This window comes from Hydra vulgaris, chromosome 15 (genome assembly GCF_038396675.1).
Source record: "Hydra vulgaris chromosome 15, alternate assembly HydraT2T_AEP".
Taxonomy (NCBI): Eukaryota; Metazoa; Cnidaria; class Hydrozoa; order Anthoathecata; family Hydridae; genus Hydra; species Hydra vulgaris.
In genome coordinates this window covers 19,127,501-19,237,500 of record NC_088934.1, presented here as the reverse complement: position 1 = coordinate 19,237,500, position 110,000 = coordinate 19,127,501, and the positions used below count along the sequence as shown (strand labels likewise).

General features: G+C 26.7%; 6 protein-coding genes across 10 annotated transcripts; 2 read left to right on the top strand and 4 right to left on the bottom strand.

Moving 5' to 3' along the window:
• Window positions 1-5,383: 5,383 nt before the first annotated feature.
• Window positions 5,384-32,843, bottom strand: LOC136091500 (phosphatidylinositol N-acetylglucosaminyltransferase subunit A-like). Of its 3 annotated transcripts, XM_065819128.1 has the most exons (13): window positions 32,761-32,843; window positions 32,539-32,629; window positions 32,277-32,339; window positions 28,514-28,636; window positions 28,255-28,430; window positions 28,056-28,171; window positions 27,808-27,915; window positions 27,215-27,404; window positions 26,962-27,047; window positions 13,414-13,541; window positions 12,083-12,138; window positions 8,292-8,391; window positions 5,384-5,544 (listed from the first exon to the last, which is right to left on the bottom strand). In XM_065819128.1, the coding sequence occupies exons 1-13, from the start codon at window positions 32,775-32,777 to the stop codon at window positions 5,497-5,499; spliced, it is 1,302 nt and encodes a 433-aa protein (XP_065675200.1). In that variant the 5' UTR covers window positions 32,778-32,843; the 3' UTR covers window positions 5,384-5,496. The 3 variants fall into 3 exon arrangements, with proteins under 3 accessions (XP_065675200.1, XP_065675201.1, XP_065675202.1); XM_065819129.1 differs by lacking the exon at window positions 12,083-12,138; XM_065819130.1 differs by lacking the exons at window positions 12,083-12,138; window positions 13,414-13,541.
• Window positions 32,844-34,687: 1,844 nt separating this feature from the next.
• LOC136091800 (uncharacterized) lies at window positions 34,688-36,116 on the top strand. The gene is made up of 3 exons (XM_065819512.1): window positions 34,688-34,693; window positions 35,275-35,378; window positions 35,552-36,116. The coding sequence occupies exons 1-3, from the start codon at window positions 34,688-34,690 to the stop codon at window positions 36,114-36,116; spliced, it is 675 nt and encodes a 224-aa protein (XP_065675584.1).
• Window positions 36,117-36,221: 105 nt separating this feature from the next.
• On the bottom strand, window positions 36,222-58,329 carry LOC136091501 (armadillo repeat-containing protein 7-like). 2 transcript variants are annotated; one of them, XM_065819132.1, is made up of 8 exons: window positions 58,280-58,329; window positions 55,479-55,618; window positions 55,205-55,303; window positions 48,727-48,795; window positions 48,374-48,440; window positions 39,769-39,839; window positions 39,479-39,570; window positions 36,222-36,388 (listed from the first exon to the last, which is right to left on the bottom strand). In XM_065819132.1, exons 2-8 carry the CDS (start codon window positions 55,585-55,587, stop codon window positions 36,359-36,361), a joined length of 537 nt encoding a protein of 178 aa, XP_065675204.1. In that variant the 5' UTR covers window positions 55,588-55,618; window positions 58,280-58,329; the 3' UTR covers window positions 36,222-36,358. The 2 variants fall into 2 exon arrangements, with proteins under 2 accessions (XP_065675204.1, XP_065675203.1); XM_065819131.1 differs by lacking the exon at window positions 58,280-58,329 and having other exon boundaries at window positions 55,479-55,656.
• On the bottom strand, window positions 57,766-58,314 carry LOC136091799 (ferredoxin-2, mitochondrial-like). The gene has a single exon (XM_065819511.1). The coding sequence runs from the start codon at window positions 58,312-58,314 to the stop codon at window positions 57,766-57,768; it is 549 nt and encodes a 182-aa protein (XP_065675583.1).
• Window positions 58,330-58,653: 324 nt separating the features above from the next.
• LOC136071998 (proteasome subunit alpha type-7-like) lies at window positions 58,654-64,740 on the bottom strand. Its single transcript, XM_065819127.1, has 6 exons — window positions 64,562-64,740; window positions 64,277-64,403; window positions 59,719-59,843; window positions 59,483-59,605; window positions 58,950-59,069; window positions 58,654-58,854 (listed from the first exon to the last, which is right to left on the bottom strand). The coding sequence occupies exons 1-6, from the start codon at window positions 64,661-64,663 to the stop codon at window positions 58,684-58,686; spliced, it is 768 nt and encodes a 255-aa protein (XP_065675199.1). The 5' UTR covers window positions 64,664-64,740; the 3' UTR covers window positions 58,654-58,683.
• Window positions 64,741-102,105: 37,365 nt separating this feature from the next.
• Window positions 102,106-106,821, top strand: LOC136092308 (protein APCDD1-like). Of its 2 annotated transcripts, none has more exons than XM_065820232.1 (4): window positions 102,106-102,418; window positions 104,697-104,758; window positions 104,852-104,975; window positions 105,170-106,821. In XM_065820232.1, the coding sequence occupies exons 2-4, from the start codon at window positions 104,728-104,730 to the stop codon at window positions 106,518-106,520; spliced, it is 1,506 nt and encodes a 501-aa protein (XP_065676304.1). In that variant the 5' UTR covers window positions 102,106-102,418; window positions 104,697-104,727; the 3' UTR covers window positions 106,521-106,821. The 2 variants fall into 2 exon arrangements, with proteins under 2 accessions (XP_065676304.1, XP_065676305.1); XM_065820233.1 differs by lacking the exon at window positions 102,106-102,418 and adding an exon at window positions 104,446-104,545.
• Window positions 106,822-110,000: the final 3,179 nt, after the last annotated feature.

Here is a 110,000-nt window from a genome sequence, read left to right as displayed (position 1 = left end):
AAAATGATAAATGTCATCTTTTACCGGACAATGTCCAATGTCCGGTGGCTATTTCGAGCCTTGTGTGTGTGTGTGTGTGTGTATATATATATATATATATATATATATATATATATATATATATATATATATATATATATATATATTTATATTTATATATATATATCTTCGTGGTTTAGTTTTGAACTAAAAATATTTTAGGGGTTGCTCAAGACACTTAAATATTTAGCGGGTTCCTAATAATATTTAAAAAAATGTTTTTTAAAAGTATATCTTGCTGAATCTTAAATGCAGTTAAATTTAAAAAAAATTTTAAAATGATGTGCACAGCACAAAGTGTGATGTCCAACAAGGTTTCTCACTATTTAGAAGATGACTTGTTAATACTAAAGAAACATCAGGTTTTCTAGACTTTAGAACATTTTTAAAAACAGTCAACATTTTCATTTATGCTTAAAAATAAACAAATAGAAAAAAAAAACTGCAAATGCAATCATACAATAACAATAATAAGGCGACAAAATGTAAAAAAATATTTGCTAGTCAAAAGACAAAATACTTAGCAAAACATTTGCTAAAATATATTATCTTTTTTGGACTAAAAAGCGGAAAATAAACATTTTAATTTAAACTTAATAATTAAGTAAACCAAAGAGTGACAAGTCTGCACAAGAGGCATTTTGAAACAGACCTCTTAATCCTTAGTTTACTGAACTATTAAATTTAATTTAAAAAGTTTACAATTTGCTTTCTAGTTCAAAAAAGATTTTATATTTTAGCAAATGCTTTTGCTATATTTTATTTCTACTTTTTAGTCATTACAATAAGTAACAGTATATTAAACAGTATATAATGTAAATTATTGTAGCATTGTTATCGCTATGTCACAATATTATTTAACATTATTCAGACAAGAAATGAGTAGAAGAGTTGTGATTAAGTTCCATAGTACAGGATGTTAGCCAGCCTGATGGCACCATTATGATGCGGAATTCCCAATTGGTTTAAAATTACCAAACATTTAAAAGATCATTAAAAATAAAAAATCTATATTAGGCTCTGGTTTTAGGTGTTATGCTAGACACGTAGGAAACCTAACTAGTACGCACGACAAAGAAACAAATTAAGTTGATTGATTTGTTAAGGCGCTGATGTCAGTTATTCTCTAGTTAATTATTTTTCAATGTTTAATAAATTCATTGAACATTCATTGAATTTCAATGAATGTTCATGAATGTTCATGAAGATTTTTCAATGTTTAATAAATTATTTTTTAAATTTATTCTTATTATTCAAAACTTTTTATTTACATTTTTACTGTTTTAAGTTAGCAAAGTTACAAGTTTTGCTTATTAATAAATAATGTACTTTAAAATAAGTTATTAACATTTTTATACTAAAGAAATTAAAAATGCTTTTGGTAAACTAAATTTGCTGGTAAAGTACACATAAAATAACAACAAAACAAAAAAAATTAAAATAAAACTTGCAATGAAACGTATAATTTATTTTATATTTGCATAAAACATAAAAGAAGATAACTAAACATTCATAAATTTTAATAAAAGTTGAGTTTACCAAAACAATATTTATAAATACAAAAATTATTATTTTTTTAAATTTACAAATACAAAATTTATGTAAATTTTGTATTTGTAAATTAAAGAAAAAAATTGTATTTAAATATTCTTATTTTTATTTTAAATACCTAGTATACAAATGCGCCAATTAAATTTACTTACTGCCTCGGACGGTGAATAAATCTCACTCTGCCTCTTTAATGCATTTGTTGCTTATTTAAATTAATTTTAAAATAGCATATTACAATGAAAGTACTTTTAACATTCTATTCAACCAATATTGGCCAGCCAAGCAAGCTTTTCATTTAAAAGCTTTTAAACTATCGAAAACTTTCTTATTTAAAAGTTGTTGATTTAAATAAGTTTTTTTATTTAACGCTGATGATGTTTAAAAGTCATAAATATCATATCTAAAGCAATTTTAAATCACTATAAATTTATTTAAAATTTAAAAATAAAAATTTATTTCAAGATACAAATTATAATACCAAATTAGATGAAAAAAAAATACAAACATCTATGTAACAAAGTTCTAAAATATTTTTTAAGTATTTTTAAAATTTTAGTTTTATAATAGTTAAGTATTAAATATTGCAACTTTCCACACAATATATAGTGCTTTTATCAACTGCCCTCAATTAAAAAGTGGTTTCAGCTACTTAAAAAGTTAAAAGAGGATTGTGGCAACTGTCAAAACAGTTTGTTTTTTTTGCTTTTTATTCACCACACCTAAATTCCTAATATCAGGAAAATGCTTTGTAAAATTTTTCACTGAATAAAATCCTGAGGAAAGCAACTTGGTGCAAATTAGCACAATATTTATCTCAATGTTGGCTAAATGTGGTAGTCAGTAAAATGTAAACTGCGAACCGCAAACTGTAAACCGCAAACTCATCAATTTTTTCATTTAAATAAAATATAATGAAAGTTGTTATATTTTATTTAAATTAGGTTGTATTTTTTTAAATTAAATATAATTTATGCTTCTGCTTGAAGTCTATAAAATATATAGAAAAATTAACAATTTAATGGCAAATGGTAAATAAAAAATATTACATCATTAATAACCAATTGGACCATGGTTCGTAAAAAAATTCGTATTTTACCTGTTCGCGTTTCGCATTTTACCCGCTACCGCTAAATATTAACTATATTGCACCAATATGAAATTTTGTTATATATATATATGTATATATATGTATATGTATATGTATATATATATATATATATATATATATATATATATATATATATATATATATATATATATATATATATATATATATATATATATATATATATATATATATATATATATATATATATATAGCAAATATTTACCATATTTGCAATATAGATTTACAATATTTGCTGTATATAAACTGCCATATATTGCCAAAAAAAAATTTTAGCATAATTAAAATTAAAAAAAAGTGCTCCCTGAGGAGTAGTTGAGCCTGCAACCCAGATAGCCACAGCTCAAAACTAGGGACCTATCATATCCACAGAACTACACTGCTGTATTAATAAAGAGAAAAATTAAAGAAAATTAACTTTTTTTTAACGTACAAGGTTTTTATTATGCAATCATTATTTGTATGAGCTTACAAATAAGGTGAGTGACAATGTAATAAGAACATTATTTGTATGAGCATACAAATAATAACTTCCTAGAAATAAAATTTAAAGTCTTCCTCAGGAGGATTTTAAACAGCAAGACTCGCCCACGCCTCAAAAGACCAACATTATTACATACACAGAACTAAGCAAACTTATTGATGGCATAACAAATAAAAAACAAGTTAGTGGACAAGTTACTTGATAAAAGTTCTGGTCAAGTGAAAGAAAAGATTATAAAAAAAAGGCAACAGTTGCATTAAGGCAACTTTTTTCAGTCCTCTTAACATTTCTGGCACAATTTTAATGGATTTTTGCTTTATTCGCATTATAAAAAAAATTTACCTAGCTCGAATATCCATCTAAATAATTAAAAAAGTAACTTAGTGTCAAACAAATTATATTTTTATAAGATATGAAAAATGTAGTTTTGAGAGTCTATATTGCATTAAACCGTATATACTGCATATAAACATTTTTATCATTTTATATTTTATTTTAATATTGTTTCTGCCCTAACCCATTCAATATCCTTTATAGATATATATATGACATTGAATAGGATATTGAATGGGATAGGGCAGAAACACATAAAGTTGAGGATAAAAAATTTGGAAGAAAAGTCCGTGAAGCCTTGGAGATACAAAAACATCTCCAATATACTGTGGTATTAATTTGGACAATGGACAATATGTTAAAACAAGTTTTTGGACTTTATTTTTTTTATACTTAAGTAAAAGAAGCCATTATAAAGGTGACATCAAAATTTAAAAAATTTTTTGTTGTTATTTAACGGTCACAATTTTTGTAATTATATTATATTATATGCTGATGATGCCGGTGCCTATAATTTCAAATAAATTATTTAATATAAAGAGAACTCGTGTTTTAAAGTAGTTTATATATATATACTCTTGCACAAGATGTCAACATTTAAATCATATATATATATATGTAGTTTGGAAATAGTTAAAAAAATATTTTATAGAAAATAAGAATAGAGAAATGTTTTTAATATTACATGTATATTATATTAACATAAGTTTGCTAATAATACATAGAAACATATAATAATACATTTTTTTTTAAATCATACTGGCCTCTGAAATATTTGCTTGGTGTTTTTAAAATGCAATCCAATGTTTTTAACTTATCTTAAACCTTTTTAAAAAATAAAACTTTAAAAAAAATTGATTTTAAAAGTATTCCATAAACTCAGTTAGAGAGAGCATCTTGCCCAACCCTACCCTACATCATTTTACATCTCAGTCCTGCACTATATGGCCTGATTTCAATAAAATCATTTTCTTTTCAGAATAAAATTTATAAAAAAAGAATTAAATGAAAAGTAAAAAAAAGTAAATTAAAAACAAAAGATAACTCATTTATAATGAGTTAATATTTGAAACATTTACAAAATTTCATTGTTTTTTTTTATACTGATGGTACAAGAAACCTGCTATTATTGCGACTATTGTACTGCCTTGAGCAACTACTCTTGCACGCATCATGATTTGCTGCTTTGCAGAATTTCCACGTTTTAAATTTACTAATCCAATAACTAAGGCTGTAACAGTTAAACCAGCTCCAACTGGTACAAATGGATTTTCTTTAAATTTACGAATAAATTTGTCAGATTGAGTTTCAGCTGGTTTAGGATACCAAACAAACTCATGCTCAACTTCATTCTTTTCAAGTGGAGTAACCATTTTTCAAATGCTTACAAAAATTTACAGGTAACCTATTAAGAACAAAAAAACAATAGCTAATATACAATGATGTACAAGTGTATATATGTAGTATATAGGTGTATATGTGTAGATGATTCACAGACAAATGCTTTACAGTTAATGAATAAATCATTTCACTAATGGAGAAATAGTTTGGCTCATATGAACATAGGAGTAATAAAATAAAGCAGCTTAGGAAAAAATCACTAATCAAAATATATCATACAATAAACTCATATACATATATTTTATGTAAGTATGTTTGAGAGATTTATAGAAATCATATATGAATAAACATTATTCATATAAAGTTATATAACATTTAAGTATAACATTTCATATATACCTATTAGATTCCATTTTTAAAGCAATTTAACAAACAACTTACTAAAAAGTATTACCATATTGATCTGATAGCAATAATAAAAGATGTTGTAACAACAAAAAAAGATATCATAGCAACATCACAATTTTTTTATTGTTTCAATTTTAATTTCAATAAATAATCAACAAAATAAAAAAAAATTTCATAAAAACTCATTTAAAAACCAAGAATATATAAATTAAAACTAATAAATTTTCTTTTTTTTTGGCATTGTTTGAACAATCTTGATTTTCTAAACAAAAAAAAGCTCGAATCAAATCATCATATAAATAAAAATAGCAACAAATAAAACCCTCTTTAAAATAAACAATACATATATACAGTCACGATCAAAAATTTTGAATATTATTTAAAATTTGAGGAAAATTTTAAATACTTGTTTAAAAATTATTTTTTACATTCAAAATTTTGAGTATTATTATTATATACATAGCAGGCCTAGTTACGAGATTTCGCTGCGTAGCAAAAACGCGTAACGCATTTTTAAGTAACTCAACTCTTCAAATATATTTTGCATCGTTAGAAGTTATATTGCGTCACTCGCGCCTTTTCAAGTACCGCAATGTAATTAAAATTATTTTATTAACGCGTTTAAAGTCATACAAACAGTTTGTTTTTTTCTCACTATAACAAAAGTTACAAATAAAATCTAACTTATTTAAAAAATCATTTTTATTATTTTTTTCAAATATGAACTAAATTTTATTTTGAAAAAAATATTTTTCATGAAACGTAAAATAATGTTTGTTTATTTTCTTATGATTTTACAGTTGATTTTTGGTTATTTTATTAACTGTTAATAAATTTTTGCTTATTTAATATGTGAACTCATTTTAATGTTTTTAAACAAGAAAGAGTTTTTTTGTTGTTGTTTATCAGTTACCGATAACATATTCGTGATCATAATTTATTTTCATAAATTAAACGAACGTCATTAAAACTTTACGTTAATGAATTAACAATAAACAAAATATCTTATTAATAAAATATTTCATCAAAATAAATCGTGCATTTTTTAAACTATTATGACTAAAAATAAATTTTATATTTAAAAGAAATTTATATATTTAATTTCTTAAGATAAAACTTAAAACACTTAATTTTTTTTAACTAATTTTTAACAACAAAAAAATTATTTAACAAACTTTCTTTAACAAAAAATCTATTAGTTTACAATTGCGGTTAGATGCTTTTACTTACGACTTTATTTCTTCAGAATAAACGTCACGTTAACGACAATAAAAAGATAATTTAAATATTCTAAAAGATTTAAGTTTTTGCGTAGCGCAAAACTGCTGAGCGCGTAGGCAAATCGCCTTTTCGCAAGCAAAATGCGAGCTGCGTAACGCTTCTTAACAAGGCCTGACATAGGTAATTTACATTTTAAAACACTAAACCTGTTTTAGGCATAGTTTGTAGTTATCTAAAAATTAACTCCAATCATTGAAATTTTTAGAGTACGACTCCGACTCTGACTCCAACTCCGACTTTGATTCCAAAGAAAAATTTTTGAAAAATTCTTTTAATTCTTTAAAAAATATTACGCGATAAGTTGAAAAAAACTTTTTTGGCAAATTTATGAAAAGTTCTTTGAAGGTTTAGTATGAATATAAGGTTAATTGAATATTTTCTACATGCACATGCAATACCAAAAAATTTTACTATTGGAGTCAGAGTCGCATTTTTATTTAGCGACTCCAACTTCGCTAAAAATGTTGCAACTCCACAACTCTGGAATTAACAAAGGATGAAAAAACTAGACAAATAAGAGTTTTCGGAGCACTTAGGAACAGTCACAGAAAAAGGATGAGCTTAATTGAATGAGGAGTAACACTAGAATGAATTTTAGTATATAGCACAAGAAACGCTTGCTCTTTAGAGAAGTGCCCATTGTAGTACTTATAGAAAAGAGAAAGAGAAGCAACATTATGACAACGTGATAATGATTGGAGGTTGGCTGCAAGAGCAGGTCCAACAATGTTTACAACACTTTAATGTGACACAAAGCTGCATAATAAAAATATTGAAACAATATCATAAAACTGGTGATTTTAAAAACCAAAAAACCAAAGGTGACTAAAATGGCAGATAATAGCATTCATTGTTATGCAAAAGCCTATCCATTACTTAATGTTTCTGAAGTTTCATCTATAAGTAGACACTGAATTCCAACAAGTAATAATCAGAAGAACTTTTCACAAACAATTTCATTTAAAGAGCAATGTTCCAGCAAAAAAACTTTGCCTTTCTCAAAAAAATTTGAGACCATACGGCCTTCTGCCCAAAATAAAAGAACTGGTCAGCAGAAAATTAGGAGGATGAAATATTTAGCAGCAAAACAATAATTTAACAATTTGTTAAATTATCATTTTTCAATGATACAACCCCCGATATTTGTTTTTAGTTGTAAAATATTGCTCTAAAATCATGACATGGGATGCCATTTTCTTCAATTAAAGTGGTGGCTAATGGTTTAAGCATCCTAACACTACAATAGATAGCCTTGTTTACTTTGGAATACTTCAAGAAAAACTTAAAATATTCACAAACATCACAAATACCCACAAATTTCAGCATGATGGAGTACTTTGTCACCAGACCAAGCTTGTAAACATTTGGTTACCTGAAAACGAGATTGAGGTCATCAGCCTTTGGCCTGGTAATTCACCAGAGCTTTATTGATAGTTGCTGTAATCATTTTAAAAATAAAGTCCAGAAAATAAGATATTTATTTTCTGATGATCTACAAAAGAAAGTTTAGGCTACGAAAGATTATGCAAGTATAGATAGAATTTCCTGAATAATTAAGAAAGCTTAATAACTCCTAATCTAATAGCTTATTCATAACCATTAAGCTGTAAATATATATATATATATATATATATATATATATATAGTATATGAATTTCTTTCCAAATATTCATTTTTTGACCACCTTAATACAAAAATTATTTCAAAAATGAAAAAATAATAGCTTACCTTTTCTGGCCAAATAAACTCCAACACAAAGAGCAGTAAAATGTCAACAAATACAAGTAAAACATAAATCTTTCCAGCAATCCACGCTCTTTTTCGAAACCTTAAAAATACAACAGTTTTAAAACTATAAGTAATATATAATAGGGGAGACCGAGGCACATTGGCCCACAGGGTATGTTGGCCCATTCGAGTTTATTCAAAGGCTAGATGCTTTAACAAGCTGGGAATCTAAGTGAAGATTGTTAGTAATTCAATCCTTTTTTCAAAAAAAAAATCATATTTATCGGACCATATTTGAGTGTGTAATGCCGTTTTAATAATTTTTCATACATCAAAGTAAATTTTGAAAAACTTGTTTAACGTGTTCATACTCACTGACGTTTGACAGTAAAGCATTATTCAAATGCCATATTTAAAGGTTACAGTGTAAGGATTATTTTAGTATATAATGTTCCACAAAATTAGTTGACAGTTTAAGGCGAAAGTTGTTCATACTCTTAACATGACAATGGGGCAGATTGGCCCGATGCAACCGGGGCACGTTGGCTATGTGGCCAACTTGCCCTGTAGATTTTCTAAATAATTCGGGTAAATTTGTGACGGAAAAACTGTTTTTGTTATAAAAGTATTAAAACTTGTAAAACATATTAGATCAGAAATTGTTTTTATACATTTTTTTGGGTTTTATACGTCGATTATAAGAAAATATCACTGGAATACATTAGATTTAAATTTAAATAAATTATCTCATTATAAAATGTAATTTTATCTTAGATTTACATATGTCTAAACTTAAATATTGTATATATTTATATATTTTTATCATATATATTATTTAACATATAATATAACTTATATATGTAAATTTAATTGATATTTAAACTTTTACATACTAATTATACTTACATATATAAATTTAATACTTTATACATAATACACTTAACTTTTCATGCTTAACACTTAAATTTGTATATGATGTATAAATATAATATGGCATGAGTTATGTAAATTATTAATGATTAAAAGTAAATAAGTATTTTTAAAAAGAAAAATATAAAATGTAATTTTTTAAATATATAAGTATGCAGGTATATAAATAATTAAATAAAAAAGAAATAGTTAAATATAAAACATGTAATAAAGTAATGTACTTTTGGTTTTTGCATTTTTTTTAGACCTACCTAAAAATGGTACGAAATTATATTTGCAAGTCACAACGTGGAAAAGTGTCAGAAGAAACAATGTAATTGGCAGTGATACAAGTTACAAAATATAAAAGATCAATTAGAGCAATTAGTAGAGAATTTAATATACCACGTAAGACTCTAGGAAGATATTGCATATCTAAAAGGTTGCCATTTACATCTAATACCTCAGTTCAAACTGAAGTAGAACTTGATTGCCAAGTTATTCTTTCAAATTCTAACAATGATAACAAACTTGAGTTTGATGTTACTGCAACAGTACATAAACCTAATGCAGAACATATGCCTGATAACGCAGCTATAGGGAGAGATTTACTATCACCTAAATTAGATAAAAAACCCTGGCACAAGTTTGGCTATACCAAAAGATTTCAGGTATTTATATTTTCTCCAACAAATTTGAATACAGTTTAGTACTGTAATGTATTTAAACATTTAATAAGATACTTCAATATAAAATACTGCTTTGATATATTTAAAATTTTGAATTTTTTAGAGACTGGGACAGATACCTAATATGATTTTAATGTTTATGTCTAATGGTAATATATATTTTATATTTCTTTAGGTATTTGAACCTGAGCAGGAAGATTTGCTTGAAGAATACCTAATGAAAGCAAGTGATATTTACTTTGGTCTTTCTCCTAAAGAAGTTCGATGGTTTGCTTATACATATGCTGTTGCTTGTAGCAGGAAAATTCCTCACTCATGTATAAAACTTCAATCTGCTGGTATTGATTTGTTCTCCGGATACTTAAAAAGGCATCCAAAGCTTTCTATTCGCTCTCCTCAAGCAACAAGTTTAGCTCGGTGCACAAGTTTTAATAAACATAATATAAATTTATTTTATGACAACTTAAGCAATGTTTTGAATAGGTTAAAATTAAGTGCTTCAGACATTTGGAACATTGATGAGACTGGAATCACAACAGTGCAGCGGCATGATCGTGTTGTTGCACGTAGACCCTTTCGCCAGATAGGTTGTGTAACATCAGCAGAAAAAGGAGCATTAGTGACTATGGCTTTGGCGGTTAGTGTGATTGGCAATAGCATACCTCCATATTTTATCTTTCCCAGAGTTAATTTTAAATCTCACTTTATTCGTGATGGACCAATAGGATGTGATGGATCAGCACATTCTTCAGGATGGATGACAGAGACAAATTTTCTTAAATATATCAAACATTTTTCTATCCATGCACGTTGTTCCAATGATCGCCCTTGTCTGGTATTGATTGACAACCACAGCTCTAATCTTGATGCAGCAGTACTTGATTTTTGTAAAGAAAATGGTATCACACTTTTATCTTTTCCAGCACACTGTAGTCATAAAAACAACCATTAAATAGAAATGTTTATGGTCCTTTTAAAAAGTTTGTGAACTCAGCATGTGATGCATGGGTTACTGTAAACAAATGACCTATGACTATCTATGACATACCTGGTATAGTAAAAACAGCATTTAGTACATAATTAGTGGTTTCCAAGCAACAAGTATTTATCCATTTAACAGAGATATTTTTCCAGAAAGTGATTTTTTGCTATCATATTTAACAGATAGACCAGACCCTAGCACTAAAATGTCATCTGTGGATTTTAGCATCACTAAACAAACACCTAGAAACGAAGTTTCAGCTGTGGATTGTAAACAAACACCTAGCAACGAAGGTTCATCTGTGGATTGTAAACAAAAAAAATTCAAAAAATTTAATTCAAATGAATCAAATTCTAAGAAAGGAAATTTCAAGATTTTTATACCTTCACTTATACCATCTCCTGAAGAAGTGAGGCCTTTTGAAAAAGCTCAGCCTAGAAAAAACAATTTAAATAAGTTCAGAAATCAGAAACAAATTTCTGCTATATTAACTGATACACCAGTTAAAAAAGCCTTGCAACAGGCACAGAAAGCAGCAAAAGAAAAAAAACAGAAGGGCTCAAAAAATAAAAAACTATTTTCTATCAAAGAAGCCGGTCCAAGTAACTCTAAAACGAGGAGGATTTTTGCCAGTCAACCTGTAAAAGAAAAACGCAACAAGAAAAACAAAGATGGCAATGAGGAAGATGTCTTGTGTCTTAGTTGCTTCAAACCATTCTCAAACAGCCTTCCAGCTGCTGTGTGGATACAGTGTTTAAGCTGTCAGCGTTGGGCCCATGTGAGTTGTGTAGAAAAAGATGCAAAGGGATTAGATTATAAATGTTTATACTGTTGTTAACTAAAATGTTATTGTTGTATTTTGTTTTTACTTCTTTTTTTTTGTAGTTTATTGTTTTAAAGCCTTTTTCAATTTTTTTTTATCAAGTTATAAAGTTGTTTTTGCTCAATGAGCGTTTTCTCACCTCAAAGTCTGCCATAAGTTTTATGTGGGCCAACCTACCCCAATCCTTGGGCCAACCAAGGATTGGGGCAGGTTGGCCACCCTTTTTCCAAAAAAAAATAAACTAAAAAACAAAAAGCTAAAAAGTTACACATCAAGGAAAAAAAAGCGGGCCAACGTGCCCCGGTCTCCCCTATATTAAATAATATTTACTGTAATATATATTAATACGTAATATTAAAAAGCTTTAAGCAACCAAAATTAATTTTACTTTTCCATTCTCTCGATTGCGGTTTGATTTTTGTTTTTATTTGCCAAATCGTAAACCTAGATAAAATCAATTGATTGTAGTTATTCATTACAAATAATGAATAACTACAATCAATTTTTGAAAAAGAAAAAAAGCATTTAACTCTGACAAAACCAAAATTAAAATGATTTTAAATTTTTATGAAAAAGAAAGACAATAAATAATATACTCATGAGATATTGTTAATGTATTCAGATCGTAAAAATTTTAATTCTTTTTTTACTCTTAATCTCTATAGCAATGCCCTCGGCATTAGGTTTGGCATTTAGCAGGGCCGGCCTAAAAACATTTGGGGTCAGCAAAAAATTGCAGACCTTGTTTTTATGTTTTTTTTATGGTTACCTCTTTGTATCAAGCTTTTTTTGATGCCGACTTCTAACAGTTTAAGGTTGGCAATTTATTGTTGATCTAATTCTTTTTTAATTCTGAGGGCTGATATAGGGTATAATTCTTGTATGCTTTATGTACTTCAAATCATTTATACAATTAAAATAAACATAAATTTAAAAAATATACAACTTTGGATTTTTGCGTTTAGAAAGTTAAAAATGCTGCCCTGACAAAATATTAAATATTTTACATAAACTTAAGTGTGAAGAAAAAATATTTACAACAAGAAATATAATAGATTAAAGCATTCTGGGTAAATTTTTCTTCAAAATAGTATTTCTGTAGATTCCTGTTTTTGAATACATGAGGTGAATTTCAATATTCTCCCCTATACTTAAAAACACTGACAGCAAGATCAGTTGTTAAAATAATGTTTGATACAAAATGTTAAAAAAATTTGATTGTTTCAAAATTGTTAAAATAAAACTTAAAAGAAACTGATCAAAAAAATCATAAAAATACCTAAAACATTCATTTTAACCTAAAATTATTATGTTTAATTACTTATAGATTTCATTTACCTAGTTCCAACAAATCATCACTTCACCTCTTGAATAAAGTTCATACTGATACAACAACCTAGATTATCATATTATCTAGGAAGATATACTGGAGTTTTACAGCAATTATTTTTTGCCAAAGTTACCACTTAAATTGCTTTTAATCAATGAAAAAAATTAATTCTGTCATTAAATACAGTATTTTTAAACAATAAATGTAAAGGTTTTAATCACTGAATACAGTTGTTTTTGCCAATAAAACACTTTCAGTTTCAGTTACTGCAAAAACTTGTAAGATTTACATGGCAAACATTTTTAATGATTGAGACCATAAAACTAATTCCCTGATTAGATAACCACCCTTAAAAAATTTTAGTCAACTACAAAAAATAGTAAATGAACCTTTTCAGTTCTTGACGTAATATTATCCCATGTATACATGCTTTTAATTCTCTCATGATATTCGTAAGAGCAAACAAGTAAACCAGCCTGATGATCAGAGATTGCCTTTACAACAGCCTCATACACACCTTAGATAAATTACTAAAATTAATTTATAATAATTAGTACAACAATATATATATATATATATATATATATATATATATATATATATATATATATATATATATATATATGCACATATATATATATATGCACATATATATATATATGCACATATATATATATATACACACACACATGTATGTCACAGCTATATGAGGACATATGTATATATATACACATATATGTCACAGCTAGCCTGATCGCCACCTAAGACCTTATATCTTATTCCATGAATTTTTTTATTTTGAAAGCAGTCCATTTGCAACTTTTAAAACTAAAAATAGCGATATATAATTTTTTTGACCAACTATTTTTTTTTTATTATTATTAAGGGGGGTTAAAGCAATTCTACAGGAATACTGTTACTATAACATAAATATTACATTTAACTATAACTATAAAGTATATGTACGTATATGTATGTATGTGTGTGTATATGTTAGTATATGTATGTATATGTGTGTATATATATATAATATATATATATATATGTATATATATGTATATATATATATATATATATATATATATATATATATATATATATATATATATATATATATATATATATATATATATATATATATATATATTTGAATAATATTTACAACACTTCTAAAATGTTTAATATAAATGAGTCAAACTACATAGTTCATCATACAGCTCGCAGCTATCCTTACTACAGCTATCCTTAATACATCTCTATCTACATCATCATCATCATCAGCTATCCTACATCAGCTATCCTACTACATCATCATCAGCTATCCTTACTACATCTCTCAGATATACTTACTACAGCTATACCTACTACATCCTTATACTGTGTGTATATTTGAGTATATGTTTTTATATGTGTAGGTTTATATATATATATATATATATATATTTATATATATATATACATATATATATATATATATATATATATATATATATATATATATATATATATATATATATATATATATATATATATATATTTGAATAATATTTACAACACTTTTAAAATGTTTAATATAAATGGGTCAAACTACATAGTTCATCATACAGCTGGCAGCTATCCTTACTACAGCTCGCAGCTATCCTTAGTGAAAGTTGCAATACAAGCTTCACAAAAACTAACTATAATCTGACATTCTATGATTTGTATTTTGTCAATTATTTTTACTTTTGTTGTAACAAATATATACTACAACTACTACTACTACTATCATTAGTAAAATTTACAAAAATTATTAAAAAACCGTTTTTATAAGGGATACAATTTAATTACTTTATTACAAAAATCTATTATAAAATCTATTACAAAGGGTTATGACCATTAAAATACATCGCACAGTGACTCAAAACAACAACAAAATGGTAATAAACCCCTCACAACTTTTCTATAAATTAAGTGCCCTTTTTTAAATAATATTAAATTGCAATAATTTTTTATTTCAAAAGTATAAATAATTTTTCAATAAAACTTTTATTTTGTATTATATAGTAAAAAGAAGTGAAAAAATTTGTTATTATTTTCATAGAAATCTGAAAAATGTGAGATTTTTATTTAACTAAAATAGAGTACTTTTAATTTAAATAAAAGTGTATATTTATTTTGAAGATAATCTTTTGGCTCTATATATTTCAAATTTACTGAAAAGAAAAAAAAAAGTCTGATTTTTTTGTTTAAGTTTAAAGACTTTTTTTAAAAAAAGGCAGCAAGTAATTGTATTTTTTTGATTTATATATCAGCTAAAAAAATGTTCTACCGAGTTCCAAAAATATACATATATTTTCTAGTTAATTAACATTTCTACTTGAAAGGGATTACTGCGGTGTCCTGGTATTGGAAGTTATTAAAGAAATAAATTGTTGTTAAACACTTAAAAACCTTGTTTTCCACCATTTTGAGAGTATTTTGTTATAATTAAAACAAATGAAAATGGCGGGAAACTTAATTTTGATTTTTTACTTGTATTACTTGCTCTAATATAGTTTTTAAATCATAAATATTAAATATAGTTTTAAAAAACGTGCTTTTGTCATTATATACTATTTAAAAGTTTGTTAAAATATTTATTGACAATTTTAAAAAACGATTTATTATTCGATAAGTACAACATGTTTGAAAAAGCTTAACTGAACAACTTTATTATTTCCTGTAATATAAAGTTAACTTAATAATATAGTATTTTTACAGCATGTAATAATGTGACAATTGTTAAAGCCATAACAAAATAAAATTTTTACAGTGTAAATAAAAAAATATAAAATGTAATTTAAAATGTTTCTGATATATTAGTTTTATTATACTGATGGTTCTTAAAAACAATAACAATAAAAAGATTAGATCTTTTCCCAAATATACGTTAATTAGGAGTGGATAAATTAAGATTATGGAAGGATTTAATACTAAATACTGAAGAAATTCGCAAACAAAACTTAAATAAAGTAAAGGTTGCTTTAGTTACATTTATTTCAAAGGTGAAGAAAAAACTAAAACAATGTGGATGAAATTGTGATACATTTATACGAAAAGAAAATCGTTGGCTTCAAAGAAATCTTATGAACAATAAAAAGAGCCATTTTGGTTCTGGAAGGCCCCATAAACAATGGAGTGTTCTTACAGAGCGAAGCAAAAGAAAAAAAATAAAAGAACTAGCCACTGAACATCATGAAGTTCTATTTTTAGCTTCTGCAAAAAGTGAAAATAATGCTGGAGAAAAAAAAAAAGCCTCTATTTAAAAAAACAATATTTCTAATGTTTTAGTTTAAAAAATTATTGCAATTTAATATTATTTAAAAAAGTAAAAATAAGAGATATAAAAAGTTGATGAAACTTTGTATAAAACTTTTCCCATTAATATAAGCGGAGAGGAAGCTCTTGCGTTAAAAATGAACACTGATCTCAGCGATAAACAATATCAAATGATCAAAAACTCATATAAAAAGTTGATGAAACTTTGTATAAAACCTTTCCCATTAATATAAGCGGAGAGGAAGCTCTTGCGTTAAAAATGAACACTGATCTCAGCAATAAATAATATCAAATGATCAAAAACTCATATAAAAAGTTGATGAAACTTTGTATAAAACCTTTCCCATTAATATAAGCGGAGAGGAAGCTCTTGCGTTAAAAATGAACACTGATCTCAGCGATAAACAATATCAAATGATCAAAAACTCAGCTCTTGTACACAATGTACATACATACAATGCAACACAAGTATAGAACTTAAAAGTGAAGAAAATCTTTTTAGTACAGCTTTTGTGCCTCTATTGCTCAAAGTAGAAGATGGCGAAATTTGGAAAAATGGAAATCCCTCAAGTTATCACTTTTGTAGACCTCTTTATCTCCAATATAAAAAAGAGAGTCCAAATTTATCCTGAGAAGAAGAATCGGATCTAAAAAATCAAATAAATACCTTTAAGACATTTTGCAAAGTTTTTGATATTGCAGGAAGAAAGGTTACCTTTAATATCAGCTATAGAGCTGATCTTACAATGTTTGATAATAAAGTAGTTAACACACTTACAGAGACAAAATCCACTCAATCCTGCAATGTGTGCAATGCTAAACCCAACGAAATGAACAATATTGATTTATTAAAAGCAAAAACTGAGAATGAGTCAGCCTTGGGGCTCGGAATTTCAGCTTTGCATTGCTGAATGCATTGCATAAGTCTATATGTTGACATGCCTAAAACTGGGACTGGAAATACCAATGACAGCAATACTGCCAGAAGAGCATTTAAAAATAGTGAAGTTTTTTCTGAAATTACTAAAGTTGGTTGTGATGTAATTGAAAGATTGCATAATATTCTCATAACCATATCTTGTGGATATCCTATTAATATCAATGAATTAGATTTATACTGCACTGAAACAGCTAAACGTGTAGTGAGTTTATACGACTGATATCTTATGCCTCCTACTGTACATAAATTGCTACTGCATAGTTCTTCTTTATCTCATAAATTACCTTTGCCAAATGGGATATATTCGGAAGATGCATTGGAGAGTTTAAATAAACAGATAAGAAATTCTAGGCTTAAGCACACATCAAAAATATCAAGGTTAAACACAATGATGAATCAGATGCACTACCTTCTAGTAAGATCAGATCCAAAAGTATCAAGCATATCTTTTATAAAACATAAGAGCTATCGAGGAAAACCGTTACCAGACGAAGTTATTAAACTAGTTGTAATGTAAATAATAAAATAAACGTAACGAAATATAGCTTTTTTTCTCTATGTATCAACATCCTTTAAAAACCTTTTTTTTTTAAATATCAAGTAGATTAATATATCAAGATAATGTGTTTGTCTTGAAGATTCTAAAACTTAAAGAAAATTTTTTCAAAAAAAATTTATCAACAAATTTGAAATCTTTGACCAAAAAAAATAATTTTGATATATAACATTATTTATTTACAATTTATGTCAAATTTTATTTAATTTTTGTCGTTTTTTGAACGTCCTGAGTCACTGTGCATTGCATTTTGTTATTGTATTTTAACGGTCTCTTTAACCCTTTGTAATAGATTTTAAAATAGATTTTTGTAATAAAGTAATGAATTTGTATTCCATATAAAAATGGTTTTTTAGTGATTTTTGTAAATTTTACTGATGATGAACTATGTAGTTCAAAGCTTGTATATTAAACATTTTAAAAGTGTTGTTAACTTAATTCAAATATATATATATATATATATATATATATATATATATATATATATATATATATATATATATATATATATATATATCTATATATATATATATATATATATATATATATATATATATATATATATATATATATATATATATATATATATATATATATATATACTTCACAAGACTTTACTGAAATTGGTGTTTTGCTATCCCACCTTACATATATGAGACATACCAAAACTGTTTAAAATCTTGATGAAATGATTCCAATACTGCTTAATCCAATACTCTAAACCTTCATTCAAAGTATTTAAGAATAATATTTTTTTAAGAACAGTTAAAAATTAAGTGTTTTTTGTAAATATATAAAATGTTCTCTTTTTATGATAAGAAACTCTTCTCCATGCTGCTCTACTGTATGAACTTTAAGATTGATGTAATGAATAAATAAAGAACCGAGATCTCTGAAACTTTGTAGAAATCTTTTAATATAACATAGTAGTTAGGGTTAAATGTTTCAAAGGCATTGCTAAAGTCTCTCAAAGCTTTTATATATTTAGCTTTAAAATTATTGTGCTCGTCCAGATAAATATGCATTTCATATTACTTTTATAAAACACTCTAGTAAAGTAAATTGTAAACAAATAAAATTTGCATTCATATTCATAAGATTATTTTGTTCTTTTCTTTTTACTTCAACGTGGATCTAGCTCTGGCTTCAAAGTAATTGATAAGGTAACTTTTAAACAACCCTGCTCTTTTATTTTTATATTTACCTATATTTTTAAATTTACCAAACCATAACATCTATACTCACTGATATAAAAGATGTAAAACTATTGCAACTAACTCATTAACAATATTACATATAACAGAAATAATTGTTACAATATACTAAACAATAAAAAAAGATCATTAGGTCATATAATTATCTTTTATTTTATACTATCAACTGATGTTATATATGATAGATCTATATATATGCATACATATATATACATATATATATATATATATATATATACATATATATCCCTGTTATATATGATATATATATATATATATATATATATATATATATATATATATATATATATATATATATATATACATATAATGTGGTAGTGGTGTAGTGGTAGAGCGCTCGTTTCATAAGCGAGAGGTTCCGAGTTCGATTCCCACCACATCCCTGGTAGTACCGCGCTCAACTTGTTTCTCCACGCAGCGGTCTTGTTCGTCAAGGTTCGTGTTTCAGAGTTATACAGTTGAGAGAGGGTTATAACCACAAGTAGCCTCCTCATCTGTAGTGGCCTTCTCGGCCTTGGGGAGGTGAATTACAAAAAAATATATATATCCTTATTATATATATATATATATATGTATATATATATATATATATATATATATATATATATATATATATATATATATATATATATATATATATATATATATGTATATATATATATGTATATATATATATTGTTGATAATATAAAATAAAAGATAATTATGTGACCTAATTTCATAAACAATTTAGGCAAATCCAGTATATTAGAGGTGTACCAGATTACTTATTTTGAACTATAAAGTGAACTTATTTTAAGGTGTAGTTATTTTGAACTATAAAGATTTTATACCTTGCAATTATTTAAAAGAAACTTTAAAAATGCATTTAAAGTAGTATACACTTTGTTTGAAAATTATTACACTATGGTGCGTTATATAGTTTTACTAAACTTAATAAAAAGAAACCGACACGCAATTTAATATTTCAAAGTGCAACTATACTTTTTTTTTAAATGTTGTTACATTTTGAAGCATGTTTCTTCTTAATTTAAAATGAGTTTTAAAATTACATTTTCTTTTTATTCCAAATGATAATTTATCATTTTTTAAACATTACAGTTGCATTTTGAATCATGATAATGGGCAGTTGAATCATTAATAATACTGAATCTATTTTGTTTTTCATTAGTAAAATTTCATTAGTTCATTAGTAAAATAAATTTTAATTTTAACTTTGTCAAACAAAATTAACAAAATAAAAAAACATTAAGATGCACCTCAAGTTTTGTTTCACCTACATGGAGCTTTCCACACGAACACTCCAGTTTGTAGACTCCTGGGTAAGAGTTGTTGGGAAGTCGAGGCTTGTTTTTTTGAGTTATTAACTGTTGAAGGTTTTTTGGTGATTTAAAAACTGGAGTATAGCCTACACTTTTAAATATCTGTTTTAATTGATTACTTAATTTTGGTACCCATGGTAGAGAAATATAATTTGGTTCTAGTTTTTTGATGTTATTATTGTTGTTTTGTTGATTATTTTGATTATTTTGCTTATTGTTTTTTATTTTTTTGACAATGTTTTGAAGTATTTTTTTATTATAACCATTTTCTGTAAATATTTCTGTTAGAAACTTTAATTCATGATTTATGTGTTCTTTACTGCATAATGCAAAAGCTCTTTGGATAAAACCTTTAAATACACCATAAATTAGTTTTGGATCGTGACACGAATGCGGCTTTATTTGCACATAGTGTTGATTATTTAACAAGTCAAAAAAACGTTTTGATTCTGCCTCATTTATAAAAAAGTAAATTTAGTAAATGCCTAATGATAGAAGTTAAAAAAGATCTACTTCTACATACCCAAAAGCTAGCAAAAAAAAGATATTTCAACAACATAATTTCAATCAAAAAATTAGAAGAATTTATAAAATCATGTGTAAATAATGAAGCTTTTCAAAAAATTACAAACATTACAGATAAGTCCTACGAATATGTTTTTGCGATCGAGAAAAAAACTAAAAAACAAATTTGATTTATTAATCATGGAAAGTAAATATAAGATAATGATAACCAAAGAAAGTACAAGTTTATAAAGAGGTAACATTTAATTTATGTGCTGATAATATCTCAACACATCACAAAAAATTACTAGATTTAGGACCTAACTTTGTTCCTATTCCGAGTAAAGTTCCATATATGGATATAATAAGTATAACTGAAACAGCAGCTTTAAAGTTAAAGTATTAAAACAAAAATACTGATGCAAATAAACTTAGACAAGATGTACTTCGAGTTTTGAAAATTCATAAACCGGTTTCTACAAATTTAGATAAGGATCAGTTTAAAGCTCTCAAAGAACTTAAGTCTAGCAACACAATTAGTATTTATCCGTTCGATAAAGGATCAGGCTTTGTTTGAATTAATAAAACCGATGCTCTTAAAAAAATTGAAGAACAACTCGGAAAATCTAAAATCATAAACTATGATCCATCTCAAAAACTCCTTTGCAAAGTTCAGAATACTTTACGAAATCTGAAAACAAAGTTTACAAAAAATGAATATAGATCAATTTATCCAAGTGACGCCACTCCTCCACGATTATATGGTGTCATCAAAGCACACAAACCAACTAATAACTACCCAATGCGAATTATAGTAAGCACAATAGGATCACCTACATATAAATTATCAAATTATTTAGTAAATCTCATCCAACCTACCTTCAATCTTAACAAAACAAAACTTCGAAATTCAAAACAGTTTGTTGAATGTGCTCAATCATGGTATATCGATCCTGGTGAATTTCAAGTTTCCTTCGATATTGTTAATCTTTACCCTTCAATACCAGTTAAAGAATCAATCGATATTTTATTAGAACAACTCCGTAACAGTCCTGTCTTTAAATCAAAATTATCTTTTTCAGAAATAAAAATACTTTTAGATTTGTGTTTGTCAAATTGTTATTTTTTACATGAAAGCAACATACACACATTGGAAGATGCTGGTCCTATAGGTTTATCATTAATGGTAGTAATGGCAGAGAGTTTTCTACAACATTATGAAGAAAAAGCGTTACTACCGGCACAATATCTTACACCACCAATATGTGTAAAATCATTTAAAAGGTATGTAGATGATATCCATTCCCGTTTTATAAATGAGGCAGAATCAGAACGTTTTCTTGACTTGTTAAATAATCAACCCACAAATATCAAATATACGATTGAAAAAGAAAGTGATTCACACACAATAAATTTTCTCGATCTCTCAATAACAAATAACAAATCCGGAACATATCTTCTTAATATCTACCGCAAAGATGCAATAACTAATGTGCAAATAAAACCGCATTCTTGTCACGATCCAAAACTAATTTATGGTGTATTTAAAGGTTTTGTCCAAAGAGCTTTTGCATTATGCAGTAAAGAACACATAAATCATGAATTAAAGTTTCTAACAGAAATATTTACAGAAAATGGTTATAATAAAAAAATACTTCAAAACATTGTCAAAAAAATAAAAAACAATAAGCAAAATAATCAAAATAATCAACAAAACAACAACAATAACATCAAAAAACTAGAACCAAATTATATTTCTCTACCATGGGTACCAAAATTAAGTAATCAATTAAAACAGATATTTAAAAGTGTAAGCTATACTCCAGTTTTTAAATCACCAAAAAACCTTCAACAATTAATAACTCAAAAAAACAAGCCTCGACTTCCCAACAACTCTTACCCAGGAGTCTACAAACTGGAGTATTCGTGTGGAAAGCTCTATGTAGGTGAAACAAAACTCAAGGTTTCAACTCGCATTTGCCAACATCAAAAACATACTTTTGAGGGAAAATGGAAAAATTCAGCCGTAGCAGGGCATTCCAGAAATTGCCATGGTGCCTTTTGCTAGAATAATAACAACACTGTTAAAGTAGAGGAAGACTATTTTAAGAGAAAAGTGAGAGAGTCCTTGGAAATACAGTTTCACCAGTGTTCTTCGGGTGAAGGCGGTTTGAATGAAGATGACGGTGATTACGTCACATCGTCGTTTTGGAAACCTTATTTTTCTTTTTTAAGACACAAGAACACATTACTTTGAAGTTTTATTATTTGTTTGTTTTTTTAACGGTTTTTTATATTACTTGAATAACGAGGGTATATATAACCCCTAGAAATATTGTAATTTATTATAAGAAAGAGGATAAGTTTACATACTATACCAGATGTTTCAACTTAATTAAATTTTATAAAAGCTTATCTAAGATGTTAACTTTTAAAAATTAAGATGCACGTAAAAAATCATTCTTAGAATGCACTAAATGATGCACATGGAAAAACGTTTTTTTAAAAAAAGGAACTTTTAGTATAACTAAAAATGTATGTCACAATGTAATTTTGCCGAACACAGAATATTCTAATAGAAGCTCAGCTGAAGCACCGAATATTCGGCGACACTTTGTCAACTTTGAAGGTTCCAATCAGCTTTATTGAAGTGGATACATTAACTAGGCTGTGTGCATGTATGTTTCATTTGTGATTTGGCCATGTCACAGCACAAATTATATGTTGACTGGTAAATCAAGTTGTTTTAACTATAATTATGTATAAAATCATAATCTTCAAACCGTTCAAATAGATTACAAAAATAACCAGCTCAGGTATATTTGCACTTCTGAAGTAATTTGAGAAGTTGCTATTGATAAATATAGCCCAAAGAACTCTAAACTTATTAAAAATGATATTTTTACTACAACCTGAACTTTGGGTTTAACTTATGGTTTAACTTTAATGGGAATGCCGATTACACAGTAGCCTTTTTTATTTATGCACAGTTTTAAAAATATATTTCAAGGGATTAGTTAATACACAACAAGTAAAACACCAGAAAAGTTTTAAAGCTTTGAGCGATCAACCATTATCGGTGCCTAGTAGCTTCAGTGAGGACTTATCTCCACATCATAAAAAAAAGTAATGTAAACAAAAATGATCAAACCAATCTCTACAAAAAATATGCACACATATAAAGATGTAGAAAAGGAAAGTCTGATAGCAAATTAAATAAGTTTTTACATGAAACCGTTTGCTTAAATTGGAAAACAAGCCTTTACAAGTTGTGGTCAGCAAGCACAAAACATCATCATAACAGAACTTGATAAAATTTTATTATCCCAATTATTTTATTATCCCAAAAATTTTATTATCCCAATTATTTTTTTAAATGAAAAATTTAAAAAAAAAAAAATAGATGTAACCCATTTTTATAATGTTTTAAACATTAAACTAAGATTGAGAGAGATTAATGGAATATTTTTCTTTTTATAAAACGTTTCTTTGCGGTTAAGGCTTTCTACTTTTTTGCTCCATGTAATGACACCTTTGTTAAGATTGACAAAAAGAAACGACACGAAACAGATATTGTCTACAACAAAAATACTATCTTTAAAAGTTGTTTTTTATCTTATTTTTATAGTTTATTTATGGTTATCTCTTTACCAATATCTCTTTGTAACTAAAGTTACTTAACATTATTTAAATATATTTTTTAACTGGTTATAACTTTTCACTTTTTTTTTTCATTAATTAACTTATTTTTATTTAAACCGTTTCATATTCAACATATTTTAGTAGTCAGACGTTTATACTTTTTTTTTTTTTTCAGTATTTTCACCTTAAAATGATTCTTTTTTTGAAACAATATTTTGAAACAAAATAACAATACAAATGATTTATAAAATAATAAAATTAATTTAAAAACTCATTATTTTTAGCACAATGTGTTTTTTTTTCTTGATTTGGAATTAGTTCTAATATTTTTTAACTAGTTTTAACCTAAAGATAAAAAGTATGAGGTTAGAAGATAAAAACACAGTTATTTTATCGTTTTAGCTATTTCCAGTAGAGGCACAAGACACGTATTTAAGATGTTTAAAACATATAAATGCATGTTTTAGATGTCTAAAACCATCTTATGTCTACTGGGCGGTTATTATATTTGGTATTTTAAAGCAATGTCCTATAGACAAATATTAGCCAATAATATACCAATAATTATTACTATCACCAATTGCATTGTTGCAATTAAAGAAAATAAACAACTATAATGAAACATTATTTTTAAAACTTCTAAGCAAGTTTTCACAAAAAGCTACCAAAAAATGATTTAAACTTTTACAGTTATCGAATGTGCAAATAGACTACTTTTAAATTCAAAAAAAAATTTTATCAGATACAACATAAGGTCTTAGGTGACCTTTAAGGTACCTGTGATATGCATATATATATATATATATATATATATATATATATATATATATATATATATATATATATATATATATATTTATATGTATGTATGTGTATACAAATACACAGACATAATTACAAAAAACAACTACAACAAAACGTGGTACAATTTAATGCGGTAGTGGTGTAGTAGTAGAGCGCTTGCTTCATTAGCAAGAAGTTTTGAGTTCAATCACCACCCTGGTAGTACTATGCTTAATTTGTTTTTATGCACAACGACCTTGTTTGTTAAGGTTTGTGTCCTGGAGATAAAGAGTTGAGAGAGGGTTGTAACCACATTTAAGTAGTCTCCTCAACTTTAAAGGTCGTCTCAACCTCGGGGAAGTTGATGCTAAAAAATTAAAAAAAAAAACTTTTTACTTAAATCATTTTAAAATATTGAAAACTATTTAAAGTTAAAAACATTATTTTTTTCGCTTTTGAAAAAAACTTCAAAATCAGTTGCACTAATCAAAATCAGTTGCACTGAGTAAAAATGTTTTAAACATTCTTAAAATTTGCAACTAAAATGGCAATTAAAGTTATAGTTGAAATAATAGTAATAATTGAACATAATTAACATAATTAAAATAGTAATTTAATAAACAAACAAATTAAATCCAAAATTAGCGATGTTTTTGTTAAGTGGAACATTAACTACAATTTAAAAAAAAATGTGTTAATAAGAACAAAAATAAAGAAAAACTGTTTTAAAAAAACTCTAATTAAATGTTTTACATAATAATAATGCAATTATTATTATGTTAAATTATTGCAATATTGTGCAATATATGTATTTGTTTTGTATTTATGTAATTACTTTTTGCTTCTGTATATTATGTTATGGTTATTAAACAACTTGAAGACTTTTAACAACTATGGTTATTAAAAGACTTTTTATATTGTATCTCTAGTAATAAAAATGCTGATAGTTTCAGACAATGGAATATGGATAAAGCTATTTAATTATATATCTAGTAATAGAAATGCTGATAGTTTCAAACAATGGAGTATGGATAAAGCTATTTAACTATATATCTAGTATTAAAATGCAGATAGTTTCAGAAAATGGAATATGATTAAATTTAATAATAAAGAAAAGGAAAGTAATACTTTTAACTTGTTGAATGCTAAGTAAAGATTAAAGATAAAGGGTTCAACAAATAGAATAATGGATGATGATAATGATCATGATCATGATGACCATGATGATAATGATCATGATGATCATAATGATAATGATCATGATAATAATGATGATGATGATGATGATGATGATGATGATGATGATGATGATGATGATGATGATGATGATGATGATGATGATGATGATGATGATGATGGTGATGATGATGATGATGATGATGATGATGATGATGATGATGATGATGATGATGATGATGATGATGATGATGATGATGATGATGATGATGATGATGATGATGATGATGATGATGATGATGATGATGATGATGATGATGATGATGATGATGATGATGGTGATGATGATGATATTTGCACCAAGGGCTATACTTTTTAAAGTCAAAACAAAAAACTTAACGTAAGTGACAATTTTCATACTTCTTAATTTTGTTGAAGACAAATTACACTTAATATTATAGCTCTAACATTTTTACCAACCTTTTATGCTAGGCTCACATAAGTATATCATATCAGGTGGTAATACTTCTGGAATGCCACCTACATTTGTGCTAACCACTTTTAATCTAAATTAAGAATAAAAAAAAAATTAAATCAGCCATTTAATTTTTATAAAGTTAAATATATAACTTATATTTAAGCCATTCAATTTTGTATTTTTATCAATTTATACTCAAAAAAATAGTAAATTAAAACATTTTCATTGGAAACATGAAATATATCTTTAACATACCCACATGATGCTGCTTCGACTATTGACATGCAAAATGCTTCTGTTAATGATGTGTTTAAAAAAATGTCTCCTTGCACCAATATATCACGAACTTCACAGTGTTGTAGCTCGCCTACTAAAAACACCCTTTTGTGAAGACGATGCTTTTCAATTAATTCCTCTATTGAAATTTTTCTAGGTCCATCCCCACCTTAAAAAAAAAGTAATAAAAAAAGAGCGAGCAAAATTTACAGAAATAAAGAATTGTTTTGTTTATTTTATAAATAACAGAAAATATGTTCTTATAAATAGTAGAAAAAAATCAAAATCTATAAAATTATCAAAATTAACTGCTAATACATTTTTAAAGAACTAAATAGCAATATATTTTTAAGACTTATGTCGTATTAGTGTTTTTCTTTAGCAACAAACTATATATAAAACGACATCAGAATATACCAACAAACTATATATAAAATAACAGAGTTTTCTATACCAACAATCTATATATAAAAAATAAGATCACAACTTTCTATAGCAACCATCAATATATAAATAAAACATGAGTGTTTTCTAAAGCAGTTATCAATAAATTGTTATCATATTTGCTATACCTATTAGAAATTGCACATCAGGAAACTTTTCACAGATCAATGGTATAATGCCAACTAAAAGATCAACACCTTTACGATAAACAATGCGACTCACTACAACCAGAGTTACTGTAATTAAAAAAGATATAAAATAGAACCTTATGTTTTATTAGCAATAATTTTAATACAAGTTTTAACACTCTTCTACATCTGTTCTACAAAAAATTTTGATAAATCTAGATTTTTGTAATTTATGCACAAAACCAGACCTTTGCCTTTATGTCTCTGTGAAGGATCAGGTGTGAAAAGAGCTGACTCCACAGCATTTGGAATAACAGACACAATATCAGGATATAAAGAAGCTCGAAGTACTGTATTTTCTTTACTAAAAAATTATAACATATTTCTAGACAATACAAGATTTTAACAGTACTTTGAAACTCCATATAAACTAGTACCATTTTAAACCTTGTGTTGGAGACACAAATAACATGGTCAACATCACTGAGTGAAAATTCTAGAAATTTGTTGGTGATAATTGAAGAAGCATCTGCAAAACCAAATAATGAGTGATCTGTAAAAACGGTTTTCAGGTTCATGGTCTTACCATGAAGAAGAGCATCATGGCAAAGGGTGGAAAATGCCTTAAATATGAAAAGAAAATAAATCTAAATAATTCAGATTAAATACAAAATATCGAATATTTTTAACAAAATAAAAAACTCACTGAGTGACCATGGACAATTGTAATTGCTTCTCTAATAAATATTTTACGCAATGTTGGAAAAGTCGAATAGATTGTCGGAAGTATACAGTTATTGTAAAAGATTCCAAATGGTAAATAATAAATCTGATAAAAAGCATATATAAAAAGTAATAATTACAAGTTTTATATAGAAATGATCACTAAGAAAATAATTATTAATGAAATATTTAATGAAAATAAAATGTCATAGTCTGTGAAAGTAAGGCAAGTGTGCCTTACTATCACAGACAATGACAGTCAAATGCAAGTATTTAAATTTAATAAACTTATGATACACACTTGTCCGAAAATGAGAATAATTACTCCGAAAAGCACCGGAAAAACCCTTTGGTGGGAACAATATACACACCTTCCTGATAAGAAAAATCCAAAAATTGAAATCTTTTATGACCGTCCGAGAAAAAAAATTCAATTTAAAGTTTTCAGCATTATCCAAAAAGTTTGCAAAATGGTACAATATGTATCTTTGGAATAAAAATCATAAAATAATAAATCAGAAATTGTATTAAAAACATTTTGTTATTATTACAAAGCCCTAGTGAGTAATATTTAATTGTAAACAAGTTTTTGTAATTCCAGAAAAAACAGTTTTTGTCAAGTGTTAAATTCTGCATAACAACTTTTTTTTAACTTCAAAGCAAAAATGCTAAATTCTGTTAAAAAACATGATGACTGTAGGAAAACAGATTGCTTCCTATGTTTGGACAAATGTACTCAAGAATTGACAAGTTTTTTGATTGAACAAATCAAGAAATCAGTTTCATTCACACTTGACTTTTTTGACTCACGAGTTCCAAGTGGAATATGCAATACCTGCAGGGTTCTTTTAGGAAAAAAGTGCAAAGGTGAAAATGTGGCTCTCCCAAAACTTTATGATTTCACAGAAATCATGGTTAGACCAAAGACATGTGGTCAGCCTTGTGATTGCATTATTTGTCAAATTGTTCATTTGAAAGCACTTCAAAAGCACCCTTTGGACAAATCAGAATCTTCAGGAGCTTCACAAAATCAAAGAAGATGTTCAGACAGTCTCACACTAGTTGCAAGAGGAGTGTCACATCAGTGCAATCAATACACCTTCAGAGAAAATCTTAAAGAACTTGCTTCAAAGGATCCAAAAGCCAGTGAACAGATTGCATCGACTGTTATCTCAGCAAAACAGTCCTCACCTCATGGAACTGTAAGAATTGCGCAAAGTGGTGGAGGCCGCCCCATGCCAATTACTCCAGGTAAAGGGAATCTTGCTTAAAACTTCAACAGTAAAAGTACTACATAAAGTGTTTTGCATTTTAATATAATAATATAAAATTTTAACTGCTTTTTAAGTGTCTCAAGTTGGTGTTTTTCAAATTTCTTTCATAAAGGTCCTTCAAACCCCAAGAAACTGTTTGGTGATGTGCCACTTCTACGAGCTCAAGATCTTGTCTGGATACAAAACAACACTGGACTGTCAAACAACAACATTAAAAAACTTGCATCTACATTAAACCAAGTCACAAATACCAAAGTTGTCGAGCCAAAATTTTAAGAAAAGTTACTTGACATTGGAAAGCAATTGGCAGACCACTTCTCACACACATACATATCCATTTCAAATGACAAGCAGCACTCCAGAAAACAACTTGTGGTTCACTGCAAAGATCTGTCTGAGCTACTGAATGATGTCTTGTTGCAATGCCTTGTTCAAGGTAACTACTTGGTGAAGTTGGGCATCGATGGTGGAGGTGGTTTCCTTAAAGTCAGTCTTGGCATTCAAGAAGAAGAAACAAAACTTCCATCCATTTCTCCACCAGGCAAAAAGGTTGTGTTACTTCAAACAGACAGTGTAGTTGAGTGCCAACTTCTTGTTGCAGTTGCTGAGGATGTTCCTGAAAATTATGATAACCTAAAAAGCATCTTGTCTTTAATTTGAAGTTAGCAAACCTTGTTTGCAGGCTTCAATCCCATGCCAGCTCTCATCCATGCACTTGGTGTGATGCAGATCACCGTAACTTGTCACAATGTGGAAAACTCGGCACTTTTGGCTCAATAAGAAAGTGCTTTGCTTCATTTCAAGATTCAGGTCTGGACCACGAGAAGGCCAAGCAGTTTCAAAATGTTGTTTATGATCAACTCTTAGATGTGCACGACTCTACATTTGTTCTTGACAAGATCCCACCCATGGAACTTCATCTTTTACTTAATGTGGTGAACCATTTCTTTAAAACACTGAAAGAAACCTGGGATAAAGCTGATGAATGGCCAAAAGCACTTCACATCAACCTTCAGCCATTTCATGGAGGCCAGTTCGCTGGCAATGAGTGCAGAAGATCAAAATGTTTCAAAAGTGAAAACTTTTGAAACATTTTGATCTTCTTCAAAGACTTGCTGAAGAAGACTCAGCATTCCAAGTTTTTCCATGGATTGATACACTCAGAAAGTTTGATGCAGTTGTGTCCTCTTGTTTTGGAAATCAGTTGGAGAGTAACTATGCTGAAAAATCACACAGTTCAAAAATTCCTTCCTTTATTTGCCAAAGGCAAGTGTGACCCCTAAAGTCCATGCTGTTTTCTTTCATGTCAAGGAATTCATTGATCACAGGAAGGAATCTCTTGGCAAGTACAGTAACCAGGCCACAGAGGCATTGCATCATAACTTCAGGACATATTGGGAAAGATACAAGAGGCCAATAGACCATCCAGAATATTTGCGAAACCTACAAAATTGTCTTGTTGATTTCAACAGCAAGAACTTGTGAAAGCATTTGCTCCTCTTGAAAACCTGTTGAACTTTTTAAAGAAAATCATCATTTTGAATTTAAAATTCTGATAAAATTAATTAATATGTGGAAAGTGCTGTGAAGAAATTTTTGATTACATAAGAAAAAATAACCTTGTATTTATTGAGAATAAAATGTTCAGAAAAGCAAAAATTGTTTTATTATGATTCTCAAAGCAGTCAACATACAATTTTTGACTTATTTTTATGTTTTTTATTACAAAGATAAAAAATGTTACATTTCCAGCATTTTTCAACTTCTTTGACAATGCTGAAAACTTCAAAGTGAATTTTTTTTCTCGGACGGTCATAAAATATTTCAATTTTTGGATTTTTCATATCAGGAAGGTGTGTATATTGTTCCCTCCAAAAGGTTTTTCCGGTGCTTTTCGGAGTAATTATTCTAATTTTCGGAGTAATGATTTTCATTTTCGGACAAGTGTGGATAATCAAGCTTTATCATTAAAAGAATCCGTTAAAATTATTGACAGATTGTTATAAGTAGATGAATAAATTTGCATATTAGTAAATTAGTAGTTTAGTAGAACATATTCAAAACAAATTTTTTCTGTTTTAAATATAAATACAATCCTTTTCTTGTTTTAGTTTTTTTAACGTCAAATTTTGACATCTAGTTCCATTTTTTTTGCAAATTATTGTTATGCAAATTATTGCAAATTATTATTATGCAAGTTTGGTTGATTTAAAATTTGGCAATCCTAAAATTTTTTAAAGATTTTTTAACTTTTTCTTTTCTATTTTTGTTTATTTTAATTTCTTTTTTGGTGCCCAAAACTTGTTCTTTTACTTATTAAATAGCTCTTTTATCTATTACTTTATTTCATCATTATTTTTATTATTTCTTTTATCTTTTATTACTTTCGTATAAAAAAAAGTTTTCAATTTGTTTTAATATCAGAAAATACATTTAAAAAAAATTAAAAAAAAATCAAAAATAGTAAAGCACCTTTAAATTTTGAAAATAATGGATTCCCTTTTTCTTTCCATAAGAATGTGTAATAATAACAACCTTGAATTAAAAAAAAAAAATCATTTGAAAAATAAATAAACTTTTATATATTTAATAATACAATTGCAAGTTATGTTGAAAAATATTAATTTTATTTGAACAGTTATATTAACAATCATAAAATGACAAACTATAAACTAAATCACAATTCAAACATGCAAATATTAAAAGAAATCTCTTTCAATTAAAAGAAACAAACCTTATGCCCTCTTTCAATCAAATGCTGTGATAGTTGGTATATGTGACTTTCAACTCCTCCTTGATTTGGATAAAAAAAATCAGAAACCATACTATAAAAAAACATTTTTTGTATAGATATCTATTACAATATTACTTGATGATATATATTATAACATTGATTGCAGGGGGAAAATTAAAAATGATAACAACACTAAGGAAAGCAATTAACTCTGAAACTTACCATATATGATGCTTCATAATCAACCAATCTCATTATTAATTTTTATTTTTATTTGTGATTATACCTATTTTATTAAATTAGAATAATAATATTTGATTAAATATCATAACTTGTTCTTTCACTAAATAATGTTTTGGTTGATACTTACAATTTCATTTATGTTTTGAATTATAGTTATAATTGGTTGCTTGATTAAATATTATCATTGATTGTTTTATTAAATGTTATATAATGAAGAAAAAATAATTAAATTTCATATAATGAATAATAAGAAAAAATTTAGAAACAAATCATTTAAAAATAAAATTTCACAAATAAAAACACAGCTCTTTCATTCTTCTTATATTTGTTATAATATGTTGATATAATAATAATAATAACAACAATAATAATAATAATAATAATAATAATAATAATAATAATAATAACAATAATAATAATATAGTCATAATTAAACTGATTTCATAGCATTACAGCTATTAAATAAAATTAATATCATAATAAAATAATTTCATAATTAAATTTACTGTCTTGTTTTATAAAAAATAACTAAAGAAAAAAAATGCTGAAGGCAACTAGTAAGCGACCGAGTTTAATATTTGACCAGGGCCAGAGCCAGTTTTGATAAAATATTGCCTGGGCCGGGTTTGTGACCGAGGCTGTTTAAACATTTACACATCCTAAAGTATTTCTTTTTGTTCAAAATTCATATTATACTTTGTATATATATGCGCATATATAAACATCATTATGATCAACATGATTATCATAATCATCATTACCATCATGATCATCATCATCATCATCATCATCAGGGTTAAGTCTTCCTCTTTTATGCTGTTTCTCTAATATAAACAATCTAGAGCATTTTCTATTCTTAACTAAAGCTCATTCATACAATATGTAAGGCACTCTCTTTAAGTTTTCTTACTACTACCACTACCATTTTCTTCTGAAGCTACTACTTCTCTAAATGCTGATACCTAAATCACTTTAATCTTTTCTAGCAAACTTTGTTTAATAGAACCTTTTTTTCTAATCTGTCTAAGATTATGCCTCCTTTTCTTGTTTTGCTAGAGTCATACCACACATCCATCTGATCATCTTCCCTTTTGGCAAATACTACACAATATAAATACTAAAGTTTATATAAATATGAAAGGATATTGTATGCCAGCATCTAAATAGATAACAAAAATATATGTTTATACCCATAATATGTATGCATAAAGGGCATCTTAGAAGATTTTATTCCTTCAAGAATAAAAGTTTGGAGGCTTTTATTCCTTCTCTTCAAATTCAAGTCAAGCCTCATTCTCCTCATTCATGTTAAACATCACTCTGGTCTACTAATTGCTAAACATCACTAATTGTTAAACTAATCACTCTGGCTTCCAATGTTAAAGTTAATTATCAATTAAACACTTCTACAGTTTGTGCTCCAGATAAGATTTCCATCATAGTCTTAAAAAAGTGTTCTCCATGTGCTAAATAAGTGGTTTTCAAATTTTTCAAAACTCTAGGAAACATTATGTCTATTGTAATAAACCAAAACTTATTTTTGCCTGGCTTCTTATTAAACAAGTTGCACCCTTTTACTGTATATTTCCTTTCATGCTATAAAAACTTTTATTGACCCAGTTTTTTTTCTTTCACATCAAAAAAACTTTATAACTCTTATCCATCTTCATTTTTATCTTTTTTTTAATACAACCTACAAATTTTTTATACAACCTACAACTTTTTTATACAACCTACAACTTTTTTATACAACCTACAACTTTTTAATACAACCTACAACTTTTTAAGTCTTCAGTTAACCACTTCTTAGTATTTTAACTTATTCTCTATTTTAAACTCGTAAACTTAATAGGAGTTGCTTGCAATCTTGTTGGAAGTAAATTAGAGTTTAAAAATATATAAATATATGCAGGTATTTAATAAATAATAAATGTAAGTATATAATTATATTCAAAGTATTATAAACTTTTTTCTAGTTTATCTATCAACTAGCTATCAACTCCTGCTAAATCTTATAATTTTGTCGGGGCCAGGTTTGCAAATAGTCTCATTTTTAGCCGAGGACAGGGCTGGGACCTCGGTCACTTCCTAATGCCAACAAAATATTTACTTATAACTTTATCACAGAAGAGCCCACCAGCAAACTTATATGACAATCCCAAAATCTTGATTTCAAAAATTTATAAAGGGTGTTTTTTTTACAGGTATAGAACTTGAAGTTAACAACACTGTTTTAACTGGCGGCCATTTTGTCAGCTGTCAAGTGATTTGTGTTTAGTTTGGTTTGGCATTTCAACATGAATAGACTGACGCCTGAACAACGCTTCCAAATTAAGCAAACTTATTTTGAAAATAATAGTTCTGTTCGAAATATGTATCAAGCACTACGTCCATTTTACAGTCGACATAATTGTTCCATCAGAGCAATTAATTTGATTAACTGTAGACCATTTTCGCACCACTTTTAATCTACATGATAATACACACCCACAGAGGCATCGCATAGTATGTACTGAAGAAGCCATTGCTGCTGTAGAGCATAGTGTAGAGGAAGACCATAATCAGTCTATCCGGCATCATGCACAGGAATTGGAACTGTGTCCATCCATTAGTGGAAGATTCTGCATAAAGATCTTGATTTGCGTGCTTACAAAATCCAACTCGTGCAAGAATTGAAGCCAAGCAATCACCTAGCAAGGCATACATTCGGTGAATTGACCCAAAATAAGATTGCTGTCAATCCCGATTTTTAAAAGAAAATTTTGTTTAGCGATGAAGCTCACTTTTGGTTCAATGGCTATGTCAATAAACAGAACTGCCGTATTTGGAGCGAAGGCAATCCTCAAGTGCATGCTGAGAAACCGTTAAATCCAGAAAAACTGACTGTTTGGTGTGCTTTATGGGCTGGTGGAATCATTGGTCTGTACATCTTTAAGAACGATGTTGGTGACCGCTATAGAGCCATGATTACTGACTTTTTTGTTCCTCGATTGAACAACCATAATGTGCAGGAGCTGTGGTTTCAACAAGACGGCGCAACATGTCACACAGCTCGTGCCACTATCGATTTACTGAATGAAACATTTGGTAACCGCGTAATTTCAAGATCATGCGATTTAACGCCACTTGACTATTTTCTGTGGGGATATGTGAAGTCGCTGGTCTATGCCAATGATCCCGAAACGATCGACCACTTGGAGGACAACATTTGCCGCGTTATTGTCAATATACGGCCACAAATGTTGGAAAAAGTGATTGAAAGTTGGACCTCCAGATTAGATTACATTCGAATCAGCCATGGCAGTCATATCCGAGAAATCATATTTAAATTATAATGCCAAAACATTATCTTTTGAATAAAGTCAATTACATGTCATTTTAAAAAAAAAACCTTGTTTTATTCCATTTCAAAGTTCTATACCTCTAAAAAACACCCGCTATAAGGTCCAAAAAGATTTCAAAACTTCAACATGCCAAATATTATACATATATGTTGATTAAGTAAGACATTATTAACAACTTTTTGTTTAACAAAACATCTACCAGTATATACTTTAATGTTATGCTATCTGAATTATCAGTTTTGTTGAGGTGAACTGCACAAATCCTATACAAAAAGAGAGAAAAATCTCTAGTAAAATATTACTAAAGTAAGCTTAAAAAAATAGATTAAAAAATTGTGAAAGAAAAAAAACAACAAAAATAAACTTAATAAAAGAGTTGTTGAAAATAGCATCAAAAGTAAGAATAACACAAGTAACAAAAAATATCATTAGCAGATGTTAAAGTTTTTTTACAGTTGTTTTTTATCTTAAAAAATAGGTGCTTTGACCATTAAGTTGTGTGCTGCCTTACAGATTTAATAAACTGACATTAAGCAGCTGTAAAACATAACTGAATGACATACAGAGAGCATCTATGCATGAAGGACATTATTTACAACAAATAAAAATTTATATACAATTACACTTGTATAGTATAAAGATTTATAAAAATTACACTCATCAACAGCCCAAATGTATTGGTGATGAAATCAGCCAATTATAACTATATTTTGATATGTTGAATAAGAATATGACATTAAAAAATGATGATTTCCATGCAGAAATGTACATTTTACTCCAGTGATTAGAGAGGCTTTTCACAGCTAAATTGGGTGCAATGCATGATATCCATATAAAAGACATTTCTGTTGTCATAGCATTGATATACATATAAAATACATAACTGTTGTCACATAATTCATTTGCTTGACATATTTTGGTTGGTTAATCTTGATAGAACATTTGCAGATAAAGAAATAGAGAAAATAGTAATACATCTTAAAGACCTATTTAAAAATGGAGGATGTAAGACCAACTAAACCAGTATTGAGTAGAATGCCATGAAAAGTTTTATACCCAAATGTTAAAAAAATTAACTCAAAATTAGTTTTTACTGATATGTTTATTGCAGAATGCTAAAATATATTATGTGTATTTGAGTTGCTTTCACAAACAACAAGGTTAAACATGTTTTCCTGCAAATGTATTTCATAAATCAGAGAAGAAAGATGCAGTTTGAATAGATTTGACCATAATCCTGCTCTGGATTCTTGGTTTAACAATAAAATGGTTTACTACTGCGCTTCATTGCTATTCAGATAAGCAAAAAAACTTGTTGACACAAAATATACCATTTATCATTCTATGTTAAAAATATCATTTAGAGGTTTTAAAAAATGTATAAACAACTTAAACTAGGTCTATACAGTTGACTCTTTATATATTGAATACTTTTGATATTTCAAACCTTTTTTGCCAGCTCCTTGATCATTACATACTTGATTGGACTAAAATCTCGATATCTGGAATCTCAAACTTTTCTGTATAATGAACATAATTTTGATTCCAAGGTCAATTTTCTCTTGCTATCTCAAACTTTTCAACATATTTTTTTTAAAAGTTGTGATAACATTTAATTTTTTTAAAATTCAAATTTTCAAAATGTATTCCTTAAACTTTTTTAAAGCTTGATTTTAAAATGTAACAAAAAAATGCAAGACATTAAAAGACCTAGACAACGGGATTCTAATAAATAGATTGCCCAAAAGCAGAGTTGTTAATCTTTGGTCTTAAAAATGTTTGCGTAGGCGTTGGCCTTGAAACTCATGTTCTTGGCCTTGGCCTTGTAACATGTGGCCTTGGCCTTGCTACTTTTGGCCTTGTTAACAACTCTGCCCAAAAGCATGGTGTCGAAAAGAACACAATATCAACCCAAGCTAAGAATAAAAACAAATTATTGACCTGGAAAAAAATGGCACAAAATGTTTAAAGTGTCTGATTGTTGGTATCTGATTGGAAAGAAAGGTTAGTTCTGTTTTTTCAAATCTTGTTGAATTTAAATATAAACAGATATACATACACCAGCAATGAACTTCAAATGTGTGATTCACATACACCAGAAATGAATTTCAAATGTTGGATTCACATACACCAGTAATGAATTTCAAATGTTGGATTCACATACACCAGTAATGAATTTCAATTGTTTCAAGTTAAAATTCAATTACTCTGTTACAATCTTTAGGAACAAGACTGCTCAAAACAAACTGTTATTATCTTTAGGAACAAGCTTTAAAATCATCTCAGACAAAAGTTTTTTCTCACAAATGATATGATCGCTTCATGGAATAAAACTACACTTCTATTATCTTTCAACGCTTTCAAATTATAAACTTGAAAATATTAATGCAGATTAGTTTGGGTTGTTTTACCAGTCTCTACTTTACAAAACATACATTTTATCAATGTTCCAGGTAAAAATATTGTCAAGTTAGATGATCAGGCATAGCAGCAGAAAGTGTAATAAGAAAAAAATTACTTATGTTTGATATAAGCAAATTTTATAATCTGTGATGTTTTAGGCATATCAAACAACTCCCTTGCACAAAGACCTTTCAACAGAATGGGTTAAAAAGCTGGACTCTTCTCTTTATGCTCAGAACAGGAAAAAACCATTCCTGGTGGACAATATTTCTGACCATCCACAGATCGACGGGCGAAGCAACATGAAAAAGAGATATCAATCTCATATTTCTTTCCCCTAACACCACATCTGTCCTTCAACCCATGGATTAAGGTGTAATACAAAGCTCATTACCATTACAAATATGTGCATCTATGTATTAAGGGTGTCAAAAATAACAAACCCCTACTAAAAACTTTTATACTTCAATCAATAAAAGATCACATTACTTTTTGGAATACTGTGTAAAAGGAGACTGTTATCAACGGGAACAAGGAAGGGAGTCAGTGCTACATAAACTGAGGGTTTGGGTTGGGGCTAGGATAAGTTTTTTTCATTAATCTTTTTTTTTTCTTCATGAAAAAAAAACCATTTAGATTTAGGTAGATTTAAAAAGTTGATAAATATATATTTATATGCGCTATAGCACAAATAAAAATATATACATTTGGTTTTTAATTGTAATAAAAGTATGCTATTTGAATACTTAAAGTCACAATTTCCTTAACGAATGATATTGTTATCAGACTAATGAAAGTTCTTTTATTCAAAATTCAAAGTTGCACATTGCAAAGTTGTTGAACTCATCATTGGATCTTAGATTCATCATTTAAGCTTTTAAATGTTTTGTTTAAAAAAAATTACAATTTATCTATGTTCAAGAAGATAAAATTAGAAATCATTATTTTACCTCAAGAAAAATTAGAGCAAGATTCTTTAATCTAGGATTCTTAGACTCTTTGAGCTGCATCATGCAGTCTTTAATCTCGTCACAAACTATTTCTGAAAGTAAAATATCCAGCAGTTTACAGCTTTATTTAAAACAAATATTCTCATACAATTTATTGCATACCTCATATACTGTTTACTGCATACCTTATATAACTATTTATTGCATACCTTTTTTAATAACATACTGTGGAAATACTTTAGTGAGTAAATTATATAGAAATCTTACTTATAGTAAAAATAATAACATACCATCTTTACTATCAGGAGTTACAAGATACATTAGGGTTGTTATTGCATTTAATACAGTCTCTTCGTTTGAACTAAATTGAAATTGAATATTGTAACTGAATAAGATTTAAAATTTTTTTTTTTTCTTCTACTTTTATTCTTTAATCTATTTCTATTCTATTGCAGGAACTTGAAGTTAACTATCTATAAAAAAAAAACTTTCCAGAAGATGTCGGTCAAAGTTTTTAAACTTTCAAGTGGGAATATTTATTTCATACAAAGTATAACATATGTAAAAAACAACCTTGGTACTGTTACTTAATTTTCACTAATTGAACTCATAAACCAGAAAAGTTAATTATATACCCAATATAAAAAAAACTTTTATTTTCCTCTCAGTAGGTGGCTTCTTCAAAAAAAATTTCAAAATTTTCCTAAATTTCTATAGATAATGACTAAAAAAGTTAAAAAACAAATATATTATAAAAATATGTTTAAAATTATATTTGCAGAGAATTTCTGGAAAAATTAAAAGTTAAAAGACATATCAGAAACTCATATCTGAAGTTATACATATCATTGCTGCATTTTTTGGAATATAAAGACCAGCATACAAAATAAAAAATCAATGGTAGGCAGTCAATTTTGACCAGCTAACACATAGAAAAACAGTTTGTTTTTTTTGGCAGCTCAATTTTTTTTTTAAGTGTTAACTTTAGTTTTATAACAGTTACTGAACTTATTTATGTCAAAATATGAATTCTTTATGTTTGAAAAATTGACAGCAGTTTTACAGTAAATAACTAATTCTCCAATTAACAGTTTGAAATAAATTAGTCTAAAATAGCCCTCCTGGCCAGAATAATAACATAGTAATAACTTCAGAAATGGTGCCAAAATTTTAACAGGTTTTTTGAAAAGATCTAAAAAAAAAATTTACTGACTTAACATTGCAATAGCTTTGCAAAAATTTTAAAAAGTTTTAAAAAAAGATTTAACAAAAAATTTTAATAAAAAAATTAAAGTAGAAAAAAGCACGACAAAAATATATGGAGATTTTATAACAGGGTTTTCCTTCTCCCAGATGAACTTCCTCGACCATGACTAAAAGGTTTCACCTACTTCAAGGTGCAGTTAAACACCATGCCAGAATTAATTTTATAAATTTTTAACATAAACTCTCAAATCTTGTTGTCCTAAACTCAAAAATCTTGTTAAATAAGAAAATCCTAAACTGCAAAATCTTGTTAAACAAGATTGCTGAAAGTGAAAAACTGTGCAGGTTATTATATGTAGACTAGTAGGATAGCCCACGCAATTGCAGGACAAATTAATTGACACTTTAAATTAGTTTTCATTATTTTTTATTTTCTCTGGGTCATATGGCAGGGTCATATATTATTGCAGTTCATTCATTTTTCCTATAATAACAAAATGTAGCATACAACAATTATACTAAATCAGATACACAAACAAATAAAATGCATTTATAATTTATTGATACAACTGAATAATTTGAATTAACTTATTAAATAAATATGATGAATAAAATCAACTTAAACAAAACCCCACTAAAATCATAAACATCTATTGTGTAACTTTGAAACCTGAAGGCCCAAACAAAACAAAAAGTAGAAACAAACCTGATCAAAAGTTTTACAATCAAATTAAAAATTTAAACTTTTTTTAATTTAAGACCAAATTTTCACTAAAATGACCTAAAATACTTAATAACTTTTTCTGCAATGAGCCCTTATCAATTGACTAAAAACAAAGTTTACTTGCTACTTTTTATCTATAAATTACAGTTTTCCATTTTACTGCAGAAAACAAAAATGTCAGATAAGCAATACTTGTGTGTATAGGTCCAGGCCTCGACCAGATTAAATGAGTGCAAGAACAGAGAAATGCTCACCTAAACCGAACATGGCGAGCTATGCAAGCTGCTCCTCTAAAAAGCTCTAAACAAGAGCTTTTGGTTTTTTGCACAAGCTTTCTGTTTATTCATTGAAAAAATTGCTCATTAAACACAAAACTCAATTTTATAATTGTTACAAGCATATGCTTGTTTTACAAAATTACAAGTATATAAGCATAGGCATGATTTATGGCGTCATGAAAACTTTGGCATTTTCATGGGGTTTTCTTTTGCTATTAATTTATTCATTAACAACTTTACTTATTTGATAGATAATTTGATAAACAAATATCTGTAAAAGCTTTTACTTTTTATAAAAAATATTTTACATTTTGTTACTGTAAGAATTTTAAGAATTTTTACAACAATTAAAGATTTTACAATAATAGTGCATATATTATTAGGGCAAACAACACGGGTTTCAAAGTGGGGGAAGGGAGGGAAGGGCAGGAGCAATCATCAATTTATAATAAAAGTCCTCTATATCTCGAAACTTAGAAAAATTATATTACAATTACTTTTTAACAACACATTTATTTGTGCTTTATATTTTTTTATTTTGCTTAAATTGAGACAAGTTTATATAACTTATATAACAAGTTTTTGTACATAAATACATATTATATATAATTCATTAAATCATATAAAATTATTACACAAAAATTTAGTGCATGATAAATTTATATTATATAATGACTTTAAGCAAGAATAAAAATAAGTTTAGGCATAACAAAAATTTGCAGCTAAAACATTCAAAAAAATGTTTTACGTTACCAAATGTATTATTAAAAATGTTTAATATTATAAACTTAATTTTAAATAATAAATTTAATATGAAGACATAGCATTGACATATCTTTTTTTTATAAAACATTGAAGTTTTTTATGCAATTATTTGTTTATTTTGAAAATAACTGTTTTTGTTTATCATTTGAAATACAGACTTTTTTATTTTTTTGTTATTTACCTCCTCAAAGCCGAGAAGACCACTACAGATGAGGAGGCTACTTAATAGTGGTTTATAACCCTCTCTCAACTCTATAACTCCGAAACACAAACCTTGATGAACAAGGCCGCTGGGCGGAGAAACAAGTTGATAATTGTTTAAGAAAGTCATTATCTATCTGTTTCTCCGCGCAGCAGAGAAACAGATAGATAATAACTTTCTTTTATAAACAACTTTGCAAACTTGATCATATTGCTATTAATGTTATAGCGATATTACATGGTATATTACACTAAAGATTTTGAGAAAAAAATCTTTCTGCACTGCATGTTTGTGCTTGAAACTAAAATTTAAAGTTCTTTTGTTTCACTAATTCTATTATAAAATTATATCATAATTATGTTATATTACATTAACATTTATAATAACAAATTTCTACTTTACTAAAACAAAAATTTATTGAAGAATAGAATAACTTATATTATATAGTCAACAAGTTGTTAGCCATTTGTATAGTTAAAACACTATCTCAAGCACTACAAAAAAAAATTCAGTGACTGATATGCAAAGCAAATCAAAAAAAGTCAATTTTAAACTCAAACTTTGTTTTTTTTAAACAATGTACTTTGCCTTAGAATTTTTTTTAATTTTTTAAATCAATATCTAAAAGTAAAGAAGAAAAGAAAAAGATATACACTCATGACAAAACTATACTTTGGCAAGAGTAGTTAATACTTTCGTAAACCACTTTAGGGGAGTGTGGGAAAGAGCAAGAACTCAAGCTCTATATATATAATAACGATATTTGCAGAAAATACTTTTCATTTGTTTAATATGTATATTTTATAAAAAAAATTATAAATTCCATTTTATAAAAGGCATGTCATGACCAAGGTAGTATGGTAATTAGCATGGGCATTTTTAGCCTCCCATTCCCTTTAGATAAAAACTCAATATAACTAATTTCATGTTTAATGATTCAATGTGCAGGTGAGAAACAGATAAAGCCTTAAGTGATAATTTTGGATAAGCCTCTCTTTGGTACAGCATCAACAGAGAAAGGTTCATGTAGCCTTCACAAAGATTTGATCGTTCAAATATATAAAACAGTCCGCTCTATTAAATACCTCTGTGATCAACACCTATTTGTCAAACTACAGTACCTCTCTTGCAATGTTGTACAAAGATAATCCAAACTGTAACTCGTTTCAATCAAACCTGATGTTTATTGATTTCCTCATGTTTATTGATTACCTAGATATTGATTGTTCTTTATTTACTTGTTTATTTACGATTAAATTAATTTAAAAAGTTAACTTGTTTATTTACAATTATTTACTTGTTTATTCACAATTAAAAACTAAGCTTTTTTTTACTTAACAGCAGCTTCAGAAATAAGAAGTTCTCCATACCCAGGCTTTACATCCTTTACAAAAGAAGAAGCACATCTATGATTGGGATCTTTACATGATCTGCCTATGCAAATAAGTACTTTGCCAGGAAACCTTTGAAAACAAACTACAACAAAAAGCTTAGTAGATTTAAACTTTTTTGAAAACTTGGCTTTTTTGAAAACTTGGGTGATTTTTTTAAACTGAGTACATTTTCAATGTTTGGTAGCTGCTATTGGGCAGTTGGTTAAGAAGACTCTTGAGAAGAAACAGTAGTCTTTTATTTTAGTTAGGATTAGTCTGCACCTTTCCTTATTTCTTTATTTGTATCTTTCTTTGCAAGGCAACCCATATTAAGAAGTTTTATATGACATTCATCAGTTCATTTATTCACTCAATCATTCATTAAATAATTGTATTATTTACTCATTTATACTCTATTATAATCTCATTTTAATTTTGAGCTATATGTAAAATGTAGCATGACTATAAATATACATATATATATATATATATATATATATATATATATATATATATATATATATATATATATATATATATATATATATATATATATATATATTTATATAAATATATATATAAATATATATATATATATATATATATATATATATATATATATATATATATATATATATATATATATATATATATATATATATATATATATATATATATATATATATATATATATATATAGTAGATATTTCAAAAACATGTAGTATAATCAAACACCACATAATTAAATTTACATTTTAATTTGACTACATTTTTTTTAATTAATTAAAGGCAATTGGTATGTAAAATGTTAATTTTATAAGCATAAACAGGCTCAAATTTTGTTTAAAAAAAATTATATGATAAGTATATTGTTTAGTTTTACTCTCAATAACACATATTTTCGAGCACAAATCTACAATACTGTAATTCTTGAAGGAACATATTTGATGCATAAACCATTTATTTAAGGTATCTTGCAGCAAAACAAAATCAAATCTTTATGTATAAAAACAGAAGGAAATTTTTGAAAATTATTTTTCTTGCTCACAAGACTTATGAGAACATACATATTATTTGTAAGCTTAAGCATTTTTTGAGCCTCTTTTATTTTTTGCAATAATACCTGAGCCTGTTTTATAAATTTCATATGGTTCTAAACAAAATAGCATGTAACCCACTAACACTAATATTATACAACTTAGGAATTATCTAAAAGTTTATTAAAAACAAAATATAAAATGGGAAAAACTTTCGAAACAAATTAATAAAATATTTACATAATGGACATTTTTTCAAATTTTACAGATTTTTTTTTTTCAAATTTTTGACAATTTTTGTTTTCTTTATTTTTAGCCTCAGGGGATTTAAGAGAAGGAGAAAAACCTGAGAATTATCCTGGAGAAAAAAAAGTATGATTTTGATACAACCTACTCAATATGCAAAAACCAAAACTTTATAAAAAAGATATACAAAAATTTAATATTTGAAAATATAACTTTCTTCAAATTTTTTTAATAAAAACATTTTTTCTTTTACGGATGCATTTCTTGTTTCCAATCTTTTTAACCCTGAAAAATATTAGAAAATCTTCTATGTATCTTCATATTAAGGGCCTCATTCCAGATAAAATAACCAGAGGTGGAAAGTAACAATTTATATTTACTCATGCTGCTGCAACTAAGTAGTTTTTTTTATGTTCTCCAACTTTTTTAAGTAAAACAAGAAATTTGTAATTTTCATTTTACTTAAGTATTATTTGTTTAACGTATTATACTTTGCAACATTTTAATATATGTTGTTGAGTAAAAAAAATACAATAGAAAAAAAAAAAAAAATTGCTTCTAGGAAACCGCTTCACTATCTTTTTATTCACATAATGGAGGACAAAGTTTAATGATTTAATCACATTTAATTTAAATTATTGTGTTAATTTTACTAATTTAAAAATAGTAAGTTTCTTTATAAATATACACTTGTAAATAACTATGCATTAAAAAAATATTTATACATATATAATTTAACTCTTTTTTTAAACTATCTCATGCTTTGTTTACATTTTCTAAACATGTTTATTTGCAGAAAGTAATACATAAATACAAAAATTTATGATTTTTATTTATTTACATATTCATGGAAATAAAAAAAACTAAAATATACATTATATAAAAAATCATTAGCTACAATTTGCTCAGAGACGTACTATCACAAGTGCAACAATCACACTGGGCCCCCTTATATTTAAATGTCCCTTAATATTAAAAACAGGTTTTTTTTAATAAAAAAAAACTTGAGTAAAAGAAACTAGTTACACGTAACCATCTAATTAAATTAACTGATGATAAATTTAAACATCTTAAAATTAGAATCTTAATACTAAATGATTGATTTAGTATTAAAATAAGATTTTAATATTAAATGATTGATTTGAATTGTATAATTCTTTAAATCAATTTTTAAGTTTTCTTTTTGATAACAACCTAAAATTCAAGAATACAAATAAATAATAATGGTACAAATCTGGTCAAACACTTAAAAGATGATGCTGAATAGGTGGAATTTAAAAATGAACTTTCTATTTTAAGAACATTTTAGAAGATAATTATACTATTATAGAGAATTTGGAATTCATTTTAGAAAGGAGTTTGGAAGAATTATATCCAAGTGTATCTATCATATATCTTTAACTTTTCTCCTAAAATAATCTACTACTCTAATTGTGTTGTTTTCATTTCAGTCACCAAGAAAGACACCACAGTAATTTCTTAAATGTGCCACTAAAGCCCAATTTTTCCACGTTCTCAAATATGTCTTTGATGTTGGCCAATGCATGTTAAAACCTAGAGCTTTGTTTAACTACATAAAATTTACCACATGAACACTCTAGTTTGTCCAACCCCACTCCAGGGTAAGAGATGTTGGGAAGTTGAGGCTTGTTTTAAAACTGGAGTATATCCTGCATTTGTTAATATCTCTTTTAATTGAATAATTAATTTTGGTAGCTGTGTAAGAAAAACATAATTAATTTCTGGTTTTTTGATGTTGTTGTTATTTTGTTTAGGTAGGAGATTATTTTGAGAGAAAAGTTAGGGAGACTTTGAAAATACAATATCACCAGTGTTCTCCAAATGAGGGTGGTTTAAATAAAGATAACAGTGATTAAGTCATGTGACTGTTTTGGAAACAGCATTTTTCTTTTTTAAAATGCAAAAGCACATTGCATTAAAGCTTTATTATTTGTTTGTTTGTTTAACATTTTTTTATATTACTTGAATAAGGAGGGTATATATAACCCCTAGAAATATTGTGAATCATTAAAAAAAAATTTTCATAAGTTAAAATAGCATAAACATATGTTTTAATTTATTTAATGCATAATTCAAAATCTTTCAGCTTGTTTTTGAAATGCTAAAGGCCATGGTCAAATTGTCGAAACAAAATATTATTTGTGTGGTCATATAATGGTATTCAATTGCACCCCTTCCTAATTAAGAATGCAACTGCTTCTCAAGCTCAATAAAAAGTTATACAGAAAAAATTTGTAAAGGTATACAGAAAAAAATAGACCACATTGTTCAAGTTTTGTTATTCAACAGATCTGTAATCTAACAATAACACAGGCTTCAATAGTTATAGGTCTTTGATTCAAATTAGATTCAATTTTTTTTGTAGTTAGTATTACTTTTCTGTTTAAAAAAAGATGCTCTACAGATTCCTCAGTTCATGTCTAATTTAGTGATTTTATTAAGGTTGTAGCAAAATGGTGAATTATCTCCACAAAAATTAACTCTTTCATTATAATTTTTAACTGTAGAATAATTAATTTTTTTTTTTATTTATTTATTTATATTTTTTGTTATTGTACTTTACTTTGTCAAGGTCTTCTTTCAATTAAAAACAATTAGATTGAAATTTATTTATGCAAAGTAAAAAACAGCACAAAAATTTTATTTAATTAAAAAATTAGTTAGCAATCAATAAGCAGTGACTTAATGGTAGGATTAGTATGCAACTTGCTTCCTACTAATTTGAATCTGACTGTTAACAAATTTTTTCTTAATGATCACTCAAACATTCCATTAGTTTTACAGGGAGACATGAATATGGCTGCAGAATTTTAAAATATATACTCTTGTAATCTTAACTTTTTTCTCTTTCACTCTAAACACAAAAACAGAAAAATGCCTCATTCTGTTTTTCAGCGCTATTTCATTCTTTGCATTAATAAACTTTAGCTGATAAAATTTATTTCTAGCAGTAAATTTTAAGCAATTTAATGCATTAACTAATTAAACAACTTGATAATTAATCATTTTTGTTTCATTCAAATAAATATATAAAAACGCAAACCTTGAAAGACATCCAGTAATACTTTCAATGCCACCATTCTTCAAGATATGATCTCTATTAATAACATCTATTAATAAATAGAAATACATTTACTCTCAAAATTTACACAATAATTTAACTTAAACAAAGTTTGGAAAGTTTGGTTTAAATCCCTGCATCCAACTCTACACAAGACCAACTGTTAATCATCCACCCTCAGAAATGATATGGGGTTATGTATGCTGAAGCACAAAGTTGCTTATGCTTTCTTGAAAAGGGAGAAAAATAAATGCTATCGGATATGAAAAAGTATAAGAAGATTAACAAAGTTTTTGTTTAAAACATTGTTTCCAACAAATCAAATAAGCAATTACCTAAACAAAGATTACACAATCCAGCCATACCAAATTCAACAAACTTTTCATTTTGCTCACTTAACATATCTAAATTAAAATTAAGTGGAGAAAACATGTTTTTATTTTTTGATAAGGTTATTTGCATTTTTGAAACAAAATTTTTCCAACTACTTTTGGCCCTGAATTAAGCGTATTTCGAAGTCTAAAATTCTCTTGTATAACAAGCATATTTTAGTGTTCTAAAATTCTCTTGTTCAAATAAATCTTTAATTTGAAACTCGAAGTTTTGAAAAATTTAGAAAAATTTCAAATAATTTGATAAGAGAATTTAAGACATTTATCATACACTTTTACTTTTTTAAGTATCATGTTAACACGTTCGTTAAAGTTTTTTTTCTTGAAAAATATTTTAAAAACCTATTATTCTACATGGTATATTTTAAAAAATTCGCCAACACATAACGGAGGCTTTTTTTCACATACAACGCATTGATAGCATGTTACCTTACGTTTCATTTTAAAACAAACACGACAAGGTTTTGTGGGCAATTTCTTTACTTCATTTGGTGGTATAACAGCCAAATAATGAAATTTGTTGTTGTTGACTCGATGAATCAATGTTTCTTCGTTTAAGTGCTCACCCAATAAATTGGTAACAATTATTTCTTGAAATTTAAGCAAGGAGATTGCATTATCTGTTCCATACTTGCAGTTAAGACAGTAAGCATTAAATACAAATATATCGAAAATACAAAGAGCAACTTTTTATACCATCTAGTGGTTTATCTTAGACAGTCATAATAAGATACCATTTGATCAGCTCGATCAACTCCTGACATGCCTTTATTATGATCTCGAATTATATTGGGTTTAAGTTTCTTTACACCTCTTCTGTTCGTCACTTCAACCATCTCTAATGAATGCATGTTGCTAATCATTAGAACGTTTCTTCTTCCATTTAGCCTTACGAGTATACTCGTACTTTGGCACTGGCAAAAAGAATTTCTTCTCCATTGCCAAAGTACGAGCATACTCGTAGTGATTTTTTTTCTCCTTTATATTCAGAATAAAAAATCCTTTTAAATTATATAAACCACGCAAAACAGCTTCGGCAGAAACTTAATATCACATAATTTACGGCTTCGTAGTGTAATAACGCCTTGCTAAAACAGGTTTGGCAGCGAATGTGTTAAGTAAAAACAATTACTAAAAGTAATAAATATATATTTCTTGTACATTACATTATAACAGTAACTTAAGCTTTAATTATAACTTTAGCTGTAAATTACAGCAGTAACTGTAATTTACAGCTAATGTTATAATAAAAGCAATCCCTGCCCTTGATGACCTGCTTTTTAAAGGTCAACAAGGGAAGGAATAATACTGGCTGTACTTCTGCATGGATTGTGAAGAAATCTGTACAGAGTAAACTTATCAAAATCTTATGGTTTATGCTTGTTCAATTTGGAGGAACGCAATACAATTGCTTCAGAAAACTTTTCTATATTTATTGCTAAGAATCATTTTGTGATTGTAGAACAAGAGAATATTTTTATGTCAACAGAGCTTAACATAACAGCCATACCCTCATTTTAAGTCACCATGTACTTAATTGATGGAAAAAATTTCATTCTTCTTTTTTAATTAAGATTTGCAATGTTTCTAGATCAAAGTTTAAAAAATGAACAGCTTATAGTAGACAATCTAATCAGATGTCTTTAGGTCTAGAAACTTACACTTTTTATCTCTGGATTCATGGTTTGAAAGGTCTGTTACATATTGGACAGAAACAAAGACCAGGATATAATGATTCTGGATTTTGTCATATAAAGAGGAAACAATCAGTTGCAAGTAAAAAAAAAAAATAACAAATTTGACTTGTTGTGAATGTTTCAAGAAATGGAGGCTCTGACATTCAATGATGGAAACACAGCAAGGGTATTTAGAAGCCACGAAGCGTTTACTGTCTTATTAAAATATTCAACATTATTCATTGTGTGTAAATTCAGATAAATTTAAGGTATAATGCAAAGATATGTTTAAGACAACAAGTTTTAAGTCTTAAACAAATCTTTGCCATATACTTATTTAAACCAAGATAATTCATCTAAAATGATACACAAAGAATGAGGTCAAAATACAAAATTGGGTAGATGAAAAACTATCTTGTGAACTCCAGCATATTACCATTTAAAATTAAAATAAATATTATGTACCCTAATATTAAATGGTGTTATATGTTTTCAAAATGGTATTTTAAATGGTATTATATGTTCTCAAAATAAATTTTAACATATAGGTCTAAAAAGATATTTTCGCAAAAAACATGTAACATGTTATATATCTTTGGTATGTTGTTCTAGAAATTTATCCTAAACACTAAGTTTCATAACACATTAAAATTTAAACTTTGTGTTTTTAGTGTTGTGCTTGGTGTGGTACTTTACATGTCTATACCTTAACTTCAATATCACATATATACCACATGTCCTCCAGATTATTACTCATTCAAAGGTCTTCAAAAAATGTCTTAAAATAATTAAATAAAAAGTATTTGATTTTTTTTTTTTTACTTATTCTAAAAGATATTTTTAAGTTTTAATATGCTATTTACTTTAATTTTTCTGCATATGAATTATGTTTATCTAATAAAACAAAGTGTAAAAAATATAGGGTATATTTTCTTTAACTTTGTCAATCTGCTGATCACCATGCTCAGATTGACTTTCATCTTGCATCAATACTCTCTGCACTGTAACTTTATTGAATGTATATTTAACCCCATTTGTATCTTCACTTAAGACTCTATCGTGTGTCTTCGCTTCAGATTATCTTGGTCTTCCCTTCAGAATTTTTCATTGAGTTGTTGTTAGAAATTAGGCTTAGCTAATTAAATTGCAATGAAATGTAAATACAGATACCATTACAAACATGGAGGTCATAGAATATAGAATAACAAAAAACATTGATTTGTATAAATAAAACATTAAGTATACGTGTAAACATGGGCAAAAAAGATGTAATAAATATCTGACCAAAAGTCAGAAATCCGAAAAAAGTTTGCTGGATTTGCTAACTTTTTGTTGGAGCCGGATTTGAGCCGGATCTGTAAAAATGGCCGGATTTCAGCTGGAGCAAGAGCCAGAGTCAAAATCTGGTACAGCCCTAATATATATATATATATATATATATATATATATATATATATATATATATATATATATATATATATATATATATATATATATATATATATATAATATTTATTTATAAATATAAATATATATATACATATATAAATTTTTCCTGAATATTTAGCATATATACAGTAGGAAAACAGCCTGTTGAAGAAAAAGTTAGATAAGTGTTTTTGCTAGTTATATATTTTTTATAAATAAAACTACATATTTTTTACAGCTATAAGTTTTATGCTAAATGCAATCATGAGCTAAAAAATCTGATTTTTTTCATGAAAAAATAATTCTGTACAAAAAAATGAGAAAGAAAAGTCAATATTTTTTTGGTTTGTGGTTATCTAGCAAAAATTTGTTCTCATGGCGACATTTTGATATTTTTTGTTTAATAATTATTTGAGATTTTTATACAATAATATTATTAGTTTTTTTGTATAAGCGTAATAGTCATTTTTTAGTTATGTTGCTTTAGGCGGGGGCGCTTTTTATGATGGACCATGTCAAATTGGTGTTTTTAACTTATCCTTTGTATCTCATAGATATTTTGAAAGCGTGGTTGTATTTTTAAGTTTTTTGTTTTTGAACAATTGCTTGTGGTTTGCCCATCTAATTTTCAATATGCCATCTGTTGAACCTAAATACGTTTTGTCGGGTGTGTTTGGAAATGATGTAATCCACTTATAAATTACATTAGTTTTTTCTGCAATCTCCTTTAAAAGGGCAGGTTATGTTTAGTTTACAATTATTGCAAACTAAAAATGACAGTTGGGTTCATTAAAATAATTTTATTGTTGTGATTCTTTATTATTTTTGCTTTGTAGCTTGCAGCTGTAGCAGACTTTATGAAGCAGATTTGGTTTTTGAAAGTATGTGTCAATTATTTGTAAGAAAGTTTTGCCTATATTTGTCAGAACGCTTTTATTGTATGGTGGGTTGAACCAGATTAAATTTCTTGTTCTTTTTTGTTTGGGGGCTTCTTTGGTATTGTTTTTAGGGTTGTATTTAAAATTAAAATCTTTAAAACCATTTCTTTTTAGGCTTCGTTGTATTCTGCCATTTAAATATTTTTTCCGCAGAAGAATTTTAAGATAACCTATTGTTGATACCAATTTGAATTTGTTTAATAATTTGTGGGGGGTGGTTTGACTCAATATGGATGAAAAGTAAGTTGCTATGTGGTATTTTGAAAGGATGATATAAGTCTTTGTACATAATTATTTTTCGACTATAAAAATCAGATTTTTTATTTAATGGTTGCATTTAGCATGAAATATAGTTGTAAAAAATATGTAGTTTCATTAATAAAAAATATAAAAATATATGTGTGCGTATATATATACATATCATTTAGTCACAAACAGGTGTGTAAATGACAATAATGCAATGACCTTTATTAACTGACAGCAATAATATAATATATTATATAAATAAATCAACATGAGTTGTATTATTAGTAGTATAATGATAACTATATTATTGTTTTTATAAGTGTTGTAATAAAAGTTATAATGATATTATTAGCTTTAGTAATAGTAGTAGAAGTAACAGTAATGAATGTATACCATAGTAATAATAATATTATTAATAATAATAATACCAATAAAATAAATAATGATAAAAATTTTGTAATAAAATAATAGTTATAATGATAATAACAATGAAAATAATCATAAGAATAACAGTAATATTAATATTAAAATAAAACAATACAAAAATTCTAATACCAAAAACATTAAAAAATACACCAACAATTATAATAAGAAAAAGCAATATATAAAAAAAAAACTTCTTCAAGTACAAACACAGGGTAGAGATCAGGATCATTTCATTTTAGATGAAGATATTAAGATTATTATTAATAATACACAACAGAAACATTAGGATTGTTGTCTAATATAATATTTTTAATCATTTTGATAAAAATCATACATAAATCTCTTTTTATATATATATATATATATATATATATATATATATATATATATATATATATATATATATATATATATATATATATATATATATATATATATATATATATATATATATATATATATATATACATATATATATACATATATATATACATATATATATATACATACATATATATATATATATATATATATATATATATATATATATATATACATATACATATATATATATACATATATATATATATATATATATATATTTATATATATATATATATATATATATATATACATATGTATATATATATATATATATATATATATATATATATATATATATATATATATATATATATATATATATATATATATATATATATATATATATATTAGGGTGCACCAACACCTTATACATTCAAAAATTGATTTGTTTTTATTCTTAAAACTTTCTATTTTTGAAATTTTAAAAATAATTATCATTTTTGTTAAAAATACCATAATAAAAATTTCGACAAAAACCATGAAAAAATATTTATTTTTTTTTTTGTTAAAAAACAATAACTTTTATGCAATAAAACTTGAAATAATTTGTGTAAAATTTTTATCATTTTTGAAATTTTTATAAAATTTTGCTTCTTTTGTGACCCAACATGATATACATTTGAAAAACTCTTTTACTTCTGTTTAGGGTCTCATTCCAAGTTTCAGACATAAGGTGGCCCCCCTATATCTCATTTAATTTTAAAAAAATTTAACAGAGTGTCTTGTGAGAACCAATAGAAAGTTTTAAGAATAGGGACAGATCAATTTTAGAATGTGTGGGGCGTTGGATGCACCCTAATATATATATATATATATATATATATATATATATATATATATATATATATATATATATATATATATTTGAATGTAGACATCATGTAGGAGAGTATGTAAATTATTATTTTATAAACATCAATAAATACGAATTTCTCTCAATACTAAATTTATTTTTAAAAGAAATTTTCGCTGGATTGCTGTGACCAGTGTCTTCAGCTTAAAAGTTTTTTCTTAAAAACTTTTAAGCTGAAGCTAACTTAAAAAATCAATTTAGTATTGAGAGAAATTTGTATTTATTGATGTTTATAAAATAATAATAATAATAATATAATATATATATATTATATATATATATATATATATATACATATATATATATATATATATATATATATATATATATATATATATATATATATATATATATATATATATATATATATATATATATATATATATATATATATATATATATATATATATATATATAACTTGCTTTTTTTACTTAGCAATATAAGTTTCTCAAATATTTAAATAAAATACCTAAAAATAGATCAACAACATTTAACTTGCGCAGATATTCATAGTTAAGAGGATCATAAGCAAAATTAGCAAGATTAGCTAGCACTTCCACTTTTGAACCTAAAAATGTATAACTAGTAAGGTTATGTTTGCTATCATAAATAATCAGGTGCAAATAAATCCAGAAAGTAAGAGAAAGAAAATAAATAAGAGAAAATGTGGTGCTTGTACTCAAAAAAAAGCATGGCTGACTGAAGGCTTAAAACCCTTATCTATATGTTTAAATTAAAATCACTTTGCTTATCAGTATCTTGAAACTCTGTTACAAGAGCTTGCAAATACTCAAATCTTCCTCTTCCACTCTTCTGTCCTTTTTCTTGCACATAGTCTTTGGTTGAGAACATGTTATTTTTCCATACATATTTTCAACATTATCTAAAAACAAGTGCTATGTCTAAATTATACACACACATACGCATGCACATCAATAGATGTAGGTTTAGCTGCACACAAAATATCAGTAGTGATGTCATACTGAAATAATCTGTGAGTGCTTCAATACACATACAATACTTATGCGATAGAGGTTTAGGCATAGAGTGCTCCCTTAATAAGCAAGAGGTTCTAAATTTGAACCCACCAGATTCCTGGAAATACCTCTACCACTAATGAGTGTTATGGTGGAAAATATTTCAGACCTTGTCCGAACAGGTTTCCATATGCAAACTTTTCAAATTTCCAGAATGAGTTTCATTTGCTTAATATAAATGAGGGCAGGGGCATTAGGAATAACAGAGGGAGGGGGAGAATTTTAGTCCAGATCTAATAAACGGTGTGATCTTAACAAAAGGGTGGATAAAACAATTTAATTCTAGTCTGGTTTGCAGTCGAATGCAAATTTTTTAACACCTGTTTGATCATAATTTCAAAAGGATTTAATATGCTTATATAACTTTTATACTATGGTGAAAAATAAACCCAAAGCTAACTTTTGACAAATCCAGATTTAGAAGATTTTTAATAGGTCAACAATTTTAAAGCCTGCTTACACTGAAAGTTTTTATTCTTATTATTTACTGATATTTTTGTAAGTTTTCTGATTTTTTTGTTTTTAGTTTCAAGACGTTTTTTTTTTTTTTAATAAACAAGTAAAATTTAATAAAAGGGGGATCTTAATAAGGTGGGTGAATAAAGGATCTTAATAAGGTAGGAGGGAAAAATTTCCAAAAATTAGTAAATGTTCCCTCTTGTGTATTAGCCACCTAAATTTAGTAATCATAGATATATATTGCTATCCCAGGAAAAATAGAGTGACACAGACCTAATATGTTTTGCACACTTGTTTTTAAATTCTGACTTAAACTCAGATATTATTTTCAGAAACAAAAAAACTGTTCTAACCCAAACCCTCGATTGATGTGTATACTGAAGCTCTTGCAGGTAGCTATTTCAGTAAGATTTTATCAGTGATGTTACATCAGGGTTGATTTTTCCTTTTTTTTTTTTGAAATTGTAAAATGAGTATTTTTTATTTTTGGGAAATAGTATTTAAAACTTGAAAAAATAATTAAAAAAAAAATGGAAATGTTAATTGCCTGCTTTTTTTAATTTCCTCACCGGAAAAAAATTGCCTTGGAAATGTTAATTGCCTGCTAATATTATCAAAAATTCAATTTTTCTAATTAGATCAACCTGGGTATTAAAAAAAGCATAATTAAAAAAGTATTTTAAAGATAAAATTTGCTTTTAAAAAAGTTATGATTTTAGAGTCAGTCCTGAAAAACATCAGTTAGATAATTTTCAGAAAACACATCTTCTTATAAATTACTCCAATTAGTTTCCTTCAATAAAACTTTAATTTTTCATTTTTTTATATAAAAAAGACAAATATTATTTTAAAATCCTTATTTAATTACACTTCTTTCAATACTCAGGTTGACTTATTTAGAAGAAAAAAAATGTTAATATTTGGGGACAATTAACTTTTTAAAGACAAAATTAAAAAAGATAAAAAAAAAAAATTTCAAGTTTAAAATACTGTTTCCCACAATTGAAAAATTACTTTTTCCACAATTTCAAAAAAAAAGGATAAAAAAGGATAAAAATGAAACACCCTAATGTTGCATGCACAGCCAAGTGTTAAAACCTTTATTAAAAAAATTTTTAAAAAAATTTAATTGAATATTTGAAAAAAAAACTTTCTTTCAAAAATTTATTGAATAAAATACAATTACTGTATATCAATATTAATACAAATTTTTATTCTAAAAGAAGTCATTAACAAGTCTTATCTTTAATATGTACACACATTGTCACTAATATTTGATTAAGTATAAAAAGAACTTCATAAAAGCAAGATTTCACGTGACATTTAGAAAACCATGATTGATTTGTATTATTTATTGGAATTAATAAAAAACAAATATTAATCCACAAGAGAATTCTCTTCATTTCAGATTTTCATCCATCAAATGTTTTAAGGTAATACATATATAATGAAAACAGACATATTTCCTGAAGGAATTTCTTTTATTTCAATGTTATGATTGCAATAATGCATAAAATCATAAGACATAAAAAAATTAATGTGGTTTTGGCACATGACCATCAACATAAAAGTTTCTTGTCACCTTCGGAAGTTGAAAAGTTATACCATCCAGCTCTTTTTTTAAAATTATTTGACAGCCAAGTCGAGAGTTATCTTGTAAAAATGGAGCCATATCTAACATGTCTTCCTCTCCTTCCAGAGGTTTATCCAACTTATCAAGAAAGTCATTATCTACATACACATGACACGTTGAACATGCTAAAGAAGCTTCACATGCTCCTTCTAAATCAACACTATTCTGATGAGCTAAGTACAAAACATTGTCACCAACTTTCCCTTTTACAGCAATATGATTATTATCACGATCAATATATGTCACATTAACTGTAGTATTTTCAGAATCAGCACTAATCCCACTTTTATGACTAAAAATTTTTGAACCAGTAAAAGTCCTGGTATGACATACTAAAATATTCTTTAACAAGCTTTTATTATATAATTGTTTCCAACAATCTTTATAAACAGAAAATTTTAAAATATTTACGTACTCTGCAAACATCCAACAAGATTTTATACTATTCATCTAAAAAATAAAAAATTGGAGTTCAAGACAAACTTTCTTAATGCGTTTTTTTTTTTAATTACTACTTTTTAAAAACACTAAACTGCCAAAAAGGCACTGCATGATTTTATATTGTTTATTTGTTAAACTTTTTACTGACTAAAGTTACAAAGACAAATAACAAAATTTATTTAAAAAAAAACTCTTCATTTTTATAAAACTTTTTTTATTTCAAAAAAAAAAGTATAATAAATAGTAGTTGCACATCATTATAATAACTTTTGAATTTGTTTGATATTAACTTTACGTTTGATTTTATAACTACATTTGATTGAAAATAAATTGTAAAAATCTGGCATCTAAACTGTAATAACATTTATTGAATAAGCTCTATTCTGTTTGTAATACAAGTTTTTTTGCTTTTTTCTTTTCTAACTCTTCTTCTTTTTCTTTTTCTATTTCCTTAACATACTTGTCTATATCTTCTGTGCTTAGAAGTCGCATCGGTTCGCCATTACGCATTACAGCCATTTCAATATTTTTACCACCAGTTTGAACAACCTGAAAGATATTGAAACAATTTAAATTAAATAATGACATAAAGCTCAAAATTGTTATTATTTTAATAATAAATTACTTTAAAGAAAAATCCTGACCTCAAGTAAAGCTTTTAAAGCAAGTTTAACGATGCTGTCATCATTGTCTGCTTCTTCATCTGAATAGTTTTTTTCTAAATACTCTTGTACTGTTTTAGAACTTCTTCCAATGGCATTGGCCTAAAATGAAGAAAAGAAACACTCACATGCAACTTACATGTGTAAATATGTACGCATGTGTAAATATGTATGTACTGTTAGAGGTCGGCATCAAGTCGGCAAAAAAAATTTGACACGAAATGATAATCATAAAACATAAAAACGAGATCGGCAACTTTTTACCGACCTCATGTATGCATGTATGTATGTATGTGTATATATATATATATATACATATATATATATATATATATATATATATATATATATATATATATATATATATATATATATATATATATATATATATATGCTTATGAAAATGTAACAAATGTGCAGAACATGCACATTTGTTACTCTTTGTATAAATGACTTTTTCCAATGCGCACAAACAATATATAAAAATCATCTGTGTAAGCTAGTAAGCTCAGAACCTTCCATTCATGATATGTGCCAGAGGGATCAGTTTGATATAAATGTGCAGAACCATCATCATCAAAACCAACAATTAACATGCTAATACCGAACGGACGCATACCATTGCTCTGTGTGTATTTCTGAATAAAGCACAATCAAAAAAATTTTAACTCTAAACAGTCAAAATAAAAAATAAAAAATATTAAAACATTTTGAAACTTTAAACAAAATTTTTTTGAATTTTTAAACTTACTTGCTTGAGACTAGCAATATACCGAGTTATATATTCTAATGAAACTGGATCTTCTACATTTAGTTTATGGCTTTGACATTCAACACGAGCTGCATTAACAAGAATGCGAGCATCTGCTGTTAAACCTTTATAAAAAATGTTATATAATGAAATTTTGTTACAGATTTTTTTTAGAAGTTTACTGATTGACTTGTGCATAAGAAAGAATAATACCCATCGACATGCAAAGGCTAAAATTTTGTATGAAAAAGTATAAAATAAATATATAGAAAATATAAAGAATATGTTTAATTGCAAAAATGCTGCAATCATTTTTCACTTACAGTTTTTTAGCACAAATTGTTAAAAACTTTTGTTAAAACCATTTTTCTTCGCAAAATGCAAGAGTTGTTGCAAATTGAAACAACTTTTGCATTGCACAATGCAAATGAAAACTTTTCTCCTAACCTCTTGTGATAAGAAAAAAAAATTTTAAAGAATTTTATTTATATAAAACCTCTTATTTATCAAATATAAAAATATAGTTGATTTTTGTTTTAACTTAAACTCCGTAAACAGACAACACTGTTTGTAATTTATAGCAAGCTTAAAAAAAAGTGCAATCCAGAGAGTCATTATTAGGCTGGCATAAGCATTTTAAAAACTTGTTCTTCATCCTAGGAAAATAGTGTTTTTATATTATCTATATTTCATTACTCCGTCAGCCAATATCCTTGTGGTAGTAACTTGGTGGAGTCCATCTGAACATTTGCAACTATCTATATTATTATTAGTATACTTTAACTATTCTGTTTACAGATATTTAATGCGTGCACATACACTTATATACATACGTGTTATTATTAACTTCGATTAATCGACTAAAAGTTGACAAGTTAAAGTCAAAATTAGTCAATTTTGAAAAATCAAATAATTGATTTAATCGACTATGAATTTCCTACTAATCAACTAAAAGTCAATTAAGTCAAGTAATAATCTTAAAATCCTGATATCTTTTTATTTGAATTAATTTTTCAACTCTTTATTTGTTCACTTAATAACAATAGCATGTACTATTATAACTATAACATGTTTTTTGTTTACTCTCTCAAAATTTTATTTAATTTAACTATTTCACAGCAATACTTAACTAAACTTTCGGTTATATATTTCATTTAATTTTTTTTGTTGTTGTTTACTTTAGGCTTGTGATATTTATAAATACTTTCATTCCTATTTACAATAATATTTCAAATATGATTGCATAGAATTTTTGATACTTAACTTTTTTTTCTTGATATTTTTTTATGATATTTTTGGATATTTATTTAAATATATTAGTCGATTTATTAGACAGTCGAATTATTAAAAAGTTGTAAGAACACTATTGATTATTAATTTTATTATGGCTGTTATTGATTACTAGAGAGCCTAAAGACTCAGAGAGTGGACAAACAGAAAACGGTGGCCATGTTTTTTGCCAAATTAGCGCATGACAAATGAATTTAAGTAAAAGCAATTGTGAAACACAGTATTTCTAACAAAAATTTGCTTTGAAAATTTAAATATTTTATGTTGTTTTTTTTTTGCAGTTTTTTAATAAAATTATTTATTAACAATAATTTATTTAGCAAATAAATAAATTCTTTAAAAAAAAACCGACAAAAAATTACTTGTAATTTATAAGTAACTTAACAAAAGTTTAGACCTGACAAAAGTTTTTCAAGCTTCAATTAAAATTAATGAGAATTAGGATAAAAGCTAAACTTTTAATTTGTTCATTAATTGACTTTCTCTCAAAGTATAGAACTATAATTCTTTTAGGAAAAAAGCTATGGCTAAAATGATCTGAGTATTAATTAGGAAAAATAAACTTCCCACATTGTGCTCTTTGTATGTAAACATTGCATAATCAGCATTTACTCTATTTTAAAAAAAATAAGATTCAAAACAAATTCGAAAAATTCTTTAAATTTTTTTAACTTGAAAAGTTGTATATATCTTTTGCACCATAAAAAAACAATTTTGCTCAGCATTACTCTAGATTAAACTTGACGTTTTATCCAAAACTTTGAGTAAAACAATGTGCTCCTTATTTTGTTGGAATGTGCACCTTGGTATTAATAAAGTCAAGAAAACACATTAAGAATTGATGGTCATCATACTATATTGTAACTGCCCTTTGACAATTTGTTTAAATTTGAGTAACACAAATAAGTTTCAAGTCATTTTTGTATTGAAAAGTTGTAGGAATTACTTGTTTTATAAATGTACCAGTTATAAATACTTTTTTAGTAGTTTTAGGTAAATTGCAATTTCATATTAAAAGTTTTTTTTTTCAAGAAGAATATTTGTGTGTTGACAAAATAACACCAGATGGAATAAGTTTCCACCTTAATTTTCTACTGTAAATAGAAAATTTGTAAATTTTCTAGTGTAAATCATTTATATAATTCAGTTAAATCAAGCAGTTGTGAGTATAGAATCATATTTTTTTATTTGCAATAAATTTTAATCTACAACTTACATAATGATTTATTACAATATAATACCCTTGATACTTTTGTTTTGTTGAAATGTTTGTCATCAAGATGGTAAGTTTATAAGTAAATTTCAAATCCATATTTAGAATGTCAACAAGTTTGTGCAGGAATTTTGAATCTATAAATTAGTGATAGAAGTATATACTTTTTTGAATCTTAGCTGTAATTACTATTAGCTGTAACTTAAATCCATATTCAGAATGTCAACAAGTTTGTGCAGGAATTTTGAATCTATAACTAGTGATAGAAGTATATATTTATTTTTTGAATTCCAGTTGTAGTTCTGAAAAGTTTGTTAGACAAGTATTACAACAAGTTGTTCTAATGAATTTTTAGCACATTTGCTAAAAATTCAATAGAACAACTTGAGTCACATGGATATTTAAACTGGAAAAATTATAACTTAAAGTACAGTTTATGTTAAAAGATCTCCACATTGACTGGTTATTTGTACCTTTATAAACAGAACTTTCACTATAATAACATGCTACAGTTTATTTTCAGTTTGTAGATATTCCTCTAAGCATAAAATCTAAAGTATGGTTAGCTCGGCCATAATGTTAAGGTAACCTAACAATTCCGTAGTATGAGCTTGATATGTATCATAGTTAAAACTTTCAGTTATTGACATTTCATCAAGAATTAAAGCGCTTTTTTTTTCATGAATTTTTATTACATTCACATTAGTTTACATAAACTTTTACAAATATTTTTAAAAATTTAGTAGCAAGTTAACTCGCAGTTTGGCAAAAACCATAAAAATCGACTATCCAATCAAAAACAATCACACATATGTCCGCTCTCTGAGTATATAGGCTCTCTGATTACTATTATAATAATAGTACTTTTATCTAAACAGCAAGGTTTTTACTTAAGATTAGTACATGTACTCTTTGTAAATAATCATGATGTGCAACAGTTATTTCAAAAATTAACTGATTGATTGCAAAACATTCATAGATTTATGAGGTCTCAAACATAAAAAAAGATTAAACATCTTTTACAGGTTGTTATTGTTTTCTGAAAAAAACTTTGGAACAATATTAATTTAATGTGAAAACCTACATTTTAATACATTGAATAAAAAAAAACTATAATCTCTTTATTGTTTTATTATATTTATTTTATATATTATTACTTTAAATCAATTTCATTAATGAACTTGAGTAACTGATACATACCTTGCATCAAATAAATGATAATATTCAATTCATTCTTCCTTAAAAATTTAATAATCAAAAAATCTTTTGAACCCTATTTACTTAATACACTCAACTAAATCTTTTTTATTTTCTTCTAAAACCATTTTATAGATTTTTATTTTAAAGATTATAAATTTGAGCTGAGATTCTCTTTATCAGTATTTGAAAAACAAAAATGTAAAATCACCAGATAAATTATTACAAAACTTTGTCTTCCAAATTTAAATAAACAATTCAATATAAATTGTCAAATACAAATTCAAATATTAAGTAAAAAAAGATATGACAAATGCATAATGATATAACATTATATGACTGTGACAATATAAGAATGATGACTGTTATAAGACAATATGACAACTGCATGATGAAATAATAGTGACTGATACCCAACTAAAAATGTAAAGTTATAACAAACAATAATAATTCATTCTGATTTGGAGTTATAGAGTATAGTTCATTCTGCTAAGTAACAGAAATGTTTTGTTTTTATTATAAATAAGTTTCAGTTATAAAAGTTAATAAAGCACTAAATTACTTTGTTTCAATAATTAATTGTTCAATCAAATAGTAAAATATACTTAAAAACAAATATATTAAATCATAAATAAATATATCAAATCACTTTAGCCTCCACACATATTTTTAAGATAAAAGAATGTTTAATTACTGCCTCTTTTTATTTTTATTTTGAACATAAAAACTAAAACATTTGCTTTAGTAGTTAAAATATTATTCTGTAAACTAATTAGAATGTTTTGGAGTTTTAAAGTTGAACCCCAATGATTCTCTGAAAAATTTTTCTGTTTTATTCGATTTCAATAATTCAAATACCTGCAAATGCCAAGAAAACGTGATCATCTAATGGACAGATTTTGCGTACTGTTCTGGCTTCTTGTAATTTAGCAACTGACTTTCTTTCAACTCCAAGTGCTACAATATTAGTTCCTCTTACCCCAACCTGATTTAAAAATGTAAAATTAATATTTCTTTCAAACCATGAATGATTTATAAAATTTATAATATTCAAGAATCTTAAAAATAAGAAAACAATAGGAAAAACATTAGTTATTTAAAAAAAAAAACATGAAAAGAACTAAATTTTTGTTTTTTATTTACCGCAGTTGACCCTTTCTTCACAGCTTCTTGAGCATATTCAACTTGAAAAAGATGACCATCAGGAGAAAATATTGTAATAGCTCTGTCATAATTTGCAGACATGTTTTTGGAAACTTTAACTAGTGGTTTCTATTTAAAAAAAGCATTTTTCTGTTATATGCATCCCAAAGAAAACATAAAAATATGCACAGTAAGTAATATATCATTAACTTGATTCTAATCTACTAAATTCAAAATTAATATTGAAGCTGTGTCACTGTGACCTTTATAGTAAACAAGATAAACTGTGATAAATTTTTATATGAAAAAGTAGAATACAATATTGGTATTCTGCTGAGATTTAAAAATGGAACACAAAAAATCAGTCTAAGCGAAGGTAGCATCTATTTTATTGATGTATAGTAGAAATTAAGTAGAATTAAGTAATAAAGTAGAATTAAGAAATAAAGTAGAATTAAGATAAAATTTATTTATATTTAAGCGGCATCAAAGTTTTGGTATTTTCCTTTTTAAAACTGATGCGTCATATCGAGTGCATAAAATCCGTTTTATAGTCGTTCGGAAGGTTAACACGCGCACGGTTAAGATTAGGTTAACTCTAAATTATCGCACACTTTTACCAGCGATGGATAACGTCAAGTTTTGAATATTGGTTTGAGGGGAACTTAATTATATTGCTTGAAAAATTTTGCCTACTATATATCTTTACTACAGAAAAAAAAATTGACTGATTGAATATATTTGAATTTTATCATTTATTTACACAATCATAAATAAGCGTTTTAGGAGTTCGGTAATAATTTATCCGAAAAATATTCTCAATATATTTATCAAGAAAAAAACATATCTTACAGAATAATAATTCCAAAAAATTTTTAAATTTATTTAATAAGCTTTACTTGTTAATCTTAGTAGTTACTAATGGTATATTTATCTTTTAATGTTTAGATTACTAAAAAATTATTTATGTGTCTGTATACAGACATATAAATAATTTTTTAGTAATCAAAACATTAAAAGATATACTCGGCTCTTATCAGAGATTTAGAAATATATACTTATATATTTCTAAATCTCTGATAATAGCCGGCGCGAGTAGGGGGGGGGGGGGGGTAGTGTTGTACCATTTAAACTTTTACTGACAAAAATTAAATAAAAAAAGAAGGTCTTCATTTTTTGAAATTTTCCAATATGCCGACTGACTGGTCTAACAGGTCTACTTTTGATGACTGACTTATCTAAATGGGTCAAATTTGCCGACTAAACGAACAAAAAGTTCATTGAGGGGGTGAGGGGTTAGAGGAGGAAAAATTCATTGATGGCGGAGGGGTGTTTCACCCCTCCTTCACACTGACCTTTTGTCTTTAATTATTTAAATTTGCAAAATAGTTATTGCAAAATATTGGTAAAGCAGTTTACTTTTTTTATATATCAGTACTTTTTATTATTTTTAAAATTAATCTTTATTGTATTTTTTTAATAGCAAAAAGAAGAACTATGATGAAACATTATAAATCATTGGGAATGATTGTAAGTTATTGGAATCAAACATCGATACTTTTTTGAATAGTTTTCTAGCAGATGGAGAAAATTAGCAAGATCAAAGTGTCTTAAAACTGCGACAAACACTAGACCTCTATAGAAAATTTGACAGTCTTTCAAAGTATTTATTTGTTTTATTTAAAAAAAATACTTTTCTAATTTTATTTTACAAATTGTATGTACTTTATTTTGTTAAAAATAAAAAATAAAAATATCATAATACAATTCATAATATTTTAAATATTTAAACTATTTTTTAAATTATTTTAGTCATTTCCGGAGGATTTTTAAAAGGTTTTATAGTCAAATTACTTTCTTTGTTTAGTGATGTTAGATCAACAGTTCCTGAGATGACTGGTACGTTTAATGAAAGGTGTAAAGAATATTTCCAAAGATTTATTGCGTATGCTGGATCTGATTGTACAGAAGAAATGCCAAACTTACATTGCTTAAAAAGTCATGTTGGAAAGCTTATGGTGTTCTATGCTAGGTTTGAATGAGGTTATGGAATGTTTAACTGTAAGGCGAATGAAAATTTACATAAACAAATCAAGTTTTTAGAATCAAACGAGACGAATTTAGACAGCGCAAGGTTCCAAACCATAATTAGGTTAATGCGTTTACGGCAAGTTCATACTAACGGATGCTGTTATGCCAAAAATACAAGATGTAATTTGTTCTGTTTGCAAAACACCTGGACACAAAAAAAAAAGAAAAGCTGGTCTCTACATTCTAGTCATCCACCAATACACCCTAGTCAATTTGACAATACACCAATACAATTTAACGAATCGGACAAAGAAGTTCTATAAAAAGTTTTATAAAATTTTTTATCTAAAATACTTTCATGTTAGGATTTATTGTCTTAAATATTCTTTGTCTTTCTATATAATATTGTAATTAGTATTAAAAATGGTTCAGTCTCTACAGATATTTTTAATAATATACAACTATTTTTTGGTTTAATTATTTTTAAGAAACATTTATAAATATAATACATATTTTTTAATTCTTATACTTTTCACAAAAGTACTTTTAACAATAACTTTTTAGATACATTTTCATTTATACCAAATCCAATTTAAAAAACATCGAAATTGGTTTTATTTACCTGCAATCTATCCCTAAGTTCAGTAAACTCCTATTTCAACTGTCTTTCATGTCCGCAACCATTAAAGTAATACTTTTTATTTGAAAAACTACCTAGGTAGTCTATTGGACAGGCCTGTCCAAACCTAACCCTTAGTTGCCGTATGTACATTCACTGCGCCAATTTTTTTTTAAGTCGGAATAGGAGTTTGACAAGAGAAAATTTTATTTTCGGACATATAGTTAATATATAAATATTATTTATTCCAAGAGTCCTAGAAAAGACTCCGGATTTGAAAGTCACAAAATTAATACATCCTAGTGCTTTTTCCAAAAATGTAGAGGCTTATTGACTAATTTCGGGGACAAAGTTTGAGACTTTTAGGTTTGAGGAACAAACTTTGAATTGGGGGTTCATGTTTATAACGGCAGCTAGGCTAAAAAACGATAGGTTCTAAGTCATTTAAATTTTGTAATATATAAATATTTACTAGAGGTAATAAAAACTACTCATAAATCACATAGTGCAACGACTTACAATGCGATTTATAAATGCAGCGTGCGACACTCAAAAAGGCAATAGTTCTTCCAATACAATTAACACTCAAGATTCTTATTTAAAGAAATATCTGTACAATAAAAATTCTTTCCATCAAGTATTTGATACGCATAAGATGTTTAAAACACTATTTATTGCAAAAATCGTAAAGTGTCCATAACATCTATAGACAAGGATCAGGGGCGATTAGGTGTCACTTAGGGGTGTTAAGTGCTATTACAATTGCTCACTTAAAAAAAAAGTCCTCATTTTTTGAAATTTCCTGAATGACGTGTCAAATTTGCAGACTAAATGAACGAAAAGTCCATTGGTGGAGGTGGGGAGGATTACACTCTTCCTATGCGCTGGCCTTGGATTGTGGTACCAGTTTTTATATGTTCTATAGTTTGAAAGTGTGTGTAGGGGGAAGGACAAAAACGATGAATATATATATATATATATATTATATATATATATATATATATATATATATATATATATATATATATATATATATATATATATATATATATATATTGATTAATTGTTTATGTATTATATTATATTAAAATAATGCAAAATCTATTGAACGTAAAGCAGTACTCAATATTACAATAATAGAGTAACAAATATTTAAACTTTGCTTAAATGAAAAACAACATTATTAATAGTACTTAAAGTTTCGTGCCACACGGCAATCATCAGCTATTGAATATATCCAATATATATATATATATATATATATATATATATATATATATATATATATATATATATATATATATATATTCATAAAAATATTTTAAAGTTAGTTTTTATTTCCCATGTTACAATAAGAGAAGAAAAAATATACTAATATCAGTTTAGTTATTATTAACATTTAATATTAGTTAATAATTATTAATAACATATATTTTTTCCTCTTATTGTAACATGGGGAATAAAAATTAACAATAAAATATTTTTATTCATATTTATGTTATAATATTATTCATTTGTATATTATATGTCTTCGAAATCTATTTTTTCCAAAACAATAGAAATTGGTTTGAATATACTGACAAACTCAAGCAGGATTTCAAAAATACATCCTTGCAACTTAGGAACTTTCGCAAATGTTAAATGGCTGATTATTATCACGAGTTAAAGGGTTATCAACATCATCTCTAACTGTTTTTAGTTTGTAAAAAATGCCACGTGTAATAATGATTGTATCATTACTGTCATGACATCGAAACAAACTTTGTTTACCAAATATAGCAGCTGCACGTTCAATACTAAATACTTTGAAATGTGGTGTGGAGTGTTTTTAATGAAGAATTTTTTTATTTTCTGCTGCAGTGAATAGATTTTCATAAACTTCAACAAAAACAAGTTTTTGAACATTTGAAATATATATTTGCTTGTAGTGAGAATTTATAGAGATCGTAATACACTAGCATTTTTTAATTTATGTTTGACTGTTTTTTTTAAGCTTATAAAAGCACTCTTATACATTGATTGCAGTTGATAATACGAGGGATAAGTTTTTATGTCTAATTCGTCACCCATCTTTGCCTAATATTTCTATGCGTGTATTGTATTATTAAAAGAAGAATTACGGAACAAAAAATCTTGTAAAAATAAGACCGAAAAATAAAACACAGGCAAACTTAAAAAATGTACTTAGTAAGTCAAACGAAAGATCGCCGTGCTGGTTATTCTAAAAAATTTTTTTAAACATAGCTTATATAGCATATATATAGCTTTTAAACATAGTTATATTTATATATTTAATGAAATTTTAAAAAATTTTTAAATGAAAGTTTTTTTTTGTTTTTGCGTTTTTCTCAATACATTGTGATAATTTAGAAACACGTGATGTTTAATAACAAAAATTTCGGTAATTGTTTTGTTTTTATATCTTCTTAGGTTTGAACTTCTACATTTAAAAAATACTTGACAGAACATCTTCAACGTTTGTTTTATCTGCTTAATTTTAACGGAAATTCACTAAGCATCTAAATGTATACATTTATATACGGAAATTCACTAAATGACTAAATGTATACATTAGCCACTTGAAATTTTACCTGTCATATTTTTCATAAAATTTTAATATCAGATCACAGTTGAAAGTATTAGTTACAAAAAAAGTAATATGACAGTTTGAATAAATGCAACTTTTTGGATAAGCCGAGGCGAGAGCATTAATTGCAATTTCTTGGAGCCATGTTTTGACTACTTTTGTCTGATACCAATTTCCCTTAAATTTTTCACTAAAATTAAAAAAAAATTTAATAAAAAAACGAGGTTAAAATACTTTATAACTTTTTAATAATCAAAATGAGTCTCAAGTATTTTGATTATTAAAAAGTTATAAAGTATTTTAACCTCGTTTTTTCATTAAACTTTTTTTTAATTTTAAGAAAGAAAATTAAAGCTCTCAAGTTGAGAGCTTTAATAATCTTTCTCACGCCTATAACTTTTTAGTAATTATATATCTATCGGAAAAATATTAATAAAAGTTTTCAGGTTTAAGAATAAAATATTTTATAAAACTATTTTTTTTTGCCATAAAACTGCAAGAGAAAATATCATTAATAACATACTTGAAAGCATGGCACATTCTGAAAAGGATCCCCATGTTGGGACCTTCTGCGGGCCCCTTCTTTAATGATTGTGCTAACAAAAAAGGAAAAGAAATTTTCTTTCATGGGCAGATTTAAAAGGGAGAAAACCATAAATAGCATACTAAATTTTTTATTTAAAAAAAAATTTTCTTTACCTTCAAATCTAAATTATTTTTGTATTTATTTATTGAGTTCTGTTTTTAAAAAGATTAAATTTTAAAGTATCAAAATTAAACCACAAGTTATCAATTTTATTAATTTAGTTTTTAATTTAAAATAGATTTTTCAACTTAATGAGAGTGAAAGGTTTTAAAGATTTATACACTTAAAGATTAAAGTGCTTTAAGTTTTAAAACTGATGTTAACTTCACTTTCATCATAAAATGGTAGAAATACCCCCCTCCCCCCTTTTAAAACATTAATTAACTCCTTAAATTAAAACCACTAAAATGACCAAGTGTGACTTGACTACAATCAGCCAAACAATATACTTTGTTTGGTTCAATATAATCATATAATCGTTTTTATTCAACCAAATGCTTTGTTAAAACGTGACATAGCAACATCTTTGGCAAGATGTTGTTGTGTCAGTGGCGTCGCTAGGGCTTCGGGGGTGTGGCCGCACCGGGTGACACCATCACAACCTGAAATAGAGGGGTCACACGAAAATAAAAAAAAGCAAATACGACAGAACTGCGCATGCGTTTAGCCTAACCAATAGTTTTTAGGTTTTAAATTTTTATTTTTATTTGTTAATATCTGCTATTTCTTGATCTTGAATAAAAGACAAAAGATTTATGAATCTTTTGTCTTTTATTCAAGATCAAAAGATTGTATTTGAATGCTCAAAATTCTTTTCTAAAAGTCTTATGAACATGTCGAACTTTAATATTCTCTCCTTAAATGCTAAACCTCTAGATGATAAAAATATCGTGACATCTGTAAACCATTTCATGATTGTTCTCCACTTATTTGTTTCACATTGTATTTGGAGCTGCAAGTGTTTGGCTTTTCATTTTTATGTTTTCTTTTAATTACTCCAAAAGGGCTTTCCAAGCCAAATATTATTTGCAATGTTCAGCATGTTTTCATGATTGGGAAAAACATTATACAGTTTTTTCCATGGTATTTTCTAGGTGAAAATATCAGAACTCAAAAAATTTCAAAAATTATTATTTTTCCATTCTAAATTGATTTTATAACAAAGTTTTTTGTTTTTTTGTTCTTTTATTTTGCCGTTTAATAATTTTTACAATTTAAAAGTTTATAAATAAAAACACTGGCGGGGCAAGTAGAAGACATCATTTTGTCTTACCACCGAGCCCCAATCGTACGTATTTACAATAATCGAAAGAAATACTTCAAGAACAGCATTCATGTTTAGAGCAATAATTAAGTAAACAAGAAAAAATTGAAAGAAAAGAAAAAAAGAAAAACAAAAAAATTAATCAACAAATTAAAGAGCACGTATTTACAAGTGCCATACTATCTACGTATATTATACAAAGTATTTATAAAAAAATATAAAAATAAATTATATAACAATTTGTAATAAAGTAATATTTAAATAAAGAACGAAAAATTAAAAATAAAAGAGTACTTAATTTACAAAAACCGTAATATTTATGTATATTTTAAAACCAATTTGTAAGTAAAATAAATAACAATTCATTGCTAGTTAAAAATATATATATATATATATATATATATTCAAGAACTCAGATTAGATTTTAATAATAACTTTTAAGATTATAGGGAACACCATAACTGAACTAATGAAAAAAGCGGATATGTTAAAATCCATAAGTAATAACACCTGTTTCAATTCATTTTTAAACTGTTGTGTACTAACTTTTTTCGTATTTGCAACATTAGGAAACTTTTCCCACAAATAAGGGCCCTATCTTATAAAGCGAATTTACAATGTAATTTTACGGCGATTTTTTGTGTACAATTTTACAATTGAATCGATGTATACAAAAACGTTCTAAGTCATAAAAACTATTTTTTCGGGGAACCAGAAAAAACTTATTAAATCCAAAATTATTACTTTAATAAATTCAAAAAAAAAATCTGGGTGCTTTTTGACATCTTTAAATATTAGATTTGTTAAAATATATATAAAAATTTGTGATATATATATGTGTTATACATAATTAAAATTGTCTGACTTAAAAATAGTTTTTATGACTGAGAACGTTTTTGTATACATCGATTCAATTATGTAAACTACAATTTTACACTGCCCGAGAGGTGTGTAAAATTGTAATTTATATTGAATTTTATTAGGTTAAAAATGTAAAAATATATCAAAGATATTGAAAATAAGTAAAGTACTGAAAACAATTAATATTTTTTATTTGGTTTACTTGTTGGGAACTTTCCCAATCTATAAAACTATTTTAGGAACAAAAGATTTTTTTTAAACTGCAAACAACATTGAACATTTTGCTAAGTTTCTTAGTAAGAGAGTTGCTAAGAATACATATACGCATTTTTTTTTTTAATTTGAAACATCTTAGAGATTCTTTAATATGCAGAATTTCGAGTTCTTTGTTTCTTTAGCGTTTGTTAATAGATATATTTAAGAGAGATGCTTAGACAAAGAATAACACATTTTGTAATTATATGTTTTCTTGCTAGAATAACTTCAGAGTACACTTGAAAGTAATACAAATTATAATACAAAAATTAAATTTTTTGTATTATGTAAGGTTATTAAATTCTGCTTTTGGTTTTTCAGAATTGTGTTAAAAATTATTCAAAGTTGCCAAGAATTTATACCACAAGGAAGTAAAGCTATAATTAAATCCAAGATGGCTTTTTTTTAAATTTATAAGTAAATTTAGCAGTAATTACAATCAAAAATGACACTATAAAACAAATTTTTGTTGTTGAAATACACTAATATTTTTTTATTAGCCCTGTAAAATGAACAGTTCTGAGTCAGAGTAAGATCTTGAAGAACTTTTAAATTTTCAAAAAAGATTTACTAACAGACCACCTCGACAGGTAAAAACCAACAGTATTTTCTTAACAGTATGTTCTTAGATTTCAAATCGATAATTACAAAGTTTAATTCTTTAGTAAAAATGCAATGATATAATATATATATATATATATATATATATATATATATATATATATATATATATATATATATATATATATATATATATATATATATATATATATATATATATATATATATATATATATTAAAACATAAATTAGTTTCAAGAACGCAAGTTTCAAGAGAATATCTCTGAATCTGTCTTTGGTGAGCAGTACCGAGTCCCTGTTTCAGTTTTGGATACTCTTGAAGAAATGTTCAAAGATGACCTGCATCATCCAACTCAGAGAAACAAAAAGTTATCCCCGCAAAATCAAATTAAAGTATTTCCACATTTTCTAGGTATATTTTATTATTTTTTAATGATGACTTGACTTTACCGGTTTAAATTTATGTACTGAATAAGTAAGTTTCAAGGTGCTTATATAAATTTAATTTATTATTTCTGGAAAGGCTGCAAACGTTCCAACAATTTTAATTTTAATTTTTAGTTTCTGTAAAACTAGTGTTTTACACTGGTGGGTTTTTGTGTGGTTGGAAATATTCCTTATTTGTATAATTCAAATATGCTCTTTTCCCAATAGTAGTTTTTCCCGATATATATAGGGGAGACCTAAATAAAAATATTTAAAAAAATGAACATCTAAGTAAAAGACTAGTGTAGCATATTATATCATATTTAGACTTTCTGATCTAAGTATGATCTGTCAAAATATCAAAAAATGATTTGTTTTAAAAAATGTTAAAACTTAAGAAATAAATGTATACTATACAAATATATTATATAATCTGCACTGCCTATTCACCTTTAGAATATTTAGTACAATAATAACTAGCTAGTCTGAAAAATTTAGATTGGTCTTTCAAACATTTTAGGTGTTACGTGAATCAAAACTTTGGGACGCTTTTGAAGTTTGAGGCGAGCACATTTTTCCAGGAACAGCTATCTTAGGTGACCAAGGCTATCCCTGTAATAATTTGCTCATTACACCTTACAGTGATAACCAAATAGCTCAGGCGTCGGTTCTATGATGCACATCAAAAATTAGAAATGTGATCGAGCGATGTTTTAGGATTTTGAAACACAGGTTTTACTCTCTACAAATTCGAATTCGATTTCGTAAAGTGGAAAATGGGGCAAAACAAATCGCATGTGCTTGTATGATTCACACCATGTGCATCAAAGGGAGAAAATCTTCCAGTATTACCTTCCACAGCCTTGTCCTTTCAAGTGACACTAACGATAAAGTTCAAACAGGTGCACGCCGCGATCTAATTTTGCAGTTATTCAAAAGGGTACAGTGAGATTTATATGGTTTTGAAAAAATAAAATTCAAGCTTAAGAAAAGATGTATTCCTATAAAAAATTAAATTTCAAGGTAGGTTTGTTATGGACCACTTTTTGATCAGAAAACGTCTTGATACCCAAATTTTCATATTTTCACATTATTAAAATGAAAAAAACTAAAATTATTATAAAAAAACAAAATCCGTTGTCATCTAATAAACTCTCCTAATTTGCGCAGCGCCGAATTAATTTTAAAAATATTTTCACTTATAACAGACTTCAATTTTTGGGGCAAACTGACCAATTAAATGCCACATCTTTTTATGGTACTATGCCGACAGTAATTTTGTCAGATCTAATTTTTCTTTGCTATATTTAATAACGGACATTCTTTCAATTTATTTTGAGCAATTGTAACCAAAATATAAAAAAACAAAACAATATAATCAATTCATTTGAACTTAAATTTTGAACACCAATTAATGGCCGGGTTGACTAATTAAGAGCCAGTTGGCTTTTTATTAGAGTTGGCCTAATTTAATAAAAAGTTGATTAATTAAGAGCCAGTTGGCTTTTTATTAGAAAATTAGATTCCACTAACTTTTCCACAGGTTAAAATGTTGTAAAAATAATTTAATTTTTATAAGATTTAAATAAAAAAAAGATTTTAAAATAAAATAATGAACTAGTTAAATATTGATTATTAACTGTTGCACATCAAATTTTATAAATTTATTAAACGGTATCTGAAGGAAATTTTTAGAAGTTGTTTTTAATAAATATAGAACAAAATCTCCAAACTTTTTAAAAATGATATCTTCACATTAACCATAAATTGAAGAATGTATCAACTTTAATGGGAATAACATTTTTGCGGTTGCCTTTTAAATTGATGCACGTTCCAAAGCAAATTTCTAAGGACCAGTTAAAACACAACAAGAAAAACAAAAAAATTCTAATACTTTGAGAAAGATTAAGTTAGTAAAAGGTTAATACTTCTCAGTGAAAGACTGCTTGATACCGGTGACTAATAGTACCGGTGATGATTCAGCTCCACTTCGTATGAAAAAGAAAATAATTACTCCATAAAAGCTAGCTTAGACATAAGTACCCCCTCCAACAATGGGCAAATTAACTTAAAAAGAAAATAAATTATTTGTAAAACTGTATCTATAAAATTGTATATTGATTCAAAGAAATTTTATCAATCAAAACTCAAGAAATATATAAAAAAGTATTAACAAAACTTGATAAAAAATATTAACTTGTTCACTTATTAATAACAAAATCAATATATTTTGATTGCTTTTTTATTTCTCTATCCTGTTGCAGTCTTAATCTCTTTTCCTTTGCCTCAAGTTGCTTCATTTTTTTAGTTTTGCAACCTCAAACTTTCCCTCTTTCCTTTTTTAGATCATTTAACCTGGCTTGCATAGCTTCAGGAGAAGTTAGAACAAAATACTTTTGTTTAGTATTTCTATTGTTTTTTGACTTATCGACAACAAAATTTGGGTAAGAGAGAACATCATGATCATTGTCAATGGTACTTTTCAATGAACTTGTTTTAATAGATATTGGACTAGAACAATCAACACTAGTATTTGGTATAGAGACAGAGTGAATATCATTTTCTATTGATAAAAGGATTGTTTTAGCAGTTTCTATTAATGAGAGATCAAAAGAAACATTACTGATTGCATTCTGGTTTATACGAAAGTCTTTGTATGCTAAATACAAATTGTCAGAAATATCAAAACCATTTTGATAACAGAAACTAAAAGCATTCAAATGTTCTGGAGTTAAACAACTATTCCATAACATTAATGCTGTACCATTATCCAGTAGATCTAAATCTACATTCAGAATTTCTGATCCAGACAAGATACCTATAGTTTCAGTTGTATCAACGTCATCAATAAAAGTACATTTTGAATTGGGATCCACCTGTTTTTCAAAAGTTTTGTTTAGTGATATTCCAGGTTGATAATTTATGGTATCATTTTTAAAGGAATCAAACCTTGATTTAAGCAAATTTTCATTCCCTAATAACTGGTCAGAGTAAAGTGAATTGGGCAAGTAGGCCTCATATGGAATTGCAGAAGGATTATAGGGAAATATACCACATAATTGAAAACCATAAATAATGTTAGCAGCAGTTAATGCTTGATCCCAAGCTTTCTTGAACAATCCACAGAGGTTTGACTTATTGATTGTAACTAGGGTTAGGACTATTGTAATTGTAATTGTAAAAATTAAATTCAATTACACATTACAATACAATAATATTGTATTGCAATATTACAGAAACAATAAAAAAAATTTATTTTGGTATTGTATTGCTGTGATAAAAAACAATTACAATAAGTATTGTATTGTTTTTTTTCTAACAATACAGTAAAATTCGAGAACTATTGTATTGTATTGTTTTAATGAAATAAAATTACAATAACTATTGTATTGTTTTGATTAAAACAATTACAATAACTATTGTAGTGTATTACTTTACATTAAAGTAGAAAAGCTAACGTATTTTAACATATTTATATTTATCTCTGACGAACTTACTATTATTTTTGCTATTTTTTATTTACGGATTTGCAATATATTGCAAATTTTATTTTTTTACATATTTAGATTTTGCCTCACCTATCTTGTTATGTATTTCTTAGCTCTAAATGGCCGCAAAATATTGCCTGTCTGATGATAGCCTTACTATTATGAAAAATAACATTCATAAATTATTTTATTCAGCCCTTTTATTTTTTCCTCTTGATTTTAATGCTGCAAAGCAACTTAAAATATATATGAAAATTAACTTTAGTAACACAAACAGTTAAACATAATAATTCTTCTTAAATAAAAATGGGAATGTCTTTTATTACAATAACAATATATTGTTATTGTAATAAAATATTGTTATATATTATATACATATTACAATACAATATTTATTGTTATTGTAGTGGGTCATTACAATAATTTTTTTTTCAGATATGGTTATTGTTTTATAAAGATGAACTGCAATACAATATTTATTGTTATTGTATTACAGAATTACAATAGTTGTAAATCACAAGTATTGTTATTGTTTCTAAATTAAGTTAATACAATAACAATAATTATTGTTACTGTTATTGTTTTCATTACAATTACAATAGTCCTAACCCTAATTGTAACAGAGTATGTATTCATTAAATCACTACAACAAGTATTGTAATAAGTCTTCATGGGACCAAATACAGTACGGTCTAATGGCTGCAACCAGTGAGAGCAATGTGCTGACAACTCAACACTTTCAATGTTGTTGTCAATAGCAACAGATAATAACTCAACTGAATTGTGAGAATCATGGCCATCAACTATTAATACCTGTGGTCTGTTAGTTCCAATGTTTGGCAAAAATGTATTTGTAAACCAAAGATATGCTATTCCTTGTTTTGTCCATCCAGTCTCACTAACACTCCATTTTGAACCAACTGGTACATCACTTGTATTAAAAGCTTGAAGTGATTTTATTGTTTTACTTTTGGTATTAGATGTGGTTTTACCACCTGCATTCACAGCAGCAATTACAGTGATGGTTTCTTTTTTTCCTGAATTTCCCATAATATGAGTACCCAACTTATTAAAAACTTGTTGAAGTGCCAAAAAATATTTGGAAACTTTATGGATTGACATGCATTGATGTCGAACAGATGATGTTCCTTCAGGTTTTCTTAAAACCATAGTTTTATGTCGTTGTTTAAATAACCCCCACCATTTTTCTGATGGGGTATCATGTTTAAACTTTATCTTGTATTTCTTACTAAGCTATTTCATAAATTGTCTTTTTCCAAATCCAATACCACAATTTGCTCTAGATGTGGCATAATCAACTAACTTTTTTTCTATATAATTTGGTAACTTTGGTGGAGGTCCAGGTCTAACTCCAATTATGGAGTCTCCTCTAAGATATTTTCCTAGTGTTGCTCTGGGAATATTATATTGAATAGCTGCTGATCTTTGTGATAATGAACTGCTTTTAACTGCATTAAAAGCATTTTGCATGTTAGTTTTTGACCATTGAAAACGTTTAATTTTTTTCATAATTTTGTTATTGCTAAATTAAAGAAAGACAAAAAAATATACCAAAACAAATTCAGCTATTGCAGAATATGTATACATTATTCAAATTAAATATAAGCATGTTAAATATATTAATATACATACATACATACATACATACATACATACATACATACATACATACATACATACATACATACATACATACATACATACATACATACATATATATACACACACAGATATATATATATATATATATATATATATATATATATATATATATATATATATATATATATATATATATATATATATATATATATATATATATATATATATATATATATATCTATATACTTCCTGAAGATCCAGTAATGGTGAAACTCAGAGTTGAAGAAAAAACTAGATAAGTGTAATTTATATATATATATACATAATAATAATAATAATAATAATAATAATAATACTAATAATAACAATTTATATCATTAAAGAATAGAACATCATTACTTTAAGTAAGCCTAATAACTTAGGTTACAATACTTTGCTTCTTTATTAGTGTGAGTTTTTCAGAGATATTTTTATTATTATTTTGTTTTGCAACAAGACTGTTGCAAAACAAAACTTCTACCTTACAAATGAAATAGTCATTTGAATAACTAAGTTATTAAATTAAATGAATTTCTTAATATCATGCATGTATCAGCACAAAAAATAACTGATTTTACAATAAAAAATAAAAATAAACAAAGTAATGGCTACAATATGGTACATTATGCGGCCAATAATTGGGTGATGTGAGTGGTGCTATACAAAGCCTTTCAAAATTCTAAAACTTATTATTTGTAGCTTAACAAAGTGTTTAGAAGATAAATATATGACTTAAATTTTAAAATAAACCTACTTAAATAACTGAACCTAAAAAAATGCATCATAAAAACTATTTTAAATATGTTTAAAAAATCCAAAACCGGCTATTTTCCTCCAAAAAAACACACGATATTTTCAACATAATATAAATATTCTATTTATAAACTATAGCTAAAAATATATATTGCATATCATTTATAGTACAAATAGCTGAAAAAAAATCCAAATATTTGGTCAATCTGTTTAAAAAATCTTTGAAAACAGCCCTCAAAAAAGTGACTCTTAATAGGACGTGGCCACTAATAGGTCAGTTTGCCCTATACAAAATCAAAATCTGTTACTATTTTATTCATTATTAGTTATTTGTATAAATGTCGAAAGTTAAGACTAGATTATCCACCACTGCAATTTCGGATTTTATTAGACCTGGAAAAGATTTTATTCCTAGTGAGCTGCCTACAAACAGAGCAGTTATTCAAAAAGGAATTTTACTAAAAGAACAAAAAAGCATAACATGCAATCTACACCATAATAATTATTTTAATAAAGATCTTGCTAGCGATCTGATTCCATTCATTCTTGCTCAATGGAGAAAAGCAAATGTTAAGTTTCAACAACCAGTTATTATTGGTGAGAAATCGCTTTATTGTAGAATTAAAACCCTTTGGGAGAAAGTAGAAAACGTTGTATGGGGAAGAACTAAGGGAAAAGTAAAAGAAGAACTTATATTAAAGTTAAGATATCATGTCCTCATAAGATACTTCTGTGTGAATATGATCTGTCTGGGTGTTCTTCCCCCAAAAAATGTAAAAGTAAAGCACATATAAATTGCACCTGTATTTTTTCTAAAAAAATTCCAACTATGGAGCTCAGGTGGTTATACAGTCAAAGAAATAAGACAGGTGAAAAGTCTGACATGCAGATGGGACATGCACGTAAGATTGAGACAACAAAACTTAGAAAAAAATATAAGAGAAAAATCAGTGACGAAAAAGCTTATAAGAAAAGAATGAAAAAACTACAAGATGATCAAGCATCCTTTGAGGTAAGTATAGTTTCATAATAATAAATATTTTCTTTGTTTATATAGCAAATCATATATATATATATATATATATATATATATATATATATATATATATATGTGACGAAAAAGCTTATAAGAAAAGAATGAAAAAACTACAAGATGATCAAGCATCCTTTGAGGTAAGTATAGTTTCATAATAATAAATATTTTCTTTGTTTATATAGCAAATCATATATATATATATATATATATATATATATATATATATATATATATATATATATATATATATATATATATATATGTATGTATGTATGTATGTATGTATGTATGTATGTATGTATGTATGTATGTATGTATGTATGTATGTATGTATGTATGTATGTATGTATGTATGTATGTATGTATGTATGTATGTATGTATGTATGTATGCATGTATATATATATATATATATATATATATACATATACATATATATATATATATATATATATATATATATATATATATATATATATATATATATATATATATATATATATATATATATATATATATATATACATATACATATACATATACATATAAAACAAAAATAATATTTGTTAAAGTTTGGTTTTAGGTCACAGAAAAACAAGATATATAATTTTATATGAAGAATATCAAAAAAATATTTCTCCTGATATTCCTCTCAATGACAACTATAATCCAGTTAAGGTTAACTTTACTTTAAAACAAGACAATGAAATGAAATTGTTGGTTGAAAGGCTCCTAAAGGATAAATTAGGTGTCAAATACAGTACGGTCTAATGGCTGCAACCAGTGAGAGTATTGTGCTGGCATCTCAACAATTTCAATGTTGTTGTCAATAGCAACAGATAATAACTCAACATATATATATATATATATATATATATATATATATATATATATATATATATATATATATATATATATATATATATACAGCATATATATATGTATGTATATATATAAATATATATATTTATATATATATGTATATATATATATATATAAATATATATATATATATATATATATATATATATATATATACAGCATATATATATGTATGTATATATATAAATATATATATTTATATATATATGTATATATATATATATAAATATATATATATATATATATATATATATATATATATATATATATATATATATATATATATACATATACATTTATATTGAAAGACTTCTAAAGGATAAATTAGGTGTCTATACTTTCCTTGTAACACAATTTTTAGAATAGAAATCAAGAAAAAACACAGCAATGGCTAGTATAAGGTAATTATATAGATTATTATTTTGTTGAGCAGCAAAAGTTTGGATGATGAATTAATAAAAATAAATGTAAACTAGTTTTATTTTATAGGTTTGGGATTTCACCTGTCGCAACTGCAGCAATTGTTACAAATTATCTGCAAGATTTAATTGAAGCAGGATTTCTCACCCCTGAATACTCTTACCTTGCTTGTGATCCTTCTAAGTTGACAAGACCGAGAAAAAAAGTCATGGTAGTAGCAAAAAATAATGACATTTTCAAAAGCAGATAATATTGGCATTTACTTTGATGGAAGAAAAGATTCAACAAGAGCAATGATAAATGATTCAAATGGACATCTACATCCTATTATTATCAAAGAGCAACAAATTACTGTGACTTTAAAACCTGGTGGTCGATATCTTGGTCATTTTACTCCAAATGCACATACTCATTCAGATAAGCCAGCTAAAAAGATTGCTGAAGGTGTTTATAATTTGCTGCAACAATATAATCTTACTGAATCATGTTTAGTACTTGGAGCTGATAGTACTTCAATTAACACCAGCTGGAAAGGTGGTGCTATAACACATCTTGAAAAGCTGTTAGGTCACAAATGCCTTTGGGCCATATGCACAATCCTCAATTTAAAGCTCTTCCAAAGGGAGAGAGCTTTATTAACATTCCAGAAACAATACTAAAAAATATGTCAACAGATCAAAAACAAACCTACAAGTTATGTAAAGCAGTTAAGATTGGTGTATTGCCACCTAATCTTAGAGAAATTCAATGTGGCCTCTTAAGTCATGCCAGATGGCTCACTACTGACATGAGAATAGTCTTTCTGCAGACAAGGAAACATGACTTAACTGATCAGAATTTGAAAAATCTTAAGTTACTTGTCTTATTTTGTTTACAATTTTACTTTAAACTTTTTTTTGACATTAAAGTTAAAGACAAACTTGAAGATGCTTTAAATCACATTCTGTCTCAATTGAGAATTCTTAGAAATCAACCTGTTATGGTAAAAGAAATTGTGACTCCCTACACCCAGTTAGACGCTTGGTATGCGAACCATGAGAGTTTATTAATCTACTCTTCAAGAGCTAGTCAAATGGGAAAATGGTGTACAAGAACCTGGTTTTACTTGTTCACTCACTAAAGATAAGTTGTTATCACTAATAAGTGACACCTCTAATAACTCCTTCTGTTAAAATTCATACTCAAAGTATCGAGTGTGCTGTAAAACAAGTGACAGTAGCATCCTTGTCAGTAGTTGGACTATATGCAAGAGGTGGATATATTAAAGCTAGAGCTCAACATAGAAAGTTGCTACCTGTTTTTAAAACAAAGAAAGAAATTTTAATAATTTTTCAATGTCAATAGATTTGAAGGATATGTTATTTTATTTATTGTTTTTTTAATAGTGTTATAGTAGTGTTATCAAAATATTCTTTGGGTAAGATGGGACAAACCTCCTAATTTTTGGGGAAACCGCATCACTGGCACCACCTTTATTTCTAATGAAACAAAAAAAAACAACTGTTATAAGCAAGTTTGTTAATCATTAAAACCTCATTAAAAATTGAAGATCCCCTCCCCTGAAATGTCCAGAATCTGCATTGCTGGTAGGATCTATGCAAGATAATGACTTGATAATGAAACAAGTATCAAAAAAACTTGCAACTGGTCTAAAACTTTATTTGCACTTAATATTTCATCGCAATGAAAAAGAAGGACATGTAAAACATAATAAAGGACAAATGTGACAAATAAGATTTTGCTAAATTTTGCAATTTCTAAAAAAATTTTTTAAGGAAACCCTATTTAAAATTTAATTATATATAAGAATACACGTTTTCTCAAGCTTTTAGAAGGAAAAAAAATTCTGGCTGTACCCTAATGGTTCAATTGTTCGCTGTACCCTAAGTTTTCAACTAATGTAAATTAAAAAATAGTATTTTAGTGAAACTAAAATTTTATGTTTTTTCTTAGTTTATTATATTCTGCTTCGTTCAAATAAATTTTGTATAGTTTGCTTGAATCTTGTATTTACTTACACTGTACTGTTTAGATAAATGAGATATGCCGGAATTAAGGGATGTTGACATTTGCTTAATTTTTACCTGACACTAATGATAGTAATATATATTGAAATAAATATAAAATATTCTCCGACCGTCAACTCATTAGCAGCACTGGGTGCGGATTCACAACACTTTCGTAAGTCCAAAGTTTGCGTAAAGTTTGTGTAAGTTTTGCTTAAGTTCAAAGTTACGCTAAGTGGTATTCACAAACCTTGCGTAAACAAAAACTTACGAAATTCCCAAGTTTTTACGTAAGTTATTACTTACCCAAAAAGTCTAAAAAATGGTATTCACAACATTTTCCTAAAAAGTGCTCAGCAAACTTTACGCAAGAAAAGTTACGTCTGCTATTTTCTGACTTAAGTTTGGCGTAACTTTAAATCATCTAATAATATTTAAAAATGGTGTTTTTATTATTATGAAAGATTTCAGATTTTGTTTATTGCCAATAAAATATAATTTTATCTTAATTTTATACTGCTATACGTTAAGTTATTTATTTAAATAATACAACAATAGTTTTTTTTTTAACAACAACAACAATAGCAGTATATTTACCAAAAATTTAGATGTATTACATAAACTTGTTTTATAAAACTTGTTTCACCTTAAATTTAAAGTTAAAAAAATATACACTCAATCTATAAGATGGATAGTTCACTCTCTCATAGCCTAGCTAAAACAAGGAGAGCGACCATAGTACGGATATATCATATAGTTTTGCAGTATGCCAATAACTTATTAAATAAATTAACTTAATAACTAGTTATTGTCATACATCAATGCTATATGATCACCATATCATAATGATACATCATAATAATGATACATCATAATGATGTATCATTATGATAAAGGATACATCATAATGATGTACCCATACTATATTAACTTATGGTTGTATCTATACTATACTATCTATACTATATTATACAAAAATATATACAATAATATTATTGAAGTATATACTTTAACTTGCATAACTAGCATAAAGAGAGAGAGAGAGAGAGAGAGAGAGAGAGAGAGAGAGAGAGAGAGAGAGAGAGAGAGAGAGAGAGAGAGAGAGACTCACTCTCTCACTCTCTCTGTGTGAGAGAAAAATTATTTGTCCTAATATAGATACAATATTCACAAAAATATGTAATCAATTTATTAGTTTTTCAAATCTTTTTTTTTTCTTAAATTTATAAACGAGAACAAGACTATTTCAAAATACAATAATGCAAAAATTAACTCTGAGTAATCAGGCTATTAAAGTAAAAAAGGGTTATAAACTAAATATTAAACTTACTTTGAATAATGATGCTATGTTTTTTCGATAATTTTAATTATTCAAAGGTATTAAAGGTATAACAATATTAAGATTATTTTGAATAATAATGCTCTGTTTTTAATTATTTCAATTATCAGGAGATATTAATATCTATGGATAATTTAAATTATTAAAAACATTAGGCTTTAAAATTGTTTTTTAAAGCCTAATTTCTTTGATAAATAATATTGTTATTTGCAAATAATAAACATATTCTGTTATAGTATATAATAAACATATTCTGTTATAGTTTAAATTGTTTTGGTAGATCTTTTTTTTTTGTATATCTATATGAAATCTCATTGGTGTAGTTTGTTATTGTAAAGAGCAGAAATTCCATAAAAAGTTCCTTGATCCACCAGTTAGTCCGAATGGAGTGATAGTGCTTTTCACAATTCAGTAAAATTATTATCTATTGCTGTTGAAAACAGTATTACAACTCTTGAGATGAAAGCATATTGTTCACACTGGCTGTAGCTAGTAGATTATACTGTATTTGGTGTCTTGAAAACCTACGACAATACTTGTTGTTATGATTTAATCAATACTTGCTCTGTTAAAGAGTCAAACTTTTTTATACTGCATGTACCTGATTCACAGAGTTAACTTTATGCTATCCATCAAATATAAAAATCATGTTTTTATTGCAAGTATGGTACCATAAATTCTCAATCTGAAATAACACTGAAAAAAAAATTACAAAAAACAAGTGGGTTTTAATTCAAACTCAACTTTTATTAATTAATACAATTGAAACATTTTCCATAACATGAAAAATACAATGTATTTTTCATAGTATGTTATGGAAAAGTTGTTGAACTTTTGCTTATGTTTTCAAAATATTTCTTGTATTTCTGACAATAGAAATTTTGTTTATAAATAGTTTCAAATATACTAGAATGCAATCAAATGTGTTTCTTGAATTTATTGAAGCAATTTCTTTATTTGATGAAACTGTCATTCCCTATTGCAAGTAAAAGTGTTTTGATTCAAGTCAATTATATGATAAAACAAGACCTCTGAAAAGAAAATTTAACAATTATCATGATGTTTTCTTATACCTTAGGGTATGGAGAAGTAAGAATGAAAACAAGAAGTTAAAAAAAACACTTTAGCTTAGCACTTCCATTATTTTATGAACGTGAAAGTTTATGCTTAACTAAAGTACTTTATTTTAACTTCCTGAAGCAATGCAAGATAAGTTGCATGATCTGATCAGGGGTGAACCCAGACCTTTTTTGGTACTATAGGACCGGTATGAGCGCCAAAAAAATGACTCAAAATATAAATTTCATGTTGTTTTTCTTTTTCTTTTTATTTTAAAAATAGAAAGATAGTTCTTTCAACTGGTAGTTTTCTGCATATTTTAGCTAGTTTATTTAGCCAGTAATGTTTACAAATAAGGTTCGCTGCAAGTTTAGAGTTAGGGTTGAATAAAACTAATGGGCATTCACTGATGGCATCATACAGGAAGCCGAATAATTATCTTATATAAGCCAAGGATATTACAATTTATATTTCCCATTTGGATTTGAATAAATATGCCCGAATTATTTCTTAATGAGAGCTTGTAATATTTATATTTAAAATAATAGTAGTGTAGCATTTTGTTAATAATCGATATCTCATTTAAAAAACCAACCGACTCCTATTTGTTCCATTTTTAATCCAATTATTAATTATTTTGATTATTTTGCTAATAGATATTTAAAACAGATTGAAAGAATGTTTAAGCTATGTATGCTATTACTTTTAAAAGTAATTGCATGTATATGCTATATGGGGCAATTCAAATACAAAGAAACACTTTTTTGCTGTTTTTTGACTCCCTTCTTTGTATATGTAACATTTTAAACAATCTCTCCCCGCCCTATTTGAAACGTGACATTATTTTTCAACAAATATATCTTTGAGTTTGTACTTTTATGCTAAAGGCTTACTATTCTGCTGTGATTAGAATATAAATTTTAAATATTTTGTCATGTCACACTGTGGCTAACCATCCCATCTCCCATGTGATATTTGGTGACACTTTCAAACACTTCCACCCCATATAAGAATACGTATTATTTGAATAGCCCCTATATAGTTTTGCTACATTTTTAAATATAGCAACAACAAAAACAAAAACAAAAAAAATTGTAAGTAAAATTAAGCCCTGTCATTAAAAAAGAAACATTCACTGTTTGGTCACATTGCCCTGTGTGTCTTAATAAAAAAAAAAATTATTTATACTAACTACTTTCTTTATACAAATAGTTATAAAAATTTGCCTTAAATTTTGGGTAAGTTTTTGCATAAGTTTTTGCGTAAGTTTTTGCCTAAGTTTTGCGTAACTCATACGCAACCTTAACTTTACGCAAATGCTGCGAAAAAGTTGTGAATACCAAATAGTTACGCAAAAAATATTTTGCGTAAGTTTTTCGTAACTTTAGCTCAGCTACGCAAGAGTTACGCAAAAGTTGTGAATCCGCACCCTGAAACTTTGCAGATTTATTTAATGATAAATTAACACAGAATTTTATAATCAAATATTTTCAAGCAATTTTACCGCGACAATTAAACTTTCAAACAAAAAATACGTATCTACCAGGGTGCGGATTCACAACTTTTGCGTAACTCTTGCGTAGCTGAGCTAAAGTTACGAAAAACTTACGCAAAATATTTTTTGCGTAACTATTTGGTATTCACAACTTTTTCGCAGCATTTGCGTAAAGTTAAGGTTGCGCATGAGTTACGCAAAACTTAGGCAAAAACTTACGCAAAAACTTACCCAAAATTTAAATTTTTTTTTTTTTTTATTAAGACACACAGGGCAATGTGACCAAACAGTGAATGTTTCTTTTTTAATGACAGGGCTTAATTTTACTTACAATTTTTGTTGTTTTTGTTGTTGCTATATTTTAAAATGTAGCAAAACCATATAGAGGCTTTTCAAATAATACGTATTTTAATATGGGGTGGAGGTGTTTGAAAGTGTCACCAAATATCACATGGGAGAGGGGATGGTTAGCCACAGTGTGACATGACAAAATATTTAAAATTTAAATTCTAATCACAGCGGAATAGTAAACCTTTAGCATAAAAGTACAAACTCAAAGATATATTTGTTGAAAAATAATGTCACGTTTCAAATAGGGCGGGGAGAGATTGTTTAAAATGTTACATATACAAATAAGGGAGTCAAAAAACAGCAAAAAAGTGTTTCTTTGTATTTGAATTGCCCCATATAGCATATACATGCAATTACTTTTAAAAGTAATAGCATACATAGCTTAAACATTCTTTCAATCTGTTTTAAATATCTATTAGCAAAATAATCAAAATAATCAATAATTGGATTAAAAATGGAACAAATAGGAGTCGGTTGGTTTTTTAGATGAGATATCGATTATTAACAAAATGCTACACATCTATTATTTTAAATATAAATATTACAAGCACTCATTAAGAAATAATTCGGGCATACTTATTCAAATCCAAATGGGTAATATAAATTGTATTATCTTTGGTTTATATAAGATAATTATTCGAATTCCTGTATGATGCCATCAGTGAATGCCCATTAGTTTTATTTAACCCTAACTCTAAACTTGCAGCGAACCTTATTTGTAAACATTACTGGCTAAATAAACTAGCTAAAATATGCAGAAAACTACCATTTGAAAGAACTTTTTTTTCTATTTTTATTATAAAAAGAAACAGAAAAACAACATGAAATTGATATTTTGAGTCATTTTTTTAGCGCTCATACCGGTCCTATAGTACCAAAAAAGGTCTGGGTTCACCCCTGATCAGATCATGCAAGTTATCATGCATCGCTTCAGGAAGTTAAAATAAAGTACTTTAGTTAAGCATAAAATTTCACGTTCATAAAAAAATGGAAGTGCTAAACTAAAGTATTTTTTTTTAACTTCTTGTTTTCATTCTTACTTCTCATACCATAAGGTAAAAGAAAACATCATGATAATTGTTAAATTTTCTTTTCAGTAGTCTTGTTTTATCATATAATTGACTTGAATCAAAAACACTTTTATTTGGTATAGGGAATGACAGTTTCATCAAATAAAGAAATTGCTTCAAAATATAAAAGAAATACATTTGATTGCATTCTAGTATATTTGAAACTATTTATAAACAAAATTTCTATGGTCAGAAATACAAGAAACATTTTGAAAACATAAGCAAAAGTTCAACAACTTTTCCATAACATACTATGAAAAATATATTGTATTTTTCATAATATGTTATGGAAAATGTTTCAATTGTATTAATTAATAAAAGTTGAGTTTGAATTAAAACCCACTTGTTTTTTGTAATTTTTTTTTCAGTGATATTTCAGATTGAGAATTTATGGTACCATACTTGCACGAATAAAAACATGATTTTTATATTTGATGGATAGCATAAAGTTAACTCTGTGAATCAGGTACATGCAGTATAAAAAAGTTTGACTCTTTGACAGAGCAAGTATTGATTAAATCATAACAACAAGTATTGTAGTAGGTTTTCAAGACACCAAATACAGTATAATCTAATAGCTACAGCCAGTGTGAACAATATGCTTTCATCTCAAGAGTTGTAATACTATTTTCAACACCAACAGATAATAATTTTACTGAATTGTGAAAAGCACTATCACTCCATTTGGACTAACTGGTGGATCAAGGAACTTTTTATGGAATTTCTGCTCTTTGCAATAACAAACTACACCAATGAGATTTCATATAGATATACAAAAAAAAAGATCTACCAAAACAATTTAAACTGTAACAGAATATGTTTATTATTTGCAAATAACAATATTATTTATCAAAGAAATTAGGCTTTAAAAAACAATTTTAAAGCCTAATGTTTTTAATAATTTAAATTATCCATAAATAATAATATCTCCTAAAAATTGAAATAATTAAAAACAGAGCATTATTATTCAAAATAATTTTAATATTGTTATACCTTTAATACCTTTGAATAATTAAAATTATCGAAAAAACATAGCATCATTATTCAAAATAAGTTTAATATTTAGTTTATAATACTTTTTTACTTTAATAGCCTGATTACTCAGAGATAATTTTTGCATTATTGTATTTTGAAATAGTCTTGTTCTCATTTATAAACTTAAAAAAAAAAAAAGATTTGAAAAACTAATAAATTGATTACATATTTTTGTGAATATTGTATCTATATTAGGACAAATATTTTTTTTCTCACACAGAGAGAGTGAGAGAGTGAGTCTCTCTTTCTCTTTATGCTAGTTATGCAAGTTAAAGTATATACTTCAATAATATTATTGTATATATTTTTGTATAATATAGTATAGATAGTATAGTATATATACAACCATAAGTTAATATAGTATGGATACATCATTATGATGTATCCTTTATCCTTATGATACATCATTATGATGTATCATTATTATGATGTATCATTATGATATGATAATCATATAGCATTGATGTATGACAATAACTAGTTAAGTTAATTCATTTAATAAGTTAATGGCATACTGCAAAACTATATGATATATCCGTACTATGGTCGCTCTCCTTGTTTTAGCTAGGCTATGAGAGAGTGAACTATCTATTATATAGATTGAGTGTATATTTTTTTAACCTTAAATTTAAGGTGAAACAAGTTTTATAAAATAAGTTTATGTAGTACATCTAAATTTTTGGTAAATATACTGCTATTGTTGTTGTTGTTAAAAAAAGAAAAACTATTGTTATATTATTTAAATAAATAACTTAACGTATAGCAGTATAAAATTAAGATAAAATTATATTTTATTGGCAATAACAAACAAAATCTGAAATCTTTCATAATAGTAAAAACGCCATTTTTAAATATTATTAGATGATTTAAAGTTACGCCAAACTTAAGTCAGAAAATAGCAGACGTAACTTTTCTTGCGTAAAGTTTGCTGAGCACTTTTTAGGAAAATGTTGTGAATACCGTTTTTTAGACTTTTTGCGTAAGTAATAACTTACGTAAAAACTTAGGAATTTCGTAAGTTTTTGTTTACGCAAGGTTTGTGAATACCACTTAGCGTAACTTTGAACTTAAGCAAAACTTACGCAAACTTTACGCAAATTTTGGACTTACGAAAAAGTTGTGAATCCGCACCCAGGTCTATAAGCAAGAAGTTAGCGTCGAGTTACAAATGTATCGATAGAGAACATTTGTTGTGAACGGGCCTTAATTTTTTTTTAATTTTGTTGTTGTGACATCTGTTAAACATATTTAGTAAACATCTAGTCATAGTATAAACAACATCATATTTTTTAATCGTGTTAAAAATGTCGAATTTTGTACCAGAAAATGATGATTTGCGGAAAGCACTAATTTTTTGGTTTCATTTGAAGAAAAGTGCTGCAGAATCGCATCGAATACTTGTCGAAGCTTATGGTGATCATGCTCTATCGGAACAACATGCAAAAGATGGTTTCAACGATTCAGAGATAATGATTTTGATGTGCGAAATGAAGAACGTGGAAGACCACCAAAAAAGTTTGAAGACACAGAATTGCAAGAAATACTGGATGAAGATGACACTTTAAGTAAAAATCAAATGGCAGAAATGTTAAATGTTTCACAACCAGCAATTTCTGACCGTTTAAAAGCTATGGGAAAGATCCAAAACTGCGGGAAATGGGTGCCACATGAATTGAATGACAGGCAGATGGAAAAGTGAAAAACCACATGTAAAATGTTGCTGCTACGACACGAAAGGAAGTCAGTATTGCCTCGAATTGTGACTGGTGATTAAAAATGGATTTATTTTAAGAATCCCAAACGCAAAAGATTATGTGTAAATCCAGGAGAAGCATTAACATCGACTGCAATGCCTGATCGGTTCGGAAAAAAGACAATGCTCTGTGTTTGGTGGGACCAGAACGGAGTGGTGTATCATGAACTTCTAAAACCTGGCAAAACTGTTGATACGCAACGCTACCGACAACAAATGATCAATTTGAACCATGCATTGATCGAAAAACGACCAGAATGGGCCAGAAGACACGGAAAGGTAATTTTGTTGCATGATAATGCTCCGAGTCATACAGCAAAAACGGTCAAGGTAACGATAACATCACTTGGCTGTGAAGAGTTACCTCACCCGCCGTATTCACTAGACTTTGCTCCTTCCGAATACCATTTGTTTTCATCGATGAGACACGCATTGAATGAGCAACATTTCAATTCCTACGAAGAAGTCGAAAAATGGGTCTAAGAATGGTTTGCAAAAAAACGATCAGTTTTATTGGCGTGGTATCCACAAATTTCCAGAAAGGTGGTCAAAATGTGTAGAAAGCAATGGCAAATACTTTGAATAAAATATTTTTTACTTTTCCATTAGAAAATAGTGTTTTATTTTGAAAAAAAAAACGCTTATTCATACTTATAGACCTGGTATACTTGGAATTTTTTTAAAATATAATTATATTTTATCTATGGTTCTGACTGGCAAAGATTATTCGGCTCGGATGTTTCAACATTTTGAGGCGTTACAGATTGGATCTGAGCCTGGAGAAGTTGTTGCTCAAAAATAATTTTTTTCATTTCGGCCTTAAATCGAGTTTTTTCCATCAGATGGCGTTCAGCCATGTATTCCTTCTCTTCTTTTAGAAAGTCCAGCTCCTGCTTATCTTAGCTTTCTTTAATGCACCGTACTCATTATCTGAAAAGATGTTAGTTGATGATGATGTCGATCGTTTTGTAGAAAATTTTACCGATAGGTGTAACAAAAAATGGAGACTTTAATGTTTCATGGCGTTTAGAATTTCAAATGAATTAATTTTTGCTTGCTTTTGATAGTATCAATAAATGTTAAGTATTTTAAAAACCACAAAGTTACACTAATACTTAGTGACTACTTGACAAAAACTAGCTAAATTATTATTTGGCTCGGCACATAGGAATAAAGAGTAATACATAGTTATGATAGAGGTTTAACAATTCTTATAAAATAAGCTTCTTACATGACGTTTAATAGAGCTTGTCAAGATAACTGGTATATTCTGGAATTTGATCTTGCAGCAAAAGACTTTAGAAATGTTTCGACAGACATTTTAGTGACGGATTTAGGTTCGGGACTGGATTAAATGGCAGAACAATGTCAGACTTTGATGTATTTGATTTTTGCTCAATTGAGATATCTATAAATTGGAGAATTTGTTTAAAATTTAAATGAAAACACTACAAATTTTATTTTACACAGGTTGCAATTATCAACCACAGCACATCAACTACATAATTTAATATATTTTATCAATAACAGTTTTAACTAATTAAAATAAACTTATGCGAAAATTAATTTTCTAATAGCAATGCAAAACTAACCGAGTTTGAGATGTCTACAAAGTCATTTGAAGTAATATCTTCATTTAGATTGACATCTCCGGTGAGTTTATTTGTCGAAAACTTCTTTCCAACTCTAATGTCATCAACTTTGACTGGGAGAATATGCGCTGATTCTTTTCCGATGTCCATCACAGTGCATTCATAGTCAGAAAGTTGGCTACTTTCAGCACCAGATTTCTTAAGTTTCTTGAACTTATCCACGGTTGATCTCCTCAGGTTTTGCCACTCAGTTGTCTGAATATGAGATAATAGAAGAAAGACCATGAGCTACAAGAAGCTTTCTAAATTCTTACCATTTTTCTTTTCGATCTTGATTGCTACCAGTCGGAGAGAGAGAACCAATCATTTTCAATCACTTTGTAAATTTATTTGATAAATTAGATATGAAAATAGGTCATTAATTTTTTAGAAGTTTCCTTTTTCAACTTATAAGTGTCATTAAAGCGGTATCTAGTTTTAAAAGGATAGCGGTAAAAGTTTTATAGGATAGGGCCAGGGTCTATAATATTGAATTGAATATGCAATTTGTTTTGAATTATATTTAGGGACAATGCAGTTATTATCTAAAAATTTGTCAAACATTTATGCACTACTTTTCAAAGTAGGATAATAATTAGGATTAAATATTAAATATTATATTATAAATTTATTATAATTTATTTTATTATAAATTATAAATATTTTTGAAGAAAGTTAGTGAGAAGATTTATTTTATACATGAACATTAAAACTTGGTGTAAGTTGATTTTATTAACGATTAATGCGCCAAGTGTACGCAGAAGAGGCTCGGATGGTACAATTTTATCAGCTCCAAATACTATTCTGCACGCATGTTTTTGTTTACTGAACAATTTTTTTAACTTTGTATGATTTATACTTGCCCATGCAATATTACAATAAATCAAATAACAATGAATGAAAGAAAAATATAAATTTTTTAAAGATTTATTATTTAAAAATGGTTTAACCCTATATATAATATTTTTTGATACTTTTTTCTCAATACTTTTATATGATCACTCCAACGTAAATGTTCATCTAATATTACGCCCAAAAATTTGGCGGTTCAATGGGAATATTTTCTAATTTATTTACTATATGGAATAAAATAAACTTGGTTTTATTCACATTTAGAGACAGTTTATTACTTATAAACCACTCATTAAGCTCACCCAACTCTTCGTTAGCTATTTCAAGAAGTGTTTTAATATCTCTGTGGGAATAAAAAAAAGATTGGAGTCATCTGCAAAAAGAATACAATTTAAGAAGTCTGTTGCTAAATTTAAATCATTTATATATACTAGGAATAAAAAGTTGCAGCATAGGGAATTGTTTTTTTTTTTTTGCTCATATTGGATAAATTGCTTTCTATTAGTCAAATAACTTTTGAACCAAAGTAAGTTATTATTTTTTAATCCTTATTATTCAAATTTTTTTATTAGTATGTTATGGTTTACAGTATCAAAAGCCTTTGACAGATCAATGAAAACTCCTATTGTAAAGTAGTTAGTACATAATGCATTTGTTATTTGATTGAATATTTCAACCACTGCATGTTCAGTGGAACTTTTTTTTTTGAAACCAATCTGTTTTGAATACAACATATCGTTCTCTAATAAATAATTAAATAGCCTGTTGTACATTATTTTTTCAAGCAATTTTGAAAAACACGGTAATATAGATATAGGTCTATAATTAGAAATAATAGAGTCATCGCCAGTCTTAAAAACCGGTATGATTCGTGGAATTATTAATTTTTCCGGGATAATGCCTGTTTTAAAAGAAAGATTCAAGATATGAAACAAAAGAGGTTCGATTATATCATAAACAGATTTTATAACATTAGTGTTAATATTATTAAATCCAGCACTTTTGTTAGTTTTAAGATTTAAAAAGGCGGTTCGCAATTCTATTAATTTAAGATTAGGTTCATTCATAACTTTATCGTAATTTTTTAAGTAAGACTCAAATGAAGTTGAATTCAGAGGAACTTGAACCAGCATTAATAAAAAAAACGTGTTTCTTGCATAATTATTTTTACCAATTACTTCTTTAATTACATTCCAAGTTTTTTTGGTGTTTCCGCTTGCTTTGTCTAATAGCTTTGCATAATAAAGCTTTTTAGACTTTCTTTTTGTTTTTTCAAATATATTTTTATAGTTTTTATATCATTTCGTTTTTATAAGTTGTTTTTTTTTAAGTATTTATCATATAATTTTTGTTTTCTTTTTGAGGATTTTAGTAACCCATTAGACATCCATGGAGTCATAACTGTTTTTGTGTTCACAATTTTTTTCTTTCAGGAAACGCTGTTTCAAATTGCTTGCAGAATTGACTTAGAAATAGATCATACGAGTTGTTAGCATCTTTCGATTGCAATACCGGATTCTAATCAACGTTTTTTCTTAAAAAGTTTTGAAACTGTTTTACGGAGTTTTCATTGATCTGTCGCCTAAATACGGTAGTTTTGGAAGGAATGTTGTTATTTATTATGTTATTAATAACTAAGAATGTTGGGAAATGATCTGATGAGCCAGTTTTGATTTTACCTGTGTTAAGACGGTTATCATGAAAGTTATTAATTATTATATTATCAAGAAGTGTAGAAGATTTGTTAGTCACTCAAGTTGGCTTGTTTATTGTTGTAATTAAGTTATTTTGAAGAAGAGAGTTTATAATATTTTTTACATTATTTTTTGAAGCATGTTTTTTAGGTCAATGTTGAGATCCCCAACCAAAAAGACATTACCTCGCGTTTTATTGATAGTTGTTATGAATGATTAAGATGAGTTTTAAATATTTTTAAATTAACTGATGATGGTCTATATGTCGCGTTTATAATTATGACTCACAATCTATTTCATTCACACAGAGATCATTACGTAAACTATAATTAATTGAGTTGTGGATAAGAATATTTACGCCCCCAACTGCAATGCTTTTTTATTCAATTAGTTTTGTTTTTGCGAAAATAATTTTGCATTTTTGCGATATTGGAGTTGTGAATATCCCAACCTTTATTTTTACTGTAAATGTATATTGTTGGAAAGACAGAATAAGTGCACGCTTGATAACTGCAAATCAGCAAAGGATCTAACTCGCGTAAGTACAACTTGACATATCTGCAAACACAGTTGGGCTTTTTTTTTTGTCTGCTTGTTTTATGGCAATGAAAATCAACATTGAAAGCAAAAGTTCATACTATTTTTTAAGATAAATTATTAAAACGAAATTTAAAAAGTAAAGTTGCAAATTATTTATCTATCACTTGAATCACTGAATGCAGGACCGTTTTAAAAATTGTAAGGGACATACACATTACATTGTAACAGATCTCCTACCTGGATCAGTAAAATCAAGCAGTCTTAGACCACGGTCTTGTTATCTTAGGCGACAAAACAGCCCCGGCTGAATGTATTAAAATTTTGGTAAATTATTAAAAGAAACAAGATGTTTTTTATTATTAGAGCTAAACTCCTTTGTACGGTTAGCTTTAACTAAGTTTAGGTTTTTTTAATTGTGTCCAAATTATTTTCAACGTTTTCTGAAAGAGTATAGTTTGCTTATCACTATGTATATAGTCCATCAAATCAAAAAACTCCTATTGAGTATATATGACGCTTTTCATACTATTTCGCGTCTTTTTTTTGCGCTTTTTTTTTAGTTGCGCTTTTTCTTGCAATTATTTTGCGTTTTTTGTTTGTTTGTTGTTTTTAGAAAAAATTTACAGGAAATGAAAAATACAAAATGAGTTTTGTTTTATTACATTGGTAATGAAAATTAACATTGAAAGTGAAAATTCACAATATTACATTCCTATAAATTATTTCTACCATTTATTAAAACGAAATTTAAAAAATAAAATTGAAAATCAATTATTTATTACCTAAATCACTGAATGCAAGATCGTTTTACAAATTGTAAGGGACTTAGACAATACGTTGTAACGGACTCTCTCCCAGGATCAGTGAAACCAAGTCGGGGGTGTTTTGTCAAATTGTCAAAGACTGAATGTACTAAAAGTTTGGTCAAATTACCTTAAGAAACTAGATGTTTTTATTATAAAAGCTAAATTCTTATGTAAAATGTTTCTATGTTTGAATTTATTAGAATAGACCTTGTAACAGATCAGTGATGCAGCATGAGAAATTCCAGATTTTGCAGCATTTTAGAAGAACTATATTCTTTTAACTTAATTTTATATAATTTGTATGTAATTTTTTCCCTTGTTTTGATTTATGAGAATAGACCTTGAGACGGATTAGCAATGCAGCGTTGAAGAGATTGTGAAGACTTTATACCAATTGCTCAAAATAAGTTTCAAGACCATTTTTTTTTTTTTTTTTTTGTATCAAAGAATTCAGATACATGATTGATCAGGATAGAAAACTTTGGCGTTAAAGTAGTATCATGTCCCAATATAAAGTTTAATTTTTACTCTTAAATTTGAAGAAAAAGTTCTCTTCTATAAATTGTAAATAGAAAAGATAACTATCCAAATCAATGCTAAATTCCAGATTTTGCAGCATTTTATAACAACTATATTATTTTAACTTAATTTTCTTTACTTAAGGAAATAGTATTCCCAGATCCAATAGATATTCGCAGCTTACTACATCTTGTTTTCAGTAAAAAGAATGAAGACGTAGTTCTCGTTCTTTTACCCATTGATAAAATGTGAACACCGCTCTCATTCATGACCTGTTAAGTTTATAAAGGTCGAACAGCGCAAACATAAGTTCGTAAGCGTGAACAGAAAGAATAATTTCTAAAAATAAGTTAACAATAATGTTAACTTATTTCTAGAAATTAAACTTACTAATGATTAAAATTTTGATAAGATTGGAGCCACGCTTTGAAATAATTAAAACATTGTTTTAACTGTTTTAAATGTTTAAAAAAAATTTTTTTTTTTTAATCTTTCTAAATTTTAATTCGAAAATCTTACTTTTTCGAAATAAAATCTTCGTAATGCTTATAAAACAATATAGCTCATAAAACGATATAGACATTTTAGTTAAAAAAATGTTTGACATTAACAAAGAAATATTTAAAAAAAAAAAAGCAGTTTTTTTTTTAAGAAAAGGGATAACACTAATTGATACAACCGACTGTGTGTTTTCGTGTGCAAATCTGTCTCTGAGTTTGAAACCAGTCTAGCAGAAGAAAGTAAACCGTTTGCGGGATGTAACTAAAAGTGGTGACAAAACATATGATTCAGTAATAGATGACATTGGGAGAAAGTCGTTGCAACAAAAGAGTCAACAAATATCATTTTAGGTTCGTTCCAGTATCCCTAAACCTAAAATGTCTTCCAATTCTAGCAGCAAAACTGAAGCAACATTTACATAGATAGTTGAGGAGACCGTCGGACAACAATCAACAGACAAGGCATCCACTACTGCTACTGTTCCTGACAAACGTGCCAAAACTTTTTCTGAAAAGGCAGCAGAAATAATTAAGCCCAAAGCAGAAGCATCAAAATAAAAAATCTAGCTTCAGACATCTCACAACTGAATAAACAACTGTTAGCTTTGTATTGGATTCGAGATGCTTGATTGATGGCTGAAGATCTGAAGTTAAAAATGAGTACTGTCGAAATGGATATAAAAAAAAAAGAATCAACTGAAAAGGTTGGAAGGTGAAGCTGATTGTCAACGCAAGCATCGTAGCGAAATAAAGTACACTCTGCAGGAAATAACTGATGAAATGCCACATTTGGAGTCAAAGCTCCAAAAGTTCAAACGCGATATGGTTGGTAGACAAGCAGTTACAGAAGATACCAGATCTACTGGATGCAATAGCCAGAAGTGCTTTAATTAGTGGTGCAGCCAGTGATCGTTAGCGGCAGCAACAAAACAAGCACCAATACTGATGCACCTGGAATACAAAGTCAGACCGTAGGAAAGTGACTTTGTTGTTGCTGATTAATTTTTTCTATACACATTATAGTAGTAACTATAGTTGGGAGGGAGGGGGTAAGACCCCTAGTATATGTACACATGGGGAAGGGGGCTTATAAAAATGTATGAGGTGCAAGTAAAGGAACGGCCCATTTCATTTAATGTTTTAAAAAAAAATGCATTATTAGTATACCCTAAAAAAATTATTAGCATAAAAAAAAAACTAATTATATTTAATTAGAACATTAAGCTAGTAAATTTTTAAATCTCCAAACTTTAGTATATTTATTCTAATGCCATATTGAGAAGATTTACAAAAAGTTGCAACAATTTGTGTCCACCCCTCTGTTTATCATTAGCTTATTCTTCTATTTTGTTGAGCATTTAAAGTTAATGGTTGGTTTTATGTTTTAATCTACTTTAAGTTACTTAAGTTTCATTTGTTTTTGTAAAATTTTCCCAGAGTTTTGTGATTACTTTGTTTATTGACTTTTAAAATATTCGACTGCATTGAGTTTTGTACATACGAGCTTTTTTGTTGTTGCTTTTTTTTGCTTATTATAACAGGTTGACCCCATTTCACAGTATCTAGAATGCATAATTACAGATTAATATGCATAATCACAGAGCCAAAAATTTAACGAACAGTATTTTTTAGCTTTTTAAAAACTTTAACAGTTGCAACAAATCAAGATCTATCAGTTTGAAATTCTTACCTTTTATTATCTAATTTATTATAGTTTATTAATACATTATACATCATGTATAGATTTTTAAATGAATTATTACATTAGTTATTATCTTTATCATATTACTCGCATTATTAATGCATTCATTGCACATTGACAGTAAAACGTTTGATGTTGATACACGTGTCTCAATAGCAAAAACTTTTAAAGTCCAAAAACTGCTTTCATTTGACATTTCATTATACTTCTTAATGAAAAATACTTTTCAACAAAATGATAAGATTAAAAGATTAAGAATTATCTTTTTAATGCTTTTCCGTTTTTGAAGCACACTTAAGAATTGCGTATATCCCCACTTGATTCATTAAATATTGCAATAAAAATTCGGACCATTTGTTGCAATATAGTTTTTATATCTAAACAAAATCTTAAAAAGATATAGATTTTATAGTGTATGATAGGACAAAAATTACAAAAGCAAATAACTGTTTTTAATTTCCTATAAATTGAAATAGATTTTCTTAATACAAAAAAACTTTTATGTATATATGTATGTATATATATATATATATATATATATATATATATATATATATATATATATATATATATATATATATATATATATATATATATATAGGAAAAACTTGAGAAATATACTCTTATAAACACATACTAATAACATATTTTTTTTGTTTTTGTTTTTCATTTTTACCGTTTTTAATGTTATTTCTTGTCTGACATCTGAAATTGCTTGACTAAATATTTACATGAGCAATATGTACAGATAAAAACTGCTGTTATAATAAAAATACTATGTACAACCAAACACTACTGTTATAGCAAAAAAATAATATGTACAACCAAACACTACTGTTATAGCAAAAAAATACTATTACTAACCATTGAGTACATAAAAAGTATCTTTTTTTGTATTTTAATTTTTTTCAAGTAATATTTTGATATCTTTTCAAACAATGTTTAAAAAATGTCATATATATATATATATATATATATATATATATATATATATATATATATATATATATATATATATATATATATATATATATATATATATATATATATATGTATATATATATATATATATGTAATATATGTATGTATGTATGTATGTATGTATGTATGTATGTATGTATGTATGTATGTATGTATGTATGTATGTATGTATGTATGTATGTATGTATGTATGTATGTATGTATGTATGTATGTATGTATGTATGTATGTATGTATGTATGTATGTATGTTTGTGTGTTGGTATGTATGTATGTATGTATGTATGTATGTATGTATGTATGTATGTATGTATGTATGTATGTATGTATTTATGTATGTATGTATGTATGTATGTATGTATGTATGTATGTATGTATGTATGTATGTATGTATGTATGTATGTATGTATGTATGTATGTATGTATGTATGTATGTATGTATGTATGTATGTATGTATGTATGTATGTATGTATGTATGTATGTATGTATGTATGTATGTATGTATGTACTTCAATTTTTATTTGCACTTTGCTTTGCGTTTACGTAAGTAACACTGATTCAAAAAGTAAACTCAAGAAGGCAATCTTTTTACCTATAAAAGTTTTTATATAGAGAATGCTTTAATAAGTTTTTTTTTTTTAATAATGTTTTTTTAAACTATTTTTAATTCTTTTAGTTTCACTGTTTTAGATGCCATTTAAAACATTTCTAAAACAAAAAGCAAATAATTTTATTTCTTTCTTTAAACCAATCAATGACAAAATGTCGATGATTTGAAGTGCTTCTTACACAAAACTAATACAACAATAAAAGAAAGTTCAAATTATTGAGGTTTGAAAAACAAACTTGCCAGAAGAACTTGTTTAGTTTTCAATAAAACTTTAGGTTTTAAAAGTACATTTAAAATAATTGCGTAGTTAGTCAACTAAGCATTTGGCAAAGTTGCGTGCGTAATAGTTGAGTTCATTGTCGAGTTGGAAAAGTTCAAGTAGGGTCTTCAAATCTATAAATACAGCTTGAGTTTAGTAACGAATTCAAAAAATAAGCTGTTAAAGAAGGAGAAAGAAGGAACCGTGTAAGGCAGTTTATTACTTCAAATACAAATATTTTGAATATAGTACATGTAAATGTACTATAATAAAAAAAAACCTACATATTGTGTTAAGTATTATGACGCTCAAAATATAATTTTTATATCATATAAAATAAATATTGAGATATACAATGTTTGGTTTTGTTAAAATATTACATCAATATATTTTTCTCGTTGACGAATGAAAAAAGTTTTCTCTTTTTGTTTTGTTTTTGACATTATATGTAATAATATTCGATGTACTTTAGTGACCACCACACACGCGCGCGCACAAGCACACGCACAACAAAATTCATTTTATAATACGTTGAAGTTGTTGAAGTACAATGTATTCATATTTCAAACTGCTGCATTAAAAAATATTAAAATACGTTCCGTAATTCCGCAATTTATTTTAGATTAAAATTTAGAAAAGATTAATATTTTTTTTGTTGATGTGTTTTGTTGTTTGTACTTTAGATGCATTACGTTCCAAAAAATTTGAATGCACTTGTTGTGATAAATGATTAGCTTGAGTGTGCTTTTAAGCTTATAAAGTTTTTTCTTACTTTTTATTATTGTGGCCTGGTCATATTTTCTTACATTTTATTATTGTGGCCTGATCATATTTGGTTAACTCTAATATAACAGTCATGTGTAACAACAGATTTACCACGTATAGATTAAAGTGGATCAATGCCTTAAACATAATAAAACAGTTTATTTTGAAATTACTTGTTTTAGTGGTATTTATTCTTATTATTTTATTATAAATATAGTTTTTATTATGGATATATAACTAAATAGTTTTGTCTCATTGTGTGCTAGTCTCATTTTAATACTACATTTTAATACAATATTTTAATACATATAATCGAATTTAAAATAAATGAGTAGTTTTATAATTAATATAGCTGACATCTCAGTAAAAGTAATTTATTAAAAAAAAATTAATTTTGCAATAATTAGATTATATATTTCTATTAACAAACTAAATGAAAAACTTTATCAACAGCCATCTTCATTTAGGCAACTTGGTAATCTTATAAATGAATTGAAAATAAGAATAATTAATCATTTTAAGTATAACAATTTATGTTTTACAAACAATATATTTTTAAATTTATTTTGAAACACCTTCTACAGCAGTATCCTTTTATTTGTATGCGTTCTTCTCGACTATTTTTAACCTTTGTCACACTTTCTTTAAGTATTTTTTCTGAAGGCGTTTGTTTTAAAAAATAATTATCAGTACAAGGTATAAAAAAATTTGTTTCTACGTCTGTTTAATTGTTAATGCTTTATAGAGTACGCCCTGATATATTGCAAGCGGATCAAAACTAAGGATGATTACTTAATTAGTTTAAACGTAATCAATGTAAATCTCATTTACGCTAACTTAAAGTTTTTGTTGCCACAAGTTTTCTGTAAGTAACCAATCAGTAAATTAAGTGTCTAATGTTTAAATCTAATTTGCATCTTTTATTAAGCAGACAGGTAAAAAACCATTATTGCTTTCGCGTTGCTTATAAAGAGCTTATACAAACAGACAGCATGAACAGTGGAATAAAACCAACATTAACTGTTAATGTTTATTTATAAATTTAACAATTGCTGAAAAGTTAACAATTATTTATTTGTCGTCATGTTTCCGGCAGGTAATTGAAAATCGGTGCCTTATCGATACAAGTAATTACTTTGTGATAAACTTCTTTCTAAAACTTGGCATAACTCTTTATTAAAATGTATAATAAAAAATAAAATGCGGTGGCTACTTATTATAGAAAGTATTTTATCTGATGACCGTAAAATAATTTCTATGACAATTAAATGTATACCAATTATTGGTGACCAATCATTGATGCAAAATGTATTTTTTTGTGTGCGTGAAAACTGTGTGAAATTTAAAATTTGTGTATGAAATTTTATCAAAAAGATCTATTACACGAGAAACTATTACGCGAAAACTACCAACTCTTTTGATTGCTTCAGATATTGGCATTTAGACACGTTTTCTTTTTATTATTATTTTTTCGTTGTTGCTAAAATGTTTGCTTATCAGTTCATCACCACTTGACAATAAGGATATTAGAGCTGTCAAAATGCCAGAGATTACAGTGTGAATAACCCGTAAGCTAAACATTTTAAATGGCGCTAATGTTATTGATTTATCTTAGTAGAAGATCTTCTTGCAGTTGTGTTTATATTTTATAAATTTTTTATTTCCAAATAAAAGTATTTATTTTATTTTTGTTTTAATTTTATAAAATATTATATCTAGATATTAAATATAATACAATAACAGAACAGTCATGAAATCTCATTTCCTGTTACTAGTGTTAGGTAAGCTAAAAAATTTCTCTTGCATAGTTTAACGCGTATCATAATTAATTAACTTTTTCTTTCTCATTTTCATAAAAAATTCCTTTTATTTAGTTTCTTCTTATTCCACAAAAGCTGCTAATGATAAATGCGAAGATTTTAGCAAACACATAAGTTTTCACAACCCTACAGTTTTTTATGCTCCTCCATCACCGATTGGTTCGTGGACATCCTCAAGGTTTTAACATTTTTTTTTTTTTTGCTATTTTTATTTTTTATATTTTTTTCCAATTTTCATTTATTTGTTTTGTGTAGTTTTTGGTTACATGTAATGTTTAGTGTTCTAAATGTGATTTTTTTATTTTTTATATATTATATTATTTCATAATTTTTTACTGTATAATGTTCTAATTATGATCTTTTTTATATTAGTTGTGAAGTGATCCCCGGACCACGTTATATTCTTCGTAAATGGAACATACAAGAATCAGTTTTTTATGGAACTATTTTCCATTATTCAGACAGTTGGTGCACTCAGCCATTGTTTTCAGTACAAGTATCGGGCCCCTACAAAATACATGCGGCAACTGCGACTCCTCAAGCAAAAACTTCGCAGGCTTGTGAATTTAAATTTGAAAAAATATTTTATAAAACTGATAATGTAACTACATTACAAGAGACGTTAGAATTAATCAAACAAAAATGTATTGATGCTATTCCTGTTCTGACAATGGTAAAAGAAAGTGACAGCGAAAATATTACGTGGGACTTGTTTATAAATAAAAATATCAAAATTGAAAACGCCGCTATTACAAAAAAACATTGCAGATATTATTTTGGTCTCCACTCTAGCTCGTACAAAAAAATTAGAATGATTGGATTAAAAAAAGGTTTCAGTAACGAAAATGATGTGCTTTATTTTTCTGATATTCCCCCAAAGCATCATGAAAAGAGTAAAGATTATATAGGGTATGGATTTCAATATGGTCTTTTTAGAGTTCACAGACCTAATTGCCCTGTTTGTGAAGTAATTAATATTTCTGAAGAACAACCTGTTTTGCCGCCTTACGACCATTCCCAGGATTTTATAGGGGGATGGGTGTCGAGTGTGTGTGAAGCAGTAAACGACAATACATTCCAGACTCGATATTTTGAGTTTTATCCACCAAATGGTGACAATTTTGGGGATGTTTCCTTGCAAATCAATTTCTACTTAGATCAAAACTGCAAAGAAAAAAGATTAAGTATTAAAGCACGTGGTAAGGTTGATGAAATATCTCCGCATGAATCTGTTGACGGCATTTTAAAGCTTTCGCTAATTTTAAAATCAATGTTACTTACTGGTTACAATGGTCCAACTTTAGGAATTATGCGACAACCTGATAATCGATGTGGAGATTCTGAAAAATGGAAATACGGCTTTGAACAAGATGTTACCCAAACAAACGGGTGCAAAATGCTTGGATTAATTGTACCAAAAAGCTCAGACATGTTTATACGAGTTGTTAGTAGACAAGGCAAAAAAGAACTATACATCCAAGATAATGATGAAAAAGGAACATTTTTTACTGATTATTTAATTCCTTGTAATATTGCGTCTGCAAATATTTCTAAAATGACTACAAGTGAGCTTCCTACACCTCGAATAAACTTGATACCAGAAGCTCCAGATTTTGATATAATGGACCAGGATTTAGACAGTCCATCATCTAATGCATCTTCACATAGGTGCTCATTAGTTTTGTTGGTTTTGTTGAAAATGCTAATGCAGTTCTTTGATTAATAACAATAGTTATGACACGAGTTGGAAACCGTTTTTCACGGCTAATAATTAGGAGATTTATTGTTTTAGGGTAAATGTGTTTCACAAGACAAAGCGGCATCCGACTTTAAATCAACACGGTTGGATGCCGGCTGTAAAGTAGTTAGATGTTCATATTGAAAATAATGCTCTGGCTAAAATTGAAATATTTAAACATTTGGCGTAGCCTTTTCGTTTTCATTTTTTTATCATATATTTTTTAAATGTAAATATAATTTAAATTTTAACAATATAAGTTATTAAAATATAATTTTTCTAGAAATTATGTTTTATATTTTATATATATATATATATATATATGTATATATATATATATATATATATATATATATATATATATATATATATATATATATATATATATATATATATATATATATATATATATATATATATATATATATATATAATGGAGATTTTAAAGATATAATAAATAAACCGATGCAATATTTATTTAGAATAGCTAATCTTCTATTAAGAATTCTAACTCGTTCTTATGACATTTATAGTGGATGTTGTAAACATATAGGCCAAATAAAGATATTTAAAACAGACTAAAAGCGTTAGAAGTATTTAAATATAGCTCAAATATTTTTCTTATTGGTTTTATATTCAAAATTGATTTGATTCGATAAATATTTAAGAAACATCTCATTTTCAAAAACACAAGTTTGTAAACACACGTCATTAACGGCGCTAAAAATCATCGTTTAAGAATAATTTTCTAAGAACATAAATAATTGTACGTATATTTTAAGCCGTTAATACTGTCATGCTGAGCCAATGTCTCTTTAAAGATAACTGCATAAAAATTTGCAACTGTATTTATTTGTTTCTTACAATTCATCATTTTTCAAAATCAAAATATAGCTTGAGGGTAACAAAGTTAAATCGTTAAGAATTAAATGGTCTTTATCTAAAAAACTTAAATGACTTTGCCTATAAAACAATATCTGCAGTTTTCAAATAGCAGTTCTTGGCCAATGTGCGTGCTTTCATTTTCATTATTTTTGGCCCATAAGGTAAAGTGTAATGAGAGAATACAAAGAGAGAAGTTTAAAATCAAGAAATATTTATTTAAAAATATGTTAAAAACAGTTTTAAAATGTATTTAAAAATTTTTTTTGGAAGATGTTTCTCCTCTTGATATTTTTATTTTGCAAAACTTACGGTATTGCTTTTGAACGATTATTTTTATCAATATCAAAATAGCCATAGATTGAAATTTTAGCTGCTTTGCTCATTGTTGATTTATTTTATTTCTAAACCCTATTCCTCGAATATAGTTGAAAATTTGTATATGTATGTATGTATATATATATATATATATATATATATATATATATATATATATATATATATATATATATATATATATATATATATATATATATATATATATATATATATTAAAAAAAAATTTAAGTTTAGGGCCGATGCATCAATATCAGCATCAGAGCAACTTCTAATAAAAAATATTTAATTTATCGAAACTGACGTTGGCGCAAGATATTTTACGATGAGTGCGTCATGAAAGTTGTTTAAAACTGACGTTTGCACAAGATATTTTACGATAACTGCGTCATAAAGGTCAATTAAAATTATTTTTTCAGTATAATGATGTACGCATAATTTTTTTTTAACGGAAAAAATTAGGAAAGCTCTTTATACTGGTCATTTCGTTTGTGGTGTTTTTATCGATTTACAAAAGCTTTCAATGCCGATGACCATAGTATTTTGATTTCCAAATTAAATCATTAAGGAATTCGCGGTATTGTAAATGACTGGTTTCGATCTTATCTTTGTAATCGAAAACAATTTATAAGTATTAATGGTTTCAATTCTAGTAATAAATCGGTTTTGTGTAGTGTTCCTCAAGGTCCTGTTCTAGGTCCTCTTTTATTTTTAATCTACGTTAACGACCTAATCAACTCTGTTCACTTCTCTTCAGTTCATCTGTTTGCTGATGATACAAATCTCTTACACATCAACAAGTTGTATCATTCTTTATGTAAAAATGTTAATTCGGATCTAAAAGGTATAGTTCACAGGTTAAATTATGTCTCAACACCGAAAGACCTTATGTCTCAACACCGAAAAAACTGAACTAATTTTTTTTTCATCTCCGAGAAAAAACTATTTCTTTGAAAATGTTGAAACCAAGATCAAAATTAATAATAAATCGCTATATCCTTCAAGAGTTATTAAATATTTTGGTGTATTAATTGATTGCAATCTTTCATGGAACTTTCATATTAATGAACTAAACAAGAAACTAACGGTCTTGAGACGCACTGATAAACAATATTCTATTGTTTATCAGTGCGTCTGTGAATGGAAAAGAAGCCTTGCATGCATTTTGAATGAGTCCAAAAAACTATATTCTAAAATACCTTTACTCTATCTTAAACAATATCAATTTAAAAAAATTCTGAAAAACTTTTTATTCTAACTTTTAGACATTATCCTTACGATTAAAATGTTCTTTTAATTTTCTTTTCGTCATAACTACAATTATCATCAGTACATTTTTTTTATTTTTTATTTTTTTTTTATTATTAAAACCTGCAAATTATGATTTCTACATTTTTGTTTAAATGTATGTTCTATGTGCTTTAATCTATGTGTTTACGGCTCGTATGTTTCAATGCATGTCTTTGCTTATTAAGTTGGTGTCACTCCTTTGATCAGATTTCTGTATGAGTGACACCATCCTAAATAAATCATTTACTTATTATTATAAATAATTTTATGCTCATAACTACCATTATGAGCATAAAATTATTTATATTAAATTATATTATTATTATTTTTTCATTGTAATTATTGTAAACATACTTATTATTACACTATCAAACTATAATTCGTATTATTTTTTTTTTTATCTTATATTACTATAATATATTATTATTATTACTATTATTATTGTTATTATTAATTTTATTTACTATTGTAAAAATGAATTACGGAAAATAAATGGCTTGTTGTTGTTGTTGTTATTGTTGTTGTTGTTGTTGTTGTTGTTGTTGTTGTTGTTGTTGTTGTTGTTGTTGTTGTTGTTGTTGTTGTTGTTGTTATAGATAATTATAGAAAACACCCGTTATAGATAATTGAACAGCCATTATAGAAAATAAGGTAAGAATTATAAAGCACATTAGTTATAGAGTTTTTATTGAATAGAAAACGCTTTTACATTGGATGAATTAAACAAAAAATTTCTAAACAATAATATTTACTAGAATTTTAAACACTGAATCTTAGATTTACACCCATTTCTGGGTCAGCTCCAGATGAAAAAGAAACAGAAATCATATAAAAAATTTGAAATAAATTTGCGTAGTTGTATCGTTTGCTGAGTAACTGATGGAGCTTAGATAATGACTAAGTTTCGGAAAAAATTTTTCCTCCTGAACAACAAGATTATTTTGGGGTGCCAAAGAG

Coding starts and splice junctions, on each gene's coding strand:
- LOC136091500 (XM_065819128.1), bottom strand. Junction 12,139..13,413: donor TTACGTCAAGAACTGAAAAG/GTTCATTTACTA, acceptor GATTTTATCTAG/GTTTACGATTTGGCAAATAA. Junction 8,392..12,082: donor GCAATCGAGAGAATGGAAAA/GTAAAATTAATT, acceptor TGTATTTTTAAG/GTTTCGAAAAAGAGCGTGGA.
- LOC136091800 (XM_065819512.1), top strand. Junction 35,379..35,551: donor CATGCACAGGAATTGGAACT/GTGTCCATCCAT, acceptor AATTTTGTTTAG/CGATGAAGCTCACTTTTGGT.
- LOC136091501 (XM_065819132.1), bottom strand. CDS start 55,587: ATGTTCTCAACCAAAGACTATGTGCAAGAAAAAGGACAGAAGAGTGGA. Junction 55,304..55,478: donor TCAAGATACTGATAAGCAAA/GTGATTTTAATT, acceptor ATACATTTTTAG/GTTCAAAAGTGGAAGTGCTA. Junction 36,389..39,478: donor TTGCTCTAATTTTTCTTGAG/GTAAAATAATGA, acceptor CTTTTTGTATAG/GATTTGTGCAGTTCACCTCA.
- LOC136091799 (XM_065819511.1), bottom strand. CDS start 58,314: ATGAATAGTATAAAATCTTGTTGGATGTTTGCAGAGTACGTAAATATT.
- LOC136071998 (XM_065819127.1), bottom strand. CDS start 64,663: ATGTCTGCAAATTATGACAGAGCTATTACAATATTTTCTCCTGATGGT. Junction 59,606..59,718: donor ATATTGCTAGTCTCAAGCAA/GTAAGTTTAAAA, acceptor TGCTTTATTCAG/AAATACACACAGAGCAATGG. Junction 59,070..59,482: donor GCACATATCATGAATGGAAG/GTTCTGAGCTTA, acceptor TCTTCATTTTAG/GCCAATGCCATTGGAAGAAG.
- LOC136092308 (XM_065820232.1), top strand. CDS start 104,728: ATGAAATCTCATTTCCTGTTACTAGTGTTAG. Junction 104,759..104,851: donor TTTCCTGTTACTAGTGTTAG/GTAAGCTAAAAA, acceptor CCTTTTATTTAG/TTTCTTCTTATTCCACAAAA. Junction 104,976..105,169: donor GGTTCGTGGACATCCTCAAG/GTTTTAACATTT, acceptor TTTTTATATTAG/TTGTGAAGTGATCCCCGGAC.